The 144,179-nt window shown below is 37.9% G+C and overlaps 1 pseudogene; it reads left to right on the forward strand.

The window, feature by feature from the left end:
- Positions 1-83,371: 83,371 nt before the first annotated feature.
- Positions 83,372-83,529, forward strand: LOC139176872 (U2 spliceosomal RNA; annotated as a pseudogene).
- The last annotated feature ends 60,650 nt before the right edge of the window (positions 83,530-144,179 follow it).

Consider the following 144,179-nt stretch of genomic DNA (forward strand, 5'->3'; position numbering starts at 1 on the left):
GACCTGCAGGTGGGGGAACTGAAGCAGGGGTCCAATCCCCACATTGGGGCAATTGAGTCAGAGGAGAAACATTTAAGGCTGAGAGCAAAACAGCTGATCTGCAGCATTCCTAAATGGAATGAGAAGCAGATAGTCCTTACAGCAGCCATACATACCCCAGACAGCACAGTGGCTGGGAGTTGGAGTTTAGGAACTGTGGAGTAATTCCCAGATGAGGGCTGCTGTTGACTGTAGAGAGACAGATCGAGGGGATGTGAGGGAGGAGACTATGGTGTGAAATGCCTTTGGAGGAAAGCTGGGCAGCCATGAAAGCAAGGCTATACTGCTGAGTCACACATAAGGGTGGAGCCATCACCATAGCCTCTCTCCTTACACACACCAGCATTGGCAGCTGAATAGTAGAGAGGGTGGACAATCAAACACCTCCTTTAAGTGTCTGATGTGCCAAATAACAGAGAAGAACTGCAGGCAAGGAAGCCCTCTAAATGCCTGAAAGGGCAGAGCTACGAAGAAACACTGGCCAAAGAGGCCCTCTGATTGGCAACTACAAGAGACTCGAAAAAAGATTCTGATAGGGTCATAACCTGCAGTCAGAGGGAGTCCATGTCCCTGCACACTTGGCACTGCCAGGGTCCCCACAAGCCAAGCAGCTATGAAACCTTTGCTCAACTTTCACTGGGGCAGAGCTGCAACAGGCAAAAAAAGTCTTGCACCTATGTACACAGAGTCACTTCAGTAGTATCCTACTCTTTTCGATCCTGTAGACTGTGGCCTACCAGGGTTCTCTGTTGGGGGAGGGGGGCATTCTCCAGGCAAGAATACTGGAGTGTATTGGCCAATACCAGTTGCCATACCCATCTAGAGCACTATATTTCCTGCTTCCCTAGCTGCTAATTCCCCTGAGTACCTCATGTTGCCAGAACCCCTATGACCCAAGCGGCCGAACTACCTCCACACCTTGCCCTCACAGAGGAAGACCCAAGTTCTCCAGGGCAGCCTCAGGAGCAAACCCCAGTGGACGACCCACATGCAGAGGTGGAAATAAAACCACAGTTGAAACCCAGGGGCAGTGTGACTAAGGAAGAAGACCCAAAACCCTCCCACGAGCCGTACAGCTCCAGATTAAAGCCACATGATCAACTAGGTAGACTCTGTGTCTATGGAATGACCTTTTATATAAAAGGTCATTGAGATCTCCCACAAAAGAAAATGCACTAGTTCTGATAGCTGTGGACATTGGAGGCAAGAACACATTGGAGTAGGACCAATTAGACCAAGTAGGTCCAAGTAGGACCAATTAGAATCTGAGCTACCCCCACAGCAGGTCCAGAGCTCAGCACAGTGTTAGAGGGCATCCTAAGGAGGTGAGGTGGACTGTGACTCCTAGGAAGGGAAAGGACTCTGACAGCAGTGACTCAAGAAAAACATTTATTATTCTTATGCTTTGACTTGTTCTGTATATTCTTTTGGATTTTTTTTTCTCCCCCCTCCCCTAATTGTAGTTGTTGGCACTATGTGATCTAATTAAGATTTTGAGCTTTTTTTCTCCTTTTTTTCTCAGTCACATTTTTTATTGTTATAAACCTGTTCCTCTACATTGGGCTTTTGTAGTTCTGGGGAGTTTTCCTTTATTTACTTATTTTTCTTCTTTTAATTTCAATTTTTATTTTTTAAACCTATTACTATTTTTCTACATTTATCCCTTCATTTGCTTTTCTTACTGCTCTTTTCCCCTTGCAGTTAATCTTTAATATATAAATAAGAAAGCTGTGGTACATATACACAGTCAAATATTACTCAGCTATTAAAAAGAATGCATTTGAATCAGTTCTAATGAGGTGGATGAAACTGGAGCGTATTATACAGAGTGAAGAAAAACACCAATGCAGTATATTAATGCCTATATATAGAATTTAGAAAAATGGTAATGATGACCCTATATGTGAGACAGCAAAAGAGACACAGATGTAAAGAACAGACTTTTGGACTCTGTGGGAGAAGGTGAGGGTGGGATGATTTGAGAGAATAGCACTGAAACATGTATATTTTCATATGTGAAATAGATCATCAGTCCAGATTCCATGCATGAGACAGGGTGCCCAGGGCTGGTGCACTGGGATGACCCTGAAGGATGGGATGGGGAGGGAGGTCGGAGGGAGGTTTAGGATTGGGAACACATGTGTACCCATGGTTGATTCATGTGAATGTATGGCAAAAACCACCACAATATTGTAAAAGTAATCAGCCTTCAATTATAATAAATAAATAAATTAAAAAAATAATCTTTATCTACCTCTATTTAACTTTGCATATTTATTTTCTTTCTTTTCTTTCTTTCCTTTTCTCTCAACATATTTGTTAGTTTTATTTTCATTGCTTTATTCCCCAATTCCCCTTGCTTTAGTTTTGTATTCCAGTTTGTGCATGAGTTAGTTTTGTTCTGGTAGATATCATTTTTGATTACCTTTGTTTGCTGGTCAAGCTATTGTACTTTACTTTTGTTGGACTGTTTTGATTTTGCTTATGGGTGTTTATGTATATGTGTATATTTAGTCACACTTTTTATAGCTGTTATAAACCTCTGCCTCTACACTGGAACTTTGAAGTTCTGTGGAGTTTTCCTTTTTTTCTTCTTCCATTTTTCCCCCCTCTTTTTTATAATTTTAGTTTTTTTAACCTATTATATTTTTATACATTTATTCCTTTTCTTACCTTTCTTGCTATTCTTTTCCCCTTGCAGTTAATCTTTAATGTATATACATTTTCTTCATCTATCTCTATTTAACTATGCATATCCATTCTTTCTTTCTTTCTTTTCTTTCCTTCCTTTCCTTTCAACATATTTGTTAGTTTCACTTTCACTGCTTTATTCTCCACTTGGCACTTTGCTTTAGTTTTGCTTTCCCGTTTGTGCTTTAGTTAGTTTTGTTCTTAACTGGTAAATATAATTTTTGATTTCCTTTGTTTGCTGTGTCAAACTAATGTACTTTAATTATGTTGGACTGTTTTGACTTTGCTTATGGGTGTATATGTTTATGTGTATATTCCATTATTTTAATTACTATTGGCCTGATTTTGTAACTGGTGTTTGGGCTTCATCTTTTGTTTCTCATATTCGAATATTTGTTTTATTCTCACTTAGTGCCATAAAAAATCACTTGTGGAATCTTAATTCCTGACAGAGATCAAGCCCTGAGCCTTTGGAATGGGAGGACTGACTCCAAGATCTTAGACTACCAGAGAACTAACCCTAGGGGGTTTCAAACAGTGAGAACGCACACAATAGAAACCACTGGAATTCAATACCTGGCATCACACAACCACCAGTAGCACCCTGTGTAGGATGCCTCATCTAAACAACAAACAAATACAATGCAAATACAAACCCAATCATCAGCAGACAGGATTACCACTTCACTCAGGCTTGCCCATCAGAGGACAAACAAACTAACAAAAACTAACACAAATCTCACACTATTCGAACCCTACACAAACTACTGGATCAACCTTAAGAGGGCTGAAACCAAAAGGAAGAAAGAATTCAACCTTGAAGCTTGGGAAAAGGAGACCTCAAACACAATAAGTTAAAAAAAATAAAATAAAAAGGCAGAGATATACTACACAAATGAAGGAACAAACTAGAAACACAGAAGTCAAAACAAATGAAGAGGAAATAGGCAAACTATCTGAAAAAGAATTCAGAATAATAATAGTAAAGATGATCAAAAGCCTTGAAAACAAAATGGAAAAAATGCAAGAATCAATTAACAAAGGTCTAGAAGAATTAAAGAATAAGCATACAGTGACAAACAACACAATTACTGAAATTAAAAATACTCTAAAAGGAATCACTAGCAGAATATCTGAAGCAGAAGAACGAATCAGTGGGCTGAAAGATAAAATTGTGGAAATAACTTCTGAAGAGCAGAATAAAGTAAAAGGAATGAAAAGAACTGAGGACAGTCTCAGAGACCACTGGGACAATATCAAATGCACCAACATTTAAATTATAGGGGTCCCAGAAGAAGAGAAGAAAAGAAATGGTATGAGAAAATTTTTGAAGAGATTATAGTTGAAAAGTTCTCCAACATGGAAAAGGAAATATTTAATCAATCCAAGCGTCACAAAGAGTCCCATACAGGATAAACCCAAAGAGAAACACACTAAGACACATACTAATCAGACTAACAAAGACTAAACACAAAGAAAATATTAAAAGCAGAAAGGAAGAAGAAACAAGTAGCATACAAGGAAAACCCCATATGCTTAACAGCTAACCTTTCAGCAGAGACTCTGCAGGCTAGAAGGGAATAGCAGGTTATATTTAAAGTACTGAAGGGGAGAACTCTACAACCAAGATTACTGTACCCAGCAAGTATCTCATTCAAAATTGATGGAGAAATAAAAAGCTTTTCAGACAAGCAAAAGTTAAGAGAATTCAGTACCACCAAACTAGCTATACAACAAATGTTAAACAGACTTAGACTGTTTAACAGTTTAAGTTAAACAGACTAAATGTTAAACAGACTTAATAGAATTTCTTGTTAAACAGTCAAGAAATACAAGAGAAGAAAAAAGATTTACAAAATTAAACCCAAACAATTAAGAAAATGGCAACACGAACATACATATCAATACTTACTTTAAATGTAAATGGATTAAATAGTCCAACCAAAAGACATAGATTGACTAATGGATACAAAACAAGACCCATATATATGCTGTCTACAAGAAACCCACTTCAGACCTAAAGACACATAGGAGAGGTTGGGAAAAAAAAATCTTCTATGCAAATGGGAAGAAAAGAAAGCTGGAGTAGCAATCCTCATATCAGACAAAATAGACCTTAAAATAAAGACTACAAGAGATAAGTAAGGATGCTACATAATGATCAAGGGATCAATACAAAAGGAGGACACAATTGTAAACATCTACGCACCCAATATAGGAACACCTCAATGCATAAGACAAACACTAACAGACATAAAAGGAGAAATTGACAGTAACACAATGATAGTAGGAGACTTTAACACCCCACTCACAAAAGGAAAGATCATTAAAACAGAAAATTAATAAGGAAGTCTTAAATGATACATTAGATGAGATGGATCTCATTGATATCTTCAGGACATTCCACCCAAATGCAGAAGAATGCACCTTCTTCTCAAGTGCACATGGAACATTCTCTGCGATAGACCACATCTTGGGTCAAATATTTAAGAAATTTGAAAGCATATTAAGCATCTTCTCTGACCACATTGCTATGAGACTAGATATTAATTACAATTAAAAAATGCAAGAAACACAAATACATGGAGATTAAACACGTTTCTAAATAACCAGTAGGTTACTGAAGAAATGAAATAAGAAATCAAAAAATTTCTAGAAACAAATAACAATGAAAATACAACTCAAATCCTATGGGATGCAGCAAAACAGTCCTAGAGGGAAGTTTATAGCAATACAATCCTACCTCAAGAAACAAGGAAAACATTGAACAGACAATATAACTTTACACCTGAAACAACTTGAAAAAGAACAGAAAACCCCCAAAATTAGTAGAAGGAAATAAATCATAAAGATTGGAGCAGAAATAAATGAAACAATATTAAAGATTAATAAAACTAAAAGCTGGTTCTTTAAGAAGATAAACAAAATTGCCAAATCTTTAGCCAGTCTCATCAAGAAAAAAGGAATAATAATAATAATAAAAAAACTAGAAATGAAAAAGGAGAAGTTACAACAAACAATGCAAAAATACAAAGGATTATAAGAGACTATTATGAACAACTATATGGCAATTAAATGGATAACCTGGAAGAAATGGAAAGATTCTTAGAAATGTTTAATCTTCCAAGACTGAAACAAAAAGAAATAGAAACTATGAACAACCCAATTATAAGCACTGAAATTGAAGCTGTGATAAAAAATCTCCCCCCAAAACAGCCCAGGACCAGATGGCTTCACAGGAGAATTCTATCAAACATTTAGAGAAGAGCTAATGCCTATCCTTCTAAAACTCTTTCAAAAACTTTCAGAGGAAGAAACACTTCCAAACTCATTCTATGAGGCCACTATCACCCTGATACCAAAACCAGACACAGACAACACACAAAAAGAAAATTACAGGACATTATCACTGATGAACATAGATGCAAAAATCTTTAACAAAATTTTAGAAAACAGAATTCAGCAACACATCAAAAACACATCAACACCATGATCAAGTTGGGTTTATCCCAGGAATGCAAGGATTCTTCAATATACACAAATCAATCAATGTGATACACCATATTAACAAACTGAAAGATAAAAAGCATATGATAACCTCAATAGATGCAGAAAAAACCTTTGACAAAATTCAGCACCCATTTATTATTTAACCATTTAATTATGATTAAAACTCTTCAAAAAATGGGCATAGAAGGAACCTACCTCAACATAGTAAAGGCCATATATGATAAGCCTACAGCAAACATTATTCTCAATGGTGAAAAACTGAAAGCATTCCCCCTAAAATCAGGAACAAGACAAGGATGTCCACTTTCGTCACTATTATTCAATATAGCTCTGGAAATCCTAGCTACAGTAATCAGAGAAGAAAAAGAAATAAAAGGAATCCAGATTGGAAAAGAAGAAGTAATGATTTCCATGTTTTCAGATGACGTGAGACTGTACATAGAAAACCTTGAAGATAGCATCAGAAAATTACTAGAGATAGTCAGTGAATTTAGCAAAGTTGCAAGATACAAAATCAATACACAGAAATCATTTACATTTCTATATACTAACAGTGAAACATCAGAAAGAGAAATTAAGGAATCAATTCCATTCACTATTGCCAAAATAAGTAAATAAATATCTAGGAATAAACTTACCTAAGAAGACAAAAGAATTGTACACAGACAATTATAAGACACTAATGAAAGAAATCAAAGATGACATAAACAAATGGAGACATATTCCAAGTTCCTGGGCAGGAAGAATCAATATTGTGAAAACGACAGTACCACCAAATGTAATCTATAGATTCAATGAGATCCCTATCAAATTACCAATGGCATTTTTCACAGAACTAGAACAAAAAATTTTACAATTCATATGGAAATACAAAAGACCCTGATTAGCCAAAGTTGTCTTGAAAAAGAACAATGGACCTGGAGGAATCAATCTTCCTGACTTCAGATTATACTGCAAAGCTGCAGTCATCAAGACAGTATAGTACTGGCACAAAAACAGAAAAATAGACTAATGTAACAAGATAGAATGCCCAGAAAAATATCCATGCACCTATGGTTACCTTATTTTTGTCAAAGGAGGCAAGAATCTGCAGTGGGGCAAAGACAGCCTCTTCAATAAATGGTGCTGGGAAAACTGGACAGCTACATGCAAAGAATGAAATTAGAGCACTTCCTAACACCATACACAAAAATAAACTCAAAATGGATCACAAACCTAAATGTAAGACCAGAAAATATAAAACTCTTAGAGGAAAACATAGGCAGAACACTTGATGACATAAATCAAAGCAAGATCCTCTATGACCCACCTCCAAAGTAATGGAAATAAAAACAAAAGTAAACAAGTGGGACCTGATTAAACTCAAGAGCTTTTGCACAGCAAAGGAAACTATAAGCAAAGTGAAAAGACAACCCTCAGAATGGGAGAAAATAATAGCAAATAAAACAACTGACAAAGGATTAATTTCCAAAATATACAAGCAACTCACATAACTCAATGCCAGAAAAACAAACAACCCAATAAAAAAGTGGGGAAAAGACCTAAACAGAATTTTCTCCGAAGACACACAGATGGCTAACAAACACTGGACAAGATGTTCAACCTCTCTCATTATTAGAGAATTGCAAATCAAAACCACAATGAGATACCACCTCACACTGCTCAGAATGGCCAACATCAAAAAGTCTACAAACAATAAATGCTCGAGAAGGTGTGGAGAAAATGGAATACACTTGCACTGCTGGTGACTGGGAATGTAAATTGATACAGTCACTATGGAAGACAGTATGGAGATTCCTTTAAAAAACTAGAAATAAAATCACCATATGACCCAAAAATCTCACTCTTAGGTGGATATCCTGAGAAAACCAAAATTGAAAAAGACACATGTCTCCCAGTGTTCATTGCAGCACTGTTTACAATAGCTAGAACATGGAAGCAACCTAGATGTCCATTGACAGATAAATGGATAAAGTTGTGGTACATATACTCAATGGAATATTACTCAGCCATAAAAATGAATGCATCTGAGTCAGTTCTGATAAGGTAGATGAACCTAGAACCTATTATAGGGAGTGAAGTGAGTCAGAAAGAGAAAGGTAAATATCGTATTCTAACGTACATATTCTTGCCTTGAGAATCACAGGGATGGGGGAGCCTGGGGGCTGCCATCTATGGGCTCGCACAGAGTCAGACACGACTGAAGTGATTTAGCAGCAGCAGCAGTCTTTATCTTGGTGAAGGAAGTGGCAACCCACTCCAGGATTCTTGCCTGGAGAATCCTGTGGACAGAGGAGCCTGGTGGGCTGCTGTCCATGGGGTCACACAGAGTCGGACAAGACTGAAGTGACTTAGCATACATGCATGCATTGGAGAAGGAAATGGCAACCCACTCCAGCATTCTTGCCTGGAGAATTCCAGGAACAGAGGAGCCTAGTTGGCTGCCTTCTGTGGGGTCGCACAGAGTCGGACACAACTGAAGCAATTTAGCAGCAGCAACATACACATATGGAATCTAGAAAAATGGTACTGAAGAATTTATTTACAGGGCAGAATGGAGAAACAGACATAGAGAATAGACTTATGGACATAGGAAGAGGGGAGGAAAGGGTGAGATATATGGAAAGTGTTACATGGAAACTTACATTACCATATGTAAAATAGATAGCCAATGGGAATTTGCTGTATGGCTTACGAAACCCAAATAGGGGCTCTGTATCAACCTAGAGGGATGGAATGGGGAGGGAGATGGGAGGGAGGTTCAAAAGGGAGGGGATATATGTATACCTATGGCTGATTCATGTTGGAGTTTGACAGAAAACAACAAAATTCTGTAAAGCAATTATCCTCAATAAAAAATAAATTGAAAAAAAGAAAAAGGCAGCCCATAGAATGGGAAAAAAATATTTGCAAACAATGTGACTGACAAGGGCTTAATTTCTAAAATATTCAACAGCTCATTAAACTAACAACAACAGCAATAACCCAAATATCCAATCAGAAAATGATCATGAGATCTGAGGAGACATATCTCCAAAGAGGAAATTCAGATGGTCAACAGACATATGAAAAGATGCTCAGCATTGCTAACTATTAGAGAAATGTAGATCAAAACTACAATGATGTATCACCTGACACCAGTCAAAATGGCCATCATTAAAATGTCTACAGATAACAAATGTTGGAGAGGTTGTGGAGAAAACAGAAGCATCCTACACTGTTGGTGGGAATTTAAGTTTGTACAGCCGTTGTGGAAAACAGTACTGAAGTTTCTCAGAAAACTTAAAATAGACATACCATATGATCCAGCAATTCTACTCCTGAACATATATCCAGACAAAACTATAATTTAAAAAAGATACATGTACCCTTATGTTCATAGCAGCATTATTAATGTTAGCCATGACATGGCAACAACCTAAATAGCCATAGACAGATGAGTGAGAAGTACCTACATAAAATTGAATACTAATGCTAATGCTAAGTCACTTCAGTCGTGTTCGATTCTGTGCGACCCCATAGACGGCAGCTCACCAGGCTCCCCCATCCCTGTGATTCTCCAGGCAAGAACACTGGAGTGGGTTGCCATTTCCTTCTCCAGTGCAGGAAAGTGAAAAGTGAAAGTGAAGTCGCTTAGTCCTGTCCGACTTTTAGAGACAGCATGGACTGCAGCCTACCAGGCTCCTCCGTCCATGGGATTTTCCAGGCAAGAGTACTGGATTGGGGTGCCATTGCCTTACTCAGCCATAATAAAGAAGGGAATAATGTCATCTGCAACAACATAAATACAACTGAAGATTATCATACTAAGTAAAATCAGAAAGAGAAAGACAAATACCATATGATATAACTTAGATGTGGAATCTAAAAGATTATACAAATGCACTTATCAGTGAAACAGAAATAGAATCAGGGACATAGAGAACAGTGCAGTGGTTGCCAATGGATAGGATGATGGGAGAGGGTTGGATTGGGAATTTGTGATTAGCATATATAAACTGGCATATATAGAATGGATTAAGAACAAGGTCCTTTTGTATACCACAGAAGAATCATATTCAGTATTGTGTGATAAACTGTAATAGAAATGAATATGAAAATGTATTCACATATATAACTGAGTCACTTTGCTGTGCAGCAGTAAGCACGACTTTGCAATTCAAGTATACTTAAAAAAAAAAAAACTAGGTCATTTTTTAAAAAAATTCTGACAATAAAACAACGGAGAGAGAAATAACACTGTACTTAAAAGTTTCACAAAATAGGCCTATAGAAAGGAGCTATTGGAGATGGATAAATGCAGAACAATATCTTTTGGAAATTGGATGAGAATAAAATTCAGAATTCTGTACTGTGAATGAATTGGTAGATTATAGGATTTTAAATAAGATTAATTAATATAAAATTAATTTAAATAAGATTAATTTTGTTAATAGGATCTGGGTTTTCTAGATGTATTCATCCTTATGAATAGTTGACACACACAAATCTAGGACCACAATTTTTTTTTTTTTTTTTTTTTTTACTTTACAATACTGTATTGGTTTTGCCATACATTAACATGCATCCGCCATGGGTGTACATGTGTTCCCCATCCTGAACACCCCACTCACTTCCCTCCCCATACCATCCCTCTGGGTCATCCCAGGGCACCAGCCCCAAGCTTCCTGTATCCTGCATCGAACCTGGACTGGCTATTCGTTTCTTATATGATATTATACATATTTTAATGCCATTCTCCCAAATCATCCACCACCACCCCCCCCCCCCCCCCCCCCCGCCACACACACACACACACACAGAGTCCAAAAGACTGTTCTATACATCTATGTCTCTTTTGCTGTCTCACATACAGGGTTGTCATTACCATCTTTCTAAATTCCATATATATGCATTAGTGTACTGTATTGGTGTTTTTCTTTCTGGCTTACTTCACTCTGTATAATAGACTCCAGTTTCATCCACCTCACTAGAACTGATTCAAATGTATTCTTTTTAATGGCTGAGTAATACTCCATTGTGTATCTGTACCACAGCTTTCTTATCCATTCATCTGCTGATGGACATCTAGGTTGCTTCCATGTGCTGGCTATTATAAACTGTGCTGCAATGAACATTGGGGTACACGTGTCTCTTTCAATTCTGGTTTCCTCGGTGTGTATGCCAAGCAGTGGGATTGCTAGGTCATATGACAGTTCTATTTCCAGTTTTTTAAGGAATCTCCACACTGTTCTTCATAGTGGCTGTACTAGTTTGCATTCCCACCAACAGTGTAAGAGGGTTCCCTTTTCTCCACACCCTCTCCAGCATTTATTGCTTGTAGACTTTCAGATTGCAGCCATTCTGGCTGGTGTGAAATGATACCTCATTGTGGTTTTGATTTGCATTTCTTTGATAATGAGTGAGGTTGAGCATCTTTTCATTTGTTTGTTAGTCATCTGTATGTCTTCTTTGGTGAAATGTCTATTTAGTTCTTTGGCCCATTTTTTGATTGGGTCGTTTGTTTTTCTGGAATTGAGCTGCAGGAGTTGCTTGTATATTTTTGAGATTAGTTGTTTGTCAGTTGCTTCATTTGCTATTATTTGCTCCCATTCTGAAGGCTGTCTTTTCACCTTACCTATAGTTTCTTTTATTGTGCAAAAACTTTTAATTTTAATTAGATCCCATTTGTTTATTTTTGCTTTTATTTCCAATATTCTGGGAGATGGGTCATTAGAGGATCCTGCTGTAATGTATGTCAGAGAGTGTTTTGCCTATGTTCTCCTCTAAGAGTTTTATAGTTTCTGGCCTTATGTTTATATCTTTAATACACTTTGAGTTTATTTTTGTGTATGGTGTTAGAAAGTGAAGAAACTAAAGACCTATATATAAAAAACTATAAAACACTGGTGAAAGAAATCAAAGAGGACACTAATAGATGGAGAAATATACTATGTTCATGGATCAGAAGAATCAGTATAGTGAAAATGAGTATACTACCCAAAGCAGTCTATAGATTCAATGCAATCCCTATCAAGATACCAACAGTATTTTTCACAGAGCTAGAACAAATAATTTCATAATTTGTATGGAAATACAAAAAACCTCAACTAGCCAAAGCAATCTTGAGAAAGAAGAATGGAACTGGAGGAATCAACCTGCCTGACTTCAGGCTCTACTACAAAGCCACAGTCATCAAGACAGTATGGTACTGGCACAAAGACAGAAATATTGATCAATGGAACTAAATAGAAAGCCCAGAGATAAACCCATGCACCTAAGGACACCTTATCTTTGACAAAGGAGGCAAGAATATACAATGGAGAAAAGACAATCTCTTTAACAAGTGGTGCTGGGAAAACTGGTCAACCACTTGTAAAAGAATGAAACTAGAACACTTGATAACACCATGCACAAATTTCTTTGAATTTAATTTCAGGAACTCAGAATAAAACTGTAGTTTGCTAATAATTAGGTATATTCCTACTAACATAAATCAGAGGATGAATAATTTTATAAAACCAAACTGAAAGAAGAGATTGATGAGAAAACTGAAGTGATATAGAGAAGGTAAATCAGATTGCAGGCTACATGAGGCTCTGTGAGCTTCTGAGACACAACTTCATTTATCTGTTTATTCAACAAATGTTTACTATTTGTTAATCACCCATTATATGGTGGCCAGTGTACTATTTCTGATGATAGTGAAAAGAAGCAGAGAAATATGGCCTTGCTCTCATGAAGTTTAGTCTAAAACAGAAAGAAGATTTTAAACAAATAGTTATATAATTAATACTAACTATGTAGAACATAACAAGAGTAACCATTATGTTGTTTCATAACTTTTTCTATATAATCATGAGAATAATCTCCTCAGTATATTGTCTGTTAGTTTAATTTTTCTCTTAAAGGAAGATGCCAGCCCAATCAGTGTTTCAGAGTTAAGTTTATTACCCAAACCAGTTTTCCTAGTGTTACTAATCATGCTGGGATAATGGGCATAAAAGAGGATCACTGTCTTTAAAGGGTTGGGGAGAGAGGATTCAAAGTACAAAAAAGGGATGAGAAGGACAATGATAAATTTGTTAGGCAAGTGAGTGTTTTTCCTGTGACGAATCAAGGGGTAAAGAAAAGAATTGTTTAGAGAAGTCCAATGGGCTATATTAATAGTTAGGATTAATAATATGAGCCTAAAACAAAGGAAAAATTGAGTTGAGTAAATACCAAGGAAAATTTTCTAACAATCAAGACTGATTATAGAAGATATTGCCAGGGGAAAGAATTACTATTTTAGCCAATATGATCTCCTGTATTAAAAATTAAAATGGATACTATGCATGCATTGTATGTATATGTGTGTGTGTGTGTGTGTGTGTGTGTGTGTATATATATATATATATATATATATATATATGCTAATGCTAAGTCACTTCAGTCGTGTCTGACTCTGTGCGACCCCGTAGACGGCAGCCCACCAGGCTCCCCTGTCCCTGGGATTCTCCAGGCAAGAACACTAGAGTGGGTTGCCATTTCCTTCTCCAATGCATGAAAGTGAAAAGTGAAAGTGAAGTCCCTCAGCCGTGTCCGACTCTTAGCGACCCCATGGATTGCAGCCTAACAGGCTCCTCCGTCCATGGGATTTTCCAAGCAAGAGTACTGGAGTGAGGTGCCATTGCCTTCTCCGATATATGTGTGTGTGTGTGTGTGTGTGTGTGTGTGTGTATATATATCTCTCCTATAAGAAATATGGCTTCATCAGGAAAAGATAATCGAGCTGAGCAATCTTTTCTACCTCTAATTTTAATATCCTTGAATGTTCCAAAGTTTCTTTATTTTTTTTTTTAAAGCCAAAGAGCCCATCTTAGAGATTGTGGTCACTAATCTCACTTGAGATAGTGAAAATACTGAGACAAAGCACAGTTCAGATCATATCCTAGTTATAATCTGTTCACTTTGTTTCTGCCTAAAAAAAAAAAAGTAGAACCTATGGCTAAAAGGCCCAAGAGTTCATTCTTAAGAAATTAATTTACAAAAGACATAATTTTAAAAAAAATGTCTTCCTTGGGCACCACAGAAAAATCATCTTAGATAGCTGAGATATAAGAGCATATTTACAAAACAAGGAAAACTTATTTTTCCCAGAATGAGAAGGATAACAAGGCAGAATTCTAGCCTCTATAAATATTACATAATCCTTTTAATTGAAAAGAATAAAAATTCACTCGGGATAAAATATCTGGACTCTTGTCTCAGTTATTCTGTTAGTATAAACCTGGTCTCATCCATGTAGCAAGAAGAATTGGAAGCAAATTAAATGGTGCTGTTCACTCAGTGTAAGGTATTCTTTCTACCTTGGGGGGGAAGAGATGGGGAGTAGAAGACACTGAAGCCAGGGGCTCTGATTTAAAATGGAACATCTGACTCTTAAAGACCCCCCAGTACTTGTCAGAGATGTGAGCTGGATTTCAGTTAAGATTACATTTTGCTTGTCTAATGCCCCTAGAAATTTCAAGTGGGACCTTCATTTTCCACCAGAAATTAAACATGTGATGCTGTGTTTAATTAAACAGCTTCCAGTGTGGTAGTACACAGATGGTGGTGTTTCTGTGGTCAGTAATGTGACTTCACTAGAGGCCCATGCCAGTCACATTACCCAGGCTCATATTCTTGCCAGAGAAGTTTCTAATCTGAGATCTTCAGTAGAGCAAATAAATCTATCTTTAAGAAAGAAAGATGAATTTAGAAATGTAAGAAGACAGAGGGGGTTTTATTGGGGTTTTGTCTTTGTTTTAACAGGCTGAATTCCAAGGTAGCTCCTCAGTATGTATTCCAGGGAACCAATTTAGTCTGGATTGTCTATGCTTGCTCCTATTAAAAAAATTTATGTATTTATTTTACTTTATTGTATTGGTTTTGCCATACATTGACTTGAATCCACCATGGGTGTACATGTGTTCCCCATCCTGAACACCCCTTCCACCTGCCTCATCATCCCATCCCCCTGAGTCATCCCAGTGCACCAGCCCCGAGCACCCTGCATCATGCATCAAACAAAGCAATCTTGAGAGAGAAGCATGGAACTGGAGGAATCAACCTGCCTGACTCCAGTCTCTACTATGCTTGCTCCTTTTACAGGAACCTTGGAATCAGTATTGGTCTTGGTACAACAATGTCAATGATGGGAAGCATTCCAGGGATTTGGAAGAACTTGAACAATTAAATGGTCAGAGAATCCTCAGACACATTTTCTTTATTTACGGTTACTGAAAATATTCTCACTTAAACAATTTAATTGAGTAGAAATATGGTTAAGAATCAAGATATAAACCACCCGAGGTAAAAAATTGCTGTACTGAACTCAAGGCTAATATGGCATCCCCAAATTTTTATTATTCTTTTGAATGGATTCAAATAAGAATTTTAACAATAGGTATAATTCTGCCTCAGAAAATTGTCTAATTTTTTAAAAAATAAAAATCACTCTCATATTTTGAATCTAAGGTAAATAGAATGAGGCGTTTTGACAGAATATATTCTGATCAGTACAACATATTGTATATATATGAAAATGCAAGCTTTTTATAAACTACAGAGAGGATAACTTTACAAGCTAAAGTTGCAGAGAGGATATTATGATTGTCAAAAAAGTAGAATATTAAAAATTTTAATGTTGCCTATTTAAAAATTTATATTAGAGAAGAGAGAGAATAATATGGTAAAATTTGGAGCTAATTTCTCTATTGGTCCTCTTAGATAAACTATCTTTTAATGGTTTTAATGGTAATACTTCAGAGTATATTGAAATAAAAAGTCTTTCATCATTGGTTATTTGTGTCATCCTCATTTGTTGTAATAATAACGATATTGGCAATTACAGTAATCCTCGTAATTTCACATTATTGGTGACCTCAAAATATTAAATGAATACAAAATGGTATCATTGAATTGGTCAGTAAATGAGTCATTTTCTTATGCAGGAGAAAAGGTGCATTGTTTGGTTTGCTAGAGATTGATAAAGGAAGGAAAAAGACCAGCGCTTCTGCAACTTTTTTCTGCAATTTTGTTTTTTGTTTTTTTTAAAAAAGAAGAGTAATGCAAGTAGCCACTGACGTACTAAGCTATGAAATATAATCTAATACATCTTCAGGTTTAAGAAAAAAGAGAAAACTACTTAGTCATTCTGTTTTGAACAATGAAGGAAAAACTCAGAAAACAGCAAGAACTTGTTCCCTTATCAACTTTCCCTCATCCTTAGCACTGAGCTTTTTTTTTTTTTTTTTTGCTTTCTAGACAATTTCAGTGTCCTATCTTTTTGATTTTTTATACTGTTCATGGGGTTCTCAAGGCAAGAATACTGAAGTGGTTTGCCATTCCATTCTCCAGTCAACCACGTTTTATCAGAACTTCCCACCATCCTGGGTGGCCCTACACGGCATCTCATAGTTTCATTGAGTTAGACAAGGCTGTGGTCTAAGATCATGGCTACTTGTCACATTACTTCATGGAAAATAGATGGGGAAATAGTGACAGACTTTATTTTGGGGGGATCCAAAATCACTGCAGATGGTGACTCCAGCCATGAAATTAAAAGATGTTTGTTCCTTGGGAGAAAAATTATGACCAATCTAGACAGCTTATTAAAAAGCAGAGACATGACTTTGCCAGCAAAGTCTGTCTAGTCAAAGCTACGGTTTTTCCGGTGGTCATGTATGGATGTGAGAGTTGGACTATAAAGAAAGCTGAGCACTGAAGAATTGATGATTTTTAACTGTGGTGTTGGAGAAGATCTTGAGAGTCCCTTGGACTGCAAGGAGATCCAACCAGCCCATCCTAAAGGAAATCAGTCCTGAATATTCATTGGACGGACTGATGTTGAAGTTGAAACTCCAATACTTTGGCCACCTGATCTAAAGGACTGACTCATTTGAAATGACCCTGATGTTGGGAAAGATTGAAGGTGGGAGGGGAAGGGGATGACAGAGGATGAGATGTTTGGATGCTTACTAAGGCCCACTTGACTTCACAATCCAGGATATCTGGCTCTAGGTGAGTGATCACACCATCGTGATCATCTGGGTCATGAAGATCTTTTTTTGTATAGTTCTCTGTATTCTTGCCACCTCTTCTTAATATTTTCTGCTTCTGCTAGGTCCTTTTTGAGCCCATCTTTGCATGAAATGATCCCTTGTTATCACAAATTTTCTTGAAGAGTTCTCTAGTCTTTCACATTCTATTGTTTTCCTCTATTTCTTTGCAGTGATCCTTGAAGATTTGATTCAGCTCAAACTTGAATGGTCTCATGGTTTTCCTTACTTTTTTCAATTTAAGTCTGAATTTTGCAACAAGGAGTTCATGATATGAGCCACAGTCAGCTCCCAGTCTTGTTTTGCTGACTGTATAGAGCTTCTCCATCTTTGGCTGCAAAGAATATAATCAATCTGATTTTGGTGTTGGCCATGTGGTGATGTCCATGTGTAGTATCTACTTTGTGTTGTTGGAAAAGGCTGTTTTCTATGATTAGTGCGTTCTCTTGGCAAAACTCTATTAGCCTTTGTCCTGCTTCATTCTGTTCTACAAGGCTAAATTTGCCTGTTACTCCAGTTGTTTCTTGATTTCCTACTTTTGCATTCCAGTTCCCTATAATGAAAAGGACACCTTTTTTGGGTATTAGTTCTAAAAGGTCTTGTAGGTCTTCATAGAACCATTCCACTTCAGTTTCTTCAGCATTACTGTTCATGGCGTAGGCTTGGATTGCCATGATATTGAATGGTTTGCCTTGGAAACAAACAGAGATCATTCTGTCGTTTTAGAGATTGCATCCAAGTACTGCATTTCAGACTCTTTTGTTGACTATGATGGCTACTCCATTTCTTCTAAGGGATTCCTGCTCATAGTAATAGATATAATGGTCATCTGAATTAAATTCACCCATTCCAGTCAATCTTAGTTCGCTGATTCCTAGAAATGTCGACGTTCACTCTTGCCATCTCCTGTTTGACCACTTCCAATTTGCCTTGATTCATGGACCTAACATTAAAGGCTCTTATGCAATATTGCCCTTTACAACATCATACCTTGCTTCTATCACCAGTCACATCCACAACAGTGTGTTGTTTCTCTTTGACTCGATCCCTTCATTATTTCTGGAGTTATAGCTCCACTGATCTCCAGTAGCATATTGGGCACCTACCAACCTGGGGAGTTCATCTTTCAGTGTCCTATCTTTTAGCCTTTTCATACTGTTCATGGGGTTCTTGATCTGATAGACAGAGTGCCTGATGAACTATGGATGGAGGTTCATGACACTGTACAGGAGACAGGATCAAGACCATCCCCAGGAAAAAGAAATTCAAAAAAGCAAAATGTCTGTCTGAGGAGGCCTTACAAATAGCTGTGAAAAGAAGAAAAGTGAAAAGCAAAGGAGAAAAGGAAAGATATAAGCATCTGAATGCAGAGTTCCAAAGAATAGCAAGGAGAGATAAGAAAGGCTTCCTCAGTGATCAGTGCAAAGACTTAGAGGAAAACAATAGAATGGGAAAGACTAGAGATCTCTTCAAGAAAATTAGAGATACCAAGGGAACATTTCATGCAAAGATGGGCTCAATAAAGGACAGAAATGGTATGGACCTAACAGAAGCAGAAGATAATAAGAAGAGGTGGCAAGAACACATGAAACTGTACAAAAAAGATCTTCATGACCCAGATAATAATGATGGTGTGATCACTCACCTACAGCCAAATATCTTGGAATGTGAAGTCAAGTGGGTCTTAGGAAACATCCCTAAGAACAAAGCTAGTGGAGGTGATGGAATTCCAATTGAGCTATTACAAATCCTCAAATATGATGTTGTTAAAGTGTTATACTCAATATGTCAGCAAATTTGGAAAACTCAGCAGTGGCCACAGGACTGGAAAAGGTCAGTGTTCAGTCCAATCCCAAAGAAAGGCAATGCCAAGAATGCAATACCGCATAATTGCACTCATCTCACACACTAATAAAGTAATGCTCAAAATTCTCCAAGGCAGGCTTCAGCAATACGTGAACTGTGAACTTCCAGATGTTCAAGCTGGTTTTAGAAAAGGCAGAGGAACCAGAGGTCAAATTGCCAACATCCACTGGATCATCAAAAAAGCAAGAGAGTTCCAGAAAAACATCTATTTCTGCTTTATTGACTGTGCCAAATCCATTGACCGTGTGGATTACAACAAACTGTGGAAAATTCTGAAAGAGATGGGAATACCAGACCACCTGACCTACCTCTTGAGAAACCTGTATACAAGTCCAGAAGTAACAGTTAAAACTGGACATGGGACAACAGACTGATTCCAAATAGGAAAAGGAGTACGTCAAGGCTGTATATTGCCATCCTACTTATTAAACTTATATGCAACATATATCATGAGAAATGCTGGGCTGGAAGAAGCGCAAGCTGGAGTCAAGATTGCCAGAAGAAATATCAATAACTTCAGATATGCAGATTAAAACACCCTTATGGCAGAAAGTGAAGAAGAACTAAAAAGCCTCTTTATGAAAGTGAAAGAGGAGAGTGAAAAAGTTGGCTCAACATTCAGAAAACTAAGATAATGGCATCTGGTCCCATCACTTCATGGAAAATAGATGGGAAAGAGTGGAAACAGTGCTTGATTTTATTGTTTGGAGCTCCCGAATCACTGCAGATGGTGATTGTAGCCATGAAATTAAAAGATGCTTACTCCTTGCAAGGAAAATTATGATCAACCTATGCAGCATATTAAAAAGCAGAGACATTACTTTGTCAACAAAAGTCCCTCTAGTCAAGGCTATGGTTTTTCCAGTAGTGATGTATGGATGTGAGATTTAGACTATAAAGAAAGCTGAGTGCCAAAGAAATAATGCTTTTGGACTGTGGTGTTGGAGAAGATCTTGAGAGTCCCTTGGACTGCAAGGAGATCCAAACAGTCCATCCTAAAGGAGATCAGTCCTGGGTATTCTTTGGAAGTACTGTTGTTGAAGTGAAACTCCAATACTGTGGCCACCTGATGTGAAGAGCTGACTCATTTGAAAAGACTCTGATGCTGGAAAGGATTGCCAGCAGGAGGAGAAGGGGATGACAGAGGATGAGGTGGTTGGATGGCATCACTGACTCAATGGACATAAGTTTGGGTAAACTCTGGGAGTTGGTGATGGACAGGAAGGCCTGGTCTGCTGCAGTTCATGGGGTCGCAAAGAGTCAGACAAGACTGAGCAACTGAACTGACTGGATTAACTGACTGTTCCTTGAGGAAGGCTTTCTTATCTCTCCTTGTTAGTCTTTGGAACTCTGCATTCAAATGGGTATATCTTTCCTTTTGTCCTTTGTTTTTTGCTTCTCTTTTCACAGCTATTTGAAAGGCCTCCTCAGAGAGCCATTTTGCTTTTTTGCATTGCTTTTTCTTGGGGATGGTCTTAATCCCTGTCTCCAGTACAATGTCAGGAACCTCTGTCAATAGTTCTTTGGGCACTCTGTCTATCAGATCTAGTCCCTTAAATCTATTTCTCACTGTATAATCATAAGGGATTTGATTTAGGTCATACCTGAATGGTCTAGTGGTTCCCCCTACTTTCTACAAGTTAAGTCTGAATTTGACAATCAAGAGTTCATGATCTGAGCCACAGTCAGCTCCCCATCTTACTTTTGATGACTGTGTAGAGCTTCTCCACCTTTGGCTGCAAAGAATATAATCAATCTGATTTTGGCCATCTGGTGATATCCATGTGTAGTGTCTTCTCTTGTTCTCTTGGAAAAACTATGAGCCTTTGCCCTGCTTCATTCTGTACTCCAAGGCCAAATTTGCTTGTTACTCCATGTGTTTCTTAGAAACTCATTTATTGTTAGTTATTTATGGGAATCTTCCTGCTAGCTCAGATGGTAAAGCGTCTGCCTACAATGCCAGAGACCTGGGTTCGATCCCTGGGTCAGGAAGATCCCCTGGAGAAGGAAATGGCAACCCACTCCAGTATTCTTGCCTAGAAAATCCCATGGACTGAGGAGCCTGGTAGGCTACAGTCTACGGGTCCGCAAAGAGTTGGACACGACTGAGAGACTTCACTTTCACTTTCCATGTGTTTCTTAGAAACTCATTTATTGTTAGTAGTAAACTGACAGTGGTTTCTGCCATGAGTCTTTATAAAGAAGACATAGAAATGCGACAAATAGTATCCTTCCTGCATCCTTACCTATTGTGGGAATAATGAAGTATTATTATGGTCTGTCTAGCTCTGTATTTGAATGGCTATCTATGTGACCTCAGGAAACTTACTTAAACTTAATTTCTAAGTCCCACTTTTCACATTTTGTAAAGAGTGTCTTCCTCATACACTGAGGTGAAGATTAATTGAGATGATCCATATAATGTGGCATCAGGCAAACACTTAATAAATGTTAGCTTTTCCTAAGCTGTGGCTACTTGGGGATGCAAGGTACTTACTTCAGTGTTAACTTAAGTAACTCTGGTTATAAGTAATTTATAACTTATAATTTATAACCACATTTTATACTAATGTGAAGATTTGCAGTCTCAATTGCATGTTTTATGATTTGGGAGAATGGCATTGAAACATGTATAATATCATATAAGAAACAAATCACCAGTCCAGTTTTGATGCATGATACAGGATGCTTGGGGCTAGTGCAATGGGATGACCCAGAGGGATGGTATGGGGAGGGAGGTGGAAGTGGGGTTCAGGATGGGGAACACGTGTATACCCGTGTTGGATTCATGTTGATGTATGGCAAAAACAATGTAATATTTAAATAAATAAATAAACCACACACACAATTTTCATTTTTATCTTTTTTTTTTTTTTTTAACTTTCTATACAGACCATATTCTAAGCATCTGACATAAGTTGCAGAAAGTTTAGTGTTTATTTTTTTTCCAACTCCCAGGCTGGTAATGAGAACAAAAATTTGCAAAATAGCTGGTTTTGTCAAGTGCTGAGAAGGGAATTGAGGAGTTCCCAAAGTCAGCAAAGATGTGAATTAGGAGGTAATTCAGGTCAGCTAGGTAGACAATAAATGAATCCTTTTATTGTTTTTTTTCTCCCTTTCTGCAAATCATTTCCTCATTTTAAGTAAAGAAGGAAATAGAAGGCTGAGAACTTTGGCTGGAAATGGCTTTTTCAAAGCATTTTTCATAAGTGAGGAAAGGAACTGGGGGTTGCCAGCTTCTGTAGGAAGATCTGTGTGTCCACTACCACACAGAGATGAAAGAACCACATTTTCCTAAGTATTTTTCTGTGATTGGAATTACAAAGAGTGATGAATTTAAAAGGTCAGCAGTTGATGCTTGTTTTTTAGTGTAGTTCTGGCTGGAAAGGGTAAGTTCAGAGACTGAAACTTAACAAGTGAATTCTATGTCTTACACAGAAATAACTTCAATCAGAGCAAAGAATTTAGATGATCCATAAAATTTACTGAATAATCATTTTTTTTGTAACAAAATCTGCTAATCCATTTGACACTTTCTTAAGTAGATTACATTTTAACTCCTGAAACAATATAACATGACTTTCTTAATATATAATATAACTTTCTTAATTTTCTTTATTTTCTCAGAGTATGAAGTAGCATAAAACTAGTCCCTTTATCTTGCTCATAACAAAAGTTTTACTGGGTATAATACACATTACTTACTTTTGTTGTATCCCTTAGAACTTCTTTCTATAGGACATAACTTTTTGCTTTAGAAGGATCCTATCCATCTTTCCTTCTTCTGTTCTAAAGGAGAGAAAGTGATATGTGAAAACACTAGCTGAGTGAGGAGATCTTAGATTCTTATTCTAACTATGCCACTGGCTAATAGTATGATATTACTCATTCAAATAATTTATCTTTAATTTTTTGTCATATTTAAATTCTAGATAAATTAGTGATTGTACTTTAAAAACATAGAAACATTCTTTAATGTATAAGTATTCCTTGAGGTAAAAATTTTCTTTTTAAACTCAATATGTAAATTAGATAAAACCTGAATCCTCTTGTTGAAATGAGGTATCTTCTGTTCTACCAGCCACTATTTCCTCCTGCCTTTTGTTGCATTCCCTAAAGTATCTACAATGAACCTCTAGAGCAAAGTTTCTCAACGAACAATCCATGAAACATTGGTGGCCCCTGATGGTGTTTGGGAAGTTCATAAGAGTTTGAGTGATTTAGGAAAATAAAATGAAATGTTTGCACACATACATTTCATAAATTTGAAATACACCAATAATTATGCATAATATAGCATAATGCACAATACAAATACATAATACAGAAATGTCTTCATGTTCTGAATAATAACTATATTTCAAGGATTGTCTACATGGTATGACTCTACATCAATCTGTTTATATAAATTCTGCTCACATCATTTATGTATTATTTTTATTTATTGCTAACCATATTTTGTTGTTGTGATCATGAGTTGTATATATTCTGAATTCACACAGTGGATCAATGATTTAACTATACTGAAGCATTCAGTTAATGATAAAATAATAGTATCAATGATATAATTCAAAATAGTTCTATAATCATTAAGAATGAAGAATACTCCAGTTTCATGAATGTGAATCTTTTGCTTCTGGGACAAGTGAAACTGTAAGCATGATGATTTTATAAGAATAGCCAGAGCAAAAGCTTGACTAGGAAACATTTTCATGAATATTTGGAAATCAGACTTATTTACATTAATGGGCCATTTGATCCTAGTTTCTAGTGTGTTGTCTTTTATGAGACTTTTCCAAATAGTAGGAGGGAGTCATGGAAGGTTTTATGTAATCTCCAAAATCATATAGTGAAATCTCTGACAAATGAATTGAGCATATCTATGGGGAAAAATACAAATATTAGTGTAGTGTCACCAAAATGAAGAAAAGCTAAAAGTAGATTTAAAATTTTTGTCCTTATGCTAAAAACACATAAAGATACATTCTAGCTGAAAAGTTTATGAAACCATATTCAGAATTAGTGACAACATCATACTTGGAAAGAAAGCATAATAAACATTTTACAATATTATTTTATCATGTGTCAGTGGCATACTCTGAAAGAGAAATTAATACTATATGTCATGAGATAGGAATTTGTCTTAATTAGATGTGGTAACTAACATGAAGATTATGAATCAGTTTTGAATGTGTGTATGTGTATATATATATATATATATGACATATATATATATATATATATATATATATATATATATATATATATATATGACATTTGTGTATTAGAGAGAAGTGTTTGACAATTCTTTTGTTTATAATTTAAACCTCTTTGTGATAGTTAACATTATGTATCAACTTGATTGGGCTACCAGGCACCCAGATATTTGGTCAAACATTATTTGGGTGTATCTGTGAGGGAATTTTTTGGATATTAACATTTAAATCAATAGATGAGTGTGACCAAGATGGTCGAGCAAGAGGACATGGAACTCACCTCCCTGCCATGAACACATCAAAGATACATCTACATGTGGAAAATTCTTACTGGAAACTAACTGGAGACTGACAGAAAGTCTCTTATACAACCAAGGCTGTAAGAAAGATTCACATAAAAGTGAGTAGAAAGGAAAGAGAAGTGACCAGGTCAAGACCTGTGCCCCTGAGAGGGGATTCAGAAGAAAAGGGAGATTACATGGACAGAGTAGCTCCCTGGGAAGTGAGCAATTCCAATTGCATATTGTACAACACAGGGAAGTAGAGCCCCCTTGGCTGGTTGGAGGGATGGTGGGACTAACAGGACTACTGTAGGAAGCCTGGACACTGTTAATGCATGCATGCAGACTAGAACCCAAGGTGGGGCAGAGAGAGTAGACTGAAGACAGCACAAGTTCCTGAGTGGCTGCCTGTGTTCTCATGAGCACCCTGATGTGTACTCCAGCTTGAGATGAATGAATTCTCCAACCCCATTTGCCTCACATTACAGCTCCACACTGGAGCAAAGGCTGCCAAGACCGAGGAAAGAGTTTGGCCATGGAATGGAGAGGAGGCTCAGCCAGGAGGTGGCATCAGAGAAGGACAGGGGCAATAATTACTGGCACTTACAGAGGGGACACATTAGGAGCAGTTCAAATCTCTGACAGCGGCTGGACTACACAGTCCAATCCCAGCACACATCTAGATACCACGGGAGCCCCACTTGCCTGTGGTGTAGTTCCACCCTAGGGCAGAGGTAGCAGAGGCTGAGGGTCTGTGAGGGACAAAAGAGACATACCCAAATCGGATGGAGCAGATGGGGGCAACCATACCTGGCACATACAAAAGCACCATGTCAGAAGAAGCCAGGATTTCTGTCTATGGTTGGACCACAGAAGTCTGCATCCTATCACAAGTAAAGAGCCTGCACAGCCCCTTTTGTTCCAGCACTGCTACCTGCTGGAGTGAGGATGCTGGAACTCTGAGAAAGGAGAGCACACATTAAAAGGGAACTAAGCCAGCTCAGACCAAACCTTAGGTCTTCTGCTCCAACAATTTTGGATCTGATCCCCACTTCAGTAGGGTGGTAATGACCACTGAGTAGAGGGGAAACCCTGGCTCAAACTGGCTCTGGCTCAAATCCCTCCATCTCCAGTCTCACTCCTACAATGGTGATAGCTGCCAGCACTCCCTGGGGAAAGATTTGGCTTGTATTCATGTCAAATCCAGTTCTCCCATCAAAGCCACTGGGCACACACAGACTGTATAGAGATCCTCTCACACAAGGACACACTTTCAAAATCACAATAGGTATCTGTTTCACTTAATTTCATAGAGAGAGTAGTAAGCAAAATGAGATGACAGAGGGATTTGTTTCAATGAAAGAACCAGAGAAAACCCATAAAAAAACAACTAATGAAACAGAAATAAAAAACTGACCAATGAGTTCAAAGCATTGGTAATAAGAATGATAACCGAATCCAGTACAAAAATAGATGAACACAGTGAGAATTTTAGCATGAAACTTAGAAAATAATAATAATAATAAAAAAGAACCACTTAGTGGAACTAAAGAATTTAACTACTGAAATGAAAAACATTGGAAGGAATTAATAGCAGACTAAAAAGAATGCATTAGTGATCTAAAAATTAAAGGGAAACCACTCAATCACAACAGAAAAAGTAAAAACAAATAAAAAGATGAGAACAATTTGCAAGCACACCAACATTCACATGAAAAGATCTTAAAAGGAGAAGTGGGAGAAAATGGGATAGAAAATGTATTTCATGAAATTATGGGTCAAAAATCCTCAAACCTGGAGAAGAAAAGAAGCACAAAGGGTCCCAAACAAGATGAACCCAAGCAGACCCACACTAAGACATGTCATAATTGAAATGGTAAAAGTTAAATAATTCCAAGATAACAAAAGGAAAATGGTCATGTACAAGTGAACTCCCATAAGGCTATAAGCTGATTTTTCTGAAAAATCAAAGGGAAGAAGATAAAGATGCTAGAGAGGAGATAAAAATCATAAAATGTGGGGGAAGAGTAAGAACAATGTAGATTTCTTCACCTAGAATTCATTTGAGTCTATAGGACTACCAGTCTAAGGGAGTAGTTATACGAAAGTGTTAACATATTTGAAAAACAGAGTAACCACAAATCAAAAGTGTATAATTATATTTATAAAAATAAAAAAGAGCATAAACATTATACAAAAGAAAATCAAGACACAAAAGGAAAAGCAAAAAGAAAAACAAAGGACAAAGAAGAAATATACAGTCAATTGGAAAACAAGGTTTAAAATGGCAATAAACACCTATTTATCATTTATATTTATTAATATGTGTTTTGTATATTTAGCTGCTCATGAATATTAACAAATATAAAGGGAAAATTGATTCTTAATTCAGTTTTGATTAGCTATATGTTTCTAGAAACTTGTCCATTTCCTCTAGGTTGTTGAATTTGTTGGCATATAATTGTGCATAGTTTTCTTTTATGGTTTTTTGTATTTCTGTGCTATCAGTTGTTATGTCTCCTTTTTCATTTCTTATTTTGTTTATTTATGTTCTCTTTTCTTTTTGGTGAGCCTGGATAGCAGTTTCTCAATCTTGTGTATTATATATGGCTATAAGTGTAACAGTTTCTTCTTGTGTTAACCCCTTTATCTTTATAGAACCCCTTTCTTTGTGTTTTGTTATAGCCTTTGTTTTAAACTCTATTTCATCTCAAAGGAGTATTGATGGCCCCACTTTCTTTACATTTCATTTTGCATGAACTATCTTTATCCATTCACTTATTTCAATGTGTGTGTCTTTCCTGAAATAAGTCTATTATAGAGATTTTCTCTCTGTTTCTTTTTAATCCAATTTGCCACTCTATGTCTTTTGATTGGAGCATTTAGTCCACTGACATTTAAAATAATTATAGAAGGGAAGGGATTCAGGAGGGTGGAGTAGGAAGACATGGAGCTTACCTCTTCCCAAAAACATACCACAAATACATACACATATGAAATAATTCTCTTTGAAAATTAACTGAAAACTGGCAAGGTTTGATAGTTTCATAGGGAAGTTCTACCAAACATATAAAGAAGAGCTATTATTCATTCATCTAAAACTATTTCAAAAATTGAAGAGGAGTGTACACTCCTAAATGACACAATTATTCTGACAAAGATGCAACCAAAAAAAGAAGATAACTGACAATATTGCTGATGAACATAGATGTAAAAATCCTCAAGGAAATATTAGCAAGCTGAATTCAACATAAATTTAAAGAATGATATAACTTGATCATGGGATTTATTCAAGGATGATTCAGCATGTGCATATTCAATCAATGTGACAAGACTACATTAATAAAAGTGAAAAATAAAAATCATATTATCATTTTAGTAATCACAGAAAAAACTTTTGACAAAATTAGACATCATCCATTCATGATTAAAAATAAACTCTTATCAAAGTTGGTATAGAAGGAATATATCTTAGCAATATAAAGGTTATTTATTTATGACAAAGTCACAATTAACATCTTGATTGCAAAAAGATGAAGGCTTTTCTCTAAAATCAGGAATAAGATGAGAATGCCCACTTTCATCACATCTATTTAACATAGTATTGGAAGTTCTTTCCACAGCAATCAGACAAGAAAAAGAAATGAAATGCATCCAATTTGAAAGAAAAAAAAAAAAAAAAAAACCTGTCACTATTTGCAGATTTAATTACACTACATACAGGAAATCTTAAAGTTTTCACTAAAATACTACTTGAATCTCTAAATGTATTCACCAATTTTGCAGGATATAATATTAATTCACAGACATCTGCTACTTTTTTTTTCTTTTTTTAAAATTTTATTTTATCTAACTTTACAATATTGTATTGGTTTTGCCAAATATCAAAATGAATCTGCCACAGGTATACATGTGTTCCCCATCCTGAACCCTCCTCCCTCCTCCCTCCACATACCATCCCTCTGGGTCATCCCAGTGCACCAGCCCCAAGCATCCAGTATCGTGCATCAAACCTGGACTGGCAACTCATTTGTATTCATTAATAATAAGCTATCAGAAAGGTGAATTTGTTTAAAAATCCTATTTAAAATTGCATCAAAAATAAATATCCAGGAATAAATTTAATCAAGGAAGTAAAAAACCTATATGGTGAAAACTATAAAAATATTGAAGACTCTGCCAAGAAACAATAAGATATCCCCTGCTCTTTGATTTCAAGAATTTATATTGTTAAAATGGCCACACTTCTCAAAGCAATCCCATGACATATCCCACTGAACTAGAGCAAATAATCCTAAAGCTTATAGGGAATCAAAAAGACCCAGCATTTCCAAAGCAATCCTGAGGGAAAAAAAGGACATAGCTGAAGCTATAAACCTTCCAGACTTCAGACTACACTTCAAAGCTACAATAATCAAAACATCATGGCACTGACACAAAATGGACATATGCATCAATGGAACAGAACAAAAAGTCCAGAAATAAACCCATAGCTCTATCATCAATCTATGACAAAGTAGGCAAGAATATATTCTACAACCTCTCTTCAATAAGTCATACTGGGAAAGTTGGAGCCAGAACATTCCCTCACACCATATACAAAAATAATCTTAAAATGAATTAAAGAACTAAATATAAGACTGGACACCAAAATTCTTAGAAGATAACATAAGCAGAACATTCTTTGGTATAAATTATAGTGATATTCTGAGGGGGGGGGGTCTGTCTTCTAAAGCAAAAATAAATGGGAACTGATTAAAGTTAAAACTTTTGCATAGCAAACAAAACCAACAGTAACCTACTGAATGGGAGAAAATATTTGCAAATTATATGACCAATAAGGGATAATATTTAAAATATAAACAACTCATGTGACTCAATATAAAAAAAAAAATGAAAATGGACTAAAGACATGAATAGACATTTTTCCAAAGAAGACATACTGATTGTCAATGTCACATGACAAGATACTCAAAGATATTCAATATTTCTCTATTTATTAGAGAAATGCAAGGCAAAATCATAATGAGATGTCATTTCACATTTGTCTGAATGGTTATCATTAGAAAGTCTACAAATAACACATGTTGGTGAGAATGTGTAAAAAACAGAACCCTGGTACACTGTTGGTGGGAATGTAAACAATGCAGTCACTATGGAGAACAGTATGGAGTTTCCTTAATAAACAAAAAAATAGAGTTACCATATGATCTAGCAATGTCACTCAGGGGTATATATCTGAATGAAATGAAAAACAGTAAGCCTAAAAGATCCATGCACTCTGATCTTCATGGCAATATTGTTTACAATAGCCAGAATATGGAACCAACAATAGAACTATTTATCCATTAACAGATGAATGGATAAGGAAAATGTATATATACAATGAAATATCACTCAGCCACAGGAACATAAAAAATTCCAATGTTTGCAATAATGTAGATGAACCTAGAGAATATTATGCATAGTGAAATAAGTCAGGCAGAAAAAGAAAACTACAGTATATTATAACTTCTATGTGGACTGTAAAAAATAGAAGAAATTAATTAATATACCAAAAATAAACAGAATTAGAGATATAGAGAACAAATTAGTGTTTACCAGTAGAGAGAGGGATGGGGAAGGTGCAAGATATGGGTATGGACTGAGAGAAATAAGCTACTATTTATAAAATAAACAAGCAACAAATACATATTGTGCTACAGGAAAATATAAAGACCTCTCTTGCTAAAGTTGCCTTGGAAAACAACACTGGGAACCCCCTCCTCACCATTTATAACTACACTATGGTCATGGCAGAAGCCTAAAAGTGAGGTACAAAGTATGTTCTATGAGAAGTACATTATACTCCAAAGGACTACTTGAGTTTTCTAATTTATAGATAGAAATCTGGGGAACGTATGTAGGAATGGATATTAAGAATGTTAAATAAAGGTTGATAGAACATAAAGTTGGATCAAGTCCAATTGATTGATACAATATCACTACACACACTTTCCACATTTAATGTTTCAGTTTGAGGGATTTGAAAGGACTCAAAAATTTGTTTCATTGATTGATTGTAACATGGGCCAAAAGTAGGATCACAAACATGGACCAAAAGTAGAAATGCTAGGCCTGCCTTTGTTTAATGTAAAGGAAGAGATTCAAAGGTTCAGGAAGATCAGAATATTAAAATCGGTTTGTCCATTAAGACATACTTGCCCACTCCGGGAGAGTTCAGAAGGCAAACTTTTTTCCAAGACTGTGAGAAATAAATTTGTGAGGGGTGGTCTAACATCCAGTGTGAGCTATGGGATTCCTCTTCTTCTCAGGACAGACCTTATGTGGGAGCTGAAGACACTGAATCAGGAAACCTAAATGCATTGGAAGAAATTGGATCCCTAAGTGATAGAGGTTAAGTGGTGGTACTCAACCACCAAAGGCAAGGTGGATGTGGCTACTGTGATGGACAGCAGAGTTAAAACAGCATTCAGAGTAGTCTGAATAGACCTATGTGTTGGTTAGCTGATCATGGTGTTCTAAGAAGTAAAATAGATAAGAAACTTACTAAATTCTTACTTGATCTATGCAAGCAGAAAAGTTCGAGTTAAAGTGTACACAATTCTAACCTAAATTATGAAAACAGAGAGTCATGTCTCAGTCAATTTCTAGACTTGAGCCACTTTATAGACTTGGAATGCCTTGAATGAACAGAGACCAGATCTCCTTGAGGAAAGGCTCTGGAACACTGCTAAGATTTATACTGTTGCTCTTCTTTAGTTTTCCCTAAATAGACCTGTAGCTTTTTACCAAGGTAGCTATATTTTGGGGTAAAGGAAATAGATCTTTTAGAGACTACTAGACATAGGCTTTGAATTGACATCAATCCCAAGAGACTCAAAATATCATTGTATCAGTCAGCTAGTGGGGACTTTTGGAAACCAGAGGTCAGTACACTTTTAGTTCAGTTACATCTCAAAGTAAGTCAAGTGGGTCCCTGAACCCATCCTGTAGTTATTCCCCCCAGTTCCATAATGCATAATTGGCATATGAATTATTAACAGCTGACAGAATCCCCAGTTGGCTCTCTGACCTGTTGGATGATGTCTGATAGGAAAGGCCACATGGAATCAATTAGAACTGCTTCTATCTCTGAAAAGAGTAAACAAAAAGTAGAACAGCACCTCTGAGTGATTGCAGAGATTAGTGCTACAATCAAGGTCTGGAAAGATATGAGAGTGGTGATTATACCTGCGTTCCCATTCAATTTGTCTATTTGGTCTGTGCAGAAGACAGATAAATTTTTGGAGAATAACAGTGGATTATCATAAATTTAACCATGTGTGACTCCAATTACAGATGCTGAATCAAGTGTAATTTCACTGTTTGAGCAAATTAACACACCTCTTGGCAGCTGATATACAGATATTGAGCTAGTAAATTCTTTTTTTTTTTTTTCTCCTTAGATGTTGATATGGACAACTAGAAGCAGTTTTCTTCTTTTTTAAAATTAATTTATTTTTAGTTGGAGGATAATTACCTTACGATTTTGTGTTGGTTTCTGCCATACATCAACATGAATCAGCTGGCAAGGCCAAACTAGTACTTCACTGTCCTACCTCAGTGGTATACCAATCCTCTAGCCCTACAATCTTAATTTAGTTCTCAGGAATCTTGACCACATTTCCTTCCCATAAGGAATCACACTGGTCAATTACATTGATGACATTAAACTGATTAGATCTACTGTGTAAGAAGTAGAAACTACTCTATAGACTTAATGGTAAGACATTTGTGTGTGTGAAAGGTTGAAAAATAAACCTGACAAAAATTAAGGGATCGTGCATTGACCCTGGACTGACAACTCATTTCATATATGATATTATACATGTTTCAATGCCATTCTCCCAAATCATCCCACCCTCTCCCTCTCCCACAGAGTCCAAAAGACTGTTCTATACATCAGTGTCTCTTTTGCTGTCTCATATATAGGGTTATTGTTACCATCTTTCTAAATTCCATATATATGCATTAGTATACTGGATGCTTGGGGCTGGTACACTGGGACGACCCAGAGGGATGGTACAAGGAGGGAGGAGGGAGGAGGGTCCAGGATGGGGAACACATGTATACCTCTGGCGGATTCATGTTGATATATGGCAAAACCAATACAATATTGTAAAGTTAAAAAATAAAATTAAATTAAATTAAAAAAAATAAGGGATCTTTTACTTCTAGGGGTCCAGTGGTGTGGGGCATGTTGAGATATCCTTTTTAAGGTAAAGGATGAGTTGTTACATCTGGCCCTCTTAAGAGCTCAAAAGGTATAATGCCTCATGAGCCTCTTTGGATTTTGGAGGTAACATTTTCTTCATTTGGGGGTGTTACTCCAGCCCATTTGCCAGGGAATTTTAAAAAATGCTTCTAATCTTGAGTTGGATCCAGGATAAAATAAGGCTCTGCAACAGATCTAGACTCCTCCACTTGGGCCATGTGATCCAACAGATCCAATTGTGCTTAGTGTCAATGGGGTATAGGGCTGCTATTTGGAGCCCCTATAGGTGAATTGTAGCATGGGCTATTAGGAATTTAGAACCAAGCCCTGCCATCCTTCACAGATACTATCCTTTTGAGAAACAACTCTTGGACTGTTATTGGGTCTTTAGTAGAGACTGAAAACCAAGTGTTGACTTCACAGATACTATCCTTTTGAGAAACAACTCTTGGACTGTTATTGGGTCTTTAGTAGAGACTGAAAACCAAGTGTTGACCAAGTTACCATGTGACCTGAGCTTCCCATTGAGAACTGGGTATTATCTGACCCAACAAGCTACAAAGTTGAATGAGCGCATCAGTGGTCCAAAATCTAATAGAAGTGGTTTAAACATGATTAGAACTGAGCAGGCCCTGAAGGGACAAGTAAATTATATGAAGAAATGGCTCAAATGTTGAGGGTTCCCCTTCCTGCTACTCTGCCTTCTCTCTCCCAGCCTGCACATGTGGCTTCATGGGGAGCTCTACCAATCCATCCTTGTCATCACCCAAAGGGCTCATGGACAAAGAGTGTCCATGGTGGCAGGAATGGAGGTGACATGTGCTCAACCAGATGAACTTCCACTCACCCAGGCTGACCTGGCTATAGACACTGCTGAATGCCCAACCTGCCAGTTACAGAGACTAAGCCCCTGTATGGCACAATTCACCAGGGTGATCAGCTAGCTATCTTGTGGTAAGTTGATTACACTGGACTGCTTCCATCATGAAGGAGCAGCACTTTTTTTTTTTTTAACTGGAAAAAAACTCTTACTCTGGATACAGGTTTGCCATCCTTGCTTTCAGTGCTTCTGCCAAAACTACAATTTGTAGTTTTATTCTTATCTACTTATTACTTATTACCTTATCTACTGTTATGTATTCACATAGCATATCTTCTGACCTAGGAACATTGTTTTTGTTGAATAGCTAAGTCATGTCCAGCTTTTTGCAACTCCATGGACTGCAGCATGCCAGCTCCTCTGTCCTCTGTTGTCTCTGGGAGTTGCTCAAATCCATGTCCGTTGATGCTATCTAACCGTGTCTTCCTCAGACACCCCCTTCTCCGTTTGTCTTCAATCTTTCCCAGCATCGGGGTATTTTCCAGTGAGTTGGGTCTTCACATCAGGTGGCTTCAGTTTCAGCATCAGTCCTTCCAGTGACTATTCAGGGTTTATTTCCTTTAGGATTGACTGGTTTGATCTCCTTGCTGTCCAAGGGACTCACCAGAGTCTTCTACAACACCACAATTCAAAAGAATAAGTTCTTCAGCACTCAGTCTTCTTTAGGGTCAAAATCTCACTTCTGTACATGACTACTGGAAAAACCATAGCTTTGACTATACAGACTTTGTCAGCAAAGTGATGTCTCTGCTTTTCAATATGCTGTCTAGGTTTGTCATAGCTTTCCTCTCAAGAAGCAAGTGTCTTCTAACTTCATGGCTTCAATCACCATCCACAGTGATTTTGGAGGCCGCCCCCCCCCCCCCCAAAATAAAATTTGTCACTGCTTGCACGTTTCCCTCTTCTATTTGCCATGAACTGATGGGACTGTATGCCATGATCTTAGTTTTTTGAACATTGAATTTTAAGCCAGTTTTTCACTCTCCTCTTTCACCCTCATTAAGAGTCTCTTTAGTTCCTCTTTGCTTTCTGCTATTAGAATAGTATCATCTACATATGTGAGGTTTGTTGATATTTCTCCCAGCAATCTTAAATCCAGCTTGTGTTTCAAGCAGCCCAGAAATTTGTGTGATATACTCTGCATGTAAGTTAAATAAGCAGGATGACAATGAACAGCTTTATTGTACTTCTTTCCCAGTTTTCAACCAGTCCATTGTTTCATGTTCAGTGCTAATTGTTGCTTCTTGACCCACATGCAGGTTTCTCAGGAGTCTGATACTCCCATCTCTTTTAAGATTTTTCCACACTTTGTTACGATCCATACAATCAAAGGCTTTAATGTAGTTAGTGAAGTAGAAGTAGATGTTTTCCTAGAATTCTTTTCATTCCTCCCTGATCAAACAAATGTTGGCAGTTTGATTTCTGGTTCCTCTGCCTTTTCTAAACCCAGCTTGTACTTTACATCTGGAAGTTTTCAGTTCATGTACTACTAAAGCTTAGCTTGAAGGATTTTGAGCACAACTTTGCTAGCATGTGATATGAGCACAATTGTACAGTAGATTGAACATTCTTTGACAATGCCCTTCTTTGGGAATGTAATGAAAACTAACTTTTTTTCCAGTCCTGTGGCCACTGCTGAGTTTTCCAAATTTGTTGACATATTGAGTCAGCACTTTAACAGCACAATTTTTTAGGATTTTAAATAGCTCAGCTGAAATTTCATTATCTCCACTAGATTTGTTTGTAGTGATGCTTCCTAAGACCCACTTGACTTCACACTCCAGAATATCTGGCTCTAGGTTTATGACCATGCCATCATGGTTATCCAGGTCATTAAGACCTTTTTTTGTATAGCTTTTCTGTGTGTTCTTACAAACTCTTCTTAATCTCTTCTGCTTCTGTGAGGTCTTTGCTCTTTCTGTACTTTATCATGCACTTCCTTACATGAATTTTTCCCTTGATATCTTCAGTTCCCTTGAGGAGATCTTTCATCTTTTCCATTCTATTGTTTTTTTCCATTTTTTTTGCATTGTTCTTTTACAAAGGGTTTCTTATCTCTCCTTGCTCTTCTCTGGAACTCTGCATTCAGTTGGGTATATATTTTCCTTTCTCCCTTGCATTTTGATTTTCTTCTTTCCTCAGTTATTTGTAAGCCCCCTAAGACAACCATTTTATCTTCTTGCAATTCTTTTTTCCTTTGAGACCAAGAAACTTACTTCATAGCAAATGTACTGGGCATATCTTGATGGAACTCACTGATCTTACCTTGTGTTTATCATCCTCACAGCAATTGGCTTGATATAATAGTGGAATGGCCTTTTTTTGTGAGTATAGTTGATTTATTATGTTGTGTTCATTTCTAGTACACAGCAAAGTGAGTCAGTTATACATATACATATATCCACTCTCTTTAAATTCTCTTCCATGTATGCCATTACAGAGTAGATTTCGCTGTGCTAAAGCAGAGACATTACTTTGCCAACAAAGGTCCATCTAGTCAAAGCTATGGTTTTTCTACTAGTCATGTATGGATGTGAGAGTTGGACTATAAAGAAAACTGAGCGCTGAATAATTGATGCTTTTGAACTGTGGTGTTGGAGAAGACTCTTGAGAGTGCCTTGGACTGCAAGAAGATCCAACCAGTCCACCCTAAAGGAAATCAGTCCTGAGTGTTCATTGGAAGGACTGATGCTGAAGCTGAAACTCCAATACTTTGGCCACCTGATCTGAAGAACTGACTCATTGGAAAAGACCCTGATGCTGGGAAAGATTGAAGGTGGGAGAAGAAGGGGACTACAGAGGATGAGATGGTTGGATGGCATCACCGACTCAATGGACATAAGTTTGACTAAATTCTGGGAGTTGGTGTTAGACAGGGAGGCCTGGCGTTCTGCAGTCCATGGGATCACAAAGAATTGGACACGACTGAGAGACTGAACTGAAAAACTGAACTAATACAATAGGTCATTTCTAGTAACTTGTTTTATATATAATTTGTTTTATATATAATAGTGTGTATAAGTAAGTGTTAGCCCCTTCAGTCATGTCCATCTCTTTGTGACCCCATGGACTGTAGCCCACCAGGCTCCTCTGTCCATGGAATTCTTCAGGCAAGAATACTGGAGTGGGTTGCTGTTTCTTACTCCAGGAGATCTTCCTGATCCAGGAATTGAATCCAAGTCTCCTGCATTTCTGGCAGATTCTTTACCATCTGCACCACCTGGGAAGCCCAACAGTGTGTGTATGTTAATCCTAATCTCCTAATTTATCTCCTCCCATACTTTCCTCCTGTTAATCATAAGTTTGTTTTCTATATCTGTGACACTATTTGTTTTATAAATAAGTTTGTTTGTACCATGTTTTTAGATTCCACACATAAGCATCCTATAATGTTTGTCTTTCTTTGTCTACCATACTTCACTCAGTATGACAATCTCTTGGTCCATCCATATTACCACAAATGACATTATTTCATTACTTTTATTGCTGAATAATATTTCATGGTATATACGTAAGATATATGTAGTATATATATATACCACAACTTCACCTTGTGTAATTTTTTACAGACTCTTTTGCAATGCCAACTTTACAGCAATAACTTGCAGGCCTGAGACATTTTCTAGAAGGCCATTTTTTTCCTAAACCAGTGTCCGGCATATGGCACTGTTTCTCCCATAGCCAGGATTCATTGGTTCAGGAAACTTGGGGTGGAAATGAGAGTAGCAACACTTACTGTTACTTATAGTGACCCATTGGCAAAATTTTGCTTCCTGTTCCCATGACCTTATATTCTGCTGGCCTAGAAGTCTTAGTTTCAGAGGGAAGAATACTTTCACCAGGTGACATAAAGTAAAGATTCCCACTTGGCTACTTGGGGATCTTCAGTTCTATAGGCAAATAAAGCAGCTAACTGTGCTGGCTGAAGTGACTGATACTGATTAGCAAGGAGAAATTAGACAACTACCTCACAAGGAGGTGAGGAACAGCATGTCTGGAATATAAGAGACACCTGAGGTCATTTCTTAGTATTATCATACCCTATGGTTAATTTCAGTAGAAAACTATGACAATCTAATCCAGGCAGGACTACTAATAGCCCAGATGCTTCAGGAATGAAGGACTGAGTCACCCCATCAGGTAAATAACCATGGCCAGCTGAGAGACTTGTTGAAGGCAAAGGGAATACAGAATAGATAGTGGGAGAAAGTACATACCAGCTATGGTGATATCACCAGTTATAAAAATGATGTAATTGTCATGAATATTTTCTCCTTATTTTAGCATTAATAAAGATCAGCTTCTTTCTAATGAGAGGAAGACCAACACCATCAATTAACCCTGTCTGATTAAAACATAAGGAAGCAGAACTAGCATGCAGAAAAGTGTATTAATCTGACTGTGACACTCTTAGGAGGAGCTGGGCCTGGTGGAAAGGGCCAATGTCTTGAGCTCCTGTTCCTGGATCAGTGGATGAACATACCCTTCAATCAACAACTAGGAGTCCCTTGGCAAAGCCATGCATCCCTGACCTGCTTTAGGTGATTGTGATCAGGATTGTCTGATCCCTGAAAGGAAAGATCTGACAGTTGCTAAAGTCCTTGGGTTTCCAACGCACTTTTGTTGACTTTGTTTCTGTCTGAATGAAATTGGAATCATCCGCCCATGTACCAACACCAGCTGAGTGTTGGTACTTTGTCTTAAAGTAGTGGAAAATGGTACCTAGAGCCAGGCCTAGTACTGCCAGGCTTGCCCACCATGAATGGCCCATTATCACCACTCAACAGCATTTAGACTTCTTGCTTTGTCTGTAGAAGGTAAAGTCAAGGCACTACTCCCCTTCTTTACTCTGCCCATTCCTGTCCCTCAGTATCCAGTGAGATGGCAAATTCTCCTAACTTGAAGTGGAAAACTATCTTCAGCTGAGAAGTGGTCATTAAATATTCATTAGAGCTCTATCTGTTCTGAAAAGAAAGGTGTCATATGTGGTGGTTAATCTTATGTATCAACTTGACCAGGTCCTTGTGTGCCCACTGTGTGGAGACGATGCCTCAAACCACAGCGCTCCTTTCATGTTACAGATCTGGCTGAAAGTGAGACTATCTTCTGCACTGTGTCAATGAAGATTCGTCTGCTAAGCATCTGTGCTGGTGGAGAGACTAGTTGGAACACATGGCCAGTAATAGCCGAAGGATACTGCCACAGGGACAAGGGGCCTATGAGCTGAATGACCCTGGATGTGGGAATGAAATTCTCATCCATGGAGGAGCCATGGAAGCCTGAAAGCATACCACATAAGATGGCGGAGTAGAAGGACGTGTGCTCATCTCCCGTGAGAGCTTCAAAATTACAACTCGCTGCTGAACAACCATCAACAGGAGAATGTTGGATCCCACCTAAAAAGATACACCACTTCCATGGGCAAAGGAGAAGCCCCAGTAAGATGGTAGGAGGGGCATTTATAATCAAACCCCACCCCTGCCAGAGGTGCTCGAAAGGCTCAAACAAACCTTGTGTGCATCAGGACCCAGAGACCCCACAGAGACTAAGTCAGGACTGTTTGAGTGTCTCCTGAGGTGGTATGGGTCAAGAGTGGTCTGCTGCAGGGGCAGACACTCTGGGTGCAGTAGACCTGGGTATGGCATACGGCCTCTTGGAGGAGGTCACCATTAACCTCAACATAGAGCCACCAGAACTTACACAGCACTGGGGAAACAGACTTTTGGAGGGCACACACAAAACATATGCACACCAGGACCCAGGAGAAAGGAGCAGTGATCCCACAAGAGACTGACCCAGACTTGTCCATGAGTGTTTAGGAGTCTCTGGCAGAGGTGTGGGTTGGTGGTGGCCTGCTGCAGAGTCGGGGGCACTGAGTGCAGCAGTGCATGCATGGAAGCTTTTGAAGGAGGTCGTCATTATCTTCTTTACCTCCACCATAGTTAGGCCTCAGATCAAACAACAGGGAGGGAACACAGCCCCAGTGATCAACAGAAAATTGGATTAAAGATTTACTGAGCATGGCCCCACCCCTCAGAACAAAATTCAATTTCCCCAACAGTCAGTCTCTCCCATCAGGAAGCTTCCATAAGGCTCTAATCCTTATCCTTCAGAGGGCAGACAGAATGAAAGCAACAATCACAGGAAACTAAACAAACTGATCACATGGGCAGGAGTCATGTCTAAATCAATGAAACTATGAGCCGTTCCATGTAGGGCTATCCAGGATAGATGAGCCATGGTGGGAGTTCTGACAAAAAGTGGTCCACTGCAGAAGGGAATGGCAAACCACTTCAGTATTCTTGCCTTGAGAACCCCATGAACAGTATGAAAAAGGTAAAAGATAGGACACTGAAAGATGAATTCCCCAGGTCGATAGGAGCCCAATATGCAACTGGAGAACAGTGGAAAAACAACTCCAGAAAGAATGAAGAGTTGGAGACAAAATGAAAGCAACACCCAGTTGTGGATGTGACTGGTGATGGAAGTAAACTCTGATGCTGCAAAGAGCCATATTGCATAGGAACCTGGAATGTTAGGTCTGTGAATCAAGACAAATTCAGTTCAGTTCAGTTCAGTTCAGTCACTCAGTCGTGTCTGACTCTTTGTGACCCCATGAATCACAGCACGCCAGGCCTCCCTATCCATCACCAACTCCTGGAGTTCACACAAACCCATGTGCATCAAGTCGGTGATGCCATCCAGGCATCTCATCCTCTGTCGTCCCCTTCTCCTCCTGCCCCCAATTCCTCCCAGCATCAGGGTCTTTTCCAATGAGTCAACTCTTCGCATGAGGTGGCCAAAGTACTGGAGTTTCAGCCTCAGCATCAGTCCTTCCAATGAACACCCAGGAGTGGTCCCCATTAGGATGGGCTGGTTGGATCTCCTTCCTTGCAGTCCAAGGGACTTTCAAGGGTCTTCTCCAGCACCACAGTTTAAATGCATCAATTCTTCGGTGCTCAGCTTTCTTCACAGTCCAACTCTCACATCCATACATGACCACTGGAAAAACCATGACCTTTGTTGACAAAGTAATGTCTCTGCTTTTGAATATGCTATCTAGGTTGGTCATAACTTTCCTTCCAAGGAGTAAGCGTCTTTTAATTTCATGGCTCCAATCACCATCTGCAGTGATTTTGGAGCCCCCAAAAATAAAGTCTGACACTGTTTCTGGTTTCCCCATCTATTTCCCGTGAAGTGATGGGACCAAATGCCATGATCTTAGTTTCCTGAATGTTTAGCTTTAAGCCAACTTTTTCACTCTCCTCTTTCACTTTCATCAAGAGGCTCTTTAGTTCTTCTTCACTTTCTGCCATAAGGGTGGTGTCAAGACAAATTGGAAGTGGTCAAGAAGGATATGGCAAGAGTTAAAATTGACATATTAGGAATTACTGATCTAAAATGGACTGGAATGGGTGAATTTAAATCAGATGACCATTATATTTATTACTGTGAGCAAGAATCCCTTAGAAGAAATGGAGTAGCCATCATAGTCAACAAAAGATCTGAAATGCAGTAATAGGATGTGATCTCAAAAACAACAGAGTGATCTCTGTTCATTTCCATGGCAAACCATTCAATATCACAGTAATCCAAGTCTATGCCCTGACCAGTAAGTTGAATAAGCTTAAATTTAATGGTTCTATGAAGACACACAAGACCTTCCAGAACTAGCACCCAAAATACATGTCCTATTCATTATGGGGGACTGGAATGCAAAAGTAGGAAGTCAAGAGATACCTGGAGTAACAGGCAAATTTGGTCCTGGAGTACAAAATGAAGCAGGGCAAAGTCTAACAGAGTTTTGCAAAGAGAAATGCACTGGTCATAGAAAAAACCCTTTTTCAACAACACAAGAGAAGACTCTACACATGGACATCACCAGATGGTCAACACCGAAATCAGATTGATTATATTCTTTGCAGCCAAAGATGGAGAAGCTCTATACAGTATCAAAAGCAAAATAGAGAGCTGACTGTGGCTCAGATCATGAACTCCTTATTGCCAAATTCAGACTTAAATTGAAGAAAGTAGGGAAAACCACTAGGCCATTCAGGTATGGCCTAAATCAAATCTCTTATGATTATACAGAGGAAGTAAAAAATAGATTCAAGGGATTAAATATGATGAAAAGAGTGCCTGAAGAACGAGAGACAGAGCTTGGTGACATTGTACAGGACAGAGTGATCAACATCATCCTGCAGAAAAATAAATACAAAAAGGCAAAATTTTCGTCTGAGGAGGCCTTACAATGCACTGAGAAAAAAAGGAGAACTGGAAGGCAAAGGGGAAAAAGAAAGATATACCCATCTAAATGCAGAGTTACAAAGAATAGCAAGGAGAGATAAGAAAGCATTACTCAATGATCAATGCAAAGAAATAAAGGAATACACTAAAATGGGGAAGACTAGAGATTGCTTCAAGAAAATTAGAGATACCAAGGGAATATTTTGTGCAAAGATGGGCACAAAACAGGAATGAAATGGTATGGACCTAACAGAAGCAGAAGATATTAAGAAGAGGTGGAAAGAATACACAGAAGAACTATACAAAAAAGATCTTCATGACCCAGATAACCACGATGGTGTGATCACCCACCTAGAGCCAGACATCCTGGAATGCAAAGTCATGTGGGCCTTAGGAAGCATCACTATGAACAAAGCTAGTGGAGGTGATGGAATTCCAGTTGAGCTATTTCAAATCCTAAAAGATGATGCTGTGAAAGTGCTGCACTTAATATGCCAGCAACTTTGGAAAACTCAGCAGTGGTCACGGGACTGGAAAAGGTCAGTTTTCATTCCGATCCCAAAGAAAGGCAGTGCTAAAGAATGTTCAAACTACCACACAACTGCACTCCTCTCACATGCTATCAAAGTAATGCTCAAAATTCTCCAAACCGGGCTTCAACAGTTGGTGAAGCATGAACTTCCAGATATTCAAGCTGCATTTAGAAAGACAGAGGAATCAGAGATCAAACTGCCAACATCCATTGGCTCACTGAAAAAGCAAGAGAGTTCCAGAAAAACATCTACTTTTGCTTTATTGACTACGCCAAAGCCTTTGACTATTTGGATCACAAAAACTGTGGAAAATTCTTAAAGAGATGGGAATACCAGACCACCTTACGTGCCTCCTAAGAAATATGTATGCAGATCATGAAGCAACAGTGAGAACTGGACATGGAAAAACAGACTGGTTCCAAATTGGGAAAGGAGTACGTCAAGGCTGTATATTGTCACCCTGCTTATTTAACTTATATGCACAATATATCATGCAAAATGCAGGGCTCGATGAACCACAAGCTGGAATCAAGATTTCCAGGAGAAATATCAATAACCGCAGATATGTAGATGACATCACCCTTATGGCAGAAAGTAAAGAACTAAAGAGCCTCTTGATGAAAGTGAAAGAGGAGAGTGAAAAAGTTGGCTTAAAGCTCAACATTCAGAAAACTAAGATCACGGCATCCGGTCCCATCACTTCATGGCAAATAGATGTGAAACAATGGGAATAGTGAGAGACGTTATTTTTCTGGGCTCCAAAATCCCTGCAGATGGTGATTGCAGCCATGAAATTAAAGACACTTGCTCCTTGGAAGGAAAGCTATGACCACCCAGACAGGATATTAAGAACATAGACTACTTTGTTGACAAAGGTCCGTCTAGTCAAAGCTATGGTTTTTCCAGTAGTCATGTATGGATGTGAGAATTGGACCATAAGGAAAGCTAAGCACCAAAGAATTGATGTTTTTGAACTGTGGTGTTGCAGAAGACTCTTAGTCCCTTGGACTGCAATGAAACCCAACCAGTCAATCCTAAAGGAAATCCGTCATGAATATTCATCATTGGAAGAAGTGATTTTGAAGGTGAATCTCCAATACTTTGGCCACTTGATGTGAAGAACTAACTCATTGGAAAAGACTGATGCTGGGAACGATTGAAGGCAGGAGAAGGAGATGACAGAAGATGAGATGATTGGATGGCATCGCTGACTCAATTAACATGAGTTTGAGGTAGCTCTGGGAGTTGGTGATGGACCGGGAAGCCTGGTGTTCTGCAGTCCACTGGGGTCTCAAAGTATTGAACACGACTGAGTGACTGGACTGAACTGAACTGACTAGGTCCAGGGTGCCTAGACATTTAGTCAAACATTATTCTAGATGTTTCTGAGAGAGTTTTTTGGATAAGATTTACATTTAGATAGTCAGACTGAGTAAGGCAGCAGACTCTGCCTAATGTGATAGGGCTTCAATCAATTAATTGAAGCTTTGATTTGAAGAAAAGGGCTGACCCTCCCTGTAGCAGGGGACGATTCTCTCTGCCTTAGTGTCTTTGAACTGGGATACTGGCTTTTTTCTTGCCTTTGGACACAGACTGAAATTTTAGCTCTTTCTGAGTCTCCAGCATGCTAACTCACTGTAAATCTTGAGACTTGCCAGACTGTGTAATCAGGCATATATACACGTCCTATTGATTCTGTTTCTCAGGAGAACCCTGAACAGTACACTCTTGTTACACAAAAAACATTTTTTTATAATGATTAATTAGCAGTTACTTTATGAGCTTCTTTCATAATACCAGGATTTTCTATTCGTGGGGCTCTTGACTCCTTCATTCTCTTCCTAACTCAGCATTAGAGAAGTCCTCTTATGTATAATTCAGATTGTCGCATCTATTGATCAAATCCTCCCAATGCTCCCATTTCACAATGAAAACCAAAGTCCGTTTTGTCATTATAAGGCTCTATAGAGCCTTTTCCCAACCTAGCCTGTTGTCTCTCCTGCCTCACTTTCTCCTATGCTCTCGACCTCCTCTGTCTTCACCATGTTCTAGCCTCTCAGACTTGTCTATTGGCCCTTGAACTGGTTGGATATCCTTCCACCTCAGCACCTTCATTCATCTTTTCTCTGCTTAGAGTGATCTTCCTTAAATTTCATGGCTTCCTTCCTACTTTTTTGTTTTTATCTTTTTACTCATGTATCTCATGCCTAGGAAAGTATTCCTTGCTGTTCTAGCTAAAAATCACAGAACACTTATGACTTCCCTGCTTTGTCTCCTTATCATTTACCACTATCAGATATGTCTTATTTATCTTGTTTAATATCTAGTTCTCCTAGATACACTTTCTTCTCAAATGCACATAGAACATTCTCCAGGATAGGTCATATCTTGGGCCACAAATCAAGCTTCATTTCAGTACAGTTCAGTCGCTCGGTCGTGTCTGACTCTTTGCGACCCCATGAATTTCAGCACGCCAGGCCTCCCTGTCCATCACCAACTCCTGGAGTTCACTCAAACTCACGTCCATTGAGTCGGTGATGCAATCCAGCCATCTCATCCTCTGTCATCCCCTTCTCCCCCTTCCCCCAATCCCTCCCAGCATCAGAGTCTTTGTCAATGAGTCAACTCTTCACATGAGGTGGCCAAAGTACTGGAGTTCCAGCTTTACCATCATTCCTTCCAAAGAACATCCAGGACTGATCTCCTTCAGAATGGACTGGTTGGATCTCCTTGAAGTCCAAGGGATTCTCAAGAGTCTTCTCCAACACCACAGTTCAAAAGCATCAATTCTTCGGTGCTCAGCCTTCTTCACAGTCCAACTCTCACATCCATATATGACCACTCGAAAAACCATATCCTTGACTTGACAGACCTTTGTTGGCAAAGTAATGTCTCTGCTTTTGAATATGTTATCTAGGTTGCTCATAACTTTCCTTCTAAGGAGTAAGCATCTTTTAATTTCATGGCTCCAATCACCACCTGCAGTAATTTTGGAGCCCCCAAAAATAAAGTCTGACACTGTTTGCACTGCTTCCCCATCTATATCTCATGAACTGATGGGACCAGATGCCATGATCTTCGTTTTCTGAATATTGAGCTTTAAGCCAACTTTTTCACTCTCCTCTTTCACTTTCATCAAGAGGCTTTTTAGTTCCTATTCACTTTCTGCCATAAGGGTGGTGTCATCTGTATATCTGAGGTTATTGATATGTCTCCTGGCAATCTTGATTCCAGCTTGTGCTTCTTCCAGCCCAGCATTTCTCATGATGTACTCTGCATAGAAGTTAAATAATCAGGGTGACAGTATACAGCCTTGATGTAGTCCTTTTCCTATTTGGAACCAGTCTGTTGTTCCATGTCCAGTTTTAACTGTTGCTTCCTGATCTGCATATAGGTTTCTCAAGAGGCAGGTCAGGTGGTCTGGTATTCCCATCTCTTTCAGAATTTTCCACAGTTTATTGTGATCCACACAGTCAAAGGTAAGAGAAACCCAAGTAAGATGGTAAGTGTTGTGAGAGGGCATCAGAGGGCAGACACACTGAAACCATAATCACAGAAAACTAGTCAATCTGATCACATGGAACACAGCCTTGTCTAATTCAATGAAACTAAGCCATGCCCTGTGGGGCCACCCAAGATGGGTGGGTCATGGTGGAGAGGTCTGACAGAATGTGGTCCACTGGAGAAGGGAATGGCAAACCACTTCAGTATTCTTGCCTTGAGAATTCCATGAACAGAATGAAAAGGCAAAATGATAGGATACTGAAAGAGAAACTCCCCAGGTCAGTAGGTGCCCAATATGCTACTGGAGATGAGTGGAGAAATAACTCCAGAAAGAATGAAGGGATGGAGCCAAAGCAAATACTCAGTTGTGGATGTGACTGGTGATAGAAATAAGGTCTGATGCTGTAAAGAACAATATTGCATAGAAACCTGGAATGTTAGCTCCGTGAATCAAGGCAAATTGGAAGTGGTCAAACAGGAGATGGCAAGAATGAACTTCAACATTCTAGAAATCAGCGAACTAAAATAGACTGGAATGGGTGAATTTAACTCAGATGACCATTATATACTGTGGGCAGGAATCCCTTAGAAGAAATGGAGTAGCCATCATGGTCAACAAAAGAGTCCAAAATGCAGTACTTGGATGCAATCTCAAAAATGACAGAATGATCTCTGTTCGTTTCCAAGGCAAACCATTCAATATCAGAGTAATCCAAGTCTATGCCCCAACCAGTAATACTGAAGAAGCTGAAGTTGAATGGTTCTATGAACACCTACAAGACCTTTTAGAACTAACACCAAAAACAGATGTCCTTTTCATTATAGGGGACTGGAATGCAAAAGTAGGAAGTCAAGAAACACCTGGAGTAACAGGCAAATTTGACCTTGGAATATGGAATGAAGCAGGGCAACGGCTAATAGAATTTTGCCAAGAGAATGCACTGGTCATAGCAAACACTCTCTTCCAACAACACAAGAGAAGACTCTACACATGGACATCACCAGATGGTCAACATCGAAATCAGATTGATTATATTCTTTGCAACAAAGATGGAGAAATTCTATACAGTCTGTAAAAAAAAGACTGGGAGCTAACTGTGACTCAGATCATGAACTCCTTATTTCCAAATTCAGACTTAAATTGAGGAAAGTAGGGAAAACCACTAGACCATTCATGTATGACCTAAATCAAATCCCTTATGATTATACAGTGGAAGGGAGAAATAGATTTAAGGGCCTAGATCTGATAGATAGAGTGCCTGATCAACTATGGATGGAGGTTCATGACACTGTACAGGAGACAGGGGTCAAGATCATCCCCATGGAAAAGAACTGCAAAGAAAAAAAAAGCAACCTCAGTAAGTTTAAGAAAATTTGAACTCATATCTAAAATCTTGTCCAACTACATGCTATTGGGTTTGAAATCAATTACAAGGCAAAAAAACCACTGTAAAAACACAAACACATAAAGGGTAAACTGTATGTTACTAGACAGCTAATGGATCACTGAGGAAATCACAGAGGAAATGTTCAAACATCTAGAGACAAATGACAATGAAAACATGATGATCCAAAAACTTTAGGAAACTTCAAAAGCAATTCAAAGTGGGAAGTTTATAGCAATTCAATCTTAACTCAGGACACAAGAAAAATATCAAATAAATAACCTACACTTACACCCAAAACAACTAGAGATAAAGGAACAAGCAAAACCCAAACTTACTGGAAGAAAGAAATCACAAAAATCAAAGAAGAAATAAATGAAATAGAAATGAAGAAAACTTAAGCAAAGATCAATGAAACTAAAAGCTGTTTCTTTGAGAAGATAAACAAAATAGATAAGCTTTAAATGAAACCAACCAAGAAAAAAACAAGAAGAAGGCTCAAATCTATAAAATTAGAAGTGAAAAGGAAGTTATAATGAACATCACAAAAATACAAAGGATGATAAGAGGCTATTTCTATGTGCCAATAATATGGACAATTTAGAAGAAATGTGCAAATTCTTACAAAGCTACAACTTTCCAAGATTTAAACAGGAAGAAATAGAACAATATGAACAGAGCATTCACAAGTACTAAAATTGAGCCAGTTATTAAAAAGCTTCCAACAAACAGAAGTCCAGAACCAGAGGACTTCACAGGTGAATTCTATTAAACATTTAGATAAGAGCTATCATCTATCCTTCTGAAACTCTTCCAAAAATTGCGTAAATAGGAACACTCCCAAGCTCATTTTGTGAGGGCACCATTACCACCCTGATATCAAAACCAGGCAAAGATATCACACCCAAAAAATAGAAAATTACATGCCAATATAACTGATGAACATAGATCTAAAAATCCTCAGCAAAATACTAGCAAACCAATTTCAACAATATATTGAAAGGATCATACATCATGGTAGAGTGGGATTTATCCCAGCAATGCATGGATTCTTCATCTGCAAATCAATCAATGGGACATACCACATTAACAAATTGAAGAATGAAACAATATGATCATCTTTACAGATGCAGAAAAAGCTTTTGACATTTATGATAAAAGCTCTCCTGAAAGTGGGAACAGAGGGAACCTATGTCAGTATGAAAAGGCCATATATAACAAATCCATAGCTAACTAAATGGTGAAAAACTGAAAGCATTCCCTCTATGATCTTTAATAATAATAATAATAATTAAAAAAAATTTTTAAAAAGAACAAGGATTCCCATTGTCACCACTTTTATTCAACAGAGTTTTAGAAGTCATAGTCACAGCAATCAGAGAAAGAAAAGAAATAAAATGAAACCAAATTAGAAAAGAAGTAAAACTGTCACTGTGTGCAGATGACATGAGACTATACCCAGAAAATTCCAAAGATGCTACCAGAAAACTTCTAGAGCTCATTCATAAATTTGGTAAAGTTGCACAATGTATAATTAACACAGATAAATCAGTTACATTTCTATACACTAACAACAAAAGATCAGAAAGAGAAATCAAGGAAATAACCCCTTTTACTATGACATCCAAAAAAATATATATATATACTTAGGAATAAACATACCTAATTCTCAAATTTATATGGACACACAAAAATCATTTGTCTAAGGAGACAAATGACCTCTACTCTGAAAACTATAAGATTCTGATGAAAGAAATCAGAGACGAAACAAATAGATGGAAAGATACACCATGTCCTTACATTGGAATAATTGACATTTCCAAAATGACTATAATGGCCATGTTCAGTTCAGTCCAGTTCAGTTCAGTTGCTCAGTCATGTCCGACTCTTTGTGACCCTATGGACTGCAGTATGCCAGGCCTCTCTGTCCATCGCAAACTCCTGGAGTTTACTCAAGCTCATGTCCATTGAGTTAGTAATGCCATTCAACCATGTCATCCTCTGTTGTCCATTCAACCATGCCATCCTCTGTCGTCCCCTTCTTCTCCCACCTTCAATCTTTCCCAGCATCAGGGTCTTTCCTAGTGAGTCAGTTCTTCTCATCAGGTGGCCAAAGTATTGGAGTTTCAGCTTCAGCATCAGTCCTTCCAATGAATATTCAGGATTGATTTCCTTTAGGATGGACTGGTTGGATCTCCTTGCAGTCCAAGAGATTCTCATGAGTCTTCTCCAACACCACAGTTCAAAAGCATCAGTTCTTCAGCACTCAGCTTTCTTTATAGTCCAACTCTCGCATCCATACATGACTACTCCAAAAACCATAGCTTTGACTAGACAGACCTTTTTTGGCAAAGTAATATCTCTGCTTTTTAATACAAATTTGGTGCAATCCCTATAAAATTACCAATGGTATTTTTCAAGGAACTAGAGCAAAAAATTCTAAAATTTATATGGACACACAAAAATCCCCCAAAAGGCAAAGCAATCTTGAGAAAGAAAAATGGAGGAGTCAGGATGACATCAGACTATACTACAAAGATACCAGTCACCAAAACAGTATGATACTGGCACAGTAACAGAAATATAGAACAATGGAACAGGATAGAAAGCCAGAAAGAAATTCACACACCTATGATCAACTAATCTACAACCAATAATGTAAAAGTATGCAAATAAGAAAAGACAGCCCCTTTAATAAGTGGTGCTGAGAAAATTGGAAAGGTACATGCAAAAAAAAAAAAAAAAAAAAGAACACTCTCTACCACCATACAAAAATATAAACTCAAAACGGATCAAAAATCTGAATGTAAGACAGGATACTACAAAGCAGAGGAAAATAGGTAAAACACTCTTTGACAGAAATCTCAGCAATATCTTTTCTTTTTTTTTTTAATCCACATCCCAGAGTAATGAAAAGAAAAAGAAAAAGAAACAAATGAAAATGTTTCTGCACAGCTAGGAAACTGTGAACAAAATAAAAAGACAATCCACAGACTGGGAGAAAATATTTGCAAACTATACCACTAACAAGGAATGAACTTCCAAAATATACAAATGATTCATGCAAGTCTGTGCAAAAAAAAAAAAAAGGCAAAAAATGAGCAAATATCTAAATATGCAATTCCTCAAAGAAGATGGCCAAAAAGCACATGAAAAGATGCTCTAATTATATGAGAAATGTAAATCAAATGTACAATGAAGTATCACTTCATTCCAGTCAGAATGGCCATCACCAAAGGGTATACAAAAAATAAATGCTGGACAAAGTGTGGAGAAAAGGGGATCCTTCTGCACTGTTGGTGGGAATGTAAATTGGTACAACCACTATTGAGAATGGTATGGAGGTTCCTCAAAAAAAAAAAAAAAAAAAGAACAACTAAAAATAGAGTTGCCACATAATCCAGCAATCATATTTCCAGGCATATGTCCACAGGGATATATACACCCCTGCAATGTTCATTGCAGCACTGTTTATAATAGCCAAGACATGGAAACAACTTAAATATCCATCAACAGATGAATGGATAAAGAAGATGTGGTATAAATATATGTATATATATATGTGTGTGGTTGTGTGTGTGTGTTATTCTGCGTCTGACTCTTTGTGACGCCATGGACTATAGCCCACCAGGTTGCTCTGTCTATGGAACTCTCCAGGCAAGAATACTGGAGTGGGTAGCCTTCCCCTTCTCCAGGGGATCTCCATGAGCCAGGAATGGAATCCAGGTCTCCAGCATTGCAGGCAAATTCTTTACCTTCTGAGCCACTGCTGCTGCTGCTGCTGCTGCTAAGTCACTTCAGTCGTGTCCGATTCTGTGCGACCCCATAGACTGAAGCCCACCAGACTTCCCCGTCCCTGGGATTCTCCAGGCAAGAACACTGGAGTGGGTGTCCATTTCTTTCTCCAATGCATGAAAGTAAAAAGTGAAAGTGAAGTCGCTCAATTGTGTCCGACTCTTAGCGACCCCATGGACTGCAGCCAACCAGGCTCCTCTGCCCATGGGATTCTCCAGGCAAGAGTACTGGAGTGGGGGTGCCAATGCTCTCTCCATTTTTATTTTTTATATATGGACTTTCCTAGTGGCTCAAATACATATATATATATGTATATGAAGTCCATATATATATATATATATATGAAGCCTATATATATGTATATGAAGCCTATATATATATGTGTGTATACACACACACACACAAATATATGTATATATATTTGTATATGTATATACATATGTATATGAAGCCTATATATATGTGTGTGTATACACACACACACATAAATATATAAGGGAATAATAGTCATAAAAAATGAAATATTGTTATTTGCAACAGCATGGATGAACATAGTGAAATAAGTCAAGCATAGAAAAATAAACAATATTACTGACAAGAAAAATCTGAAAAAAAATGATGTAGAAGAACTTATTTACAAAACAAATAGTCATAGATGTAGAAGACAAACTTATGGTTACCAGGATAGAAAGTGGAGGGAGAGGTAAATTGGGAGATATGGATTGACACATGTAAATTACTATATATAAAATTGGTAACTAATCTACTATATAGCACAGGGAATCTGTTCAATACTCTGTAATGACCTATGTGGGTATAAAGTCTAAAAAAAAGAGTAGATATATGTGTATGTAAAACTTATTTAGTTTGCTTATGGCAGAAGCTAACACAACATCATAAATCAACTGCTGCTGCTGCTGCTGCTAAGTTGCTTCAATCATGTCCAACTCTGTGCGACCCCATAGACTGTAATAAAAATTAATTTTAAAGTCTTTTACTGTTTTTAATTGTAGTAAAGGCTAACTTATATATGCATATTAATATATATTTCTTTCATGTAATGTACATTTGGGATTATACCTAAAAACTCATTTTCTAGTTGCTTCTCATGAAGGTCATTCTCAAGTTGATCTGTGATGACCCAAGACTTGGACTTCAGCTTACCAGACTCAGCTGGTTCTCAGGTCTCTGAGTGTGGATTTGCCTCTTAAGGATAGACTTATACTATGAACTCAAAACCTGGTGTATAAACAGAATGACCAGTTTATTAACCTACAGCTATATTTTAGCTCTTTGTAGGCAAATTACCTAGAGAGCACAGGACTCTTTGCGACCCCATGAATCGCAGCATGCCAAGTGGAGTTCACTCAGACTCACGTCCATTGAGTCAGTGATGCCATCCAGCCATCTCATCCTCTGTCATCCACTTTTCCTCCTGCCTCCAATCCCTCCCAGTATTAGAGTATTTTCCAATGAGTCAACTCTTCACATGAGGTGGCCAAAGAACCGGAGTTTCAGCTTTAGCATCATTCCTTCCAAAGAACACCCAGGGCTGATCTCCTTTAGAATGGACTGGTTGGATCTCCTTGAAGTCCAAGGGACTCTCAAGAGTCTTCTCCAACACCACAGTTCAAAAGCATCAATTCTTCGGCACTCAGCTTTCTTCACAGTCCAACTCTCACATCCATATATGACCACTGGAAAAACCATAGCCTTGACTAGACAAACCTTTGTTGGCAAAGTAATGTCTCTGCTTTTGAATATGCTACCTAGGTTGGTTATAATTTTTCTTCCAAGGAGTAAACGTCTTTTAATTTAAACAGGTCTACATTAGGATTTGTAATTGTGAATACAAACACCCAGTTGTACTTAGTGAGTAACTGTGGAGTCAGATTTATGGTTTGAATGTTTCAAGGTGCCAACTGAGGGAGCCTAATGCACCTGATATCCACTGACTCAGCAGGTTGAGACTTTAAGGATAATGGATTGTTTCACTTGCATATGCACCACTGAGTACAACTTTTGTCTTTGAAAACTTCTTTTATTCTTTCCTGCATAGCTAATATTTTCTTTCTTTAGATGTGTTATCAGTTCAGTTCAGTTGCTCAGTCGTGTCCGACTCTTTGCGACCCCATGAATTGCAGCACGCCAGGCCTCCCGGTCTATCACCAACTCCCAGAGTTCACTCAAACTCACGTCCATTGAGTCGGTGATGCCATCCAGCCATCTCATCCTCTGTCGTCCCCTTCTCCTCCTGCCCCCAATCCCTCCCAGCATCAGAGTCTTTTCCAATGAGTCAACTGTTAGCATGAGGTGGCCAAAGTACTGGAGTTTCAGCTTTAGCATCATTCCTTCCAAAGAACACCCAGGGCTGAGCCTCTTTAGAATGGACTGGTTGGATCTCTGCAGTTCAAGGGACTCTCAAGAGTCTTCTCCAGCACCACAGTTCAAATGCATCAATTCTTCGGCGCTCAGCTTTCTTCACAGTCCAACTCTCACATCCATATATGACCACTGGAAAAACCATAGCCTTGACTAGACGGACCTTTGTTGGCAAAGTAATGTCTCTGCTTTTCAATATGCTATCTAGGTTGGTCATAACTTTCCTTCCAAGGAGTAAGCGTCTTTTAATTTCATGGCTGCAGTCACCATCTGAAGTGATTTTGGAGCCCCCCAAAATAAAGTCTGACACTGTTTCCACTGTTTCCCCATCTATTTCCCATGAAGTGATGGGACCAGATGCCATGATCTTCGTTTTCTGAATGTTGAGCTTTAAGCTAAGTTTTTCACTTTCCTCTTTCACTTTCATCAAGAGGCTTTTTAGTTCCTCTTCACTTTCTGCCATAAGGGTGGTGTCATTTGTACATCTGAGGGTATTGATATTTCTCCCGGCAATCTTGATTCCAGCTTGTGTTTCTTCCAGTCCAGCATTTCTCATGATGTACTCTGCATATAAGTTAAATAAGCAGGGTGACAGTATACAGCCTTGACATACTCCTTTTCCTATTTGGAACCAGTCTGTTGTTCCATGTCCAGTTTTAACTGTTGCTCCTGACCTGCATATAGGTTTCTCAAGAGGCAGGTCAGATGTGTTATACATCACCTTAAATGATCTTGCACTATTTCAATCATTATGGATTGAATATAACAGTTATATTTCATTGTACAATAGCATTCCCTTTGTTTTCTAGTTCTTGTAAATAGAGTGCATGCAGCTATAAGGAATCAATATTTTCCACTGTTTTTAAAAAAGATAAGCTGATAAAGTTGTCTTCCTACTATTAACTGATTTACTATTGGTCTAGTAGCCTTAAGGGTTTTAGGTATGTTGCCTTTTAGATGTTTTTGCTTTTGGTTCCTGAAAAACTTACTTGTTTTCTAATGGATCACAGATCACTGTGCTGCTATTTCAAACTATATTTTTGTTTGCAGTTAGGTTGAGAGAAAATGTAACTGTACACTCTTAAGATCACACTATTAAAATAGCTCCAGAATAGCTACATGCACTGTTTTGTGGCTCTCCTGTGATTTATCTAATACTAACTACACCTAGCATCCCAGTGCTAATTGGTTATGTTGCAACTAAATGCCAGTTCCCTGAACTTCCTCAAGTCTGAGCCTGTAGAGGATGTGTGATCCCTTGATATTGAAATGAAAATGACTTGAATTCTCAATGTGTCCCCTACAAAACTGACAGGAATTTCTCCTGGTCACTTTTTCCTCTAATTTTTTAAGTCAAGTTTTTATTGTTCTTGTGTTTTACCACTACCAACTGTGGCCTCCTTTCTTCTCCATGTCATTGGAGAGTCATGTCATGTCATTTTTCATTTCCTCCAATACTTCCATATGATGTAGTGAGAGGTATAATTCTGATGATTTGTAGGTCCTTTACAGGCTGGAGGAGCTATAATAATAATAACAACAGTTATTTCCTTAGTTAAGTTATCCATAGCCCAACATTAAAAACAAAAAACTTAACAGTAAATATTAAACATCATTATTTCTAAAATTTTATCTGCCACTGATTTTCCAGGTGAACTGCTCTCCTCTTGGATCCTTGCCCTGCCTTCACCCTCTGTTGATCTGCTTTCTTCCCCATCCTCTCCCTTCTCCAGTCCTCTGTCTCATCCCTATTCCAGCCCTTAATCTCCTCCATCTTGAGTTACTGTTGGAAACCCAGATTTATTTTTATGGAGTAAAATTTACTTATCTTTTCTCAGTCTTCAACCATCCTGACTATGTGTAGAGAGACAAGTCTTTTTACAACCAAGCCAGCAATCTAGTTGATATGCTTATAAAAGATAGTTCTCTTTCAGAGGAATTCTGCTCTCAGTCCTTATGCTTTGTGCTTTTGTGTGCCTGAATGACACAATAAAGTGGCAAAACACCTGTTTTATTTGTGACTGCAAGTGTGTTGAACCCCTCTGTGGTGGCCCCGGATGTGTCTTGACTCTTATGCTCTTACATACTTGGCGTCCTAAAACTGAACAAACATATTCTACCCAGACATATTGATAAACACATGCAAAGAGTTACACTTTTTTTCCTTTGTTATAGTCTAATAGCATGTTCTTTCTTCAAATGTTACTTGAAATGTATTTATTTTCTTGTGGTGTGATCCATATAGGGATTTTCATGTGCTTGTAGCAATAGAAAAATCAGAAAACAGCTGAAAATAGCTGTTTGTTCATATTCTTTAATGCCTGTAATAGTGGTGATGTTATCCCCTGATAATTTTTTGGCCCTATTTTATGCCAAGAAAGAAAATAGCTTGAGCAATAAAAAGTCTTAAGTATGTCATGATTGCCATAATAATATAGTGCATAGTGCAGCCGAATCTCAGAAACCCATTCTGGCTTGGGAAAAAGGAGAAATATTCCACTTCTGGTTTTCTGTGCTGTGGCAAACTGAAGAAAGGAAGCGCTGCTCCCTAAGGCTGGATGGTGGGAGCTGGCAACATATGCATTTCATTATGGAGCCTGGCAGTTGTGCAGAGTAGCAGGAATTGCTAGTTACCCTGCACAGGTTAGAGGCACTCTACTTTCAGATTGCTGGGAGGTAGACTGTGAGTCTCAGGGAGGTAAGGGGTTAGGACACTGTAGTCATGACCAGGGAAATAGACACCATTAAATCATAATGAAAAGTACCTCAAGATGGGTGACCTTGCCCATATTATGAGAAGAAACATAGATTCCAAGAAAAGGATCTAAGGAGAAATTAAGGTTTTATTTTGGGCAATCTCATGTCACATCTCCCTGTATGCATTCAGATATTTGCCTCCTGGAGCCACTTAGATAGCCAGGGGGGTGGAACAGGAAAAGTAATTTCAACATTGGCAACCAAAGGGATTTATTTTTTGCTGTTGAATCTTGGCTGTAATTTGGGGGGCATTTGAGGGTCCTCTATAATGAATCAAAATATAAGACTTTTAGAGAACTGTTTGCAAAATAGTTTTTAGAAAGATTGAGGTGTTCTTTTCCAAGAGAATATTTTCTCTAAATTTCAATAATGTACATTCACTTCACTGGCATACCATGAGTTAAATTACTACCAGTTTTTATTAAAAACTAATTTTCAGACTTTTATCAATCCAGCATCTGGGGAACATTGTTTATTTTAACTTGCATTTTTCTGTAGGTAGGTAACCCAATTATGATAATTACATTATGGAAAATGTATTACCTTCTCCTTTGCTACTCATAATTTATTTTACCTGGTTTTGTAGCTTAGGGTAAATTGTTGAGAGTCAAAGAGCAGTAAGAAAGCATTTTGCAATCTCATTGCTATGTGAGATATATTAAATCTGATACTTTTTTGAATGCAAAGATGGCAAACCAAATTCTATAAAGGTGTTATTAAAATGAAAAAAAACCCATAATATTGATACTTAAAATGGAAAACTCAGGAAAGAGGCTTTTTTGTTATCTATTTCTCTGTTGTCCTTTATTGTTATGGTCAACTTAAGTTCCTTTCTCTAATTTGACTTAAAAGTGAGTTATTAGTATGTTGAGAAAGTAAAAAATTGAGGCATTAACTGTGTTTGGATATAGCATATTTTAAGAAGGAAAGTGAAAATTTACTACTCTCTAAGTTTAAAAAAATTTGTCATGGTTGCAGAACTATGGAATGTTAAATGTCCTCAGATGAATTCACAGTATTCAGGAACAGTGAATTTATTAATCTGTCTCATCTTTAAGATAATTATTTTGTTCTGTATTTTGAATTGCTTCATTACATGAAATTAAACTAATTTGGGGGGATTAGTCACAGTTAGTTGTGATGCTTAGAGGAAACCAAACTATTAAAGCAGTTCTACCCTCAGTTTTACTATCATCTGATGAGTTTTCTAAACATGTAAAAATCTTAAGACCTTAAAACTAAAATTAAGACTTATAGTGACTTATTATTGAGAAAATGACTTCAGGTACATATGGTTGGTGTCCAGGAGCCCTTCACACTTCCTAAGGTTAAGGCTCATGGTGACTTCTGCTGCTAAGTCACTTCATTCGTGTCCGACTATGTGCGACCCCAGAGATGGCCTCCTACCAGGCTCCTCTGTCCCTGGGATTCTCCAGGCAAGAACACTGGAGTGGGTTGCCATTTCCTTCTCCAATGCATGAAAGTGAAAAGTGAAAGTGAAGTCGCTCAGTCGTGTCCGACTCTTAGCAACCTCATGGACTGCAGCCTACCAGGCTCCTCCAGCCATGGGATTTTCCAGGCAAGAGTACTGGAGTGGGGTGCCATTGCCTATGGTGACTAGCTGGGAATAAAATCATGGAAAACACAATTTCACAATAAACTCAGCACAGGAGAGACCCACATAAATGGGGGAGAGAGTTTTTCTCACTCAGCACCAAATACTGCATTATTAGTTCACTGATAAATAGTTGTTCTGACTTCCCTGGTGGCTCAGATGGTAAACAATCTGCCTGCAATACAGGAGACCTAGGTTCAATCCCTGAGCCAAGAAGATTCCCTGGAGGAGGAAATGGCAACCCACTCCAGTATCTTGCCTGGAGAATTCCATGAACAGAGGAGCCTGGCAGGCTACAGCCCATAGGGTCGCAAAGAGTTGAACATGACTGAGTGCCTAACACTTTCACTTTTCAACATCTTTCTTGTTGTTATTTGTGAATAATTTCTTCACGCATCTGTATGTATTCATTGTCTCCCTATATAGTTATGTGTTAATTCTCCATATCTGTATCATACATATATTCATTATACATATATATATATATATATACACATATTTGAAAGAGTGTTTCCCTCACTCTTTAACATTTAAAATATTTCACAAACTTACAAAAGACTATTGCACACCAATGAGAAAATTATATTAAATTACAATGGTTCATTTACTAAATTTACTTTTAATAGTGGGAGGCTTGTAAGTTACTCAGTTCATTCTGAGCATGATCAATTTATTCATACCCTAAATGGATACAGAGCAGGATATTATGGGCTTTCCTCTCCCTCCCTGAGTTATGATTTATACCTTACTGACAAATTTATTTGAAAAATGATTGAATGACTTCATCCTATATTTAAATATAGGTAATAAATCATCCTTGAAAGGTACTTAGAATACTGGAGAATTGGTCTTCACAAGGTGACAGAATTCACTTTTAAGTGGCTTCATCCAGCACTGTGGTGACCCTGTAGAAGAAGAGATTAATCCTTACCCATAATGTTTTAATAGTGTGTAATTGCACCACTGGTCCTCATATTTCAACATTCAGTTACAAGCTAGAGATGTTTTTAAAACATAATTCTCACATGTTACTTGTTTCTCCATACCTTCAATTCAGGAACAGAATGAAATGGACCTAAAATCCGACATCTCAATCTGAATGCTTCAGAATTATGGGCTATAGCCCACAGAGTTCATTAAAAAATGTGTTGCATAGTTGTACAAATGAAATCTTTATTTTTATGAATAGTGGAAACATTTCCTGGGGGATCATAGGGGAAACGACTTATAAAGAAAAGAGTTTTTCTAACATGTCTAAAGGATTTTAAGTAGTGATAAATACTAAGAGATATTTGATCTTCACAGTTTTTGGGGAGCAAAGGAAATGCTAGAATTGATGTGCAGGGAAACAGACTCCATGTTGTCATTAATACCTTGTAGAGCTATCTACATTGTTTTATGTCAAAACTGGGAAATGGTAGCATAGAGCTAAGAAGTGAAAGTGAATTGAAATGGAAGTTAAAAACATTAATAATTCTGGAAAACGTGAAAACTTTAAACTTTTTTTTACTTTTCTTTTTTCATAGGGAGTGCATGCAGTCTGCAGCTGATACGTTCCTTTCAGTTTTGTCTTGTAGGAACTCAGGATTGAAAACTCTTTGCTAAGAATAATAACAGACCAGCAGCTATCCCAGTACTTTCACCATGATTCCAAGGAAAGTTTGATTTATGGCTTCAGTTCTATTGTTGGACAGAAGCCTTAGCCCATTGGAAATCTCCAGAGCTGTGGGAGAGGGGAGGGGCTGTGATCCACCTGTACTTGGGGAGTTCCAAGGTCTAGTCTGCTTTTGGCCAAATACAAATGTTAACAGTTTGTTAGGGTAAGAAACTAGGTATGAAGTCTAAATGATGTCTCTATGAGTTAAGACTGTATAAATAATCAGACTTTCTTTAAAACTTTGTCAGTCACATGTGACCATTTTATGGAAATAAGTCAATTATAGCATTCCTCATTTTGCTCAAAAAGAAGGCAAAAACTATTTTTTTCCTTTACTGTATCATTAGAAAATTAAGCAAAATGTAGTTAAATTGATCAAATGTTATTTTTAAGTGAGATAATTTTATGACTATTTGGGCAAGGCTATTTCAGTTTACTCTGCAGTCCTGGCATAGTTTTTAATAGGGCTCCTTTGAGTCTCAAATGTGTGCAAGTTTAGACACTAAGTGCTGTAGTTATCCTATTTTTAAGTATATTGCTACCTTTTGGTGTATAGTTAGGCATAACGTCTTAAAATTGTGTTCCATAGAAAATAAGTTAGTATTTTTAAAAGGTGTAGAAGTTAGCTTTTTAAAACTCCTCCCACCCAATGAAAGCATTCTTAATACCTCCAAAGAAGCTCACCCCAAGCTCATCCCAGAATGTCCACATTTCTAAGAACTAATTCATAACACAAAGAATATTTCAATTAAATTCCTGTGTTCTTACACATCTTTTATTTCTAATAAATTATTTCAATGGCAATGTTTGAAAACACTTTTTATAAGTTCAGGACAAGAGCATTTTAATTTTCTATATAAATTCCATTCACATATGAATAAGGAGAGCTTCCTGGAAGAAGGGGTACTCAATGTGAAATAAGAGGTTTTTTCGACCTCATGAAATCTAGAGGTAGTTGAAATATGAGATGGGAATGGCTATTTGGTAGAATATGTGAGACTGAAACTTCCATAGGAGACCTGATTTGTAGGTGTCATTTTTATTATATTTGTCTCAGAACCAAAACTACTTTTATCATTTAATCTTCATGCAGTTTGAATTTCACTTTCTAGATATCACTGTTAATTTTTAGTTTGAAAGTAATTATAGCAATTGTGAACCTATAGGTGTATGCCTGCCTGCTCAGTCCCTCAGTTGTATTTGACTCTTTTGCAGCCACATAGACTGAAATACACAGACTCCTCTGTTCATGAGATTATCCAGGCCAGAATACTGGAGTGCGTTGCCATTTCTACCTTCAGTGGATCTTCGGACCCAGGGATCAAACCTGCTTTTGCTTCATTGGCAGGCGGATTCTTTACCACTGAGCCACCTGGGAAGCCTCCCACTATTTGAAGGTGTGTATGTACCTTCAAGTAAGAGTAAATACTCAGTTACCGTGGAGTGTAGCTGCATGAAACCCATGGTAATTGAACAATTAAGCTAAACTATAGTTATACTCACTTTTTAATTATATAAACTAAAATCAAATTACACTATTGCAGAAAGGTGGACTTTCATTGGTCTGTGGTGGGCACTACAGTGTTGTCTGCTGAGCTTGCTGTCTTCCCACCTGGGCTCCCACTTTGTTTCTGGAGCTAGAGGGGGTCCTGCACCCCCTGCAGCATGATGCTCTTTTTGTCACAACTGTTTAATTCAAGAGTAGACTATGACCTAAGCTAAGCTACTCTGGGACTTTCCATGGAGTGTCTCATACTATAATTGAGAAAGAATCAGCATCTTTTGGGGAGAGATTTGTAAGATATAAAATGTGTGGGGTGCAACTGTCACATGAAAGCAGTTGTCTATAGTGCTAGAGAATGAAGGTGGAACAGAGAGAGAGAGAAGAGAGAAACAAAGAGGAGGAAAGGAAGCTGCCAGAATTTTATCCCTGGTTTCATGATTTTCTGAAGAACAGTTGTCTCCTTGTTTTTACCACTTTCTTAGTCTTTAGCCCTCTCTTGATCTTAGTGATCCAGTGAAGCTCCTCCTCTTGCCTTAACTATTTTGAGTTAGAATCTTGATAAATAAAGTACCTTCTTGAACCCAGCTACAGTTTGCATGATATAAAAAATACTCATTCTAAGACAACTTAGTGGCAGAAGTGTATTTTTGTCACAGTAAGGATTGATAACTAAAGAAAAGTCAATTCTGTGTTCTATTGAAAAGCAGGAGAATGAATTAAGAGAGAAGGAAGGAAAACCCAGAAATAGTCCTTGTTACCAGGACAAGAGCAAAGGATAGATGCTTCTTGGTTTTGTGCTGAAAGAAATCTCTAAGAGTGAATGAGGGTAATGGATTTGTTTGAAAAGTAGAGGGAATGTTAAGGTATCAGAGAGGAAATTTAAAAATTTGTTTATGTGAATTAATGATAATTAATGTTTATAAAGGCTACATTTTAGATGTGTGCCATACTTGGGGCCCATAAATTATATGCAGAGTATATCATGAGAAATGCTGGGCTGGAAGAAGCACAAGCTGGAATCAAGATTGCCAGGAGAAATATCAATACCCTCAGATATGGGGATGACACCACCCTTATGGCAGAAAGTGAAGAGGAACTAAAAAGCCTCTTGATGAAGGTGAAAGAGGAGAGTGAAAAAGTTGGCTTAAAACTCAACATTCAGAAAACGAAGATCATGGCATCTGGTCCCATCACTTCATGGGAAATAGATGGGGAAACAGTGGAAACAGTGTCAGACTTTATTTTTTGGGGCTCCAAAACCACTGCAGCCATGACTGCAGCCATGAAATTTAAAAAAGCTTACTTCTTGGAAGAAAATTTATGACCAACCTAGATAGCATATTGAAAAGCAGAGACACTACTTTGCCAACAAAGGTCCGTCTAGTCAAGGCTATGGTTTTTCCAGTGGTCATGTATGGATGTGAGAGTTGGACTGTAAAGAAAGCTGAGCACTGAATAATTGATGCATTTGAACTGTGGTGTTGGAGAAGACTCTTGAGAGTCCCTTGGACTGCAAGGAGATGCAGCCAGTCTATTCTGAAGGAGATCAGCCCTGGGATTTCTTTGGAAGGAATGATGTTAAAGCTGAAACTCCAGTACTTTGGCCACCTCATGTGAAGAGCTGACTCATTGGAAAAGACTCTGATGCTAGGAGGGATTGGGGGCAGGAGGAGAAGGGGACGACAGAGGATGAGATTGCTGGATGGCATCACCAACTCGATGGACGTGGGTCTGTGTGAACTCTGGGAGTTGGTGATGGACAGGGAGGCCTGGCGTGCTGCGATTCATGGAGTCGCAAAGAGTCGGACATGACTGAGCAACTGAACTGACCTTGAAGATTTTAAGTGTTGAAAATAGCCCAAGAATGGGTTATGTCAGGCTATTGTGATATATAATTAAACATCTCAGAGACTTGACACAAGCAATGATTAGTCCTTGCTGCCATAGAATGGCTCACTGTAGCACACAAATGTGAACACGTGCTGGGAAGATAGGGCCAGATTTTTGCTTTGGCCATTAAATGCTTTTGCCAAGATATAAGCGACTTAGCATGCCAGAATATAACATCATTTTCATCCGTGTTTCTTTGATCAAACAAACAAGTTACATGGCCATGTTAAGCTATGAAAAGTGAATTAAAAATGTAATCCTTCCATATCCTTGAAACGGAAGGATTTTCATAAGCTGAAAATGTCTTTGAGCAGCAGTAATATCTACCTCAATACAATTATAAACAGAAAATCTGAAACCCTGGGTCAGAATCTCAATTTTCCCACATCATAGCTCAGTCCACTGGTCTTCATACTCAGAAACTTTTGCTTTCATTTGCTTTGATTTTATCTTACCTCCAATCTACATGGGTTCTTTAAGCTCAGTCTGCATAAAGGATATAATAATGCTTCCCAGGTATTATTGCAAGGATTAAATGCAAGCAATAGTATATAAAATTTGAGAAGGAAATGGCAACCCACTCCAGTGTTCTTGCCTGGAGAATCCCAAGGATGGCGGATCCTGGCAGGCTGCCATCTATTGGATCACACAGAGTCAGACACGACTGAAGTGACTTAGCAAAAAAATAGTATATAAAAAGAACTTTGGAAACTTGGAAGGACTTTTCAAATATGAAATATGTAGTAGTCATAATATCTGGTTTTTTATCTTCTAATTTTTCATGAAACACTATTTATGTAATTCATTATTCATATGATGCTACTTTTAAGTATGTAAACCTCTTGTTATAAAGAGAATATATTCTATACACTAAGAAGTAATAAATGACCTTAAACCACATTTAAAACCATAAACTTTATTAGTTATGACCCTTTATATCAAAATATATTTTTCTTCTCATTCAAGCAGCTTAGAATTGTGCCCCTCTTTGTATACTCAGGTTTTAAACAAGTTTCACTCCCATTAATTACAAAGCATGAAATATGTTGTCAGAAAAAATGTGCGCTGTGTTCCTTTTTCTACATGCACACAATTCTTCAACCCCACTTTTTCAGTAAGAGAAAAAGTTAGTTCATTCTTTTAGAAAAATTATTGACTAGTTTCCTAAAGAAACTTAAGTATTCATTCCTTTAGCTCCACAAATGTCAGAAGTATAGGATAAAAGTATTACTCACCTAAAATGTATTTTAATCTTAAACTGTTCTTTCAAAGTTTGTTTTGCTTAGGATAGAGATACAAATGAGGCAAGCTATTATGTCTTTGAATTCCCAACAGGAAACTTTTGCTTAGTTTCAGGTTGTTATATTTTGCTATGAATCACCGAAAATTTCCACTGATCTGTGACATAATATTTTAATCCCATGGAGCTTTACAACTGCAACTTACAATATTTAGGTTAAAAGACTAATTTCAACAGAGCATCAAAATTGCATATAGATATTCTGTTAATTTTTTAAAAAAGCATACAAACTTATATCAAGCATTTTGTATATACAAGAGAAATTATGTAGGGGAAGTGACTTTCCTGTAGATTATTTAGATATATGCAGAGAAATAGATAATGTAGATCATAGACTCAAAAAATATTTCTTCTCCACCCCAGAGTATGTCTTTTTCTATCATTCCCACTTTATAACTCACTTTTGAAACTTACCTAAAGTATATTTTTATTGGTACTTTTCTTTTGTTTGCTAATTCACATTTATCTAGCTTATTGATTTTGCTTCTCCTTTAGTGGTCTTTCCCCCTACTCCTGATCTCCTATCCTGTCTTCCTTACTTCTTCATTATCAATGAGTATGTTTTCCTTCCTCAAAAAGCTGTGAAAGGTAGACTTCCTAAGACAGTTTCAATTTATTTTTTTATTTTATTTAAGGTAACTTTTTTGAAAATTAAAAGAATTACATTCTTCAACATTTAAAATTATATAATGTAGCCAGTGGTACTTTAGTTATTTTTCTAGGTCTCCATCATCTTAATAGTATTTGTATCTAATTTAAATACAATTTATGACATTTCATAATTGTTCAGCTCGAGCTACCTGAACATCACTTGAAATTTGTGTAGTACAACTGAAGAACTGAATTTTAAACTAAATTTAATTTTAATTAATTTGAATATGAAAAACCACATATGGCTTGTAGCTACCATAATGAACAGTGAAGTTAAAAGATTAGCAAGGACTTTTCTAGCTTAGTTTAATTATACCTCTATGAAGGAATGCTGACCTATTTTCTAACACTGCACTATACTGATGAAACCTATAATCTGCATTTATCTACCTTTACCTGAGAAGACTTCCAGAACAACCTGGAAAAGAATGTTAAAACATTTATTAATAAATCAACCAGTAAATTTTCATATTTATAAAATGCCATCTCCTCCATGAGGTCATCTCTGACCTTTCTCATATTGTTGTCCTTTAGCTCAGCTCAGTGGTTCCTTCCCTTTTTTCAATTCATACAGCAATGTATTCCTCTTTCATAATTCTTATCAGAGTCTACCGTGTATTACTGTTATTTATGTACCTGTATTATCTCCTCTCCTAGGCATGATGAGGGTAAGAATCAAAACAGAAATCTGGTTGATCTCATGTCTCAGAGCACCTAGCAGAGTAATTGCTACAATCAGTACTGCTCAATGACTAGATGTATGCAATCTCCGTCTTCCTGTGGAGGCAACAACCTTATTGTGACCATCAGTTGGAGGTCTCCAGGAGTCTCCGCTGTGAGGCCAGTGTTTGGATGAGGGACATGACCTCAGTCTGGAAACTGGACTTCTGTTCACAAGTGGTTCTGTTGGCTCTGACCGCACACTCATTTGACATTTCTGTTCTCTGTATCCAGTTTGAATGTTTCCTCTGCTTTGTTCTATTCCCCCCTTTTGCCATTTTTGTCTCTAAAACTCATAGCACTGTGGTGAGCCCTTGGCTTCTGAAGCAAATTACTTTTTGTGGGATAGCTGTTGTCTTCAAATTTATTTCTACAGAAGGTTATAGTAAACTGGTAGTGACCACAAGGACTCACTATAGGAAACTAAAGGAAAACCCATTACATTCTCTTTACTATTAAACCTTCAGCTAATTCTTTTTTGAACTGATACTTCAGTGTCTATTAAAGAATCTGTAGCAGTCATAAATTACATCACACTTGGGGAAAACAACCACACAGTGAATATAAAAGTTGCAGGCCGGGTGAGCATTGTTTAATGGCTTCTCTGTTGTGAATAGCCATAGTATAGTAAGATTACAAATGCAGCGATATTTCCATGTTCTAAATTGTCTCTGTGGAACATCTGGTGCTGAGAATTATCCATGCTCTGTTCCTCTGACCTGTTTCATTTGATCTGCTCTAATGGGAATTTTTTTAGCCACTAAATCTAAGTTCAGGGTGTGAATCACAGCAGGGTGATGATAGATAATTGGACAGGGAACTTACCAGGGGCATGAGAGCATCAGAGATCCCATGTTCTCAAAGGAAATCAGTTTTTAAAAAAGAGAAAGTAATATTGGGAAGGAATTTTTTTTCCTGGAGAATGTAAGTAGATTTTTCAAAGAAATTATCTTTTAAAAATGAGTCAAATGTTTTAACAAACTGCTTAAGATTATGGAACCAAATAGTAAATCTTAGTATTTTCTTAACACTTAAATTAATAAGTCTTTTAAAAATACATATTAGGGAATTGAATGTGTGAAGGCTATGCCTGTCCTTTACCATGAGACACATTCTTGTGATGGAAATCACAGCACCCAGTAGCTACATTCTTACATGCATAATGGCTCTGTACAATTTTATTTTATCTTAATATCAGTACAATTTTAGAAAATAAAATTGATTAAACTGAAATTTTCCAATATTGTGGCACTGTCTTTTGGAACTATTACTTTTAAGTTTATAACTGTAATATGTAATCTCTTGATTGTGAAAAGCAGAAACAATGATTTTCTTTTTTTTTTTTTGGCCCAACTGCAGAAAAGACTTTTTTTTCTCATCCATATTATCAAAGTGTATGCATTTAAAGAACATGCTTAACGTAAAAACCCTAGTAGCTCAGTCGGTAAAGAATCTGCCTGAAATTCAGGGGACCCAGGTTTGATCCTTGGGTCAGGAAGATCTCCTGGAGTAGGAAATGGAAACCCACTCTGGTAGTCTTGCTTGGAGAATTCCATGGACAGAGTAGCCTGGTGGGGTCGCTAAGTTAGCACAACTGTGGGACTAACACTTTCACTTTAAAGTAAAATGTGTATTTGTCCCGCAAAGAGCACACTCCAAGCATGGTGAGACATGAATGGTTTTTTACAGTGTGCTGATGAACTTTTTACAGCAGAGTGGACAGAAAGTACTCTCTTAGATTCATTCAACAACTTGTTCAGCCTTGGCCCTGGTCCTGATATAGTAATATTGAACCCAGCAAAATAAACAGCATATTGGAAGATATCAGAGTGCTTCACACGTGTTTCAGTTTTATTTAGTAAATATTTGTGTAACTATTTGCAATTAAAAGTTCTGATAAAGATTATTAAAAAATTAAATATTTTTAGCACTGTTAGCTATAGATTTACGATATGTATTATAATGTCAGTTAGAACTCAAAATATTTTACATAATACTATCTTACTCAATTTCATGATGTTGCCAAGTGGGAAAAAATAAACTGCCTTAAAAATGGGGAATTTCAAATGGAAATATATTTCTCTGAAATTTGCTGAATCTTGTCTAGACTAGCTAATTCCTTTCCAGTCCTTTAGCCTCCTTTCTTGTTACTAGGAGAAATAATTAACATATGGCTTAAGGGCAGAGTTTGGTAAAATAATGACCTAAAGGGTTTCATTTGGCCCAACATTTAAAATGAGTCAACAGTGTGACACAGATGTTGAAAAAAATGAATCTTACATAGTATTAACAGAAGTATCATCTCCAGATGTTCTCACAGTACTATACTATGGAAACACTAAAACGGCATTGACAAAATGATGTTTCTACAAGAGGAATGACCAAGAGGGTGGGATATTTATGTGCCTTATTATATGAACAATGGTTGATGGAACAGGACATATAAAACTCAGAAAAGCATAAATGTAAGTGGTTATAATTATGTATTCCAAATATGTATCTATATAATATCTATACTTACATCTTATCATATCTACATCTACATCTATGTCTTATGAATGGGAGAGTAGACTTACTCAACGTGGCTCCAACACAGAGAACAGGATCAGTGATTCACATGAAGACAGGTATTTCAGCTGCATAGCTAGGGTTCTCTTACCCATTAGAGGTAGTAAATGAAAAGAAGCTCTTTAACTAGAAGTGAACTGCTGTTATGTTAGTGTTCTGGCAGAAACTTAGAAATTACCAGTTAGTTCCTTTATAGTAGGTATTCATATATTGGAAAACAGGTCATGCTTGATGATCTCTACTCTCTCAATTCTAAGATTTTACTAGGTTCTTTAATAATCTTATATTCATTATTTATTTCAGGTAAGTCTATTCCATTCATTTTATTAAGCTAAGAAAAACAAAATATCTAGACAGTCATTATTTATAATAGAGACTGAATATTCAGTAAAACAATTTAGAACAACTGAAAACATGCTAAATTTGATGTATTTGTGTCTTTAAGTGTTTTTACTTCAAATCATGCCACTAAAGATTCACTTTATAGAACTATTTTTATCTCTGAGCCACTTTAGTTTTTTGTGCCAGAACTCTGAATGACTCTAAATTGGAGGTCTGGGTTGCTGCTGCTGCTGCTAAGTTGTTTCAGTCATGTCCCACTCTGTGGGACCTCATAGACGGCAGGCCACCAGGCTCCCCCATCCCTGGAATTCTCCAGGCAGGAACACTGGACTGGGTTGCCATTTCCTTCTCCAATGCATGAAAGTGAAAAACAAAAGTGAAGTCACTCAGTCATATCCGACCCCTAGTGACCCCATGGACTGCAGCCCACCAGGCTCCTCCGTCCATGGGATTTCCCAGGCAAGAGTACTGGAAGTGGGGATGCCATTGCCTTCTCTGAGGTCTGGGCTAAGTGGTTACAAATGAGAGAGCAGGAATGGGGAGGGCAGGTATTCTGACCAGGTGTGGTCTGGTTAGAATCCTGGAATGAAAGTTAGTCAGGCAAGCAATAGACTGAGCAAAATCACCAGAGAATAGGTACAAGGGCAGGGTCCCAGAGTCCTAAATCAGGAAGGAATCCTTTTGTCTCCATGAAAAAAATTTCCTTGTTGCAACCCACAAGTGGAAGCAGGAAGTGCAGGAGCAGAGGCAGCAACCCTGGGAGCTACCAGCCCATCCTGCCTCCATCAGTGCTGGCTGCCAGGTATTTGACAAATTATTTAAAACCAGGAATTCATAGGACTGCATCTTTATTCATACAATTCACAGTACCAAAGTCCTGCTGCTTTTTCCACAAGCAGCCGGACTACCCATGGTTTTCTGTGACACAGTCTTTTCCTTTAAGCATCCCAAATTGCAGTTAACAGCAGGTCTTGAGCAAAAACATTGCAGACGACTGGGATGTCAATGTGCTAAATGCTTTTAAACATTTCTAAACATGTCTAGTTCTTTTACTTGAACCTTGGGTAACTTTATCTTACATTTTATCAGTAGAGTCAATCCTGGATATCTACGGATCTGCATCTGTGGATATAACCAAAAGCAGATCAAAGATTTGGTTGAGTCCACAGATGCAGAACCTAAAGGCATGGAGAGCTGACTTATATGTAGAACCAGAGAGAAAACAGAAATCATAGGCTCAAGATGAAAGGAGATTAAGACCTCATTTGACCCTTATTAATCAATTTTATTCATTGATATTATTTAGAATTAATCAATACTTTTTGTATAGTTTGTTTTCTCATTGGGTATCTATAGAGCTTTTTCCTCTTATTTCCTTTTTCAGTCCATCCTTTGCCATACAATTAAAGTTAATATTATAAAGGACAGATATAACTATGCCACTCTTTTGTTAAAAATCATCCATGGTTCCTCACTGTTTGGAGTCAAGTGAAGCAACACTTTTCTTCCACTTATCCCATGCTTCATGTCATCTACATTTTACTCTTGTTACACAAATACAGCATGTAGGTTAACAACCCTGTGTTTATTTTGTTCATGCTATTTTCTAGTCTTGGAATACCTTTTCCCTCCGACTTTCTTCCCCAGAGGGAAGAAAGTAGAAAATCTTTCTACTCCACCTTTCTGCAGGATGCCTGACTAACATTTCATTCCATAACATATCTTATCCTTGTTAACTGAACAAAAATTTGCCTTCTCTAGGAAGCCAGAACTGACTTTAAAGGATTATTACCTCCTTCCTGTGCCTATGTCTATTCCTCTATCAGTGAATATGGTCATATTTTAGTATAATTTTGTTCCCTGTTAATCTTTCTTCCTCCCAGGATGTGAAATCCCTAAAAGTAGGGATAATGCCATTTACTTTTTTAGTTTCAATGTCTGGCACATAATACACAAAGTAACTTTTGAATGCCTACAACTTTTCAATTGTATCTTTCAATATTACCATTTCTTTGGTCCCCTTTGACTCTAAAATTCTGTGGTTTTCATTGGTACTTTGGAGATATAAATATTATTATACATAGGTTTCAGATGGAATTTGTACCAGTGAATGAAGTCTTATATATAAATGGCAAGTTAAATTGCCTTGTGGCTTGCAAAATAGGAAAAGCCAAGTCTGGAAACTACATGATTTTGGGTCAGTTTAACTTTGACTGGCTGCCAGAGTCTATGTGGCTTTTGTTAACAGGAGCTACCAGTCTTGTCCTTCTATGTAGGATCAGCTATGGCCTTTGTGGAGATATTTTGATAGGAATAACCATGAAGGCATATAAGGAGAATGGATGTACATTGTTTTGTGTGTGAGATTTTCCTCCTTGTTGCCTCCCTGACACATACTAGTGATACAAAAGCTGAGTATAAGCGTGGAAGGTATAGGAAGTCATTTGTCCCTTTTAGCAAAATGAATTCACTGTGAGTGGATATAGCATCACAGCCATATGAATGAGCTTAGCTAATGTTGACAAATGTCTGTCTGATGTTTCATAATTTCATGTATTTATTAGTATTAAAAAAAAAAACATTCTTGACACTAGAATAACTCTGGATAGCAGCCTGGAAATGAACGTCACCATTAAAGTAAACATCAGGAAAAGATCATCTTGTGGCAGTTGGGAGTAGCCAGGGAAAATAAGAACCATTCTGACAGTCAGCATATATACATTAAGTCTCAGACACACAGGTATTTACTCTTTCCAGCATCCACGTTCTCTCAAAACAATAGGAAGGTCATATCTGACATCAAGTGTTTCCTCTCAGCTTTTGCTTAAGCTCCAACTTATTATTTCTGGCACTTCTCTCAGTGCCCAGTGGTTAGAAGAGCATGGTTTGGCCAACAGTGACTCTGGCCATTGGGTGTAGCTGGAATCAGGCACATAGGAAAGGGTTCATCTGTTTATCACAGTAGCACCCAACACTGGGCCTGTTAACATTTCCTTTCAAGACTGTCTTGCTGAGAGTTTTGAGGTTTGATCTTTTCAGTTTTCACTGGTTTAAAATTTGTCACCAGAGGTTTTTTTTTTTTTTTTTTTTTTTTAATGCAAACTTGTCCAATGGAGAGGGCAAAAGAAACCCACTCCAGTACTCTTGCCTGGAAAATCCCATGGACAGAGGAGCCTGGTGGGCTGCAGTCCATGAGGTCGCTAGGGGTCAGATATGACTGAGTGACTTCACCTTCGCTTTTCACTTTCATGCATTGGAGAAGGAAATGGCAACCCAGTCCAGTGTTCCTGCCTGGAGAATCCCAGGGACGGTGGAGCCTGGTGGGCTGCCGTCTATGGGGTCACACAGGGTCATACATGACTGAAATGACTTAGCAGCAGCAGCAGCACACTTGTCCAAATTTTCAGAAACACTGTTTGGTAAATAATTCTTCAGTTGAGGTTTCAGGTAGGAAAAAGAAATAAGATATACTTAGACTTCATGTTTCTCTTTTGTGTGATTAAGATTATTACATTTATAAACATTCTGTCATTGTGTTACTTGGAAGGAATGAGTAGTGACCTAAGAAGAAGGTCAATTTTCTTAAAAGTTTATACCAAAGCCATTCTACATTCTGCTGGATAAAAGCTTTAAAATATATTCCTTGGTTATAATCTTGACTGTATAACCCTTAATTGACAACAGATCTGTTTCTTATTGCCTAAGGACCAGCACTTTTATGAGGCCTAATATTCTCATTGATATTAAAAAAAGAGATTTATAATGGTATTTCTCATTAAATTCTACAGGAATTTGACAGGCATCTTACACTTTTGCATGAGTCTAAGAGTAAATCCTGGTGTGTTCATTTCCAACAGGATTCATCAGTGTGGCTTTTGTTCTATGAAGAGAATATAAGATTCAGAAATAAGCAGCCCAGGTTCCAAAGTGAAAGTGTTAGTCCTCAGTCATATTTGACTCTTTGCGCCCCCATGGACTGTAGCCCACCAGGCTCCTCAGTCCATGGAATTCTCCAGACAAGAATACTGGAGTGGGTAACTGTTCCCTTCTCCACGTGAATCTTCCTGACCCAGGGATCAAACCCAGGTCTCCTGCATTGCAGGCAGATTCTTTGCCATCTGAGCTACCAGAGAAGCTCTCTAGATTCAAAACATCCACCAAAGAGTTCCTGTGTCTCGCTGAGTCCCAAAATCTTACATTTCTTTTGTTAAGAATGTCCTACTTGTGCACCTTATTTTATGAAATGGAAACATTCCTAAAACAGTTAATTTAAATTAAAAAAGCAAGAACTACCATTTATTGAGCACACTCACATGCATGGCATGGTATTAGACATTCACTTTTATTACTTTATTTCATCCTTATAGCACCCTATAGGATGCTGATATTATCCACATTTAGCAAATAAGTAATGTGAGAGGCCCAGAAACTACTGATGTGACTCAAGGTCATGGAGGGAATAAAATGAAGTCCTAAAATCAGAATCTCAGTGTGCTTGACTCGAAGTCCTGTGCTTCATCTTCCGTAGCCACTGCACATTGTAATATTTCAAATATGCCTGAGAAATTGACCATTTTCAGAAAGCCTAGCCCATTTTTCCTGAATAATAACCAAAATATTTTTGTATTAAAATGTTGCTTATTTATTTTAATCATTAAAATGTTGTACACTATCACTTCATGGCAAATAGATGGGGGAAAGTGGAAACAGTGACAGATTTTATTTTGGGGGGCTCCAAAATCACAGCAGATGATGACTGTAGCCATGAAATTAAAAGACATTTGCTCTTTGGAAGGATAGCTATGATAAACCTAGTCAGAGTATTAAAAAGCAGAGACATCATTTTCCCAACAAAGGTCCATGTACAAAGCTATGGTGTTTCCAGTAGTCATGCATGGATGTGAGAGTTGGACTATAAAAAAACTGAGCACCAAAGAATTGATGCTTTAAAATTGTGGTGCTTGAGAAGACTCTTGGGAGTCCCTTGAACTACAAGAGATCAAACCAGTCAATCCTAAAGGAAATCAATCCTGCATATTCATTGGAAGGACTGATGCTGAAGCTGAAACTCCAACACTTTGGCCACCTGATGTGAAGTGCCAACTTACTGGAAAGGACCCTGATGCTGGGAAAGACTGAGGGCAAGAGGAGAAGGAGTCGACAGAGGGTGAGATGGTTGGATAGCATGCATCTCAATGGGCCTGAGTTTGAGCAAACTTCAGGAGATGGTGAAGGACAGGGAAGCCTGGTGTCCTGCAGTCCATAGGGTCCCAAAAAGTCAGACACGACTTAGCAGCTGAACAACAACAACACGTTCTAACAGATAATCTGTCTCCAGTATTCCTACTGTGCTTCCAAAAGAGTTTCTTAACTGGAGATGGATGGGCTTCATAGAATCAATGACATCCTCTGCAGTTGAAGGCACACTTTACATGTATTTGCAGAAATGCATTTTCTTATGAAGACAAATGCCCATCTTTCATCATATTCCTTGAGAAAACAAGTTTAAGTGTTATTGCTCTAAATAGTTAGAAAATAGTTAGAAGAAAGATACTTCTGGAAGATTTACACTACTTCAGAGTATCCCCTTTCCTCTTGAAACAGATGGGGATTTGGGAAAGAGAAAAGAGAAACTAGTAAAAGATGTGGAAGGAATTTTAAGATTACAATAGATGACGAGACCACCCAATTTAACCTGTAAGTTCTAGACAGGCTTTGTTACTGTGACCAACAAAGTTAAATTTCTGTATACTTATTTGTTCATTAGAAAGTTAGTTCCATACTTCATATACAGGCAGACCTGGGTAAGCAGTAAACACTTAGTAAAAGTGCTGTGTGCAACATTCACACTCAAGGATAAGTGAGGTTCTTTACTGCCTGTAAAGAAAGAACTGGGAAGGCGGTGGCTCAGCTGTGGGCTGTGGTTTAGATCAGGACCATTCCAGCTCCACGATTCTATTGAGTGTATAGAATGAAGCTCTCAGGGCCATGAGAGCATCAATAGTGTTATGGATGTCAATTTCTAAGACTTCAGTGTCCATATTTGATCATATTCCTAATATGAGTCAGTCTGAAGATTCACCTTCTAAGGAGACTCTCCTTTATCATCTCCCTTTTCAAAGTTATCTTTTCTACACTTTAACAAAAAGGAAAAGAGGACACAGTTTTCACTTATTCTTGCCAAGAAAGGAAGAAACAGAAATATTGCAGTTGGTAGTGAGAAAAGGAATGACCAACTATTATGGGGAATTTCTTTGAATTTAATTGTTTCCCAAGTATGTGCTTGCAATACAACTTGAGGAGAACCTAACTCAATTATTATATTACATCAAATAATTATTTTTGATAATTAGGTCATCCTGATTTTTTTTTGGCCTGTATCTGAGAAGAAATTTAGAGAATTGAAGAGTTCTACTACAGCATTATTTTTCAGCCCTATCTATCTTTTAAATAAACTTTTTACCCTAGTGTTTCCATTAAATAAAGAAAAAAAAAAAGTAATAAAGTTCAGGCTGGGGTCAATCCCATTCTAGCTGTAAATAATATTTATCCTTGAACATATAAACTAATCTTAACAGCCCCATCTATTTTATAAAAAGATGCATTTCCAAATCATACATGTTTTGCATCAGAAGATGTTGTTTATAAATAATAATTATTTATATGTGTTATTTTGATCAACTGTCAACTACAAATAATAGTGGTGATAACCTAACCCAGAAAAAAATTCATTTAAAACTTAGAACCTTAAGATAATAGGAAAAAGTTAGATCTCTAATTTTAATTTTGATATATATTCTAGGACAGAAAAAAAAATGTGATAGAAGGAATATAAAAAGAATTTCAAGCTTAAAACATTATATTTGAATAAAATTCTCTGATAATATCAAAGAAAATATGAGTTCAGGAAGAAAATGGGATAATGTAAAATTTTGTGTTTTAAAGAAGAGATTGTCTTGCATTTTTCAAGTGGTTAATAGTTGATGGGATATCAATATTCTTAGTATAAGATTTAATTAAATGAAACAGTATTGTATAAAATGTTTATGTTTATAATACTTGATTTCTTCCTTTCTCCACAGTCAGTGGGTAGATGGTAAATTAGCAGCAAGTCTCCTAGAGGAGAAAAATATCCTGATTTGCAGTATTTTTTTCAAATTCCATACTGTAAATTTTTCTCACGTACAATACAGTTTGATACAATACAGGCTACAACACACGTCGGTTCAATCCCTGGGTCAAGGAGATTCCCTGGAGAAGGAAATGGCAACTCTCTCCAGTATTCTTGCTTGGAAAAATCCCATGGACAGAGGAACCTGGTGGGCTACAGTCCATAGGGTTGCAAGGACCCAGGTCTCCTGCACTGCAGGTGGATTCTTTACCAACTGAGCTATAAGGGAAGCCCAAAAGTCAGACACTCCTTAGCAAATAGCAACAAAAAAACTACCCATGGAACTTTAAAAATAACTAGATTCTAGGGCTCTAACTCACCCTCTAAAGTTAGAATCCCCAGTGATGGCATCAGCCAGTTTTGCTTCAGTAAGCACCATGGGTGACCCTGAGGCAGCCCGTCCAGTACTCTTGCTCCACCAGGAAGTCCTGGCCAACGTTGTTTAGCTGCTAAGTCATGTCCATCTCTTTTGTGACCTCATGGGCTCTAGCCCCATAGGCTCCTCTGTCCATAGAATTTCCCAGGCAAGAATACTGGAGTGGGTTTCCATTTCCTTCTTGAGGGGATCCTCCCAATCTAGACCCAGGGATCAAACCTGCGTCTCCTGCATTGGTAGGATTGTTTACCAGAGAAGTCCGTGGCTGCCCAACAGGATCAGAATAAGGGGAAAAGGAACTGACATGAAAGTCTTCTCTCAATTTAAGTGTACAGCAGTCAGAAAACTTCAACGAACCTAACTGTATTGTTCTCTTACTAGAGAATTTGGGTAAAGTTTTGGCCCCTTTATTACTTTCCCCACTGCACACGGCCAATCACATTAGGCAGCTATAAAAATTAAATGAAATCACATACCTGAAAGAGGTGCATAAAAGAACTGTATTTTACATATAAAAAGAACACAGTGTTATTTCAAATCCAAACTGAGATCAAAGAACAACAGTACATGTCCAAGCCTACATGTGTGCTGTGAGTTCCAGGCCTAGCTATCTCTGGAACCATGCTGTGGTCATTGGCTGATTGGCAAGAGCAGAGCTTTTCTAAAGGACCATGGGGTTGAAAGGTTGTTGTTGAATCTGGTTCCATAGCTGGGACCATCTGATTTTCAGTGGGGAGGATGGTTATCTCATCCTTTTTCTTTGCTACTGATTTATTACTAAGCCATTTATCTCTATCAGTTCAGTTCAGTTCAGTTGCTCAGTTGTTTCCGACTCTGTGACCCCATGAATCACAGCACACCAGGCCTCCCTGTCCATCACCAACTCCCAGAGTTCACTCAAACTCATGTCCATCAAGTCAGTGATGCCATCCAGCCATCTCATCTTCTTTCGTCCCCTTCTCTTCCTGCCCCCAATCCCTCCCAGCATCAGAGGCTTTTCCAATGAATCAACTCTTCGCATGAGGTGGCCAAAGTACTGGAGTTTCAGCTTTTACATCATTCCTTCCAAAGTACACCCAGGGCTGATCTCCTTCAGAATGGACTGGTTGGATCTCCTTGAAGTCCAAGGGACTCTCAAGAGTCTTCTCCAACACCACAGTTCAAAAACATCAATTCTTCGGTGCTCAGCTTTCTTCACAGTCCAACTCTCCCATCCATACATGACCACTGGAAAAACCATAGCCTTGACTAGATGGACCTTTGTTGGCAAAGTAATGTCTCTGCTTTTCAATATGCTATCTAGGTTGGTCATAACTTTCCTTCCAAGGAATAAGCGTAAGCAACTGCTTTTCCCAAAACTCGAGTCTTTGAGTCAGGAGTCAGTGTTTGTCCCAAGATATACATCACATGCTTCCAAGTAAGGTCATAAAGCAGAGTAACACCTTTAAAAGCTCTAACATATTTTTTGGGGTCTTCTAAATAGTCTCTCAGATCCTCCTTGATTTTTTGTATTTCTTGATAAGAAAAAGGCTTACTAACTCTCATAGACTGATTATTTTTCCCGGTGGGTATTTTATGAAGAGGCAACAGCTTGTGTGGCTGTTCCTCAGTTTCTTCGGCTGTTCTGTGCATGTGATCTCAGGGGTAGATTGGAGAAACCTGCTTTTTTTAAATCTCTTTGTTTTTTGTCTTTCAGTGGGTACTGCAGGCATGTAGTATCACATAGGAAGACCAGGTGTGTCTTCTTTAAGCCATGAGTATCAAATCTATCTCAGTTTTTCAGGATACAGTTCAAAGGAGTGAGGCTGGAATTGTTAGCTCCCAGGAGAAAAAAAGCGACCAGCACCATCTTTTTACCAGAGGCATCCTTCCCTGCTCTAGATCGGGGTGTAGACAGACTTTACACCAAAATATTTTCTTTGCTGGTTGGACTTAGTCTGTCCCTTACAGACACAGGCATCATACTCGTCCCTCCCAGTTCTACCACCAAGATGGGGTAGGGATGCACCAGGGGTAGACCTAATGGCATCCCTGACTGACGTCCAGCTTCACCATTAAAACCTTGCTTGTCTCTGATGCCACCCGGGGTGCAATCAGAGTAACCTTCCAGAATGTCTCCCAAGCTAAGACCAGTAGGGGAAACATTCGTCACCTGAGTGCCTGTGCATGGCCCTGAGTATATTCCTGACCACAATAAGACCGATACAAACATAAAACTGAGATGTTCCTTCTAACCATCACCATACCAGTATAAGAGCCTCCTCTGGTCCACTAAGAGCCAGTGGTACCAAAGGAAAGAACCCATTGTAGTTCCAATCTGAGTAATCTTTAACCTCAGAGATGCTCTTGGAGCTACAGCTCCATCTAGCTTCCAAACTTCTGATTCCTAGTGAGGCTAGGTGCTTCCTGACTACCAATCTAAGTTAGGGACCTAAGTCACAGTACACAGTAACAGCATAGATCAGAAGTCCCTTGAAAGTCTATGACCAAACAGATTAGGTTAGTACTTCTAATTCCCAAGGAGTTATGAAATGGTCAAAGAGACCAAAAAGTTTGACTGAGAAAGGAGAGTTCGGTCCACGTGCTTTGCCCATTTCTAGTCAGTCTCCAAAGGAGACATTGTGTGCCTCCTGGCATTGGAAGGTCAGTATAAACCCCTGATAGGTTTCTGCCATAAGCCATATGAGATCACTGCAGAACCACAGAGCAGGGCTCCTCACTTGCTTCATGCAGGGCATTTCATTCATTTACACTAGCACACCATAGAGTTAGTAAAGTACAGCAGAAAACGTGTTCGCTAGGAGAACAAAGAACTAGAGCTCCAAGCATCTTTACCTTGTCCTGAAGGATCCTGGGACAAGCCCCCAAGATGAAAGGTTGTTGCTGAATGAAAAGACGTCAGGATTCTTGGACTCCAGAGGAGAAGAATTCAATCTGGGGCCAGAGACGAGGCTTGATCTCTGAGAGCTTTTGTGTAATAAAGTTTTATTAAAGTACAAAGGAGATAGAGAAAGCTTCTGACATAGACATCAGAAGGGGGCAATAAGAGTACCCCCCTGCTAGTCTTCAGCTGGATGATATACAGTCACTAGCAGTCTGTTAATGAAAGAAAGGAATGTCTTAAAACCCAGAATGGCACCAGGCCCCTCATCCATAAGATGTATTTTGGGATAATCTCAGCACCAGGCGATTCATCCTAGGCCATAAAACAATTGACTTGAATCATGTAGAAGAGCAGGTTACCATACAAATAGTTTCATTTACATAGATTAGGGGAACAATATCTGAGTATAACATAATGGTTTGTCAAGTAGGTTCTGATCCATTAGGGGGAACCGACTTGAAGACAGAGTCTGGGATAAATGCATAGTACATTAACATAGCTTAAGACAAACATTTCCATAAGAAAAATGTATTGGTTAACTCAAGGTTTGAGAATAGTTAACTTCAGGTGAGACCAGGTGTCATTAGGGCAACACAGTATTTTAAGAGAAACCTTCTTTTAAATTGTATAGAGAAGGAAAAAAAATATCACTAGTTTGTTTCCTCCTGCTGCTTAAGAGAGATACAAATGCCTGATACTTGCAGCATATTTCCTCCATTTGGAGACCCCTGGGCTTCCTGCCTTTTACCTTCTCAAGGACCTTCAGGTTTATTTTCCATGGGTTCTGTGCAACTCATTTAAAGGTCTTATCCTGGGCTATCCTGGGCTTTACTGGACATCCATGTTGTTCACTTACCATTTGGGAACTTAGTTTTGTGTCCTCAGTTATAATCTCTATCAAGTTATAATCTAGTCATGATGATGACTCCATTTCATTTGATATATTGTTGGAAGAGAAACATTAAATTTCAAACAAAACCCTGCTCTCTCCTTCTCCCACTTTCTTCACTAATCTCTGATCACTAGAGTAGGTTTCTAAACATATAGTTCCATTAATTAACCCAAACACAGGATGAAAAGCTCTAAATTGTTCCTGAGAGCATGAGAATGGTTCCTCCAAGACTTGCTCAGAGTGGCCACAGCCTTAGAGAATGGGAACCTGACAAATGGATAGGGCTTTCCACTCAAATTTCTTTTCTCAATCCCAGGAGGTCCTTGAAATATAAAATGCTTACTCATAATCACTATAGGAGGTTATATCCTTATTTCAGTCAGTTCAGTTAAGTTCAGTCACTCAGTCATGTCCGACTCTTTGCGACCCCATGAATTGCAGCACACCAGGCCTCCCTGTCCATCACCAACTCCCGGAGTTCACTCAAACTCACGTCCGTCAAGTCAGTGATGCCACCCAGCCATCTCATCCTCTGTCATCCCCTTTTCCTCCTTCCCCCAATCCCTCCCAGCATCAGAGTCTTTTCCAATGAGTCAACTGTTAGCATGAGGTGGCCAAAGTACTGGAGTTTCAGCTTTACCATCATTCCTTCCAAAGAACACCCAGGGATGATTTTCTTTTGAATGGACTGGTTGGATTTCCTTGCAGTCCAAGGGACTCTCAAGAGTCTTCTCCAACACCACAGTTCAAAAACATCAATTCTTTGGCACTCAGCTTTCTTCACAGTCCAACTCTCACATCCATACATGACCACTGGAAAAACCATAGCCTTGACTAGACGGACCTTTGTTGGCAAAGTAATGTCTCTGCTTTTCAATATGCTATCTAGGTTGGTCATAACTTTCCTTCCAAGGAGTAAGTGTCTTTTAATTTCATGGCTGCAGTCACCATCTGCAGTGATTTTGGAGCCCCCCAAAATAAAGTCTGACACTGTTTACACTGTTTCTCCATCTATTTCCCATGAAGTGATGAGAGAGTGCACATTAAAACATTTGTGTGGGCAATTACTATTATATATTTCCTGCTGAGATGTTCCCAGGTGCTGAAAAAGTTGTTTGCTGTGAGAAAGCATAATGTTCATTTTAATGTTTAGTGTCTTTTGTCTTAATAACTCAATGTCTCACAGCATAGTATAAACATACACAAAAGCACGGCCAATAACATAATACCCATATGTTTGTGGATACAATAAAACATTACAGATTTTATTGAAGGTCTGGTTTCACTTCTCACTCCCACAGAGGGAGTGACTCTCATGAAGTTGGTTCTTCTTATGGATGATTTTATATTTTCACTATGTATATATTTCTATAAATAATATTATGAAGTAATGAATGATTTAAAGTTTTATATGCATTAATTGAGTACACCAATATGAATTTTTTCATATTGTTTAAAATATCTGTAAGTAACTGGTTTTATATAGTTTAATGTTATTTTTCTTTTTAGTTTTTTTTTCTTTTTTTCATATAGGTAGGTATATATTTCAATGTATTTATTTTCAATTTTTTCCCAAGTTTTTCACTACTACAAGAGTTTGTAAAATGAGTATTTTTGTACACATCTCCTTGTGTTCATATGTGCAGATCCTTCTAAGTTTCATACCTAGAAATGATATTCCTTGATACAGTCAACTTTACTGTATCAAAAAGATCTTTCAATATGTTACTTTGTTACTTTCTAAAAGCCTTACAGTTCCCTTGGCATTCTGACTTTTAATCGATCTAAAATTAATTTTCAGTGTTGTGTGAGGCAAGGACCATTATTTGTTCAACTCGGAAAATAATTTGTCCTTGAAAAATGCATTAACTAGTTTATCTTTGCCCCACTGATTTTTCCCTGGTTTTGCAGTATAAGGGGTTTCCACATTCCTGGATTCTCTACTCTGTCCCATTGGTGGTCCACTTCTGTGCCAGCACCATGTGGTGTTGCCTGTTCCACTTGTGTATGAAGCTTGATAACTGATAGGCAGCTCATTCTTCTTCAAAATCATCTTAGCTATTCTTTGTCTTTTATTCTTCTATTTGAATTTTATCACCAATTTTTGAAGTTTTGTCTGTATTGCTACTAGGATTTTTATTAAAATTGTGTTAAATTGTAGAACAATTTTAGGGAAAACAAAACCTTCAGGTAAATTTTCTATTGTGTAGGATTATTTTTATATCCTTCAAAATTATTTTATTATAGTTTGTGCAGTAGATGTTTGGATGTATTCCTGTGCATCTCAAGGTTATTTTGTTATCGTCATTGTCTTTTCCTCCACCATCAAAATTGATTTTACTTTTCAGCATCTGATAAACTTTTTCAATCTGAACCTTGTGCCTTAACCTTTAGTTCTTAGAGTTCTTTGTTTATTTTTCACTATGTTTTAGAAGATTTTCTTGAATTTATCTTCAAGATAATTAATCTAGTCTTGAGGGATGACTATTATAGAATTTAATCAATGGAGGAACTGAATATTTTATTTCTGTAATCATGTATTTATTTTCCAAGAAGTTGTTCTCCTTTTATAAGTGATCTTTTATATTAGCATACTTTTTTTTTTTCTTTTATAGATTGAGTATTCTCTTGTAATCCCTAAGGGTACTATTAAGAATATTTAAACATTTTCTCTGTACTCTATATTTCTTTTCCTTCATAGCTGGGTATTCTGTTTGTTGATCTTTGCTTTTCCCTTTGATTTTTCTCAGGTATCAGATATCAGATATCCCTTATTTGCTGTATTTTTGCATGAAGAATTTGGCTGATTGGGGTAGGTAGAGGGTATGAATTTTCTCAGCTATTTTGAATGTATAACTGGACAAAACATTACCTCATACAATTACCAAAATAAAAAGGTTCATTCAGTACAGAATCTCATGCACTTCCTTCATCGTTTTAGCTGTTTTGCCTTTTTCCCCTTCTTCAATTGCTGTCAAGACATAGAGTTGGATATTGACTAGACATGCAGAGCTTTGTAGCTACCTGAACTTGAATGAAAACTTTACCATGAATTAGCTGTGTGACCCCCAGGTCACTTGATCTCTCTGTTTCTCATTGAAATGGGGAAAGTAGCAGAATCTACCTTGTAAAGTTATGGTGAAGATTAAATGATCCAGTACATAGAACAGGGCCTGGCACATAGTAATGCTTTATTAATGTTAGGAGTTTTCAGTAATTATATCATTATCTCAATGTTAACATAAATTAGGCCCTGGTAGTCTTTTTATTGAGGTATAATTGACACACAATATATTTGTTTCAGGTATATAATACAATGATTCAGTGTTTGTATACATCATGAAATAATCTCCGCAAGTAAGCTCAGTTAACATCATCACTGCACATAGTTGCATATTTCTTTTTTCTTGTGATGAGACCCATTATTCTTAAAAGAACAGTCTTCTGTGAAATTAAATGGATTTTTGGAACTAGGAGTTGGAATAGGAGCTTGCTCTGTCCACTCCATGCATCAACCTGGTATTGCAATACTTCCAGGAGTGGTGCACCTCCTTTGGGGGAAAAGTACTGTTTTAAAAATAAGGCTGAGTATTGACATTTCTACAGATAAGCTTGGAGAAGGAAATGGCAACCCATCCAGTATTCTTGCCTGGAGAATCCCATGAATAAAGAAGCCTGGTGGGCTACGGTCCATAGGGTCTCAAAGAGTCAGACACGACTGAGTGACTGAGTGCACGCATGTGCGCACAAGCACACACACACACACACACACACACACTCCTGAGAAAATTAGCTTCATGTTTTAGAGAGCAGCTCTCAGGGATTCACCTGTATGTAAACAGTACTGATTTGCTTAGTGGGAGAGGAGGTGGGACAACAGAGACAAAGCTGTTAGAACACCTTTTCAGTTCTTTACCTTGAAATATCATTGAAATCTCTAGTAGTTTTTCTGTGTAGATTTTGACCCCTTTTTATTTATATCTATTATTTTTCTGTTCCACCAATTTGCTCTTAACCTTTCAGAAATTTTTCAAACTTACCAATTTATTTCACCCTTTCTCATTTCTTTTTTAAATATACATTTATTTATTTTAATTGGAGGTTAATTACAATATTGTATTGGTTTTGCCATATATCAAAAGAGACACAGATGTATAGAACAGTCCTTTCTCATTTCTTAATTGGAGAAGGAGATGGCAACCCATTCCAATACTCTTGTCTGGAAAATCCCATGGACAGAGGAGCCTGATAGGCTACAGTCCATAGGGTTGCAAAGAGTTGGACACAACTGAGCAATTTCACTTTAACTTTTTCATTTCTTAATGAAGGTGTAGAGTTATCCTTTATGAAATGTTTTTATGTCATCTCAAGAATTATGTTTCAGGAAGGGAGTGAGAAAAATGTTTGTTCCATAACCTTAACTCAAATGCTGTTCTTTGGATTTTGCAAGAAAAATTGTGTGATCTTGGCTAGAGCATGTTTAATGATTCGATGGAAGGGATGCAGATTTTAGAAGGTTCAAAGGTGAGTAGTGGATGCAGATGTCACAGGGTAAGTATAGATGATTGCCTACACAGTGGTAACATTTCAAAATTAGATTATTATTTGCTATTTAACATGCAGCATGCATACCTGTACAATAAATGTAACAGAAATATTACACAATATTTCAGAGGAGCTGATAGCATAAAGGGCAGCATGTGCTTCTTAATGCTGGAAGTGCAGATCTTGAGCAGACAGTATAGATCTCAAGAGGCCAGAGGCTCTAGTTCCAACAGCTGTTCAAACACAAGTTTGTTAAGTCACTTTGAGTCAATTACTTTAGTTTTTCCAGAGTATTATTTCCTGTCCCCTACCCATCTCAGAATTGCTCTGTGAGTATTTGCAAGCAAAGCACTTAAGACTTTTTAGCTCATATATGTATGCCTGTCAAGGCTGTACATTGATAGGCCTGTAATTGCTCAGTTACCCTTTGAGAACACATTCTCTAAGTCAGGGTTTCTGAGACCATGGCTCACCTACATTAAAATTACTTTATTTCATTATTTAAAAGATTCCTAGTAGCAGCCCAAGCCTACTGAACCAGAATTTCTATGGATGAGCCTGATAATCAGCATTTTCTCAGGCCAAGGTTATCAACTAAAGAGTTGGTTAATGTAAAATAAGTTACAGCTATTTTTATGTGAAAGAACAACCACAGTTTAAAATTTTTATAATTTTTAAATCAGCATAATTAAGATGTTCTTAAGTGATAGTAAACTTTTAAGGGAAAAATTGATTTGATCTGAAGTATCTATTTTGGATGAAAATATAAATATCTGCAAGACTGTCATACATTCCTTTCATCATCATTTTGGAATGTATTGCTACTACCTCAAATACAGTTTCTGAGGTAAAATTGGGTAGTTATAGGAGTCATACATGAGTTTTCTTTTTCCTTTGGATCCACTCTGCAGGAGGTCAGGGTGAGAAGGAAGTGAAGTCTCTAGGTCCTTCCATCTGTCACTGAAGACAAATGATAGGAAAGAGGGAAACTACTCCAGCCAAACAAAACTTGTAAAAGAGGCCCAGCCTTAGAAATCTCTGCGGTGATGGCCAATGTTCTAATTCATTGTAAGAAGCCTGGAGACTGGGACTCTGCAGACACGCAGAGGAAATCCTGTTTACCGTCCTGGGGTCATTCCCTGGAGCCAGGTCTCTAAGAGCTTGCCACTGCAGGCTGCACCCAGAGTCTAATTGGGTACTTGATTCCCTGAGTGGTGGTCAGAGGCACAGAAATCCCTCTGCCTGGCTGACTCCCTCACTGGCTGCCAGGAGGCTCTACATACTTGGAAGTTCTATCAATCTCAATATTTAAAAAAGCAGTAAATTGAGCGTCCATATCCTTTGCTAAATATTTTCTCTGTCATATACATTATAATTTTGGTTCTAACACAATTCATTTCATGATAGCAAACAACTGCAAAAAGATCTCTTTTTTATTGAATAGGAAGTTTCTTTGAAATAATTATATTTAATTTATTGTTTTTATACCTTTTGAAATCCCTCATGGGAACAGTTTTACTTACTTTTCCTTTCTGCTTCTGTAATCAAGAGGATTAATACCATCTTGAAAGAAAAACCTTAGTCTAGCCTTGTCTCTTTACCTCTCTGTCAAAATCTTTTCAAATATGCTAATTAGGTCATTGGTATTTTTGAAATCACTATTTAATTCTGAACCAAAGCTAAACTCTACCATATATGAAACTGCTGGAGCTGCTGAAAGCGTCAGTGAGCCAGTGTACAAACAGAAGTTAAGTGTAATTCTTAGCCATCCAGGAGCATCTGCATTTGGTGTTTTCCTGAGAACACATCATTGGAACCTCTAAATAGTTAAATATTTATTAAGTGTCAACTCTGATTTTAATATTTAAGACTACTATTTTTTTTTTTTTTACTTTACAATATTGTATTGGTTTTGCCATACATCAACAACTCTTATCTAATCAGATACTTTATTTCAACATTTTCCCAGGAATTATTCAGAAGTACTAATGAAGAAAGCAGATATTTTCATTCAAAGTAAAGCAGAGAGTTGAAGAGACTTAATATTTCAAAAGAACTTCCCCAGTGGGAAGTGGCTCAGTGGGTAAAGAATCCACCTGCAATGCACGAGACACAGGAGATTCGAGGTGGATCCTTAGCTTAGTAAAATCCACTGGAGGAAGAAATGGGGACCCACTCCAGTGTTCTTGCCTGGAAAATCCCATGGACAGAGAAGCCTGGTGGTCTACAGTCCGAAGGGTCACAAAGAGTTGGATGACTGAAAGATTAAGCACTCAGTAATTCAGAAAGAGTTGTTTATTTCAATGCTGAATACTAGCTTGTAACAATTAGCAAAATTTAACATCTGAATAGGTCAATCACATCTTTATTCTCATTTTCAGTAAAGGCAATAGACCTTAATGAGTATAAATAGATTAATTTTTTTCCCCAGCCTTCACTGTTCTTTCCAAACATTCATTAATGGTCTAGGTTTTATCCTCTTTCAGATAATGGACAACTAAGAGGGGGAAAAGGTACAAAATCAAATTATCAGGATGCTTGTTGAATCATAAAAATGTTTCATCTTTTTTTGGTGACAAATTACATTATGTATTTGATAATAATACTATTAGCATTTTAATTCTATATGTTAAAGAATCTGCCTGCCAATGCAGGAGACACAGGAGATGTGGGTTCAATCCCTGGGTTGGGAAGATTCCCTGGAGGAGGAAATGGCACCTCACTCTAGTATTCTTGCCTGGAAAATTCCACTGGCAGAGGATCCTGGTGGGCTACAGTCCATGCTGCTGCTGCTAAGTCACTTCAGTCGTGTCCGACTCTGTGCAGCCCCATAGATGGCAGGCCACCAGACTCCCCTATCCCTGGGATTCTCCAGGCAAGAATACTAGAGTGGGTTGCCATTTCCTTCTCCAATGCATGAAAGTGAAAAGTGAAACTGAAGTCTCTCAGTTGTGTCAGACTCCTAGCGACCCCATGGACTGCAGCCTACCAGGCTGCTCCATCCGTGGGATTTTCCAGGCAAGAGTACTGGAATGGGTTGCCATTGCCTTCTCTGGCTACAGTGCATGGGGTCACACAAAATTGGACACGACTGAGCACACGCAAATGAAATGTGAGCTCCTTCAGTGCACAAATCAAATTCTATTTCTTCACTCTCTTCATACAGACTTGCTTTTTGCCCAACCTGGGGAGAAGGAGAACTCATGTCCAGAGACCAACTCCAAAGATTCTGTCCTGCCATGACAGTTTTTAAAGGGAAAAAAGGAAGTGGAGGGAAGAACCTCAGTGAATCATTGAGGCAGGAGGTAAGGTTCTGCATATTTCTCCATCACTGATTTGTTCTTCAGATATTATCTTGCCTACATGACCTGTCTGCAGAATTGCTAAGTGGGCTGTTGGGAAAGAGACCTAGTCATTTTTTAACAGCTTAATTCTGCATTCTTCTTCTCATCTGGAAAAAGAATGAACAGGTTAGACAATGGTGTGCATTTAGAGAGCATGTCAGGAATTAATTTCAGTTACTTTGTGATCTCATTGTTACAATTAGGTCCTTTTAAATTTAGAGGGGAACAGAAATGGGGCAAAAGAGCTGCTTTCATAGGTGCTGCAGAAGAGGATGGATGAAGCCCTTGAGGAACAAGAATTTGAAAGTGAGTTTTCTTCTCAACACAAGATTCATGATTAGTTCCTGGAGATTAAAGGAGCCTTACCTTTGAATGACTTGGCATGCTAAATTAGAAAAAGTAGAGGATTAATATTAATAAATCTAAAAATCTACAGAACCCATCTGGGGGTTGGGAGCCAAGACGCTTGAGAGATATGATGCACAGATAACAGGTGTTTCCTTGAATAACAAAATATTTTTATATTAGGAAAATTTTTCATGAAAGTCTAGAGTTTTAACTTCTCTTAGACTTCAATAGATTGGTCAACCATTGATAATAAATTCTTTGGAGCTGATATGAGATTACTCTCTTGTTGCAACCTCCGTTCTCCAGTCTAATATGCTGATCTGTAGTGTTTTATTTTCTTTAGATACTTGGGTTTGTAACCTCTCCGCTACTATAGACACTTAAAATTTGAAGTTAACCAGAACAAGTTGGATATTCTTGGCATTTAACAACATTTGCAAAGAGTTTCTGGTGAATTAAACTTGTTCTTTATTGGTACACCCACCAGGAACCTCAGGCCTATCTTGAGACCCCAACCAACAACCATCCCCAACAGTGAAATTCAAATATCACTCAGGAGCATCTGGTAAATAACCATCTTGACAGTGAGTCCCAACATTGTGTGAAAATATTAGGGTTCATCTTCTAATCATTTGTAGCTTCAAAGATATGATCCATAGTGTCAATGATATCATGAGAGTTATTGGTGAAGTGTGATGAGGTAGAGATGATATGTCTTTTACTGCCCTGATCCACAGCAAGACTGTTGGCTTTATATCCCACATTCGAGTAATTTTTTAAAAGACAGAAAAATCATTTTATGCATTATTTTAATTGTGGATAAAACATTTTAACATAGTTTTTGAGTGATCCTAAAGATTCACAGAAGATAGTTATTTAAAATTATGTAGAGGCTAGTCTTTGAAGACTGGTAGGAGCCATACAGGCCATATACACTCATATCACCATGTAGCATTGTTGTCCCATTTTTCTTTTTAGTATGTAATTTATGGCATATATCTTCATGACCAAGATAATCACGATGGTATGATCACTCACCTAGAGCCAGACATCCTGGAATGTGAAGTCAAGTGGGCCTTAGAAAGCATCACTACGAACAAAGCTAGTGGAAGTGATGGAATTCCAGTTGAGCTCTTTCAAATCCTGAAAGATGATGCTATTAAAGTGCTGCACTCAATATGCCAGCAAATTTGGAAAACTCAGCTGTGGCCACAGGACTGGAAAATGTCAGTTTTCATTCCAATACCAAAGAAAGGCAATGCCAAAGAATGCTCAAACTACCGCACAATTGCACTCATCTCACATGCTGGTAAAGTAATGCTCAAAATTCTCCAAGCCAGGCTTCAGCAATATGTGAACTGTGAACTTCCAGATGTTCAAGCTGGTTTTAGAAAAGGAGAAGAATCAGAGATCAAATTGCCAACATCCTCTGGATCATCGAAAAAGCAAGAGAGTTCTAGAAAAACATAAATTTCTGCTTTATTGACTATGCCAAAGCCTTTGACTGTGTGGATCACAATAAACTGTGGAAAATTCTGAAAGAGATGGGAATGCCAGACCACCTGACCTGCCTCTTGAGAAACCTATATTCAGGTCAGGAAGCAACAGTTAGAACTGGACATGGAACAACAGATTGGTTCCAAATAGGAAAAGGAGTACATCAAGGCTGTATATTGTCACCCTGCTTATTTAACTTCTAAGCAGAGTACATCATGAGAAACGCTGGACTGGAAGAAGCACAAGCTGGAATCAAGATTGCCGGGAGGAATATCAATAACCTCAGATATGCAGACGACACCACCCTTACGGCAGAAAGTGAAGAGGAACTAAAAAGCCTCTTGATGAACATGAAAGAGGAGAGTGAAAAAGTTGGCTTAAAGCTCAACATTCAGAAAACGAAGATCAGGGCATCTGGTCCCATCACTTCATGGGAAATAGATGGGGAAACAGTGGAAACAGTGTCAGACTTTACTTTTGGGGGCTCCAAAATCACTGCAGATGGTGACTGCAGCTATGAAATTAAAAGACGCTTACTCCTTGGAAGGAAATTTATGACCAACCTAGATAGCATATTCAAAAGCAGAGACATTACTTTGCCAACAAAGGTTCGTCTAGTAAAGGTTATGGTTTTTCCAGTGGTCATGTATGGATTTGAGAGTTGGACTGTGAAGAAAGCTGAGTGCCGAAGAATTGATGCTTTTGAACTGTGGTGTTGGAGAAGACTCTTGAGAGTTCCTTGGACTGCAAGGAGATCCAACCAGTCCATTCTAAAGGGAATCAGCCCTGGGATTTCTTTGGAATGAATGATGCTAAAGCTGAAACTCCAGTACTTTGGCCACCTCATGCGAAGAGTTCTCATTGGAAAAGACTCTGATGCTGGGAGGGATTAGTGGCAGGAGGAAAAGGGGACAACAGAGGATGAGATGGCTGGATGGCATCACTGACTCAATGGACATGGGTTTGGGTGAACTCCGGGAGTTGGTGATGGACAGGGAGGCCTGGTCTGCTGTGATTCATGGGGTCGCAAAGAATCGGACATGACTGAGCAACAGAACTGACTGAAACAACTGATTCTAAGAAGTCACTGACTAACAAGCTGAGCAAGGCCAGAAGTCCTAAGTCCTTGAGGAGCAGTGTCCACCATGGGGCCCTAGGAATGGAGACTTCAAGGGCAAGTGACAGAATCAAAGCATCTCCAAACAGTATTGAAAGTGGGGCAAATGATTTGAAATGGTTCATTTCCCCAGCCTCACTCTCTCAAAAGTGCTGGTTGCTCAGTTGTGCCTGACTCTTTGCAACCCCATGGACTGACTGGACTCTGTTCATGGGGTTCTCCAAACAATAATCCTGGAGTGAGTTGACATTTCTTTCTCCAGGGGATCTTCTCTCTCAGGTTAGTGTCTGTTCTGATTTGGCAGCGAGACTACAGGTGAAGCTAAGGAAAACCAACTGAGCAGTAATGGGAGAAAAATCATATGCTTGGAGACATTTTTCTAAAAATTCAAAGGAGGAAATACACACTTAGTGTCATTTGTAATTCCTCCCTTAAGTCATGCTTATTTCCAGTCTAGGAAGTAACTTATTTCTGTACTTTGTGATCAATAGCCAAGAATCTTTCTTTTACTTATAAAGAAAACAATCAGAGATCAAATGGAAAATGGAAAAAGGTTGTGGGGCCAGAAAACCTTAATCATGCCCACTAAACCATTCCCAGTGTTCCACCCCATTCCCAAAGTGTAACCTTCCTTGATCCCAGATCCCATGGGACTGTGGCTCCACATGAAAGCAGGTCTTTGGGAAGAATGAATTTCTTTTCTTTCACACAACTCTGGTTATAATCCAATCATTTCTCTTGCTCTCCTCATTCCCTTTAGATTTTTAGCTTTTTCTGCTATCTCGATCAAACACGATTTAAGCTTAGCATCTTCATTTTTAAAGGATCAGCATTGACCCTTCACAAGAATAGTACTAAGAATGCTGCTGCTCTCCTCCGTTCACTCAATTCTGACCTCTCATCTCATATTCCCCTGAAATACTAGTAGAAATTGAATGTGCTGATTTTTAACACTGTGTCTGATCCAAATATAGAGCTAATTCCAAAGATTATCTCTTATGTGTTAATTACTGTTGTATAGCAAAGTAATTCAGTTAAATATACACGTATATGTAATATTTATATGTTCTTTTTCATATTCTTTTCAATTATGGTTTACCACAGGTTATTGAACATAGCTCCCTGTGCTATACAGTAGGAACTTGTTCTTTATCCAGTCTCTATATATGTCAGTTTGCATCTGCTAATCCAAAATGCCCAATACAACCCTGTCCAACCTCACTTCCCCTTGACAACCACTAGTCTACTGTCTATGTCCATGATACTGTTTATGTTTCATAGATAGATATATTGTAGTTATCTTTTAGATTCCACATATGAGATATCATATGGTATTTGTCTTTTTCTGATTTCCTTCACTTAGTATGAGACTCTCTAGTTGCATCCATGTTACTGTAAATGGTATTACTTTGTTCTTTTCTTGACTGAGTAGTATTCCATTTTATATATGGTTTTGATATCATATTAATGTGCAGGTGATTTCCTACCTCTATTTAAGTTTGCCTTTACTGGTGAGCTTCTCCATTTGTAATTTTCTTGTTTCTAGTAGTGGGAATTTTTTACTGCTTAGAGAAATTTCTTTGTCAAATCTGGTCTGATGGTTCTGAGTTTTCTTAGCTTTTACTTGTCTGTAAAGCTTTTGATTTCTCTATCAAATATGAATAAAAGTCTCACTGAGTAGAGTATTCTTGGTCGTAGGTTGTTCCATTTCATCACTTTAAATATACCCTACCCTCTGACTTGCAAAGTTTCTATTGAGAAATCAGCTTATAATCTAATGGCAGTTCCCTTACATATTAGTTGCTTTTGCTTTTCTGTTTTTAATTTTTTTTTTGTCTTTAATTTTTGTCAATTTGATTACTATATGTCTTTGTGTGTTCCTCCTTGGGTTTATCCTGCCTAGGACTCTGTGCTTCCTGATCTTAAGAGACTATTTCCTTTCCCATGTTAAGAAAGCTTTAAGCTATCATCTCTTCAAACAGAATTTTTTAGGTTCTTTCTCTCTCTCTTTCTCTCCTTCTTCTGGGACACCTATACTATAAATGGTGGTGCATTTAATGTTTTCTCAAATACCTCTTAGATTGTCTTCTTTCATTTTTATTCTTTTTTCTTTATTTTGTTCCATGGCAGTGATTTCCACCATTCTGTCTTTCAGGTCACTTCTCTGTTCTTCCTGTTACTCTGTTACTTTTTCTTTCTAGTGTATTTTTCATTTTAATTATTGCATTGTTCATCTCTCTTTATTTGTTCATTAGTTCTTCTAGGGCTTTGTTAAACATTTCTTGTATCTTCTCAATTTATGCTTTCATTCTTTTTTCCAAGATATTAAGTCATTTTCACTGTCATTATTTTGAATTCTTTCTGATAGTTTGCCAATCTCCACTTCATTTAGTTGTTCTTCTGGAGTTTTATGTTGTTCCTTCATCTGGGACATATTCTTCTGCCATCTCATGTTGTCTAACTTACTGTGATTTCATTGCTGTTCCATATGCTGCAAGATTGTAGTTCTGGCTTCTGATTTCTTCCCTCTAGTGGGTGAGGCTGTCTAAGAGGCTTGTATATGCTTCTTGAAGTGAAGGACTGGCTCCTGTCTGCTAATATGTATAGCTGATTTTTTTCCCTCTGGTGGACAGGACCATGCTCAGGAACATTTTAAGCAGCCCATCTGCTGATGAGTTGGTCTGTGTTCCCACTCTGTTGGCTATTTGGCTTGAGGTATCCCAGCTTCGAAGCCTACAGGTTGTTGGTTGGGGTTAGGTCTCAATGGGAAATAGTATCCTCCACGAAAGCTCACACCAATCATCTGAGGTGCCACTGCAAATGTCTTTGTCTCTGAAGTGAGGCATAGCCAACCCTTGCTTCTGCAGGAGATCCTCTAATACCAGCAGGTAGATTCTGGTCCAATCTCTTATTAGGTCACTGATTTTTTCTTTGGGTCTTGGTGTGCATTAGATCTTGTGTGGACTCTCCAAGAGTGGAGTTTTTTTTTTTTTTTTTCCCCCACAGTCTTGTGGAATTCCTGTGACAAACCCCTCTGGTTTTCAAAGAAATGTTTCTAGGGTCTTCTGTTTCAGGTTCCAGTTGCCAGACCCTTAGGCTGGGGTGCCCAATGTGGGGCTTATGACTTTCACACCTGTGGGAGAACTGTAGTATAATTGTTTTTCAGTTTGTGGTTCACCCACCTGGCAGATATGTGATTGGACTTTATCAAAATTGCATCTCTCCTATCACCTCATTGTGGTTTCATCTTTGTCTTTGGCTGTGGGGTAGCTTTGTTGTAGTTCCCAGTGGTTTTATTTATTTATTTATTTATTTATTTGGTTGATGGTTGTTCAGTAGTTAATTGTGACTTTGGTGTTTTTGTAAGAAGAGGTGAGCTTATGTTCATCTACTCTGCCATCTTGCCAGCAAGTCCTTTACATTCTCTTTATGATATTTCATTATTGATATAAAGGAATGCAATCAATTTCTGTATGTTGATCTTGTATCCTGCTATTTTACTGAGTATCAGTTCCATTAGTTTTTGTGTGGAGTCTTTAGGGTTTTCTATATATAGTATCATATCATTTTCATGTAATGACAACTTTATCTATTCCCTTCCAATTTGGATAATTTTTATTTCTTTTTTTGTCTGACTGCTATAAGTAGGATTTCCAACACTATGTTGAAGAGAAATGGTGAGAATGGGCATCCTTGTCTTGTTCCAGATTTTCGCAGGAAAGATTTCAACTTTTCTCCATTCAGTATTATATTGCAATGCATTTACCATAAATAGCTTTCACTAATTTGAGATCTGTTCCCTGTATACCACTTTGGTAAGAGTTTTTATTATGAATGGATGCTGAATTTTGTCAAATGCATTTTCTGCATCTATTGAGAGGATCAAGTGTCTTTTGTCTTTTCTTTTGTTTATGTGGTGCAACATTTTGGTTTGTGTATGTTGTACTGTTTTTGTGAACTTGGAATGAATCCCACTTTGTCATGGCGTATGATCTTTTTTCATGTGCTGTTAGATTTAGTTTATTAATATTTGGCTGAGAATTTTTACATCTGTATTCATATTGGCCTTCAGTTTTCTTTTTTAGTGTTGTCTTTTGTCTAGTTTTGGTATGCAGATCATGGTGGCTTCACAGAATGTCCTTGGGAGTGTTTCTTCCTCTTCAGTTTTTTGGAAGAGCTTTTTTTTTTTTTTTCTTGATTCAGTTTTGGTGAAATGTATGTTTCTGTCCATTTCTTCTAGGCTGTCAAATTTGTTGGTATATATTTGTTCATAGAATTTCCTTATAGCCTTTGTATGTCTGTGGTGTCAATTGTTATGTCTCTTTTTTCATTTCTTATTTTGTTTATTTGTGTTCTTTTTGGTGAGCCTGGTCAGATGGTTGTCAAATTTGTTTATTCTTTAAGTGAAGTAGCTTTTGATTTTATTCAGTTTTTCTACTATTTCTTAAAACTCTATTTTCTCTCTGATCTTTGTTATTTCCTTTCTTCCTCGGACTTTAGGTTTTGTTTGTTCTGCTTTTTCTATATCATTTTAAAAGGAAGATAAGAATTTTTATTTGATAATTATTTTCTTTTGTTTCTTGAGGAAGATCCATGTTACTAAAACTCCCTGCTAATAATTGGTTTTGCTACATCTCATAGACTTTTTTTTTTTTTTGAACTCTGTTTTCATTGTAATTTGTCTCAACTTATTTTTAATTTCCTCTTTGATTTCATTGTTTAAAATTGGTTTGTCAGTAGCATGTTGTTTAGTCTCCATGTAATCTTTTTTCCCCCCTTATTTCTTTTTCTGTGGCTAATTTCTAGTTTCTTGCCTCATTAGTCTGAAAAAATGCTTGAGATAATATATATACTCTTCAATTCGTTGAGACTTGTTTTGTGTCCTAGTATGTAATTAATCCTGGACAATGTTGCCTGTACACTTGAAAAGATAATGTATTTTGGGGGGGGAAGGGATGTAATATCTTTAAAATATAAATTTAATTTAACTCTTCTTTTGCATCATTTAGCATCTCTGTTGCTTTATTGATCTTTGAAAGATCTATCAATTGATGTTAGTGGGGAATTAAACTTTCCTATTATTGTTTCCTGCCAATTTCACCCTTCATGTCTGTTCAGTTCAGTTAAGTTCAGTTCAGTCACTCAGTCATGTCCGACTCTTTGCAACCCCATGAATCGCAGCATGCCAGGCCTCCCTATCCATCACTAACTCCAAGAGTTCACTCAGACTCATGTCCATCGAGTCAGTAATGCCATCCAGCCATCTCATCCTCTGTCATCCCCTTCTGCTCCTGCCCCCAATCCCTCCCAGCATCAGAGTTTTTTCCAATGAGTCAACTCTTCGCATGAGGTGGCCAAAGGACTGGAGTTTCAGCTTTAACATCATTCCTTCCAAAAAACAGCCAGGACTGATCTCCTTTAGAATGGACTGGTTGGATGTCCTTGCAGTCCAAGGGACTCTCAAGAGTCTTCTCCAACACCACAGTTCAAAAGCATCAATTCTTCGGCGCTCAGCCTTCTTCACAGTCCAACTCTCACATCCATACATGACCACAGGAAAAACCATAGCCTTGACAGTATTTGTTATATATATTTGGGTGCTCCTGTGTTAAGTGCATACATGTTGACAAGTGTAAAATCTTCTTATACTGATCTTTGCAACAGTATATAGTGCCCTTCACCTTTATTTATGACCTTTGTTTTAAAGTATGCTTTCTAATATAAGCATTGCAACACCCACTTTCTTGTCACTTTTGCTTGCATACAGTATCTTTTTCCATTCCTTTACTTTCAATCCTTTGCCCTGAAGTGGTTCTCTTTCAGGCAGGATAAGGTAGGTTCCTGTTTTGCTTTTGTTTTTTAATCTAATCTTTCACCCTATGTCTTTTGATTGGAGTATTTCTTTCAACAACATTTAAGATAATTATTGATCAGTTCAGTTCAGTTCAGTTGTTCAATCATGTCCGACTCTTTGTAACCCCATGAATTGCAGCCCGCCAGGCCTCCCTGTCCATCACCAACTCCCGGAGTTCACTCAGACTCATATCCATTGAGTCAGTGATACCATCCAGCCATCTTATCCTCTGTCATCCCCTTCTCCTCTTGTCCCCAATCCCTCCCAGCATCAGAGTCTTTTCCAATGAGTCAACTCTTCACATGAGGTGGCCAAAGGACTGGAGTTTCAGCTTTAGCATCATTCCTTCCAAAGAAATGCCAGGGCTGATGTCCTTCAGAATGGACTGGTTGGATCTCCTTGCAGTCCAAGGGACTCTCAAGAGTCTTCTCCAACACCACAGTTCAAAAGCATCAATTCTTCGGTGCTCAGCTTTCTTCACAGTCCAACTCTCACATCCATACATGACTACTGGAAAAACCATACCCTTGACTAGATGGACCTTTGTTGGCAAAGTAATGCCTCTGCTTTTGAATATGCTATCTAGGTTGGTCATAACTTTCCTTTCAAGGAGTAAGCGTCTTTCAATTTCATGGCTGCAGTCACCATCTGCAGTGATTTTGGAGACCAGAAAAATAAAGTCTGACACTGTTTCCACTGTTTCACCACCTATTTCCCATGAAGTGATGGGACTGGATGCCATGATCTTTGTGTTCTGAATGTTGAGATTTAAGCCAACTTTTTCACTCTCCACTTTCACTTTCATCAAGAGGCTTTTGAGTTGCTCTTCACTTTCTGCCATAAGGGTGGTGTCATCTGCATATCTGAGAATATCGATATTTCTCCCAGCCATCTTGATTCCAGCTTGTGTTTCTTCCAATCCAGCGTTTCTCATGATGTACTCTGCTTAGAAGTTAAATAAGCAGAGTGATAATATACAGCCTTGACATACTCCTTTTCCTATTTGGAACCAGTCTGTTGTTCCATGTCCAGTTCTAACTGTTGCTTCCTGACCTGCATACAGGTTTCTCAAGAGGCAGGTCAGGTGGTCTGGTATCCCCATATCTTTCAGAATTTTCCACAGTTTATTGTGATCCACACAGTCAAAGACTTTGGCATAGTCAATAAAGCAGAAATAGATGTTTTTCTGGAACTCTCTTGCTTTTTCGATGATCCGGAGGATGTTGGCAATTTGATCTCTGGTTCCTCTGCCTTTTCTAAAACCAGCTTGAACATCAGGAAGTTCACGGTTCACGTATTGCTGAAGCCTGACTTGGAGAATTTTAAGCATTACTTTACTAGCATGTGAGATGAGTACAATTGTGCGGTAGTTTGAGCATTCTTTGGCATTGCCTTTCTTTGGGATTGGAATGAAAACTGACCTTTTCCAGTCCTGTGGCCACTGCTGAGTTTTCCAAATTTGCTGGCATATTGAGTGCAGCACTTTCACAGCATCATCTTTCAGGATTTGAAAGAGCTCCACTGGAATTCCATCACTTCCACTAGCTTTGTTCGTAGTGATGCTTTCTAAGGCCCACTTGACTTCACATTCCAGGATGTTTGGCTCTAGGTGAGTGATCACACCATCATGATTATCTGTGTCGTGAAGATCTTTTTTGTACAGTTCTTCTGTGTTTCTTGCCACCTCTTCTTAATTATTGATAAAAATGTACTTACTACATTTTAAACCTTGGTTTCCTATTCGATTTTATATTTCTTCTTTTTTCTTTTCTTTTTCTTATTTTCCTTTTGTGGCTTGATGAACATTTTTTGTATATACTTATATTCTCTTCTTTTGGATTTATAAATAAATTCCATTTTTTAATTTGTAGGGACCTTGTTTTTTGAGTACATTAATGCCTTCTTATATTTACTATCTTTTAGACTGGTAGTCTTATAGGCTCAAACAGATTCTAAGGGAAATTTTATATATTTTCTTACTTTCCTACCCCACATTTTATGATTTTTATATCCTGTTTTACATCTTCATCTTCATCCTATTGGTTTTAATTATGGTCATTATTAAATCCACACTTAAAATTTTTTTAAAATCTGTATACTATGTGATTTATTTTCCAAATGTAATTTTTTTCTCTTCTATGGATTCTTTCTTCCTTTCTATTTAGAGAAGAGTTTTCAGTCATTTTTGTGGTTGTTTTAGTTCACTTGCTAGGTCATGTACGACTCTGCCACCTCATGGACTGCAGCACCAGGGTTCCCTGTCCTTCACTATCTTCCAGAGTCTGGCCAAACTCATTCCATTGAGTTGGTGATGCCATCCAACCATCTTATCCTCTGTTGCTCCCTTCCCCTCTTGAATTCAATCTTTTCCAGCATCAGGGTCTTTTCCAATGAGTTGGCTCTTGCATCACAAGGCCAAAGTACTGGAATTTCAGCATCTGCATCAGTCCTTTCAATGAATATTCAAGGTTGATTTCTTTGAGAATTAACTGGTTTGATCTCCTGGCTCTCAAGACTCTTGTCTGAAACACAATTCAAAAGCATCAATTCTTTAGTGGTCAGCTGTCTTTATCATCCAACTCTCACATCCATATATGACTACTAGAAAAACCATAGCTTTGACTATACAGACAATTGTTGGCAAAGTGATATCTCTGCTTTCAATACTCTGCCTAGGTTTGTCACTGCTTTCCTTTCAAGGAGCAAACATCTCTTAATTTCATGGCTACAGTGACCATCTGCAGTGATTTTGGAGCATAAGAAAATAAAACCTGCCACTGTTTCCACTTTTCCCTCATCTTTTTGACATGAAGTAATGGGCTCAGATGGCCATGATTTTAGTTTGCTGACTGTTGACTTTTAAACCAGCTTATTAACTCTCCTCTTCCACCTGCTTTAAGAAGCTCTTTAGTTCCTCTTTTCTTTCTGTCATTAGAGTGGTATCATCTGCTTATCTGAGGTTGTTGATATTCCTGCCATCAATCTAGATTCCAGTTTGTGATTTATCCAGCCCAGCATTTCACATTAAGTATTCTGCATATACATTAAATAAGCAGAGTACAATATAGAGCCTTGATGTACTTTTTTTCACACTTTTGAGCCAGTACATTGTTCCAGAGATCAAATTGCAAACATCTGTTAGATCATAAAAAAAACAAGAGAGTTTCATAAAAACATACACTTCTGCTTTATTGACTACACCATAGCCTTTGACTGTGTGGATCACAACAAACTGAGAAAATTCTTAAAGAGATGGGAATACAAGACCACTTTACCTGCCTCCTGAAAAATCTGTAACCAACAGTTAGAACTGGACATGTAACAATGGACTGGTTCCAAATTGGGAAAGGAGTATGTCAAGGCTGTATATTGTCACCCTGCTTATTTAACTTATATGCAGAGTACATCATGAGAAATGCTTGGCTGGAAGAAGCACAAGCTGGAATCAAGATTGCCAGGAGAAATATTGATAACCTCAGATATGCAGATGACAAGACCCTAATGGCAGAAAGCAAAGAACTAAAGAGCCTCTTGATAAAAGTGAAGGAGGGGAATGAAAAACGTGGCTTAAAACTCAACATTCAGAAAATGAAGATCATGGCATCCGATCCCATCATTTCATGGCAAATAGATGGGGAAACAATGGAAACAGTGACAAACTTTATTTTTTTGGCCTCCAAAATGACTGCAAATAGTGAGTGCAGCCATGAAATTAAAAGATGCTTGCTCCTTGGAAGAAAAACCATGGCAAACATAGATAGCTTATTAAAAAACAGAGACATTGTATACCTGTGGTGGATTCATTTTGATATTTGTCAAAACTAATACAATTATGTAAAGTTTAAAAATAAAATAAAATTTAAAAAATAAAAAAAAATAAAAAAAAATAAAAAAAAAAAAAACAGAGACATTACTTTGCCGACAAAGGTCCATCTGGTCAGTGGACTAGTAGTCATATATGGATGTGAAAATTGGACCATAAAGAAAGCTGAGTGCCAATGAACTGTCGTGTTACAGAAGATTCTTGGGAGTTCCTTGGACTGCAAGGAGATCCTAAAGGAAATAAGTACTGAATATTCATTGGAAGGACTGATGATGAAGCTGAAGCTCCAATACTTTGGCCACCTAATGTGAAAAATTAAATCCTTTGAAAAGACTCCGATGTTGGGAAATATTGAAGGCAGGAGGAGAAGGGGCTAACAGAGGATAAGATGGTTGGATGGCCTCACCAACTCCCTGGACATGAGTTTGAGCAAACTCTGGGTATTGGTGATGGACAGGAAAGCCCGGCATGCTGTAGTCCATGGGATCAAAAAGAATCAGACACAACTGAGGGACTGAAGTGAAATTAATTGATTGTTCCATTTCTTGTTCTACCTCTTGCTTCTTGTCTTGTATACAGGTTTCTCAGGAGACAGTTAAGGTGGTCTGGTATTCCTGTCTCTTTAAGAACTTCCCACAATTTATTGTGACCACACACAGTCAATTGCTTTAGCATACTCAATGAAATAGAAATAGAGATTTGCCTGAAATTTCCTTGTTTCCTCTATTATCTGATGGATGTTGGCAATTTGATCTCTTGTTCCTCTGCCATTTCTAAATCAAGCTTGAACATCTGGAAGTTTTTGATTCACATACTATTAAAGTCTAGCTTGAAGAATTTTGAGCATTACCTTGGTAGCACTTGAAATGAGCATAATTGTGCAGTAGTTTTAGTGCTCTTTGACATTGCCTTTCTTTGAGATTGGAATGAAAGCTGACCTTTTCCAGTCCTGCAGCCATTGCTGAGTTTTCCTAATTTGCTGACATATTGCCTGCAGCACTTTAACAGCATCATCTTTTAGGTTTGAAATGCCTCAGCTGGAATTCCATCCCCTCCACTACATTTGTTCATAGTAATGCTTCCTAATACCTTTCTATTTCACATTCCAGGATGTACAGCTCTAGGTAAGTGACCACACCATCATGATTATCCAGGTCATTAAGACCTTTTTTATAAAGTTCTTCTATGTATTCTTGCCACCTCTTCTTTATCTCTTCTGCTTCTCTTAGGTCCTTGCTGTTTTTGTCCTTATTTCTGCCCATCTTTGCTTGAAGTTTTCCCTTGATATCTCCAATTTTCTTGAAGAGTTTTCTCTTATGTTGTTGGAAAAGGGTGTTTGCTTTGGCCAGAGTATTGTCTTCACAAAACTCTGTTAATCTTTTCCTTGCTTCATTTTGTACTCCAAACCAAACTTGCCTATTACTCCAGGTATCTGTTAACTTTGTACTTTTGTATTGCAACCACTATGATAGAAAGGACCTCCTTTTTTGGTGCTAATTCTAGAAAGTCTTGTAGGTCTTCTGAGAACTCTTTGACTTCAGCTTCTTTGGCATTAGTGTTTGGGGCATAGACTTGGATTACTGTTATGTTGAATGGTTTGTCTAAAAGAAACTGAAATCATTTCTTTGTTTTTAAGACTGCACCAAAACACTGCATTTGGACTCCTTTGTTCATTATGAGGGCTACTCCTTTCTTTCTAAGGGATTCTTGCCCACAGTAGTAGGTATAATGGTCAGCTGAATTAAATTTACCCATTCTCATCCATATTAGTTTAATAGTTCCAAAGATGTCAATGTTCACACTTGCCATGTCCTACTTGAAGGTCTCAGTTCAGTTCAGTCATGTAGTCGTGTCTAACTCTGCGACCCCATAAATCACAGCACACCAGGCTTCCCTGTCCATCACCAACTCCCGGAGTCTACTCAAAGTCAATTTATGTTAATTGACTTAATTCCTTCAGTATTTTCATTACCTCTTTATTGAAACCAGTGTCAATTAGACTGAAGAGGTCTGAGTCATTTTTTTTTTTTTTTAACCATTTTTGGTGCTAAGGTTTGCCCTAGATAACTCATTAGGTTTTCCTCAACTTGACCTACAAACAGAGAAGTGAGAAAAGATACACTGTGTTCTTTCCTTTTCACTGAATCTTGCTACTACATTGCTGTGTTCATACTGGTTTTCCATTTGAACAGAAGCTAATCTTTTAAGTGGTACATGAACTGTATCTATTTTCACTTAGAGAAAAAAAGAAAAAAAAAAGTTTGCTGAGGCTGTGTGTCTTATAGACCAATTCCCCATGAAGATGTTGGCTCCACCCTAAGGCTGGCTGCTCAGGTTTTAATCCCTCCAGTAACATGTAAATTAAGGTGTTAGTTTACTTTGGTTATTTGTCTATTCTTCAGTCATCTTGTCCAGGAAAAACTATTAATTAATTCTCTACACAATTTTAGTGTAAATAAATATGTATTTTGATGTACTTATTGATGACTAACTATCATTTAATCTGCAGTATTTTGGAAAAATTGGGTTCTTTTCCCAAGATACTTTTCTGGACTCTAGGTCTTGAATGGGGTGCCTTATTCTGAGCTTTCTCGCTACTGATAGACAAGAGCAAATAGAAAGCTGTTATGTGTGCAAATGCCCCAGCTTTAAAACTGAACAGAATGAGTATCAACTGAATTAAAATTCTTGTCTTTAAACAGGAAATGTTTCATTCCAGATAAGTCTCTCCATGAACCCCCAGGATCCTTCCTGGGTGGAAAAGGCCTGAAGCTTTCTATGGTGGGTGCAGGCATCCTGAGTCAGAGGGTTTGGAGGAAGGGTCCTCTTGGCTCAGAGAAGATGAGCATGCTCTTCTCTGGTCATGAGAAGGCACCCTACAGAGTGCTTGGACAAAGTTGAATATTTTTAAGGATGCTTTTCTTTCCCCCATTAGTGCAACTTCTGCAGAGAATTGCAGAATATTATAATGTCAGTTCAGTTTAGTTCAGTTCAGTCTCTTAATCGTATCTGACTCTTTGTGATCCCATGAATTGCAGCACGCCAGGCCTCCCTGTCCATCACAAACTCCTGGGCTTCACTCAAACTCACGTCCATGGAGTCGGTGATGCCATTCAGCCATCTCATTCTCTGTCATCCCCTTTTCCTCCTGCCCCCAATCCCTCCCAGCATCAGAGTCTTTTCCAATGAGTCAATTCTTTGCATGAGGTGGCCAAAGTACTGGAGTTTCAGCTTTAGCATCATTCCTTCCAAAGAAATCCCAGGGCTGATCTCCTTCAGAATGGACTGCTTGGATCTCCTTGCAGTCCAAGGGACTCTCAAGAGTCTTCTCCAACACCACAGTTCAAAAGCATCAGTTCTTCAGTGCTCAGCTTTCTTCACAGTCCAACTCTCACATCCATACATGACTACCGGAAAAACCATAGCCTTGACTAGACGGACCTTTGTTGGCAAAGTAATGCCTCTGCTTTTGGGTATGCTATCTAGGTTGGTCATAACTTTCCTTCCAAGGAGTAAGCATCTTTTAATTTCATGGCTGCAATCACCATCTGCAGTGATTTTGGAGCCCCCCAAAATAAAGTCTGACACTCTTTCCACTGTTTCACCATCTATTTCCCATGGGACTGGATGCCCTGATCTTTGTTTTCTGAATGTTGAGCTTTAAGCCACTTTTTCACTCTCCACTTTCACTTTCATCAAGAGGCTTTTGAGTCCTCTTCACTTTCTGCCCTAAGGGTGGTGTCTTCTACATATCTGAGGTTATTGATATTTCTCCTGGCAATCTTGACTCCAGCTTGTGCTTCTTCCAGCCCAGCGTTTCTCATGATGTATTCTTCATATAAGTTAAATAAACAGGGTGACAATATACAGCCTTGACATACTCCTTTTCCTATTTGGAACCAGTCTGTTGTTCCATGTCCAGTTCTAATTGTTGCTTCCTGACCTGAATATAGGTTTCTCAAGAGGCAGGTCAGGTGGTCTGGCATTCCCTTCTCTTTCAGAATTTTCCACAGTTTATTGTGATCCACACAGTCAAAGGTTTTGGCATAGTCAATAAAGTAGAAATAGATGTTTTCCTGCAACTCTCTTGCTTTTTCGATGATCCAGCAGATGTTGGCAATTTGATCTCTGGTTCCTCTGCCTTTTCTAAAACCAGCTTGAACATCTGGAAGTTCACAGTTCACGTATTGCGAAGTCTGGCTTGGAGAATTTTGAGCATTACTTTACTAGCATGTGAGATGAGTGCAATTGTGTGGTAGTTTGAGCATTCTTTGGCATTGCCTTTCTTTGGGATTGGAATGAAAACTGACCTTTTCCAGTCCTGTGGCCACTGCTGAGTTTTCCAAATTTGCTGGCATATTGAGTGCAGCACTTTCACAGCATCATCTTTCAGGATTTGAAAGAGCTCCACTGGAATTCCATCACTTCCACTAGCTTTGTTCGTAGTGATGCTTTCTAAGGCCCACTTGACTTCACATTCCAGGATGTTTGGCTCTAGGTGAGTCATCACACCATCATGATTATCTAGGTCATGAAGATCTTTTTTGTACAGTTCTTCTGTGTATTCTTGCCACCTCTTCTTAATATCTTCTACCTCTGTTAGGTCCATACCATTTCTGTCCTTTATCTAGCCCATCTTTGCATGAAATGTTCCCTTGGTATGTCTAATTTTCTTGAAGAGATCTCTAGTCTTTCCCATTCTGTTGTTTTCCTCTATTTCTTTGCATTGATCACTGAGGAAGGCTTTCTTATCTCTTCTTGCTATTCTTTGGAACTCTGCATTCAGATTCTTATATCTTCCCTTTTCTCCTTTGCTTCTTTTCTTTTCACAGCTATTTGTAAGGCCTCCCCAGACAGCCATTTTGCTCTTTTGTATTTCTTTTCCATGGGGATGGTCTTGATCCCTGTCTCCTGTACAATGTCACGAACCTCCATCCATAGTTCATCAGGCACTCTATCTATCAGATCTAGTATATAATATATAAAGAAGTTTATTATAGTCTTCTTTTCTTCTGGGCCTAGCCCTGCACCTATGATATCCCCCAAATATATTTTTTTGAATTAGTAAGCAATGTTGCTGATTCTGCTCATTGTGCCAAGTGTATCACTGTTCATACTGTTCACTGAATTCATGGTAGGCAAGGCACAAGCTAAGAGGCTGGATATTCCCTTGGCAAGTAACACTGAACCTTGGATTTACATCTTGCAACAGCAGTAGCTACAACGTCAATAAACCCTATGCCAGGTATCTCCTGGAACTCATGTTGCAGCCCTCACTGGGCTAGAAGAGCCACCCATCTCATATGGAGTGCCATTATCTTCCATGGCCAAATCCAGTCCACAGTCTGTCCTTGTGAGTTTGCAGGAAGTCCTCCACAGGGGCAACTCCATTGCTATAGAGTTTCTCCTTGAGGACCTACAAAAATCCCCTACAGGCACCGGGCCCACCCCTTTAAGGGGGGAATTTCTGTAGCATTCACAGCCCACCCATGTGATTCCAAATGCTTTCACACAGTTCTAAGTATGCAAGAGAGTCAGAGGGTAGTATCACATCATAGAACAGCCATTATACACTGCTGCTAAATCTACATCACAGGAAAGGCCTTCACACAGATCAGCCCATATTTGCATCCATGTAACCCAGATGGGACCCTGGCAAGTTTGGGCTCCCTTTGGGGTAATCTTCACACTTTCAAAATGGTATCTTGCATGGCATCCCTCTACTTCTCTCAGTAAGGACCCGCAAAAACCCCACAGGTGCTGGGCCCACCCCTGTGTCCCAGAGTTGCAAAAGCCAAGCTAGCAAGGGTCCCCCTTGCATTTGCTGAAACTGCTTACCCAAGTCAACCAACTCCATCTGAGTATATGGTCGATATGTCATGAACTCAGTCATGTTGAGGGCCTTTGAGGATGTCCCTCCTGGGTCATAGGCTGCTCATGCTTCACTTTCTGCTGCACAATGTACCTTGCTGCCAAGTAGGGACCCACAGTCTCATAATGTTCATCATCACTGTCACTTACTGCCTTGCTGTCAGAGATGCTGGGTTCTTCAGGGCCACAAGGCTCTTGCTCTAACGTCAGTACACATTGCTCTAGTTCTTCCAAGCATCTCTGCACTTTGCACCCCAGTGCAGCATCTCATAGAGCACTAAATATATTCACCTTCAGGTAAGTCAGGAAAATCTGCCCCATGGTGCCAGTGGCAGTCTATGCTACTCTGTTCGGCAAATGGGAACTCACCACATGTAATGCCTTTTCAATGCTATCCAGTGACCCATCCATCACCTCACAGTCTTCCACAAGAGCGTGTGTGGAGAGGATGGCAGCCATGTGGTATCACATGTTATATGGTGGCCACTGGCTTCCTCTATCCAGTGGATCCTCAGGTTCCTCTACCTGTTGGATATCCTGCCAACTATGCCAATTGTATTTCTTCTCATGCTGCTTATGACAGCAATGATGCCACCACTTTTTTCAGGTGGAGCTCATACAGGTGCACTGCACACAGTGACCCGTGACCAACCAACCACCTTGTGATGTGCATGCACAGTACTATAAATAATATCAGCTGTTACATAGTCATTATTTACAAAACATGATGGCAAGAGAGCCTGAAAATGCCATCTTGGCTAATTTGCTGTCTCCCCACATAAGCAAAATATCCAAATTATGTAAATTTCCATTGTGTGTACCATGAGAATAATGTTGAAAGATACATTTTCAGTTAATACAGGGTGGGGAATTCACTGGCCCAACTAAAGAGTTATTAGCTGAACAATTGTAAAATTATTGCAATATTTTCAAAAAAGTTTGGAAACAAGCTCCCCTGCTTCCACTGCTCCAGTCCCTGCCCCATCACTCAACCTCTCAGATCCATTCATTTAAGAATGAAGAACAGGTCCAGCAGGAGGTCTGCACTAGCCATTTCTTCTAAATGGGCAGGTCTGGCGAGCAGTACCTGGACTAACATATTCTGAGTATACTCCTCAACTGTGTATGGGGGCGGGGGGTGGGGAAGAAAACATTGGAAAGGCGTATGATGTGAAGTATCTTATAATATATTTATTAATGTTTTAAAGATTTTGTTGTTTTCATAAGATTCAAGAGTACATTCTGAAAGAAAATAACTGAAAATAGGACTATCTGTGAAAATAAATCCTCTTGAGAAACCTATATGGAGGTCAGGAAGCAACAGTTAGAACTGGGCATGGAACAACAGACTGGTTCCAAATAGGAAAAGGAGGACGTCAAGGCTGTATATTGTCACCCTGCTTATTTAACTTCTATGCAGAGTACATCATAAAAAACGCTGGGCTGGAAGAAGCACAAGCTGGAATCAAGATTGCCAGGAGAAATATCAATAACCTCAGATATGCAGATGACACTACCCTTATGGCAGAAAGTGAAGAGGAACTAAAAAGCCTCTCGATGAAAGTGAAAGTGGAGAGTGAAAAAGTTGGCTTAAACCTCGACATTCAGAGTACAAAGATCATGGCATCCGGTCCCATCACTTCATGGGAAATAGATGGGGAAACAGTGGAAACAGTGTCAGACTTTATTTTGGGGGGCTCCAAAATCACTGCAGGTGGTGATTGCAGCCATAAAATTAAATGACGCTTACTCCTTGGAAGAAAAGTTATGACCAACCTAGATAGCATATTGAAAAGCAGAGATATTACTTTGCCAACAAAGGTCCGTCTAGTCAAGGCTATGTTTTTTCCAGTGGTCATGTATGGATGCGAGATTTGGACTGTGAAGAAGGCTGAGCGCCGAAGAATAGATGCTTTTGAACTGTGGTGTTGGATAAGACTCTTGAGAGTCCCTTGGACTGCAAGGAAATCCAACCAATCATTCTGAAGGAGATTCAGGGAAATCCCTGGGATTACTTTGGAAGGAAGAATGCTAAAGCTGAAACTCCAGTACTTTGGCCACCTCATGAGAAGAGCTGACTCATTGGAAAAGCCTCTGATGCTGGGAGGGATTAGGGGTAGGAGGAAAAGGGGACGACAGAGGATGAGATGGCTGGATGGCATCATTGACTCGATGGAAGTGAGTTTGAGTGAACTCTGGGAGTTGGTGATGGACAGAGAGGCCTGGCATGCTGCGATTCATGGTGTTGCAAAGAGTCAGACACGACTGAGTGACTGAACTGAACTGATGTTCTTTTTAAAAGTTCATGTTTTCCTGTGTTGTTGCAAGGTTTTCTATATGAATCTGGCATTGCATTAGTAGGGTTTCAAACAGTATGAGAAAAACAAATTATCAGATTTTATCAGAGGTGGGGAATATTTACAAATCCTTAATTAAATTTTCAGTAGTTTGTTACATGGAGACAAAAACATGAAATGCCTGAGAAAAATATTTGAGACAAGGAGAAAAAAATGAAAACTTAGTCATGGGCACTTCTGATGCATTTTGTACAGGTGTGACTTTCTCTACTACATTGTATTATTAATTATCTTGAAGTTTAAATCTTAACTTGTATTTTTTGTTTGGGAAGATGAAGAATGGATAAATTAGGAACACGCTTAATAGGTCAACTAAAGAAGAAAGACACTCAAAGAATACTTAGAACCTGATTATGTAGTTTTGAGCTGTCTTTGAAGTATTGATACAACTAAATGAATAATCATTTTAAATCCTATTTTATACCATTGGTAAGAACTTATTTTATTGTAGAGGATTTCTTTTATAGACGGAAGCTTCAATATGTAACAGAACACTGAGTTTTATTAGGCAGCTAAAACCATAAAAAGAACACATGAGGTTATTTTTAGAGAATTGGGTGATGGAGTTCTTGTGAAGGTTTTATTAGCAACTGTCAGCTGAACATGACAAATAATTTTGGCTAAGCATAGTAGGAAACTGGCCTGTTTTATCACAGGCAAAATGCTTTCAATAAAAAGTATCAGAGTACAAACAAATATATACATCCAAAACTGCTTTGCCTTGGGACAGGTCCAACCTTATTACTGTTAGTATTATGAATTTCAATCCTCCAAAATAAGCTTATAAAAACACAAAAAATAAATTTAAAAAGTAGGGTACTTACTAAAGGCATGAAACTTTGTGGGATCCTTATCATGTTGATTAAATGTGTTAGAAAAATCAGAGTTTTTTTTTTGTAGTCATGATTTTTCTTAGACTCAGTCTGTGTTTTACCAAATGTTTTCTACATTTGCTACTTTTTTTCCCCAAATCTTGTCCTTTCTCTCTCTCTCTTCAAAATCTTCCTTAAATGTTTTACTAAAAAATTATTTCTATTAAAAATCAGTGTTAAGCATGTAATAGATTCTTAAAGATAACAAAAATTTTTGGAAGTCTAAATATATTCCACCATTAACAGTGTAACTTTATTTTCTTTTTAACTATTTTTTTTACCATATTTACAGAGCATCATTTGAGAAAGATATTTTGGAAGTAATTACAAAACAAATTTCCATGTCAAGGATGAAGATATGTTAGTCAATGCATTCTTCTTATTTCAAAACTACTGTGTAATGAGCCATAAAATGATTAAAATTTCACCTTTAAGAATCACAGTGGAAGGAGGTACCTTACTTATTAGAATTGGAAAAGACTTTAGAAATCATCTAGTCTATGCTCCTCATTTTATAAATGTGGAAACTGAAGTGCAGAGAGGATCAATGACTACTATAACAGCATGAAGCTGGTTAATGGCAAAACTAAAATATTTACCAAGGATTCCTGGCCCCAACTCCACCAGGGTATATTACACCATGTTGCTTCTTCTATATCAGCAAGAATGTAAGTATCATTACGGAACAACATATGTGCACACAAAACCACTACCCCTGTGTACAAACATCCTTAAAAAAGAGTATTTCTTAGAACATACCAATTAATAATGTGTAGATTTTTCAGATAATTTTTCTTTAGGTAGTCTCCATCTCCTCAGAAAAACATAAATATTTTAATGAAAACCTTTGACTTTGGGGGAAAAATCATCTCATAACTAATCCCAAATAAATTTTTAAAGGAAAGTAAGTTTTTGATAATGAGTAAGGCACATGATTATATAAACTCTCTGAAGAATAGACTGCAACTTTGATCACACTCAGACATGTCAGAGGACACAGTAGCTCCTCTGCACCCTTACAGGCTGGTTCTTTTTCTACTAGCATAGCATATCTTCATGTTAAATACTGATTTGGATGTGAGGGACCATCTTAAAGCCAATAAAGTATAACCTTGTGCTTTTCTACTGCAGACAAACTCCTTCATCTCTTCCAGCTTTCCCATCAGACCCTTCTGAAAATTCCTTGTTATTACTCTGCAAAACTCAAAGCTTGTATATTAGACATATGACAGTAATGTATACTTTATTTTCCAGATGGAGAAAGTCTTTGTCATATATATATATATATATATATAACAGAGAGAGATAATATATATGTTAGCAGTGATTTGGAAATGATTCAAAGGAGAAACAAAGTTCTTTTCAACCTGAGTAAATACAAGTGATTCATAACATTTTCATTGGTGTTTGGATCAAAATATATAATTTACCTTCAGTTAATTGAAGTCACATAAGAGTGTAAGATAACTTTACTATTTGAAAGTTCGTAAAATATTTTATATTGTTATGTATTCAGTTCAGTTCAGTGTCCAACTCTTTGTAACCCCATGGACTGCAGCATGCCAGGCCTCCCTGTCCATCACCAACTCCCAGAGTTTACTAGACTCATGTCCATTGAGTTGGTGATGTCATCCAACCATCTCAACCTCTGTCATCCCCTTCTCCTGCCTTCAATCTTTCCAAGCATCAGGGTCTTTTCAAATGAGTCAGTTCTTCGCATCAGGTGGCCAAAGTACTGGAGTTTCAGCTTCAGCATGAGTCCTTCCAATGAATATTCAAGACTGATTTCCTTTAGGATTGACTGGTTGGATCTCCTTGCAGACCAAGGGACTCTCAAGAGTCTTCTCCAAAACCACAGTTCAAAGGCATCAATTCTTGAGTGCTCAGTTTTTTTTATAGTCCAACTCTCACATCCATACATGACCACTGGAAAAACCATAGCCTTGACTAGACAGATCTTTGTTGGCAAAGTAATGTCTCCGCTTTTTAATATGCTGTCTACGTTGGTCATAACTTTTCTTTCAAGGAGAAGGCATCTTTTAATATCATGGCTGCAGTTACCATCTGCAGTGATTTTGGAGCTCCAAAAAATAAAGTCTCTCACTTGTTATGTATTGCCTAAGCTTATATTTCTATGTAGAACTAAAATGGTCAAGCTGTATTTTTTAATCTAGTTACATATTCAGAAAAACATTTCTCTCCAAATATCAATAGCCAAGTATGTTAATTTCAGATATCTTAAACTTGAAAATATTTTAAGGCATTTAGTGGTTCTATTTAACTCTCTAGGTGAGTGATCCATCATCTGTTGGATTATAGAAAAAGCAAGAGAGTTCCAGAAAAACATCTACTTCTGCTTTAATGACTATACCAAAGCCTTTGTGTGGATCACAACAAACTGCGGAAAATTCTTTAAAAGATGGGAATACCAGACCACCTTACCTGCCTCCTGAGAAATCTGTATGCTGGTCAAGAAGCAAGAGTTAAAACTGGACATGGAACAACAGACTGGTTCCAAATGGGGAAAGGAGTATGTCAAGGCTGTGATTGTCACCCTGCTTATTTAACTTGTATGCAGAATATATCATGCAAAATGCCAGGCTGGATGAAGCACAAGCTAGAATCAAGATTGCCAGGAGAAATATCAATAACCTCAGATATGCAGATGACATTGCCTTTATGGCAGAAAGCAAAGAAGAAGTGAAGAACATTTTGATGAAAGTGAAAGAGGAAAGTGAAAAAGCTGGCTTAAACTCAATATTCAGAAAATTAAGATCATGGCATCTCGTCCCATCACTTCATGGCAAATAGAGGGGGAAACAATGACAGACTTTATTTTCTTGGGCTCCAAAATCACGGTAGATGGTGACTGCAGTCATGAAATTAAAAGATGTTTGCTCCCTGGAAGAAAAGCTATAATCAATCTGACAGCATATTAAAAAGCAGACATTACTTTGCCAACAAAGGTCCATCTAGTCAAAGCTATGGTTTTTCCAGCAGTCATGTATGGATGAGAGATTGGGATCATAAAGAAAACTGAGTGCTGAGGAATTGATGCTTTTGAACTGTGGTGTTGGAGAAGACTCTTGAGAGCACCTTGGACTGACTGCAAGGAGATCCAACCACTCAGTCCTAAAGGATTCAGTCCTGAATATTCATTGGAAGTACTGATGCTGAAGCTGAAGCTCCAATATTTTGGCCACCTTGTGAAGAACTGACTCATTAGAAAAGACCCTGATGCTGGAAAATACTGAATCAGGAGGAGAAGGGGATGATAGAGGATGAGATGGTTGTATGGCATCACTGACTCGATGGGCATGAGTTTGAGCTAACCCTGGGAGTTGGTGATGGACAGGGGAGCCTGGTGTACTGCAATCCATGGGGTTACAAAGAGTGAAAAATGGCAAAGAGACTGAACTGAACTCATTTAACTCTCATGTCAAGCTAACATATGTTTAAAGTGTTTTTATATTTTAGGTCACAACTTTGATATCTTAAAATCTAAAAAGAATAACTTTTAAAAATCCAGTAGAAAAATTTCTGGGAAATAATTTCAGTGGAATATAAAATATTCTAAGCCATTCAGATATACAGGAAAGGATATTTCAGTGCTTGGATTAAGAGTTGACTTAAAAATATGTATTTTAATATATAAAATCTATTTCAGAATGTTATTCAGTTTCATTATATAATAACATTGCTTTCAAAGCAAAACCAATTGTTTAATTATTTACTGTGCAAAAATATTAAAACAGTATAAATAAAAAATGTAATGAAATAAAATATGTAAGTGTTGGCTGATTTGTTTTTTCCAGTCTTTTAGCTATTTCAGATGGCTTACAGTTTAATAATTTAGCTTAAAAGTACCAATTAAACTCTTTCTCTATGTATCCAGTTTCTTTCTGACCAGTCACTTCTTGTGTTCTCTTAGATACAAGTTAACAAGACAAACCAGTGGAGAAACTGTGAGTTTCCACAGGCAGAAGGAAAAATACTCTAGAACATCTGCTTTGGGTAAAGCAACTTAATTGCAAAGCTCACTGTACTATTTTCAAAATTTGTTCAAGAGAAGTATAAGAAGCAAAAGAGGGCAGTGCAAACTCCTGACAATGTTCTTCCTTGTGGAATTTTATCATCAGCAATGAAGGCGCCAAGGAAATTTTATCCTCCTTTTTTTACCTTTGTATCAATTTCCTCTTCTGAAAAAGGAAGTCTAAAGTGCACTGGCTTTTGAAATTATATACATGTACATACATATATAGATATAAACATAGATTTCCTGGCTGTCCAGTGGTTAGGACTCCATGCTCTCACTGCTGGGGGCCTGGATTCAATCCCTTAGTTGGGGAACAAAGATCCTTTAATGTACTCAGTGCTGAAAAAAAAAAACAGAGAAAATAAGCATCCTCAAATCTGCTCTCCTCTGAATTAAAAAAAAAAAAAAAAAAATGAAGGGCTTCCCTGGTTAAGACTCTATAACTCTGAGGCCCACTCACTCCCACTGCATGGGGCACGGGTTTGATCCCTGGGGTGCCAACAGAGTGCTGCCAGAACCAGGATTTTTTGGAAGAGTCTGCTTGGTTTAAAAAAAAAAAACAAACTTCAAAATATTTCAACCAAGACACAACTTTAAAAGAGTTCAGTTGCAGAATGTACTTCTACACTTTCCTTTAAAAAAGGGTTAACCTGGTGGCGTTAAAAGTGTCCCACATATGCATTGCTATATTTATCTAAATTACAATTAGAAAATGAAAGGAGGCTTGTTAATTTTATTAACAATTAGTTAATGAAAAGAGGAAAAAGAAAATGATCAACTCCATTTGGGCTCTTAATTTGACTTAATTCTCCTATTCTGCATGAGTGTCTGATTCTGTGAGTCTGACTCTGTGCAACTCCATGGACTATAGCCCACCAGGCTCCTCTGTCCATGGGATTTGTCAGGCAAGAATATGGAGTGGGTTGCTGTTTCTTACTCTAGGGATCTTTCTGACTGAGGGATTGAACCTGTTGTCCTGCATCTCCTGCATTGGCAGGCAGATTCTTTACCATTAGCACCACCTTAAAATCCAACTCAGCCCATGTGCTCAGTTATATTGACTCTTTGCAACCCCATGGACTATAGCTGGCCAGGGTCCTCTGTCCACGGGATTTCTCAGGCAAGATTACTGGAGTGGGTTGCCATTTCCTACTCCAGGGGATCTTCGCAACCCTGAGATTGAACTGCATCTCTTGCATTCCTGCATTGGCTGGTGGATTCTTTACCACTGAGTCACCTGAGAAGCCAATTAATTTTTAATTAATATATTTGTCTGTTTCTTGTTTTCCATGTATTTCTACCATAGGGGATATACATATACACACACACACATATATATACACACATACACATATATACATATACCTAATATATTTACATATCATATATAATATATACATGTATATAAATATAAATGCATAGATACATACCTACATATACATAATAAGCACACATTCCAGTTTCAGGTATATTTACATGTATTCTCTGAATTATGGTGGTGGTGGTTTAATCACTCAGTTGTGTCTGACTCTTGCAACCCTCTGGACTGTAGCCCACTAGGCTCCTCTGTCCTTGGGATTCTCCTTGCCTGTCCAGGCAAGAGTAATGGAGTGGGTTGCCATTTCCTTCTCCATCTCTGAATTATAGAAGCCGCCAATTTGACATTTTCAAGACTATATCAATTTACAGAATGACCAAGCATCATCATTATGAATGTCTAGGCTCAGGAACAGTGGTTCAGCTATATGTCTCTAAGGCCAACAATGAAAAGCCTTCCAAATAAGGCTTATGTTGAGTCATGGCTGATTGAGGAAGTAACACAGAATAGATTGTGATTTATGAAGAAATGGTGATTTATGTTACAAATTTACACAAGAAATCAACTGTTTTACATCAGTTTAGATACTCAGCATTACTAAATCTTTGAGAGAATAATGTTTACTGTGTGGCTAATTCATGAACATATTTCTTTAGCGATGGTGTTTGAAATACTAAATATTATGAACTGAGGGCACTGGCCATACTCACTGGGGCAGGCAGATAGGAACATGCAGTGGTGTCACAGCAAGTCCCCAGGGCTGCCCGTGTTGACCCTTCTCTTTCTCTATGCCCGTCTCCTTTCCTTTCAGATCCAGATATGAAACAAGAACAATGCTTTAAGTCAGAGATGAAGAAGCAAGGGAAATTTTATGATGCCATCTTCAGCAAAATTAAAACAGTAGACTATATGACAAGTTAAGCACATTCAAAACATGGATTAACAATGAGTCACACGTAGAGAATACTTCTCAACATGTATTCGAAGACACAGCTGAAGAGTTTTGAAGTCCATCTGAAGGGTTGCTGCTACTGCTGCTGCTAAGTCGCTTCAGTCATGTCTGACTCTGTGCGACCCCAGAGACGGCAGCCCACCAGGCTCCCCCATCCTTGGGATTCTCCAGTCAAGAACACTGGAATGGGTTGCCATTTCCTTCTCCAATGCATGAAAGTGAAAGTGAAGTCGCTCAGTCGTGTCCGACTCTTCGCGACCCCATGGACTGCAGCCTACCAGGCTCCTCCGCCCATGGGATTTTCCAGCCAAGAGTACCGGAGTGGGGTACCATTGCCTTCTCCTCTGAAGGGTTAAAAGGGGTTAAAATGCATCCAGATATTCAAGTTTCTTCTTTTGTTCTTATAGGTCTGAAAGTCCTTGGACTTTTTTTTTGTATTTTGTATAACTGATGGTTACTTACTAAAACTGAAGTGCATTTATATATATATATATATATTTTTTTTTTTTTTGGCTGACCTGGATCTTCTAAAGTTTCTGCACATAGGCTTTCCCTAGTTGTGGTGAGGGTCTACTCTTTGTTGCAGTGCGTGGGCTTCTCATTGAAGTGGTTTCTCTTGTTGTAGAGCACAGGTTATAGGAATGCAGGCTTCAGTAGTTATGGCATATGGGCTCAGTAGCTGTGGTGCATGGGTTTAGTTGTTCTGCAGCATGTGGGATCTTTCCAAACCAGGGATTGAACCTGTATCTTCTGCAATGACAAGAAGACTCTTAATCAGTAGACCACCAGGGAACTCTGGAAATGCATTTTTGATAGTTGCTAACATTTGGTGAGAATAAACTAAAATTAGCATGATGCTAAAGTTTGTTGCACACTTTAACTTCATAACCTTAATAGAATTCCGTGATTCAGTAATGTTTAAAGCTCTTCCTGTACACTAGAGCTATTAAGTGGTGAAAGTTATAATTTGAAAATATCTCTCACACTAGTAGAAGGCCCTATAGTTCATTTAGCTGAATGGTGGAACCACAGAACAGAGTTTCAAATACCTCAAAGTCTGGAACAAGAGATTAAATCTAAGAAGAGGACATTTACTTAAGAGTAAAAATTGCATGATGTTAGACATAATTTTTAGATGCTATCTGTAAAATTTAGAATTAGATAGTCTTTGCTTTATAGATACTCATGAGGAACAATATCAAACTTTAGGAGAAACACTGATGAAGTTGAGTTTATGAAGGCAAGGGTGAATGGTCTGAGAAACATGTAGCGTTAAAAGAAGTAGCAATGTGCAGCTTAGTGGAGAAAGGCATTTAGAATAAATGAAATAGTTGTCAGAGAAGTCTGCGTTCTGTAGAGTTCTGTGACTTCGTTGTTAGACAGTTACATAAAAGAGTCTTCTGCATCTCAGTTTCCTAGTCTGAAAGAGGATATAATAATGATCTTTGTTCCAGGTACAATGAGGAAACTAATTAGCATCTGAAATTTCTGAAGAATGCAGTGGTTGCTGGGATGTACTTCCTAGATCCCCATTTTGAACAAAGAACCGGTTTTCTTAGCTGCGGGGGGTGCTGCTAACAGTTTCCATCTTTTGTGAGGTTGTGAAAGTGGTACATCTGGGAATCGGCACTTGTAGGCCTCGGAGACACAAGGAAGTTGCATGAGCAGGTAGCCCAGAACTCTGGGAACCTCATGGCAACTACCACTGGTGTCCCAGGGCCTCTGCCTCCACTCACTCCTATAGGCGTGTGAAGGGGACCCTCTTAAGAGCAAAGGAAGTGAGGCAACGGGCATATGACCATAAGATCTAGTGACTGTATCCTATCCTATACCCCCGGAAGTTATCAGACTGAGAGAGTAATCAGACTTGTTAAAGACATAGCTGAGGCAGCAGGTTGGTACCCCTCCAACCTAATCATTTAGAATGCAGTATACATACTAAATCAATGATTGTTATATTGTGGTGTGTCCTCCGTGAACAGAATTCAGGCCTAGTCCAAGAAACTAATGTCTTTCACCTGATACTGCCTCTACCTTGTCTCTTTGCATCTACTCCTAGGTGCTACATAATCCACTACATAAAGAGCTATGTGAATTTTTAATAACAGAAGTCAATCATGTTATTTCTCTGCTGAAAAGTCTTCAAAGATTTCCCATTGTCCTCACGTCCCCAAGCTACACACACCTCTGCTGTCAAACTGACTTTGGTAAAAGTGTTTGATATGCCTGGCCCAGATTTTAATTATGAACTTCCAGATGAGTCATTATTTTGTTGGGAACATTTATCCTACCTGTTTCTACCACTTCCTCTGGGGAGTTTAATCTAAATTCTAATAATACCAAAAAGGGCAGAACTTGTTTTGTTCTTGTTATTAGTTAGCTTAAATGAGTTCATTTGAAGGTTTTCTTTTATTTGGAACACATTAATTCTGATTTTTAAAATTAAAGTAAGCTGTCAATACATAATTCAGTATTGACATCACAGTTCTTTCTCAATGGTACAAAGCACTGCTATTAACAGTGAAGTTCATGAGCATCCAAGCCTAACTATATGTGACTATAGACACTGTCCTGCCATTTGTATGTAGGAGAACTCATTGATTTACATTTTATTTAAGCAAAAGGATTTGATGAAATGTACAGCTAATCAACCTGTTGTTCAGTAGCCCAGTCGTGTCTGACTCTTTGTGGCACCTTAGACTGTAGCACGTCAGGCCTCTCTGTTCCTTACCATCTCCTGAAGTTTGCCCAAGTTCATGTCCATTGCATCAGGGATGCCATCCAGCCATCTCATCCTCTGATGCCCTCTTCTCCTTCTGCCCTCAATCTTTCCCAGCATCAGGGACTTTTCCAATGAATAAGCTGTTTGCATTAGGTGACCAAAACACTGGAGCTTCAACTTCAGCATCAGTCTTTCCAATGAGTATTCAGGGTTGATTTTCCTTAAGATTGACTGGGATCAACCCGAGAGTTCCTTTATTTTTTGTTTTGTAAGAATTCAGGTTTACTGTACATTCAATATCAAATGACCTTTCTCAGGAAATTCATAATTATAGAGAATTGCAAAAATAATTGGAAATTAGCCTGCAGATCCCTCAGTCAGAGAGTTCTGGGCATGGTATATATCAAGCATTGTCTTGAGGGGACTCAAGTGACCTGGGTCAAGTCAGTATTCTTTGCATAGTTTCTTTGCATTTTTCCTCCCTCAAGGCAAGATGCTCTCTCAAGCACAGGAAGGCCTGGAGAAACTTCACCTCGGAGCTCACTGAGGTAGATAGAATAGTGGCCCACAAAGATGTCCATGCCCTGATGCCCTGAGTCTGTGAATATGTTAACTCATATGGCCAAAGGCACTTTGCTTATAAAATTAAGAACCTTGATTACCCAGGCAAGCCCAGTGTAATCATAAGGATCCTAACAAGAAAGGAATCAGGAGAAGTCAGATCAGGTGCTACACCACAAGCAGAGGTTGAAGTGATGTGACCATATGCCAAGGAATGACAGCAACTCTGGAAGTTGGAAAAGGTGAGAAAGTTATTCTTGGAAGCGTTCAGAAGTAACAGCATTCCAGACACCTTGATCTTAGCCTCCGGTAAGACTCATTCCAGACTTCAGGCCCCCAAAGTGGTGACGGGATGAATTTAGTTGTTTTAATCTACAGCATTTTTGATAGTTTGTTACAGAAGCAACAATAAACTACTATACTCACATTATCTTGACCAAAACTAGGGTGGAGCATGTAGCAGTTTCCTGAAAGCTACTTTGCTTGTGTTGGTTGCCAGAAAAAGCCTCCTTGTTGTGGTATAAATGTCATGTTTACAAATAGAGACTATGTTAATAACAAATGGTTATTGAAAAATTTAGTTCCTGAGTACCTAGCGTACCACAGGAACCATTGCAGGTGCAGCAGTTACTGCAGCAAAAAGAAATCATAATTACAGGGAGTCCTACTTGTTAAATATGTGCCTGCAACCCATCCTCTAGGTTTTGGCAAAATAAGTTCTTCATACTGTGGTTTTGTGGGAAGTTGATAAAGGTGAATAAATAGTGCAGCATGTAAATTTAGTTTAAGCCTAAACATCTCTATATGTTAATACTTTTCTTTATTCAAATCTAACCTGTATCTAGTACAGTGATTCCTAGCAAAAAGAATAATCCTAAAGGAGATATGGGCTTCCCTAGTAAAATATCAATAAATATGTGTGTAATTTGGGTAAGAAAGGTGCCATTGCTTTAACATTTGTTATATTATTTCATACGTCAATTTTCAAAGAAATGAAATGAGGACATGAAATTTAAGTTTGATAAACACTGATTTAGAGTCACTGAAATGTATCAACTTTTCTTGGACAATTCTTAGCATATATTTTTTTCCTACTTGTATTACTGTGACAGCTTTTCATTGCATTACATTTAGTTCCTCAATTATGCTATTTGAATCTTCCATGATTAAGACCATGCTTTAATCATCCATGTACTCCACAACTAGTACACTACGTACACTACTTACTGTTAAGTATACACTAGATACATGGTTAATGAATTTGAATTCCTCTTTTGAAATTTTAAAGATTTTTTTGCCTAATATTTTATAATTCTCAGAATAATTGTCATAATGCTACTGCCGGCAAAAGCACCCAGTACCCTGGTCAACCAATACATTAAATTTGGCTAAATTATAGTTTAAGCCTTTGACTGTGTGGATCACAATAAACTGGAAAATTCTGAAAGAGATGGGAATATCAGACCACCTGACCTGCCTCTTGAGAAACATATATGCAGGTCAGGAAGCAACAGTTAGAACTGGACATGGAACAACAGACTGGTTCCAAATAGGAAAAGGAGTACATCAAGGCTGTATATTGTCACCCTGCTTATTTAACGTATATGCAGAGTACATCATGAGAAACGCTGGGCTGGATGAAGCACAAGCTGGAATCAAGATTGCTGGGAGAAATATCAATAACCTCAGATATGCAGATGACATCACCCTTATGGCAGAAAATGAAGAGGAACTAAAAAACTAAAAAGCCTCTTGATGAAAGTGAAAGAGGAGAGTAAAAAAGCTGGCTTAAAGTTCAACATTCAGAAAACTAAGATCATGAAATCTGGTCCCATCATTCATGGGAAATAGGTAAACAGTGGAAACAGTGTCAGACTTTATTTTGGGAGGCTCCAAAATCACTGCAGATGGTGACTGCAGCCATGAAATTAAAAGATGCTTACTCCTTGGAAGGAAAGTTATGAACAACCTAGAGAGCATATTCAAAAGCAGAGATATTACTTTGCCAACAAAGGTCCTTCTAGTCAAGGCTATGGTTTTTCCAGTGGTCATGTATGGATGTGAGAGTGGGACTGTGAAGAAAACTGAGTGCTGAAAAATTGATGCTTTTGAACTGTGGTGTTGGAGAAGACTCTTGAGAGTCCCTTGGACTGCAAGGAGATCCAACCAGTCCATTTTGAAGATCAGCCATGGGTGTTCTTTGGAAGGAATGATGCTAAAGCTGAAACTCCAGTCCTTTGGCCACCTCATGCGAAGAATTGACTCAGTGGAAAAGACTCTGATGCTAGGAGGGATTGGGGCAGGAGGAGAAGGGGACGAAAGAGGATGAGATGGTTGGATGGCATCACTGACTCCATGGACGTGAGTCTGAGTGAACTCCGGGAGTTGGTGATGGACAGGGAGGCCTGGTGTGCTGCGATTCATGGGGTCGCAGAGTCGGACACGACTGAGCGACAGAACTGAACTGAAATTATAGTTGTATCTTTGTATCATATATCAATTTTATCTTCAGATTATATGATCAATCAGTTCAGTTCAGTTCAGTCGCTCAGTCGTGTCCGACTCTTTGTGACCCCGTGAATCGCAGCACACCAGGCCTCCCTGTCCATCACCAACTCCCGGAGTTCACTCAGACTCACGTCCATCGAGTCTGTGATGCCATCCAGCCATCTCATCCTCTGTCGTCACCTTCTCCTCCTGCCCCCAATCCCTCCCAGCATCAGAGTCTTTTCCAATGAGTCAACTCTTCGCATGAGGTGGCCAAAGGACTGGAGTTTCAGCTTTAGCATCATTCCTTCCAAAGAACACCCACAGCTGATCTCCTTTAGAATGGACTGGTTGGATGTCCTTGCAGTCCAAGGGACTCTCAAGAGTCTTCTCCAACACCACAGTTCAAAAACATCAATTCTTCGGCGCTCAGCCTTCTTTACAGTCCAACTCTCACACCCATACATGATCACAGGAAAAAGCCTTAACTAGACGGACTTTGTTGGCAAAGTAACGTCTCTGCTTTTGAATATGCTGTCTAGTTTGATCATAACTTTCCTTCCGAGGAGTAAGCGTCTTTTAATTTCATGGCTGCAGTCACCATCTGCAGTGATTTTGGAGCTCTAAAAAAAATAATGTCTGACAGTGTTTCCACTGTTTCCCCAACTATTTCCCATGAAGTGATGGGACCGGATGCCATGATCTTCGTTTTCTGAATGTTGAGCTTTAAGCCAACTTTTTCACTCTCCACTTTCACTTTCATCAAGAGCCTTTTGAGTTCCTCTTCACTTTCTGCCATAAGGGTGGTGTCATCTGCATATCTGAGGTTATTGATATTTCTCCTGGCAATCTTGATTCCAGTTTGCGTTTCTTCCAGTCTAGCGTTTCTCATGATGTACTCTGCATATAAGTTAAATAAGCAGGGCTGCAAAGCTAACTGAAGGATATTTAGAAATTATTAAATTATGTTTTTACAAATTAATTGATTTCTTATCTTCCTGGCTAGCTAGTTAGGGATCATTTGTATTTTGTACTCTATAAATCATTAAATTAATATAAACATATTTGTTTGTCTGTTCTTTGACTTCTTCATTCTATATTTTTTTTCTTTTAGCTCTTCCAAATGATAATTCTCTTTTTAATGTTCTTCATTTATAAAGTACACTTTCCTAAAATGAATGTGTATTTTATTCTATTTATAAACTATTTGTAATTTGAAACCTATACTCTTCCAGGTGACTTAACACTTGCAATCCTATAGAAATTATTATACGGATGAGAAAATTTTAATCTAATTTAACCTAGAACATTAATTTTCTTTAAATTGCTAATTGTTCCACCACTGACACCCTCAGTACTCCAGTACAAAGAGGACAGGAACCAGAAAGAGCTCATTGTCTCTTCCTTATATATCTAAAAAGTTCTGTGGTTATCTTTTTTTAATAGACAACTTTGAGATAGTACAATGTAATATTTTTAAAAGAGATTTTCCTATCTGCTGAGGGGAGATTTCCCAAATACTTAAAGCTAAATGTATCTGGAAATGCATTTACTTCTTAGAGTATTACTCTGATCACACAGAAAATTTTGTTGATGATGATTTTGAGACATGTCTCTTCTTCTTGTAGTTCATAGCACATAGCAACAAAATAATTTTATTTCTTTTACTCATGAAATAATTTCTGAGTGGGAAAAGAGAATTCCACCAAGAAAAATAAGAGGAAAGAAAATTTTCAGTAGTTCTATGATGTCAGGAAGATAATGGTAGGAAGACTCAGCACTTGTCCCTTCTGACAGAAGCAGTAATGAAACATTTGATAAATATATTTTATGAGGTAACCAAAATCCAGTCAAGAAGTTGCAGTACCTCAGATGAGAACAAAATTGAGAGAAGCCACTTTGAAATGGTACAGTAGAGCAGTTTCACTTTACCCATGTCACCCCCTTCCCTAAGCCAGTATTAGCTCAGTACTTAGAGAAATCCACTTTGCTCATGATTTCTTTATCAGAACAAAGAGTGAATAAGTCATGCATTTGACATCCCCAGTCTTTCAAGGTGCTGCCCAAGAAGCCTACTTTTATCCTACTTCTCTCAGAGTGCTGAGGAAGCACCATAGTAAGAACTGCTGGGAAGCTAACAAAGAAAAGGGGCAGGGGCACTCAGCAAATTCATGTATTGAGAGAAGGACCAGAGAGCTGAGGCTTCAGGGAAATATGTGGAACACACATGCAGCCTCTTGGCGTTCCAGTTCCAAGGCCCCAGGAAAGAGGGGCAGTCAGCTCTCAGCAACCTGAACTCCTTCACAGGATTGAGGCAAGGTGTACAATCCTGAAAGTTTTCACTCAGGAGAAAGAGAGAGAAGTAGAACTTACACCCACATCTGGGAATTTTAGTGCACTGCCTTATGCAAAAGGGGTAAGTATTTCTCAGTAGCCAGAACAGCTCTGTGGAATAAAGAAAAGGCACATACTCCATAATTTTCTCCTTCAGGAGGAAGGGACAGAAGTGGAGATTGTGTCCAACGTCCCAGCATTTCAGTGCACTATCCTAAGAAAAGGATCAGAGTGTTAAAATGTCCTGCATGGCTCTGTGAGATTGGGAGAAAGCACACAAACCTGAAACCTCTCACCCAGAAGGGGAGAAGAGGAATGGAGTGCATATATATGGAAAATGTCTGAGAGGCTCCCAGAATCTCTAGCCAGGCTTAGTAATAAAGGTCTTTGCCTGCTGAAACCAGCTCATAAAGATTGGAAGAGGTGGCTGCTTCTTTAAAAAGGCAGACACAAGTGCAAACAAGTGTTTGCTACCACAAACAGAAAGAATCAGGGAAATGTGACCCCATCATAGGAACAAAAGAAATATCTAGTAACTCATCACAAAGAAATGGAGATCTATAAATTGCCTGACAAAGAATCCTAAATAATCGTCTTAGAGAAGCCCAGAGACATAGATAAGGAAATAAAAATCAGGAGTATAATGCATGGAAAAATTTAGAACTATCAACAAAGAAATAGAAACCATAAAAAGCACCAAACAGAAATCCTGGAGCTGAAAAAAATAATGACTGCATTGGAAAACTTAAAAGAAAGTTTTGATGTCAGACTCTATCAAGCAGAAGAAAGACACAGTGAATTCAAAGATGCCATTAAAGAGTCTGACATCAAAATTCTCTATTAAATTTATCAATAGTTATTATTTTCTTCAGTTCCAGGATTTCTGTTTGGTATTTTTTTATGGTTTCTATTTCTTTATTTCTTTTTTGATAGTCTTATGTTTTTCATATATTGTATCCCTGACTTTGTTTTTCCTATATCAAATCAGAAAAGTAAAAGAATAGCAAATTAAAAGAATAAACAAAGTCTATGAGACTTATAGAACAAAACAAATTGATATATGCATCATGGGACTCCTAGCAAAAGAAGTGAGAAAAGGGCAATAAAACTGACTTAAAGAAATAATGTTATAATCTTCCCAATTTTGGGGAGGGAAAAGGACATCCAGATTCGTGAAGCCCATAAGATACAAACAGGAAGAAACTTAAGAACTTTAAAAAGTCTATACTGAGACACATTATAATCAAATTGTCAAAAGCTGCAGGAGAAAAATAACTCATCAGGTACAAGAAGAGCCTTTACCACATAAGACTATCAGAAGATTTCTTAACAATAACCTATCTGGCAGGACAGAAGAGAGGGATGATATATTCAAAGTGAGGAAAGAAAATAAAAGCCAATCAAAAATAATGTACTCAGCCAAACTCTCCTTCAAAAATGATGACAAGATACATTCCCAGACAAACAAAAGCTGAGAAAATATGTAACCACTAGATCTTGTTTGCAATAATGCCATAGGGAATTTTTCAAGCTGAAATGAAAGGATGCTAAAACAGAAACATTAAGAATGTTTGTTAATGGATTCATATTATAAATTTTTTAATGGATTCACAATATAAAAATGTAAACTTTGTTATCAATAACATGAAATATATAGGGAAAGAAATAAAAGTAAAGAGTTTATATTTGTAATTGTCACTGAATTTTTATCAGTTTAAAATAGACTATTATAACTATACTACCTTTTATGTAATCCTCATGGTATATGAGGCATCCCTGATGTCTCAGATGGTAAAGAATCTGCCTGCAATGTAGGAGACCTGGGTTCTATCCCTGGGTCAGGAAAACCTTTTGGAGAAGGAAACAGAAACCCACTCCAGTATTCTTGCCTGGAGAATTCCATGGACAGAGGAGCCTGGTGGGCTATAGTCCATGGGATCACAAAGAGTCAGGCATGATTGAGCAACTAACACAACACTTTCATGATATATATGTGCTCAATCACTCAGTTGTGCCTGATTCTTTGCAACCCCAGGGACTATAGCCTACCAGTCTCCTTTGTCCATGGAATTTTCCAGGCAAGAACACTGGAATTGGTTGCCATTTCTCCTCTAGGTTATCTTCCCCACCCAGGGATTGGACCTGTGACACTTGCATCTCTTGCATTGGCAGGCAGATTCTGTACCTTTGAGGCACCTGGGAAGCCCCTTAATCCTCATGGTAGCCACCATATAAATGATACAAAGAACATTGACAGAAAAAAATTAACAAAGCACATAGGAAGACAAAAGAGGGAAAGAGGAGCAAAAGAACTACAATACAGACGGAGAACAATTAAAAATATGGCAATAGTAAATCTTTTCCAATCAATACTCACAGTAAACAAATGAACTAAACTATTCAATCAAAAGTCATTGGGTTATTCACTTCATTTTGCAGCAGAAATTAATACAATATTGTAAAGCAATTATACTTCAATAATTTAAAAAACATTAAGAAACAAAGTGGATAGATGAATAATAAAATAAGACCACATTATATGCTGTCTATAAGAAATTCACTTTAAAGTTAAGGACATATATGCATTTAAAGTGGATGGATGGAAAAATATTTTCCATGTAAATGGTAACCAAAAGACTGTGGGAGTGGCTATATTTATAAAAGACAAAATAGACTTTAAGTCTAACATTGTCATATGGTACAATAAAGAATATTACATAATGATAAAATATATAAAAGGTATATATATATATATATATATCAGAGAAGGCAATGGCACTTCACTCCATTGCTTTTGCCTGGAAAATCCCATGGATGGAGGAGCCTGGTGGGCTGCAGTCCATGGGGTTGCTAGAGTCGGACACGACTGAGCAACTTCACTTTCACTTTTCACTTTCATGCATTGGAGAAGGAAATGGCAACCCACTCCAGTGTTCTTGCCTGGAGAATCCCAAGGACAGGGGAGCCTGGTAGGCTGCTGTCTATGGGGTCGCACAGAGTTGGACACGACTGAAGCGACTTAGCAGCAGCATATATATATATATATATACACACACAAATATATCTTCCAGTTCATCAGAAAGATATAATAATTATAAATATATATGTACCCAACATCAAAGCACATAAATATACAAAGCAAATATTAACAAAACTGACAAAACTAAAAGGCGAAATAGCAATACATTAATAGCAGATTACTTAAATACCTCAATTTAAACAATGGATAAAATATCCAGACAGAAAAATCAATATGGAAACACCATACTTGAACAACACTATAAACCAAATGGCCTAACAGACAAATACAGGACATTCCACTCAACAGCAACAGAGTACATGTTTTCCCCAAGTACAAATGGGATATTTTCCAGAATAGACACATGTCAGACCACAAAACAACCATTATCAAATGTAAGGTTGAAATTATACCAAATTTTTTTTCTGATTGCAATGGTATGAAACTATAAGTCAATAACAGAAGGAAGATTGGAAAACTAATAAATATGTGGAAGTTAAGTAACATACTCTAAACAACCAATGGGTCTAAGAAGAAATCAAAAGGAAAATCAGAAAATGTCTTGAGAGAAATGAAAATAAAACCATAATAAATCAAAACTTATGGGATTTGGCAAAGGCAGTGCTAAGAGGGAAATTTATAGCAACAAATGATTACATTAAAAAAAAGAGAATAAGGACTTCCCTGGTGATTCAGCAGTTAAGAATCCAATTTTCAATGCAGGGGATGAAGGTTTGATCCCTGGTCAGGGAAATACGATCACATATGTTAACAATGAAGCTCATGCATCACAATTACAGAGCCCAAAGGTTTGGAGCCCACATGTACTGCAACTAATGAGCCCACATGCTCTGGGCCTACACAGCATGACTAGAGAGAAGCCTGTGCACCACAATAAAAGATCTTGTGGCACCACAAGGAAAACCCCATGTGCCACAACTAAGACCCAAAACAGTAATAAATAAATAAATATTTTTTAAAAAAAGAAAATAAATCTCAAATTAACAACCTCAACTTATACCTCAAGGAACTAGAAAAAAGCAAAATAAGCTCAAAGTTAGCATAAATAAATAAATAATAAATAAAAGATTAGAAATAAAACAGAAACTAAGAAAACAATAGGAAAAGACAATATAACTAAGACTGTCTTTTGAAAAGATTAAACAATGGACAAACCTTCAGTTAGACTAAGAAAAACAAAGAGGAGATTCAAATTAACAAAATCAGAAATGAAATAGGAGACAGAAAAACCGAGACACAGAAATTTAAAAATGATGTTAAGAAACTACATGATTAATTAGAACCCCAAATTGGATTACCTAGAAGAAATGGATAAATTCCTAAATACATCTAACTTATAAAGATTTAATCATGAAGAAATAAAAACTCTGAAAAGAGTAAGAACACTGAGTTAGTAATCCCAACAAAGGAAAGGTCAGGACCAGATGGCTTCACTGGTGGCTAATGGTTTAAAGAAGAATTTATGTCACTCCTACTCTGCTGCTGCTAAATTTCTTCAGTCGTGTCTGACTCTTTGTGACCCCATAGACTGTAGCCTGTGTCAAGTACAAATTGGCACTTACCTGGAGCATTGCCAACAACTGAGCAACAATGGCATTTGCCATCTGCCTCTAATGGAGATTGAACCCTGTGCTGCTATAGCTGTTGAGCTTCAACTGCCCCTGAGGGAGCTCAGGGTGGAGTGAGGCACTCTGTGTTACAGGGGTTCTGGTGGGACAAGTCTTTAGATAGTTGGATGTTTTTAGGAGCAGATTTTATGATCTCAACCCTTGCATCTCCTTACATCTAGAGAAGCACTAAATTCCTTCATGGTGACATCAGATCTTCATGAGCAACAAGAAACCTTTTGTAAAATGAGTGTTTAATAGTACTGAACATCCCCTTCACCAAAACCTTATATATTGACCTTCCCCCCCTGCCCCCCATCACTTTGGAGCAGTCTCTCAGAGATATCTGAGATGCTGTCACACAGGCTGCAGTCCCCATTTTGCCCCAAATAAAACTTAATTCTCAACTCTCATGTTGTGTAAATTTTCAGTCTTCATCTGCCATGCTCCTCTGTCCATGGATTCCTCAGGCAGGAATATCAGAGTAGGTTGCCATTTTCTCCTCCAGGGGATCTTCCCAAGCCAGGAGTCAAACCTGCATCTCCTGCATTGCAGGCAGATTCATTACTGCTGAGTCACCAGGGAAGCCTGTCAATCCTATGCAAACTCCTCCAAATATTTGAAGAGGAGGGAACAGGTTAAGCTCATTTTATGAGGCCAGCATTCAGTCAAGTTCAGTGCAGTTGCTCAGTCGTGCCCGACTCTTTGCAACCCCATGAATCACAGCACGCCAGGCCCCCCTGTCCATCACCGACTCCCGGAGTTCACTCAGACTCACGTCCATTGAGTTGGTAATGCCATCCAACCATCTCATCCTCTGTTGTCCCCTTCTCCTCCTGCCCCCAATCCCTCCCAGCATCAGAGTCTTTTCCAATGAGTCAACTCTTCACATGGGGTGGCCAAAGGACTGGACTTTCAGCTTTAGCATCATTCCTTCCAAAGAACTCCTAGGGCTGATCTCCTTCAGAATGGACTGGTTGGATGTCCTTGCAGTCCAAGGGACGCTCAAGAATCTTCTCCAACACCACAGTTCAAAAGCATCAATTCTTCAGTGCTCAGTCTTCTTCATAGTCCAACTCTCAAATCCATACATGACCACAGGAAAAACCATAGCCTTGACTAGAGGGACCGTTGTGGGAAAGCAATGTCTCTGCATTTGAATGATGAACTATAGAATGAGATTCATAACATTGTACAGGAGACAGGGATTAAGACCATCCCCATGGAAAAGAAATGCAAAAAAGCAAAATGGCTGTCTGGGGAGGCCTTACAAATAGCTGTGAAAAGAAGAGAAGCAAAAAGCAAATGAGAATAGAAAAGATATAAGCATCTGAATGCAGAGTTCCAAAGAATAGCAAGAAGAGATAAGAAAGCCTTCTTTAGCGATCAATGCAAAGAAATAGAGGAAAACAACAGAATGGGAAAAACTAGAGATCTCTTCAAGAAAATTAGAGATACCAAGGGAACATTTCATGCAAAGATGGGCTCGATAAAGGACAGAAATGGTATGGACCTAAGAGAGGCAGAAGATATTGAGAAGAGGTGGCAAGAATACACAGAAGAACTGTACAAAAAAGATCTTCACGACCCAGATAATCACGATGGTGTGATCACTGACCTAGAGCTAGACATCCTGGAATGTGAAGTCAAGTGGGCCTTAGAAAGCATCACTACGAACAAAGCTAGTGGAGGTGATGAAATTCCAGTGGAGCTATTTCAAATCCTGAAAGATGATGCTGTGAAAGTGCTGCACTCAATGTGCCAGCAAATTTGGAAAACTCAGCAGTGGCCACAGGACTGGAAAGGTCAGTTTTCATTCCAATTCCAAAGAAAGGCAATGCCAAAAAATGCTCAAACTACTGCACAGTTGCACTCATCTCACATGCTAGTAAAGTAATGCTCAAAATTCTCCAAGCCAGGCTTCAGCAATACATGAACCGTGAACTTCCTGATGTTCAAGCTGGTTTTAGAAAAGGCAGAGGAACCAGAGATCAAATTGCCAACATCTGCTGGATCATCAAAAAAGCAAGAGAGTTCCAGGAAAACATCTATTTCTACTTTATTGACTATGCCAAAACCTTTGACTGTGTGGATCACAATAAACTGTGGAAAATTCTGAAAGAGATGGGAATGCCAGACCACCTGACCTGCCTCTTGAGAAATCTGTATGCAGATCAGGAAGCAACAGTTAGAACTGGACATGGAACAACAGACTGGTTCCAAATAGGAAAAGGAGTACGTCAAGGTTGTATACTGTCACCTTGCTTATTTAACTTCTATGCAGAGTACATCATGAGAAACGCTGGGCTGGAAGAAGCACAAGCTGGAATCCGGATTGCCAGGAAAATATCAATAACCTCAGATATGCAGATGACACCACCCTTATGGCAGAAAGTGAAGAGGAACTCAAAAGCCTCTTGATGAAAGTGAAAGTGCAGAGTGAAAAAGTTGGCTTAAAGCTCAACATTCAGAAAACTAAGATCATGGCATCTGGTCCCATCACTTCGTGGGAAGTAGATGGGGAAACAGTGTCAGACTTTATTTTTGGCGGCTCCAAAATCACTGCAGATGATGACTTAAAAGATGCTTACTCCTTGGAAGGAAAGTTATGACCAACCTAGATAGCATATTCAAAAGCAGAGGCCAGCATTACCCTGATGCAAATTCCAGATAGAGACACTATAGGAAAAATATTATAGGCCAGTATATCCCTGATAAATGTAGATGCAATGTTCTCAAAAGAAAAACTAGTAAACTTAACTCAACAGCACATATACCATGATCAAGTAGGATAAATTCCTGGAATGTAAGGACAGTTTAACAAAAAAAAAAAAAAAAAAATCAATATATGTGCTACACCAGAAGACAGAATGGTAGGGAAAAAACATATGATCATCTCGATAGATGCAGAAAAAGCTTTTGACAAAATTTGGCATACTTTTGGGAGAAATACCTCAACAAATTATGTATAGAAATAATGTACCACAACATAATAAAGGCCACACACTTTAAGCCCATAGTTGACATCATACTCAATGATAAAAAGCTGAAACCTTTTTCATTAAGATTAGGGATAAGGTTAAGGATACCCTCTCTTGCCACTTCTATTCAATATAGTACTGTGAAACCTAGCCAAAACAGTAAAAATAAGTAAAAGGCATCCAAGTCGAAAAGAAAGTGCAAATGATCTGTTTGCACACGACATGATCCTATATGTAGATAACTCTAAAGTAGTTTTTTATGGAGACAAAAACCCAACTGTTAGAATTAACAAGCAAATTCAATAAAGTTTTATTTTATTTATTTTTTTTAAATTTTATTTTATTTTTAAAATTTACATAATTGTATTAATTTTGCCAAATATCAGAATGAATCCGCCACAGGTATACATGTGTTCCCCATCCTGAACTCTCCTCCCTCCTCCCTCCCCATACCATCCCTCTGGGTCGTCCCAGTGCACTAGCCCCAAGCATCCAGTATCGTGCATCGAACCTGGACTGGCAACTCGTTTCTTACATGATATTTTACATGTTTCAATGTCATTCTCCCAAATCTTCCCACCCTCTCCCTCTCCCACAGAGTCCATAAGACTGTTCTATACATCAGTGTCTCTTTTGCTGTCTCGTACACTGGGTTATTGTTACCATCTTTCTAAGTTCCATATATATGCGTTAATATACTGTATTGATGTTTTTCCTTCTGGCTTTCCTTCTGTATAATAGGCTCCAATTTCATCCACCTCATTAGAACTGATTCAAATGTATTCTTTTTAATGGCTGAGTAATACTCCATTGTGTATATGTACCACAGCTTTCTTATCCATTCATCTGCTGATGGGCATCTAGGTTGCTTCCATGTCCTGGCTATTATAAACAGTGCTGCGATGAACATTGGGGTACACGTGTCTCTTTCCCTTCTGGTTTCCTCAGTGTGTATGCCCAGCAGTGGGATTGCTGGATCATAAGGCAGTTCTATTTCCAGTTTTTTAAGGAATCTCCACACTGTTCTCCATAGTGGCTGTACTAGTTTGCATTCCCACCAACAGTGTAAGAGGGTTCCCTTTTCTCCACACCCTCTCCAGCATTTATTATTTGTAGACTTTTGGATCGCAGCCATTCTGACTGGTGTGAAATGGTACCTCATAGTGGTTTTGATTTGCATTTCTCTGATAATGAGTGATGTTGAGCATCTTTTCATGTGTTTGTTAGCCATCTGTATATCTTCTTTGGAGAAATGTCTATTTAGTTCTTTGGCCCATTTTTTGATTGGGTCATTTATTTTTCTGGAGTTGAGCTGTAGGAGTTGCTTGTATATTTTTGAGATTAGTTGTTTGTCAGTTGCTTCATTTGCTATTATTTTCTCCCATTCTGAAGGCTGTCTTCAATAAAGTTTTATAGACTACATATAATGTACAATGTACAAAAAACAGTTGTATTTCTATACAGCAACAGTGAATCATGCAAAAAAGAAAATTTTTAGGAAACTAATCTTATTTACAGTAGCACAAAAAGGAAAAATTTTTAGGAACAAAGCTAACCAAAGAAGTGAAAGACTTGGACACTGAAAACTGCAAAACGTTGATGAAAGAAAATAAAGAAGACACAAGCAAATGTAAAGACACCCCCTCTTCATGGATTGGAAGACATAATATTATTAAAATGCCCACATGACCAAAACCATCTATAGACTTAAAGCAATTCAACTTCCAAATGTCATTTTTTAAAACAGAAATAGAGAAAAAAATTCCTAAAACTTATACAGAATCACAAAAACAACCTTGAGAAAGAACAAAGTTGGAAATATCCCACTTCCTAATTGCAAAATGTATTACCAAGCTACACTATTTAGAACAGTATAGCACTGGCATAAAGGCATACATAATAGATCAATAGAACAGAGAGCCCAGAAATCAATCCCCACACATACAGTCAACTGATTATTGACAAGGGTGCCAAGAATACATAATGGAGAAGGGATAATCTCTTCAACAACTGGGGTTACAAAAACTGGATATTCCCATTGCAAAGCAATAACTTGGATTTTTATTTTACACCATACATAAAAATCAACTGAAAATGGATTAAACACTTATATTTAACATCTAAAACTATAAATTGCCTAAAAGAAAACAGAGGAATTTTTGACATTGATCTCGACAATGATTTCTTGGATATAACACCAAAAGCACAGACAATAAAAGACAAAATAGAAAAGTGGGACCACATCAAACTAAAAAGCTTATGTCATAGCAAAGGAAACAATGAACAGAGTGAAAAGGTGGGAGCATCATGGGAGAAAATATTTTTGTATCATGTATCTGATACAGGGTTAGTTTTTAAATATATAAGGAACTAGTACAATTCAATAGCAAAACAAAAACAAAAAAACCTAAATAACCTTATTACAAAATGGGCAATGGACCTGACCATATTTTTTTTTTTTAAGAAAACATACAAATGGCCAAAAGATGCTCAACATCACTAATTTTTAGGGAAATGCAAATAAAAACAATGAGTTATTGCACACCTGTTAGGATGGCTATTATAGAAATAAAAGATAACAAGAGTTGGCAAAGACGTAGAGAAATTGGAACCTTTGTACACTCTTCCTGGAAATGTATGATAAAATAGTACAACAGTTGTGGAAATAGTATGGACATTCCTCAAAAAAATAAAATTAGAATTACCATGTGATCTGGAATTCCACTTCTGGTATATCTAAAGAATTGAAATAAGGATATTGAATAGATGTCTTCATGTCCATGTTTATTGCAGCATTATTTACAAACAACTAAGATATGGAAATGACCCAGTTGTCTATTCACATATGAATAGGCAAAGAAAATAGTATATATATACAAATGAAAGAATATTGTTCAACCTTTAAAAAGAAGAAATTTCTGCTGTTTGTGACAGGATGAATGGACCTGGAGGACATTAAGCTAAGTGAAAAAACCTGCTTAGAGAATGATAATTCATTACTTCACATATATGAGGTTTCTAAAGTAGTCAAATTCATAGTAGTAGAGAATAAAATAGCAATTGCCAAGACTGCAGGTGGAAGAAATGACTTGTTCAATGGGCATAAACTTTTAGTTATACTAAGTGAAAAAATTCTAGTGATCTGCTTTGCAGCATAACACCAAGAGCTAACAATACAGTATTGTGCACTTAAAAAAAAAATATGTTGAGAGTAAAAGTCAAATTAAGTATTTTTACCATCCAAAACAAAAATAAACACAGGGGTCCAAGAAAACTTTGGGAAATGTTGGATATATCTATTATCTTGATTGTGGTGATGCATGGGTGTTTGCATATGTCCAAACTCAAAAAATTGAATACATTGAATATGAACAATTCTCTGTATCTTAATCATATTTCAATAAAAAATGTTAAAAAAAAGAAATTCTATCTAAAATAATGAAATGTTTAACAGTGGAAATGTATACAAAAGTAGTTGTGATATTTCTTTAAATTTAATGCTGACCACAATACTTTGTAATTTTCCTTACAAAAACTGGATTTTCCCAGCATGACACCCAGTACTGGCATCAGTAACAGACACTTGAAAATGCTCATGCCAAGGAGTTAACAGGAAATATCTTGGCAAATTCAGAGTCAAAAGGAAAGCACAGAATTGTCAGAACACATATCGTGTTTCTCAGAATTATCTGTGTCATGTTGGAAGTTTTTATACGGAAGTGTGTGTTGACACTAATGATTAAGGCCAGGATTCCTACAATTGACAGGAAAATGACCTATAAATAATGACCCGTGATGGACTTGTCATACAGTCATTAAGTGAAATATTCTAGTACCAGTTTCCTCCCTTTGGTATCCCAGTTTCCGGCTTCTGTGAAGTACTTTTCCTTTGTAAAGATCACTCATTTTATCTGAGACCATCAAGTTTTCTTTGGGCTTTATCAAATGATAATTTCATTCTCTCTTTTAGTAGATAACAATATCAAATGGAGTTTCTTGAGCCTTTCTGGAACACATTTTGCTTGCACAGAAATTTTCTCTGGAGAGCTTCTTGTTTCTCTGTTTATAAAAAGCAAAATAAATTCTTGAAATGTTGAAAGTTTATTTTTTTAAGTTTAAGATAAAAGCTAATTGTTATGCATTATTAAGCAATCAGTTTGCCAATTATTTCATGTAACAAATATTTTTCTAATAAATTAATTTTAGTGTAACTTCTTAGAAAATGGTATTCAGAAATGATTCACTATTAAAATTCCATTATTTTACCATGTATGTTGCATGTGTGTGTTTGTGTGTTAATGAAATATAAATTTCTGGAAAAATCATTTTATTAAGTAAACACTAGGTCAGAGTTTCTCCAACTGAGGACTGCAACTGTCAAGGGTCATAGGGCAGTAACATTAGGGAAATGAAGGAAGATGTCATTCTCTTTGAGTCCTTAGGAAGTGCAACAGGCTTCTCCTCTCCTTTGTAATTGCTCCTTTTCATCCCAAAAGGCACTTTTGTGGACCAGTGGTATACTCTTTTTTCTTCCTTCCTTCCTTCCTCCTTCATCCTTTTCTTCCTTCCCTGTCTTCATGTTTATGTTTGGGGGTTAAGTGGAAAACTAAGTGATAAGCATTATCTTCTAAGTCCACAAGCAAGATGCTATGTATTTAGGCATGGGAGAAAAAATGGGGAATTGTAAATCATCTCACTATGATCACATTATGCTAATTCAGAGTATGATGTGATAAGAAGTGGCATGTAATTAAGCCTGAGAAATGCTTACAGAAATCACTCTAATACCAGAGAATTAATAGCCTATAAATTCTACATTCAATAATTTATTTGCTGTTCATTCTAAATGATAATATTGAGATAATTCCTTTTTAAAGAACACAAAATGACCAGTTTTAAGACTCCTTTGTGAAAAGGAAAAGTGAAAGTCGTTCATTCATGTCTGACTCTTTATGACCCCATGGAATTCTCCAGGCCAGAATGCTGGAGAGAGTAGTCTTTCCCTTCTTCAGGGGATCTTCCCAACCCAGCGATTGAACCCAGGTCTCCCACGTTGCAGGAGGATTCTTTACCAGCTGAGCCACAAGGGAAGCCCCCTCTGCAAATAACCTCATATTAAGTGATATCTAAGAAAGAAAGAACATGCTGGTTTTGTGTCAGTATTTAGAAGTTCAGAGGTTAAAGTCACCTTAGAAACATTTCACTTTCAGTGAAATTTGTGAGAGTGAATTTGAGAGAATTTAAGGCAAATAAGACTTGACTATGTCTGTATGGCCAAAACTAAAACTAATCTGTAAATGAGTGAGATTCTGATGCAACATGTGTGTCCCATAAGATAATATGAATGATGAAGTTAGGGTTGATATTTCCCTGGTATTGGCCATTTCTGTTCTCTTTCTGCTATCTCTCTACATTCTCTTTGGACTACTTGAATATAGATGGATATTGCTAGGTGATTTAGCCTAGAGGCTGGAAAACATGAAAAGAGCAATAAGTCAAAGCCCATCATTTTAAAAAATACAGTTATGATGAAGAGACAACATGAGTGAACTGGAAAAAGAAGACACAATACCAGGCGGTGAAGTCCAGTCCCTTCCAGCTGAGTTCCAATTGGTGTCTCTCTCTCCTGTATCTTTTTGTCTTGAACCATTCTCATCAAGGTTGAATAAAAAACATATAGAGCACCTCTTTGAACTATACTTTTTCACTACTTGAAATTATCAATATGTATCCCTTCAGAAAGAGTCTAGAGGCACTTAGTCAGGTAAGCAGCACTAAACTAAAGTAAAATATGATCCTTCCTTTCGCCCATCCTCCAAATTTTTTTTCCAGCTTTATGTCTCACTGTTCATCTATATTCAGTTAAACTACATGGCCCACTACTGCCTGAACATGATTATTTTAAAAAATTTGCCTCATGCTCTTGATTATGCCATGTTATGTTAGATGACTTCTCTTTATCTCTGTCTATAAAAATTTTGCCATGAACCACAATGTAGGTTAAATGGTGCCCTTTTTATAAAGCTTTATTGTTAAGTCAGGAGTGATCTTATGGTTCCCAGAACATCTTTAGAGTTATAGTTACATATTTTGAAGCACTTGGCATATTTCCCCCTTAACTATATTTCTTTTATTTCTCCTAATGTAATGTATGCTCACTAAGAACTGGAAATATCAATCTCTCATTCACTCATATTATTTGGAAAAATACCTAGTATAGGTTTCATCATAGAAAACTTGGAAACTAATTTTTAAAGTATTAGTTAAGAAGTTAATACTTATCTGGTCAAACTTCTTATTCAATAAGTTCAGTAAAAAAGCAAGAGGATATTTTGAGCAGTTATAATCAAAGAAAATCTTTAGGTAAGCAGCATTAGGTAAGCAAAAATTTTTCAGAATGAAAAAATGAAATATGAGCCATACAAATTTCTTTTTTTTTTTTACAGTTGGTTGTCTTTTTTAAAATTAATTTATTCTTTTATTGAAGGATAATTGCTTTATAGAATTTTATGGTTTTCTGTCAAACCTCAACATGAATAGTCCATAGGCATACATGTAGTTTTAGTTGGATATAATTTAAAAAAAAATTACTCTGCAAAGGAGCAAATGAAATGTCAAGCTACAGCCTGGGAGGTGGTCCTAAGATGGTGAAGGAATAGGACAGAGAGACCACATTCTCCCCTACAAATTCATTGAAATATCGTTTGAATACTGAGCAAATTCCACAAAACAACTTCTGAACACTGGCAGAGGACACCAGGCACCCAGAAAGGCAGACCCTCTCACTGGCGGGTCTGTGGGGAGTTTTGGAATCTCAGAGGGCAACATAACTGGGAGCAAAAAATAAATAAATAAAACCCACAGATTACACGCCTAACCACAACTCCCAGTGGAGAAGTAACCCAGATGCTTGCATCTGCCACCAACAAGCGGGGGCTGAACAGGGAGGCATAGGCTGCATTGCTTAGGGTAAGGACCAGGCCTGAATGCCCTGAGGACAATCTGAGGGAGTTAACATGTAGCAACCCAAACCATGGGATAGACAGAAAAATAAATAAATAAATAAATAAAAAATAAAGAGGGAGAGAGAGAGAGAACTTTCCTGTGAAAACCTCTAACCTAAGGCACTGCTAGGCATGCTCACAGAACAAAGAAATGAACGAATACCAGAAGAAAGCTAGCCAGCTGTGGATCGGCCCATCCCCCGCCAGAGACAGGGAGGCAGCCAAAAGCCAGTGAGAGGCATCCTCTACCAAACTGCAAGCAGGCTCTCAGTTGCTAACCAAGTCTTCCTGGGATCCTGGACTGTTGACATCTGCCAGGAGAGTTGCAGAAGAGATCATCTCCCTAGAGGAGACATACGGCACATCTGAGACAGTGCTCTCACTGCATACCCAGGAAACCAAGTGGCTGGGACCAGGGCGGTGATAAGATGCACTGCACCTAAGGAAAGTGTGCTCACCAAGCACCTGGTCGCCTAACCTGCTCAGACCTGGGAAGGGCACAAAGTGCAGGCCCAACCAACTGTGCCTTTGTGAAGTACCTGAGAACCTGAACCCGAGTGGTTTAGACCTGGGAAGTGCATGCAACCCAGGGCCCACTGTAGACAGTTCTCCTGCAGAGCAACCTGGAGCTTGAGCAGTGCAGACTGAGTAAGCACACATGCCGTGAGTGGGGGCAAACCCAGTGTGGCCCAGACACTGCGAGCACTCCCCACACATGCCAGTGATATTTGTTTGCAGTGTTCTTCCCCACAAGACAACTGAACAAGTGAGCCCAAATAAGTGACCACCTCCAACCCTTTGTGTCAGGGTGGAAATTAGACACTGAAGAGACTTGCAAACAGAAGAATCCAAAGTAAACAGAGGGAACTGCTTGGGAAGTGACAGGTGCAACAGATTTAAACCCTGTACTTAGCACCAACTACTTTGGAAGGGGCCTATAGACCTCGAGAAGAAGTATAAGAAGTAAAAGCTGGAACAAGGAACTATCTGAGACAACTGACCCCCACACTGCATACAACAGCTCCAGAGAAATTCCTAGATATATTTTACTATACACACACATATATGTATTATTTACTACTCCACTAATTTTCATTTTTATAACCTACTATTACCTTGCAAAAAAAAGAAGAAAAAGACCTCATTTTTAAAGCAAATTTCATATATATATATTTTTATATTTTTGTGAGTTTTTTATTATTGCATTTTTGAGAGTCTAACCTCTACTCTAGATTTTTAATATTGAATTTTGGTATTTGTTATCAATTTTGTACCTTTAAGAATCCAATCTTCAGTACTAATTTTTACTTAGGAGTGTGATTACTGGCTTGATTGCCCTCTACCCCTTTTGACTTTCCTTTTTCTCCCTCAGGTCACCTCTATCTCCTCCCTCCCCCTTCTCTTCTCTACCCAATTGTGTGAATCTCTTTGGGTATTTTGGGCTTTGGGGAACACTTAGGGAACTGATTATTAGCTAGGTCTATCTCTCTCTTTTTGACTTCCCCCTTCTCCTCCTGGTCACCTCTATCTCCTTCCTCTGTCTTCTTTTCTCTATGTAACTCTGTAAACCTCTCTGGGTGTTCCAGGCGGTGGAGAGCACATAGGGAATTGATTACTGGCTAGACTGATCTCTCCCCTTTTGATTCCCCCTCTTCTCTTCTTGGTCACCTCTATCTCCCGCCTCCCTCTTTTCTTCTCCATGTAACTCCGTGAACCTCTCTGGGTGTCCCTCACTGTGGAGAATCTTTTCTCAATTAACCTAGAGGTTTTATCATCAGTGCTGTATGGATGGAGAAGTCTTGAGGCTACTGTAAGAATAAGACTGAAAACCAGAGACAGGAGGCTTAAATCCAAAACTTGAGAACACCAGAACACTCCTGACTCCAGGGAACATTAATTGACAAGAGCTCATCCGAAAGCCTCCATACCTACACTGAAACCAAGGTCCATCCAAGAGCCAACAAGTTCCAGATCAAGAAATACCATGTTAATTCTCCAGCAGTGCTGGAACATAGCCCTGAATATTAATATACAGGCTGCCCAAAGTCACACCGAACCCATAGACACCTCAAAACTCACTACTGGACACTTCAATGCATTCCAAAGAGAAGAGATCCAACTCCACCCACCAGAATATTGACACAAGCTTCCCTAACCAGGAAACCTTGACAACCCACACTTGTAACCCCAACCCACAGGGAGAAACCTCCACAATAAAGAGGAACCACAAACTTCAAGCATACAGTAAGGCCATCCCAAACACAGCAATCAAAACAAGATGAAAAGGCAGAGAAATATTCATCAGGTAAAGGAATATGATAAATGCACACCAAACCAAAAAAAAAGAGGAGGAGATAGGGAGTCTATCTGAAAAAGCATTCAGAAAAATTATTGTAAAAATGATCCAAAATGTTGAAAACAAAATGGAGTTACAGATAAATAGTCTGGAGACAAGGATTCAGATAATGCAAGAAATGTTTAACAAAGACATAGAAGAAATAAAAAAGAGTGAATCAATAATGAATAATGCAATAACTGAGATCAAAAACTCTGGAGGGAACCAACAGTAGAATAACTGAGGCAGAAGATAGGATAAGTGAGGTGGAAGATAGAATGGTGGAAACAAATTAAGCAGATAGGAAGAAAGAAAAAAAGAATTAAAAGAAGTGAGGACAACCTCAGAAATCTGTGGGACAATGTCAAACGCCCTAACATTCGAATCATAGGAGTCCCAGAAGAAGAAGACAAAAAGAACGGCTATGAAAAAATACTTGAGAAAATAATAGTTGAAAACATCCCTAAAATGGGGAAGGAAATAGTCACCCACTTCCAAGAAATGCAGAGAGTCCCAGACAAGATAAACCCAAGGCAAAATACACCAAGACACATTTTAATCAAATTAATGTAGATCAAACACAAAGAAAAAAATATTAAAAGCAGCAAGGGAAAAACAACAAATAACATACAAGGGGATTCACATAAAGATAACAGCTGATCTTTCACTAGAAACTCTTCAGGCCAGAAGGGAATGGCAGGGCATACTTAAGGTGAAGAAAGAGAAAAATCTACAGCCCAGATTACTGTACCCAGCAAGGATCTCATTCAAATATGAAGGAGAAATCAAAAGCTTTACAGACAAGCAAAAGCTGAGAGAATTCAGCACCTCCAAACCAACACTTCAACAAATGCTAAAGGATCTTCTCTAGACAGGAAACACAAAAAGGGTGTATAAACTTGAACCCAAAACAACGACATAAATGGCAATGGGATCATACTTATCAATAATCACCTAAATGTAAATGGGTTGAATGCCCCAACCAAAAGACAAAGACTGACTGAATGGATACAAAAACAAGACCCCTCTATATGTTGTCTATAAGAGACCCACCCCAAAACAAGGGACACAAACAGACTGAAAGTGAAGGACTGGAAAAAGATATTTCATGCAAATGGAGACCAAAAGAAAGCAGCAATAGCAATACTCATATCAGATAAAATAGACTTTGAAATAAAGGCCATGAAAAGAGACAAAGGACACTACATAATGAACAAAGGGTCAATCCAAGAAGAAGATTTAACAATTATAAATATATATGCACCCAACATAGGAGCACCACAATATGTAAGACAAATCCTAACAAGTATGAAAGGGGAAATTAACAGTAACACAGTAATACTGGGAGACTTTAATACTCCATTCACACCTATGGATAGATCAACCAAACAGAAAATTAGCAAGGAAACACAAACTTTAAATGACAAAATGGACTAGTTATACCTAATTGATATCTATAGGACATTTCACCCAAAACAATGAATTTCACCTTTTTCTCAAGTATACAGGGAACCTTCTCCAGGATAGATCACATCCTGGGCCATAAATCTAGCCTTGGTAAATTAAAAAAAAAAAAATTGAAATCATTCCAAGCATCTTTTTCTGATCACTGTGTGATGGTTAGATGTCAACTACAGGGGAAAAAAGCTATTAAAAATACAAACATTTGGAGGCTAAACAGCAAACTTCCGAATAACCAACAAATCACAAAAGAAATCAAAATATGCATAGAAATGAATGAAAATTAAAACACAATAACCCAAAACCTATGGAACTCAGTAAAAGCAGTGCTAAGGGGAAGATTCATAGCAATACAAGCTTACCTCAAGAAACAAGTGAAAAGTCATATAAATAACCTAACTTTATACTTAAAGCAACTAAAAAAGGAAAAAATGAAAAACCCCAGGGTTAGTAGAAGGAAAGAAATCATAAAAATTAGGGCAGAAATAAATGAAAAAGAAACAAAGGAGACCATAGCAAAAATCAACAAAGCTAAAAGCTGGTTCTTTGAGAAGATAAATAAAATAGACAAACCATTAGCCAGTCTCATCAAGAAAAAAAGGGAGAAGAATCAAATCAACAAAATTAGAAATGAAAATGGAGAAATCACAACAGACAACACAGAAATACAAAGGATCACGAGACTACTATCAGCAATTATATGCCAATAAAATGGACAACTTGGAAGAAATGGACAAATTCTTAGAAAAGTATAAATTTCCAAAACTGAACCAGGAAGAAATAAAAAATCTTAACAGACCCATCACAAGCACAGAAATCTAAACTGTAATCAGAAATTTTCCAGCAAACAAAAGCCCAGGACAAGATGGCTTCACAGATAAACTACCAAAACTTTAGAGAAGAGCTAACACCTATCCTGCTCAAACTCTTCCAGAAAATTGCATAGGAAGGTAAACTTCCAAATTCATTCTATGAGGCCACCACCACCCTAATACCAAAACCAGACAAAGATGCCACAAAAAAAAGAAAACTGCAGGCCAATATCACTGATGAACATAGATGCAAAAATCCTTAACAAAATCCTAGCAAGCAGAATCCAACAACACATTAAAAAGATCATACATCATGACCAAGTACACTTATTCCCAGGGATGCAAGGATTCTTTAATACCCACAAATCGATGAATGTGATACACCACATTAACAAATTGAAATATAAAAAACATATGATTGTCTCAATAGATGTAGAGAAAGCCTTTGACAAAATTCAACATCCATTTATGATAAAAAAAAAAAGCAGGCAGAAAAGGAACATACCTCAACATAATAAAAGCCATATATGACAAACCTACAGCAAACATCCTCAATGGTGAAAAATTGAAAGCATTTACACTAAAGTCAGGAATAAGACAAGGTTGCCCACTCTCACCACTACTATTCAAGTTTAGCCACAGAAATCAGAGAAGGAAAAGAAATAAAAAGAATCCAGATTGGAAAAGAAGAAGTAAAACTCTCACTGTTTGCAGATCCTCTACATAGAAAACCATAATGACTCCACCAGAAAATTACTAAAGCTTATCAATGAATATAGTAAAGTTTCAGGATATAAAATTAACACACAGAAATCCCTTGCATTCCTATACACTAACAATGAGAAAACAGAAAGAGAAATTAAGTAAACAATTCCATTCACCATTGCAACGGAAAGAATAAAATACTTAGGAATAAATCTACCTA

This window comes from Bos indicus, chromosome 17 (genome assembly GCF_029378745.1).
Source record: "Bos indicus isolate NIAB-ARS_2022 breed Sahiwal x Tharparkar chromosome 17, NIAB-ARS_B.indTharparkar_mat_pri_1.0, whole genome shotgun sequence".
Classification (NCBI taxonomy): domain Eukaryota; kingdom Metazoa; phylum Chordata; class Mammalia; order Artiodactyla; family Bovidae; genus Bos; species Bos indicus.